Source organism: Eumetopias jubatus, unplaced genomic scaffold (assembly GCF_037043125.1).
Source record: "Eumetopias jubatus isolate StellerSeaLion01/CBP00866 unplaced genomic scaffold, mEumJub1_p1.0 scaffold_10, whole genome shotgun sequence".
Taxonomy (NCBI): domain Eukaryota; kingdom Metazoa; phylum Chordata; class Mammalia; order Carnivora; family Otariidae; genus Eumetopias; species Eumetopias jubatus.
The window spans coordinates 81960988-82097627 of NW_028274816.1; the positions used below are offsets into that span (position 1 = coordinate 81960988).

The following is a 136640-nucleotide window of genomic DNA, read 5'->3' on the forward strand; positions in this document are numbered from 1 at the left end:
CCTAGAAATCAGCCTCCCGGCACTAGCCTGGTGCTTGGCTGCAGACCCGGCCACGGGACCATTCAGCCCGGGAAGAACTTTATCTTAGGGCCCTCGTTGCCCATCCCCATCTCCTGCTCGCACCCATCATGGAAATTGTCCCATCTTATCTCCCTCCCCCAACGGTTCCAAGCGCTGATACCAGTGTCCTGGATGGGGCAGGGGTTAAAGGAACTTGTGTGTGTTTTATCTCTCCTCATTTAAAGAAAAAAACTAAGATTGCAGCATAAATTCATGAGGGGTTTGAGCTGATAAACAGGCCTTTCCAGGTAGGGGCCTTTAACAGAAAGCTGATGTATCCCATAGAGATGTGTGGGCCAGAGAATGGAAGCAAAACACAGTGCCCGGTTAGACACCCATGGTTCAGGCTGTCTTTCTGGACAGCTGTGTGCCCTCCAGAAACAGTTTATGGTGACATATATCTATTAGGCTGTATCTCAGAGAGCATCTCATTTAACGTATCCTCATACAGATTCAAAAACGTCCCAGAAAGAGAAAGATTTTCCCCAGGGACAGCAGCACAGCACAGCAGCACAGCTTGGCAGGCTCTGGGGCTCTGAAGGGGTGGCTTATCTCAGAGACGTAGAGGTTTTCCGTATTTTTCTCCAAAATTCAGATTTATAAGGGGTTTCCTGTATGGACCTGGGTACACGTACATGCGTACATCCGAAGGATCCTACCAAGTTAGCCCTACTGTGGAATGCAAGAGTCACAGCGAAATCCTGTGCCCAGGGGCAGCCGCTGGCCTAGCTCCTCGCAACAAGGCGGACTCCTCCTCCACGTAGCACATGGCGGCCGAGGATGCCCGTGCAGCCCCAGCACCAGGCTCGCCGAGACTCGCACAGGTGTGGGTCTTGTCTGCTCATTCATTTGTCTCTCAGGCGCCGGTTGACCACCTGTGATGTGTCTGGCACTGGGGTCCGGTAGGAACATCTGCCACACTCACTCTAACGTGGAAGACAGGTTACCACGAGCATTATCCGATGTATCAGCGTGAACAAGTCCCAGCTGCCGTGCAGTCCTATGAGATAGGCATCCTGGTCTAGCCCGAGGGGTGGCCCTGAGGAAATGGTCCTGGGGCAGAGCTCTGACGTTTCAGGAAGAGGGAGCTGAGGGAACGAGGAGAGGTGCACAGTACACCAACAGACAGAGCAGTGGGTGCAAAGGTCCTGGGGTGGAAGGGCTGGGAGCATGGAGAACGAGGTGGAGGGATAAAAGGTGAGCTCAAAGAGGTAGGTAGTGACCAGACTACACAGGACTTTGGGGGCCGTGAAGGCAGATCCTTTAGAGGTCAGAGAACTGAAAGTGGGGAGACCCAGGATGGCAGCCGGTGCAGTTTCTTCTTGGCTTCCAAGACGAGCAGCTTCAGGAGTGAGTCTTGCCCGTCCGGCGGTTTGTGTTGGCGCATCCCATCTTCATCCCGACCCCATCCCCAGGCCCTTGCCTGCCCCTGAGCCCCTTCTCTCGTCTCCCTGACCCTCAGTGGTGGTGCCCTCCCGCCGCCCTCCTGAGTGGCCCTGACAATCTCATTAGTGTCGTGTCAGGGGACGGTCCTAACCGGCTTACCCAGGCGCAGGATAAATGCCCAGCCGGCACCCTGCTGGGGAGCCTGGCCACTCAAACCCGCGGCCCCCTGAGACCTGCCCAGTGCTTGGTGAGTACTGACCTTCCCCCAGTCGCCTTTCTTGACAGCCGTTTGCCCAAGAGAGTTGAGTGTCTGCACAGAGGGTGGGGAGTTGGGCTTTTCACCGCCACACCGACGGCTGGGTCTGCAGGCGTCTGTCCACTGCCCCAGTCAGAGCATTTCCCCAGCCGGTCCCTGTCAGCTCCCCCAAATTAAAGGGTGGTTGCAGGCAGTCCCCAAGGCCAGCGATGGTCTGGGGACCTTGGGCCATACGCTCTCAGCTAACTTGAGTGGTCATCAGCCAGAGACTGGACTGGGGCTGGGCCGGCTGGGAGAGTCTGGACCATGGTTTCCACGAGGCCAGCATCTGACGGGGGGAGTTCCGTCCGGGTCAGGGCTGTGTGCACCGGGCCCCATGGCCTGGGACTGGGGAAGGGGTCTGGCTGGGCCTACACCATCTAGGCTGTGAGGGGTGGGCATGATGGGGTCTGAGCTGCCGGGACCACCAGTGCCGGTCACCCTGGGCCCCATGTACATCCTCCCTGGCTGGTGCGGGTTCTGGCATGGAGGATGAATGTTAGGGAGGAAAGGTCCATGGGGGGGGTGCACCTGGTACTGGGTGCCCACCCCCACCACCCAGCCTGCCTTGCCCGCCAGCCGGTCTCAGCCCTGATGCTCTAGCCAGCAGCTGGTGGTAGCCCAAGGCTGGAGTCAGGCACTGTAGCCCACAAGACCAGAGCAGCAAAGGGAACCCATGAGGTGGGGCCTGGGGCATCTAGTGCCAGGGGCTCCTGTCTGTGTCCTGTGCTTAGCCCCAGAACCTTCTAGGCTCATGGCAGCCCTGAGGGATTAGAGTCGCCCCTCTGGTGCTAATAGGCTTAGGGGAAGCGGAGTTGCCCTTGAGCAGGGTCAATGGGGCTTAGGGTATCCAGGGAGAGGCAGAGGGGAGGTCACCCTGTGCAGTGGGTTCAGGGACACCAGCAGGTGACACTATGCGCCCAGGGCAGTCTCCAAGCACAGTGAGTGGCCAGGGGATTTACCATTAGAGGGAAGAAACTGCAGGGGGCTGGTTGCACAGCTCAGCTCGGGACTTCTCCTGAGAAGGCACCCTGCCCCCCACTTCTCTGTCACCCTTCGTTGGCACTGCCAGATGCCTGGCATGCCACCAGGAATGAGGCTGAGTGTCCCTACCCCGGGGATTGGGGTGGGGCACGCAGAAGGGGAGACAGCCGAGGGGGGTGCACCAGGGGAGCCACCAATACTCTCATTCCCCCTGCCTGACCCCAGGTGCAGGCCCACGTGGAGATGGCGGGGGGCTGCCATTGCGGTCACGCTCAGGGCCTCCTGGGTTTCCTGTTTCAGGACTTCCTCTCTTCTGCTGGGTTGAGACCTGCAAGGGGGGCGGAAGCAAGGGGGCTGACCAGGAGCCCCCCAGCCTGGTGTGCCCCCAGCCCACGGCGCGAGGGAGTCTAGAAGCCAGAGGTTGCTGTGGGGGTCTCTGCCATCCTGGCCATGAACCTGGAGCCGCCCAAGGCCGAGATCCGGTCAGCCACTAGGGTGACGGGGGGGCCCGTCACTCCCAGAAAAGGGCCCCCCAAATTTAAGCAGCGGCAAACCAGGCAGTTCAAGAGCAAGCCCCCCAAGAAAGGCGTCCAAGGGTAAGCAGAGCTGGTGGAGGGCCAGCTGCAGGCGACACGGGAAGTGTGTGGGGGGGGGAGTACACTGTAGAGCAGGGGGCTGGGCCACCCTTCCCTGGCTGGGGTCGTTCCCAAGGGCCCCCCTTTCCTCAGCATGGGGGGCAGGAGGGCTCGGGGGCTCCTGTCACCCTCTACCTGTTACTGCCAAATGGATCTGGAGGCCACGCTCACTGCCGCTCAGGGACTCAGCCGCAGCCCACCCGCCGGCGTATGTCCCTGCACACTCACGGCCAGGGCGCGCTGGCAGACCCAGGGGCCGGCGCTCAAGGGCACGTATGCCCCCGTGCACCCCCAGTGCCCTCTTCCCGGCCACTGGCCCTGACCACTGTGTCCTGCAGGTTTGGGGACGACATCCCCGGAATGGAAGGCCTGGGAACAGGTATGATGGCTGCCCGGGTCTTCCCAGGTGCCCCCCACTCTCCCGCCTGTCCACGCGCCTGCGTCCCGTCCTTACTCCGCTTCCCCAGCCGAAGCGTATCTAGAGCACTGCCTCGAGCCCGTCCTTCCTCCTCTGCCCCAACGTCAAGGCTTAGGCCTCACGGAGGTGGGGCTGCACCCATTCAGTGGGTTCACCGGGTACCTGGGGGGGGGCTGGAAAGCAACAAGGAGGCCTTGCTGCCCCCCCGCTCCTCCCGGCTGCACCTGTCCTCTCCCACTCAACACCCTCAAGCTGGCGTGCCCTGGGGGAAGGACTCCCCACCCAGGACTTCTGCTCTCACCACTCGGGGTGTGGACAACAGGGCGTGGAGGGGGGGGTGGTGACCCCTGGGGCCATGAGCCTCCTGGTGCCACTGTTCCTTCTCCCGCAGACATCACGGTGATCTGCCCATGGGAGGCCTTCAACCACCTGGAGCTGCACGAACTGGCCCAGTATGGCATCATCTAGTGCCAGAGCCTGACCCAGAGCCTCAGGGCCGTACCCCCTGCTGCCCACTGCCACCCCTGCTCAGGATTCCTGCGAGGAGGCCGGCCCCCCTGAGGGTGTCCAGGTTGCCCAGTTTGTGTCTGGAGACCCTTGCAGGGTGGCGACCTCAGGCCCCCAGATGCCAGTTACCAGAAGCCCACCAGCTCCCTGTAGGACACCCCGGGGCCAGTCAGGCCCTGGTTAGCTTCCGAAACACTGGCCCCCAGACCTTTTCTCAGGGCTGGAAAGCCAGGGCAGGGTGTCCCAGGAATGTCCTCACAGCCCGCTCCCGTCCTGCTGTGTGGTCGTGAGACCAAGCTCCCCTCGCTAGCCCTTCCCAGCTGCTGCCCTTGGGTTGGAGCGGGGCGGTGGGGGAGTCCTGGTGGCATCCGACCAACACCCCTCCAAACCCATCACCGGCAGGAAACATCCTTTCCAACATGGCCCAGCTTGCTGTCCCTGTTTCAAAATAAACTTCGCACGCCCCGGAGCGCTCAGCTGGAGTGGGTTGTGTTGTGGGTGGGGGCAGGGCCCGACCGTGTGGGTCTCCAGCAGGAGCGTAGGGATGAAGGGGCAGGCTGGTGGGCGCAGCAGGGGCCTGGCCAGGCTGAGAGGGAAAGAAACCCACTAAACGCTGCATCTGGGCCTGTGGTGGCCGGGGGTCCATGCAGTAAGGCCGGCTACGCTGGGAGGCAGTCGCGTGCATGCCCAGCCCCTGGAGCAGGCCTCCCGAAGGAGGCGGACGAGGCCCTGCAACAGCTCATGCGAGGAGGAGGGAGCCCTCAACCCTGCCTCACAGGTGAGGAAACAGGCGCAGAGAGATCGGGGAATTCGCTTAGTGGCCCAGCCAGTCTGTCCTTAGCTGTCCAGTACCTCTGGCCAGGCGCCCACCCGGTGACCTAGGGTTCCACGCCTGATGCCGCACCTGGGGGGATCGGGCGCACCTGTGCACACAGGGCCTGGTGAAACTGTCCCTAGCAGCAGTCGCCATCCGGGAGCCCACCCAATGTGTGTCCACCTGGACCAGGTGCGTCTGTGGGGCCTCTTCACACAGCAGGGACCAGATGGTGACTCTTGGGAAGGGCCCTCTGGGGTCCCATTCATGTGAAAGCCAGAAAAAGCCATGTAACCGAAGGTGAGGAAGGCCGGTCGGGGTGCCCACAGGGAGGAGGCGAAGCAGCCTGCCGCGGCTGGCTCCTGACCTGGCCGTGGGTCTGCAGGGGTTTACAGAGGGACGAGTTCCTCACGCTGCCCACTTGAGACGGGTGCCATTTACCATATGAATGATACAGCTCAGTAAAATTTATTCCCGCCTGGGCCTCACCCTCGGCCACCACAATGGACGGGAAGGGGCCAGGCGGTGGTAACGGAGTGGGGCCACTGGGGTAGGCCTCAGAGGCGGGGTCAGAATGGGGGTTGGGGGCAAGCATCAGAGGTGGTTGGAGGTGACAGGCAGGGGTGGGAGTTGGAGTTGGGGGCTTGCCAACAGGATTTCATCCAGTCCTCAGAGCCCCGTACTCTCCGCACCGGCCAGGTAGCTTTGCCTGGCATCCCCCGTAGGAGGTGTGGCTTACACAGGCCACGCGGTGTTTGCAAGGGCTCCATGGTGGAGAACAAATGTCTCCAAAAGAGAGTGAAATCAGGCGGTGGTACAGGGGCTCATCCTTGCAGGGCCTGACAGAACCGGGAAGGAGGTGGGCATGCCCTGCCCTCAGGGAAAGGGGCCCCTGTGGAGTGGGAGGTACAGCAGGTGGAGGAGGCCCGGGTGCCTGAGACCCAGCGTGGTTACTCCGACACCTTCCCTGGGTGTCCTACGGGGCTGTCGGCCCTGGGCCAGTTTGGCAGGGGACCTTTCCGTCCCCGCGGTTCTGGGGCTCTCCACCCCCCACCTGGCGGACAGCCACGGCCCTCACCAGCTGGGCGGCCAACAGGAGCTCCACCCCCTGGACGACCACAGCCACGATTGTGCAGGCACCCACAGCCCGGACATTCCTGTGCAGCCACCCTCGGAGTGGAGGGCCACAGCCCTGCAGATGCACCCGTCTCTGAGCGGCACCCTCATCCAGGCCCAGAGCTCCGAAGCCACACGGGTGGTTGACAGCCGCGCCATCTTCCCCGGGGTTGATGCAGCAGGAGGCAGGAAGGCTGCAGGCCTGGACCCCAGGGGAGCTGCAGTTAAAGTACCTGTAAGGGTACATCTGGGCATCGGTCTGGAGGGCAGGGCCTGCTGTTCGGGGCCCGGCACTGAGTCAGGTGTCTCTTACCGGCCCTTCAAACGTCCACGCCCCACAGACACACATGTACATAGGCACACGCACTTGTGCACACACAATAACCAGCTTCCTGTGATTCATCCCGGCACCCGGAGGCCTCTGCACATGCAGGCAGATGTCAAAGCCTCTTGGCAGGAAGGGACATATTTGGTGAGACGGTTGAAGAGGAGACAAGCACGTGATGAGGGGTGGGAATCAGACAGCCTTGCCCGATAGGGGCTGCTGAGTTGGTCTGAGCAGGCAGAACTGGAGGGGAGAAGATGAGCTGAAGCCTGGGAGAGGTCGCCGTGCCCGTCAGCGGGTCGGTGCGGGAGGCTAAGGGGCAGCGCTCGGCAGCCACGGGGCTCTCCTCACAGCCCCCAGCTCCAGGCAGCCTCCAAGCATCCCTGGCCTTTGACTGGGGTCCACGGTCCTGCACCTGCCCTCCCTCACAGGCATGCCCTCATCCCCCAGAAGAGTGGGCCTCACTAAGGCAAGGACTCAAAAGCCAGCAGGATGGGTGACCATGTGACACCACAGGGGGCTGCCACCAATCCGAATTCACAGCCCACGAATGGGAAAACCCGTGTGGATGCTTCTAGAACGCTTGTCACGTTTCAGTGACTGCTGGACACAAGTGGCTGGTTTTCAAGTCTCTGTATGACTCCATCTCTCATGGTCAGTTGTCCTCCAGCAGAATGTAAAAGATACAGTGCCCAGTGTTCCTAAATAGACAATGCTTACACACACCACTCATACATACAGACACACGCACACACACAGACAAGCATGCACACGCACATGCATGCACACAGACACACAGACATGCACACACGCAGACGCAGAGACAGACACACACACCACCATGCACATGCACATGCATGCACACACAGACACACAGACATGCACACACGCAGACACAGACACACACCACCATGCACACGCACATGCACGCACACATGCAGACATACATACACGGACAAACATGCACGCACACAGACACACAGACATGAACACACGCAGACACATACACGGACAAACATGCACACGCACATGCATGCACACACACATAGACATGCACACACGCAGACACACATACACGGACAAGCATGCACACGTGCATCCGTGCACACACAGACACGCACACATTCACATGCTGTGGAGGGAGAACTGTGGAGTCCGGAATGATGTCCCCACTTAACTGAAGTGCATTTGACATTGAGACGTCTTGTATGATGACCTTACCAAAAACGCTCGCCAAACTGACTTTCTACGTCTGCTGGCTCAGCTTCTCCACTAAGATCCCTGTCCACCTGGTCCTGGTTGGGGGGAGCAGAAACACTCGGGGGCCCACGTGTGTGCACAGGCATGTGTGTACACACTCGTGTGTGCGTACAAGTGAGCATGTGTGCGAGTGAGTGCATCCATGTGAGTGCACATGCAGTCCGGTCTGCTGACCACTGGGGACTCCCCCCTTCCCCGTGGGCTACAGGACTCACAGGTTCCACGTCCAGTCCCGATAGGAGGACACCCCACAGCACTGCAGCCCCAGCTGGACCTGGTCAATGAAGAAGCGCAGGTCCGGGTCATCCTGATAGTGGGTGATGGCCGCACGCAGGGTGGGCTCCAGGCCATCCTGCAGCGGGCCCCAGAAGGCCACAAGCAGGGCACCCACCACAGCCTCCAGCGCCAGGAAGGCGATGAGACCCCCAGAGAAGCAGTGCAGCAGGCAAGCATTCTCGCAGAGGGCACCCAGGCAGCCTGCCAGGCTCACTGCACTGACCACCAGCCCCCCCAGTGTCAGTCCCAGCAAGGGGTCTTCAGGCAGGGCTGCCCCCCCGCTACTTCCCAGAGACCCTTTGACAGCCAAGCCCCAGAGCCCAATGGCCAGGGCCAGCAGACCAAGCAGAGAGAAGAGGAAGTTGAACAGGAAGGTCAGGTACTTCAGGCAGCTGCTTCCCAAGGGGAGAGAGGGGGCCGGGTCTCCCCCAGGGCCTGCCCTCCAGACCTGGTCCTCTCGGGGTGCCGGCCTAGGGTGTCTTGAAGTGAGTGGGCTGCTCCTGGGGAGGGGCTCCTCCTGGCACCCGGCGCCCTGTGGAGGAAGAGGAACACACAGGGAGACCTCACCAGCAGGACGTGATAATCAACGGGGAGGTCACCTCCTCGTGGCCAGGGGAAGAGACTGGATAGTGGATAGAGGAGGCTCGGGGACCAGAGATGGCTGGGGAGGACCATGGCGGCCTCCAGGCTTGTCGCCCGGCCAGGCAGCAGGGGGACAGGAAGGGCCTGTCTCCTGCGAAACGGAGGGACAGCTGCACCCTGCCAGTTCACAGTGGAGAGTAAGCGGGGCAATACTGGGAGACCGGCGTGGCACGAACACACGCCTGTCGCTGATCCCCTCTGTGAGATGGAGGATGTGGTCCCGCAGCAGAGGCACGTGGCAGGTGGCCGGAACAGCATCTGTGTGGGTTGGGCTGGACACACAGTCCAGAGAGGGGCTTCCCCACCCAGCCCAGGAGGTGCAGGCACTCCAGGCAGAAGGGCTGGCCCAGGGGGCTGCCCTTTCTGCTTCCCCGCCTCAGCCCAGCCCCACTGTCCCAGGACCTGCGCAGTCCGCCCCACTCTGAGCGCAGACACGGTGCTGGGCCAGCCAGCCTCCCAGAGCAGGGAGGAGACCAGGGCTCTGTGGGAGGCCGGGGCCCTGCCTTGCCCTCCAGCAGGATGCTCAGCCATGCTCTGGGGCACTGGTCGTAGCAAGTGTGGAAAGTAAAGAAGTGCTGACCCATCTCCCGCCCCCGGTTCTCCCACAGAGGCGTGGCTCATTGATCGTGAGGTTTGGAGAAGCTGCTGACTCCGTCCCACTTCGTCCCTTAACCGACAATCTCCATTTCAGATCTGCTTGCCCCCCACCCCCAACGCTCTCCACCGGCAGGCAGGTGTGGGAGAAACTTCCGTTCTCTCCCTGCAGGGAGGAGAGGGGCGGCCTGCCTTGAAATCTGGGAGGAGAATTCGGAAGCTGTGGCCCCACACCTAGGCAGGGCCTCCCTTCCAAACCAGTTAGTTTCCCAGGAAGAAGCTGTCCTCCACTCCCCACATCTGACCCTGCATTGAAACCTCATCCACTGTGAACTTGCAGGAGAGGAAAGAGGTATTTATCAGCCCCCCCAGACCCCAACAGTCAGTAGAAGCAAAAGGCCAGGCTGCTGGGTGCCAGGCTGGGGCGCCTGGGGCTGCCCGAGGCCGTGCGCGGGGGCCGGGAAGTTATCCTGCAGCTTCGCAGCCCGCCTGGAGGGGTGTCGGGAGCCAGAGCTCCCGGTCTTGCTTCCGGAGCCACAGGCAGCCGTGGGGAAGGGGCAAATGGGGCGGTAAGAAGGCCGAGAGGTCGCAGGTGGAGGCGGATGGGCAGGGCGCGAGGGAGGCGCTGAAGGCCCCCGGGAGCGCGTCCCCTGGGTGTGTGCTTTTCTCGGAGCGCGGGTGCACCGCACACCACGTCAAGCACAAGGGCAAGGATAGGAAACATTCCCGAGTTGGGCAAAGCGCTGGGTGAGGATAAAGCACCTGATTAGTGAAACCCCCACCGCAATCTTAGCTCCTGGTGGGTGTCCATCTACTGGCTAGCCCCAGCACACAGAAAGGCTCAGGGTGGGGCCTGGGCCAGGGTGGGTGAGAACGGGCCGGAGGTCCCCCCCCTCACCCCGGCCCAGGGCGTTCGGGGGTGGAGAAGACAGTCCCAAACGGGGCGGGGGGTGGGGGTGGGGGCGGAGGGCACCGGGCACTGGCTTACCTGGGACAGCAGGGGGCTCCTTTCCCCCTCCTCCATTCTGCCCCAGGACAGGTGTGCTGGTCCGCTGCCTGGCATCTCTAGCTGGGCCCCTGGAGCTGTAGCTGCCTGCCCTCAGCCGTCCTGTGAGCTCTGCAGCCCAGGGCCCGGTGAGCCGTGAGCACAACCAGGACACCACAGTCATGGCCAGATCATGTGAGGCATCACGCTGCCGGGCTTAAGACAGTCTCTGCTTCTGAGATGCAGACCATCCTTCTCGAGCGCAGATTTTCAGCCTTGCTCTCTGGATTCCCTGGAGCTCTGGGCAGGCATGATGCGGGCGGGGCTGTCACCCCATGCCCACCACTACCGGGCCCCCCGTCCATGCGGGCCTCGGCCTGGCGGGCCAGTGGCTGCTCCTTCAGGTCACCCAGGACATCAGACCCCTGAGAACTCGCTCGCAGAAACAATCCTGGGAGACCCACCAGCAGTTAAATGCCAGGTCATCCCCCAAGTTATTCACTGTAAGAATGACACAGTATCCACCGGCCAGATCACGTCCTTCCTGGTTTTGAGGGACGTGGGCTCCTTCCTCCTCCCGAGCTTCTCTTCGCAGGGGCAGACTCTGTCACAGTCCGCCTTGTGCCCTGGTGCTTAGAAGGACCCGGGCCACGCAGCTGCCCCGCGCACAGGGGCGCTCAAGGCTCCCTGACCCTGCCCTGCCCTGTCCTCTCTCCTCTGCTTGCGTGATGGTGGGAAGGCAGGCTCAGAGCGGATCCCCCCCCCCCCGACTACCAGCGCTGGGAGAACACAGCCACATAGCTCTCCACACCTCCCCCATGCCTTTCTGAAGTTATGACATGAATGTTGGTCTCTGGCTTGCAGGGACCTCTGGAGGCTGTGGGGGACCCCTGGGCGAGGCCACGTGCCCAGCCTGTCTTCACATTCCTCTCCGCTGCTGTTCCTTGGCTTCTTTTGTTTGACATTCGAGCCCCAGCCTCTCTTCCTCACTTTACCCAATCCAGCCACTTGGGCTGCTTGAGGCCCCAGGCAGCCCAGCTCTCACGTGCCCTTGGCCTTTGCCGTCCCCTGAAATCCCCACATCCTGCCCCACAAGTGGAGGCCTCCCCTCTTCTTTTGGGACACTCTTCTCTTTGTTTTGTAGTTATTTGTGTTCTTGTTTCATGCCCCCCACCCCCAGCTTCCAGCATGACAACCCCCCAACTGAGCCCAGTCTCGATTCCTGACCTGCAGGATCGGGAGGCTGGTAAATGGCTGTTGTGTGAAATCACTAAGTTTTGAAAGAGTTCATTTCACAACATCATTGTGACAACAGATTTACAATAGATATACAATTATACAATAGATAAATGGGACAATGGATCACTGATAGAAGTCCAGTAGTGTCCTGAGTCCTGGCGATACAGTGGAGGAAAAAAACCTGTCAACCCCTAGTCAGCAGGACCTTACCTCTGGTGAAGAGGAAGTCATAAAGCGAGGGAGGGGAATAGGTGAATATATGTGATTTTACACGGTGGTCGTCAGAGGTCTGAAGCCAGGACAGGAGGGTGAAGAGTCAGGGGGCTGTCATCTTATGTAAGGTGATCGGGGAGGGCCTCACTGTAAGGTGTCTGGCTCCTAGGTATGTACCCCAAAGAACTGAAAACAGGGACTCAAACAAATACATATCCACACATATCCACGGTAGCATTACCTACAATTGCCAAAAGGTGGAAACAACCCAGATATCAATCAAAGAATGGATGATCAAAATGTGCTCTGTGCACCCAATGGAATATTACTCAGCCATAAAAATGAGCTCTGACCCCTGCTACAAAGCGGATGGACCTGGAAAACGTTAACTCTCAGCGAAAGAAGCCAGACACTAAACTGCATATGCATATCATTCCATTGACATGAAATACTCAGAACAGGTAAGTCTGGTGGTTGCTGGGGGCTGGGGGAGGGGAATGGGGAGCTGCTGCTGAATGGGTGTGGGGTGTCCTTCTGGGGGTGATGGAAATGTTTGGGAAGTAGATACAGGAGATGGTTAATCACATTGTGAAAGCACGAAATGCCACCGAATTGTTCACTGAATAATGGTTGCATGTTGTGTGAATTTCATCTTAATTAAAAACAAAAAGAGGCGGTGCCTGTGTGGCTCAGCGGGTAAGCATCTGTCTTTGGGCTCAGGTCATGATCCCAGGTTCCTGGGATCGAGCCTGGCATCGGGCTGCCTGCTCCGCGGGAAGCCTGCTTCTCCCTCTCCCACTCCCCCTGCTTGTGTTCCCTCTCTCGCTGTGTCTCTCCCTGTCAAATAAATACATAAATAAATAAATAAATAAATAAATAAATAAATAAATAAAACAAAAACAAAAACAGGAAGGGGAGAAACGTGGGGAAGGGAGGGGAACGAGCCAGGTGGGTTTTCTCAGGTGGGGTCCCCTCCGAGGGAGAGGGCGTGGGGTGAAGGAGCATCATGACCCGACTCCCGCTGTGAAGGGAGGGCTCAGGCTGTGGGGTGGCGTGGCGGGCTGCAGTTCAGGGCAAAGACAAAAGCTGCAGATTTGATCCCATGCAGCCAAGCCTTCACTCATCTCTTCCTCGAAGTGACAAACCCAGACCCCCTCGGTTACTGCATCCAGCTCCAAGGCCGGGCTCTCGGGGTGACAACAATCACCTCTCCAGCAGTGTCTCACTCCTGTCCTGATACTGGGCGACGCTGAATGAATTTACAGTTACCAGCACGGGGAGGGACTTAGTTGCGTTTCCCCCAAATCCGTATGTTGAGGTTCCCAACCCCCAGAACCTCAGAAGATGATCTGGAGAGGTGGCCCTTAAAGAGGCAGTCAACTTAAAGTGAGGCCAGTGTCCTCATACGAGGAGGACACTGGGACACACAGAGATGCCAGGGATGCCTGAGCACAGAGGAAAGATACAGCGGTCGGCCAGCCAAGGAGAGCGGCCTCCAAAGAACCCGACGGGCTGTCTCCTTGATCTCTGGCTTCCAGCCCCCGGAACCAGGAGAAAATAAGTTGAAGTTACCCCCTCCGTGGAATTTTAAGGCAGTCCTAGCAAAGCAATACAACTACTCATATAACTTAAAAAAAAGTCAGCATAATACCCTCCCAGTGCCGTGGAGGAGGTTAAAAAGCTAAGTAGCAAACAGCAGATAACACACCTGTTGTCACGCAGTGCTTGCCCGTGAGCGCCCCAGGGGACCTCGTGGAGAAGCGGGAGTCTTGCCCTTCTGTAGAATGAATACGTTTGGATAGAAGAGAAGCGAAAAGATCAGAGGCCACTCTGTAAAAGAAGACGAGGAAAGATTAAGAGCGGAAGGATATGTGTCGGCGAAATGCAGCCCCGCACCCTGGTCTTTTAGGCAATCCTGCCTGCTCTCCCTCCTTTCTCGGATCTCGTGCCGCGCAGCCTTACGTCCTCTGGGCTATGGCCGCTCCCCTCGTCTCCCTGCTCCTCTTTCTGCCTCTCCATGCTGTCTTCTGTGCATTCGGCTTCCAGAGAATCCTTCTGAAACACAACGGAAAGCATGCCTTCTTTGCTCTCATCCCTCCAAAGGCTTTCTAACATAACACACTCAGAATAGAACCTAAAGGCCTTTCCACGTCTCACATGGTTCTTCCTGACGCAGCTCTCCTCTGCCCTCACTCATGATGCTCCAGCCACACCAGCTGCTTTGTTGTTCCTGGAGCACCCAGTACTTCCCAGGCCCCAGGACCTTTGCACATGCCTTCCCCGCGTCCTATTTCACTCTTCCCTCAGATACTTTATCTGGGACCCGCTCACACCTCATCTCCTCAGAGAGGTCTTTCTTGACCGTTTTATGTAAAATAGCCTCTCTCACTCTCCACCCCCTCCTCTGCTACAGTTGTTGGCTACAGCACATTGTACATTTAACATATTTGTTGTGTTTATAAGCTGCCTCCTGCTGGTAGATTCCATCAGAGTGGGGATCTCTCCTGCCTCTGCAGTCTTCCCAGCGTTAGCCATGCCACACGCAGAGTAATAGATCCTTGAGGTTGGGATGAATAGGCAAGCTGAACCAGAGGCTGAAACCAAGATGATAGAACAGATTGTGTTGTCAACACTGATACTGTTAACAGTGATACAAACCCAGGGAACTTAAGGAGTGGCGATGGGGAGGAAACGAGGTCGACTTTTTCAGCACAGGAGATACATAAATACAACCTGGAGTTGAGCCTTGGGGTTAAAAAAAAAACAAAACAAAAACATAGATTCTGGCCTCCTGGACGTCTTTGTAACTTTTCCCCAAAGGCCTGGGAAAGGTCCGCTCCAGAATTTGCAGGGCCTGGTGCGACATGAAAACGGGGGGGGGGGGGGGGGCTCCCTGTTGAAAACCATGACGAATTACAAGAGGCTGACAGCTAAGCCCCGGACCCCAGCGCGAGGCCCTTCCTGCCCGGTCGGTGGCCTGGGAAGCCGGCCCCGGGGGTAGGTCTCAGGATATCCCATCTCTGTGGCAAGGGACGCTGCCCTGAAATGCAGTTTATTTATTCATTTTTTTTAAACCAAAGATTTTATTTATTTATTTGACAGAGAGAGAGACACAGCGCGAGAGGGGACAGAAGCAGGGGGAGTGGGAGAGGGAGAAGCAGGCTTCCCGCGAAGCAGGAGCCCGATGGGGGGGCTCGATCCCAGGACCCTGGGAATATCATGACCTGAGCCGAAGGCAGACGCTTAACGACTGAGCCACCCAGGCGCCCCTGAAATGCAGTTTAAATTCAGTCGTTTCTCTTGTGTTAGATTCGTGGAAATGCCTTCTTCACGTTTCCAGATCAGGACGGTGTGATGTCACCGTCCCGATACGATGCCTCTCTCTGCATGGGACCCGCAGGACCTAGGGCATATGCCACGTCGCCCAACTATAACCCAGCAATGATGATTTCTGGGCGAGACTCGGACGCTTGCTTTTGTTTCTTCTCAGACCTTCCTGCGTTGCCCGGACTTTCGGAAAGGAGCGCGGGTCGCGAACGAAGTCTTCTTCCCTGGGGCCTCCTTTCTGCCCGCGGCGCGGAGCCCAGGACTCCGCGCGCTCGCCCCCCCGCCCCGCTCCCGCGGATTCGGGGCCGCCCCGCCTGCGCATGCGCGGGCCGTTGGAGGGCCGGAACTCGGTTTCGGGGCTGCGCGGCCGGCGGAGCGCGTTGGGCGAGGCGCCGGACGTCGCGCGGCGGTGGCGGCCGGCGGCGAAGCTGGAGCGGCGGTGGCGGCGGCGGCGGGAGGCCGGGGCTGAGGCTGGGGCCGGGGCTTCGAGGCCCGCGGGGCGGCAGGCGACGGTGGCGGCGGCGGCCCGGGGCTCCAGCCCGGAGACGGGAGCGGCCGCCATGGCCGAGAGCATCGTGAGTGGGGCGGGAGCGGGAGCGCGGCGCCGGGATGAGGCAGCAGATTTACCGGCGCGGCCTGTGGGGCGGCGGCCCGCCTCCCGCCTCCCGGCCCGGGGCTCGCGGCCTTCCCTCCGGCCGCTCCGCGACCGCCGGCGCCGCGGGTCCGCCAGGCCGGGTGCGGGGTGCGGGGGGCCGGGTCGGGTTCAGGGCGGCCGGGCCGGGTGCGGGGGGCCGGGCCGGGCCGGGTGCGGGGGGCCGATGGCCGGGTGCGGGGGGCCGGGTCGGGTTCAGGGCGGCCGGGCCGGGTGCAGGGCGGCCGGGCCGGGGGCCGGGTGCGGGGGGCCGGGCCGGGTGCGGGGGGCCGGGTCGGGGGCCGGGGCGGGCCGGGTGCGGGGGGCCGGGTCGGGTTCAGGGCGGCCGGGCCGGGTGCGGGGGGCCGGGCCGGGCCGGGTGCGGGGGGCCGGGGGCCGGGCCGGGGGCCGGGTGCGGGGGGCCGGGTCGGGTTCAGGGCGGCCGGGCCGGGTGCGGGGGGCCGGGTCGGGTTCAGGGCGGCCGGGCCGGGTGCGGGGGGCCGGGCCGGGCCGGGTGTGGGGGGCCGGGGGCCGGGTGCGGGGGGCCGGGTCGGGTTCAGGGCGGCCGGGCCGGGTGCAGGGCGGCCGGGCCGGGGGCCGGGTGCGGGGGGCCGGGCCGGGTGCGGGGGGCCGGGTCGGGGGCCGGGCCGGGCCGGGTGCGGGGGGCCGGGTCGGGTTCAGGGCGGCCGGGCCGGGTGCGGGGGGCCGGGTCGGGTTCAGGGCGGCCGGGCCGGGTGCGGGGGGCCGGGCCGGGCCGGGTGCGGGGGGCCGGGGGCCGGGCCGGGGGCCGGGTGCGGGGGGCCGGGTCGGGTTCAGGGCGGCCGGGCCGGGTGCAGGGGGCCGGGGGCCGGGTGCGGGGGGCCGGGTCGGGTGCGGGGGGCCGGGGGCCGGGTGCGGGGGGCCGGGCCGTCGGAGCCGGGGCGCGCCCCAGCCTGGGCTCCAGTTCCCTCGGGGAGAGCGCTGTGTCCGGAGGGGGCCTTGTGGACGCCGTGGGCTGTAAGGAGGGGAAATCCGGCCGCTGACGTCTTCTGTCTCGGTGGCAAGGACGGTGTGGCAGCTACCTGTTTGAGAAGGGAGGTTCCGAGGATTGACCTCACGTTTTACCTGAAGTTAGGGATTGGCATGTCCCCTCCACCCTGTCCCCCCTAAAGTCAAGGAAGTCAGTGAAAATGAGAAAAATAAACCCCAAAACCAAAACAGTCCAGCGTTTACTTGTGGCAAGTTTCCTCTCAGAAGTAAATGTGGCTGGGAAAAAAATCAACAGATCAGTTGGACGGCAGAATTTCGGTGAACATTAAGGAGTATTTGGGATTTCTGGGGGGAAAGCAAAGCAGTATTGGGTAGCAAGCCGCATTCGTGCTTTCCCCCGCGGATGGCGTCTGCGGTTTTGCCAGGTGTGCGGAATGGCCTCCGCGGTCCGTGCTGGGCGGCTTGGGTCTGGGGAAGGAGCTCCGGTTTAAGATTTTCCTTCTCAGCTTTCCAGGGGCGCTGGTGTCTCTTCCGTTTTCCCCAGCCCGGGGACGGGCAGAGGGAATGTTGGCCCGAGAGAAACTTAAGATAGCGACTCCTTTTAAAACAAGGTTTCCCAATCGCTGTTGACTTCTAGAAAAGGATAGGCATCTGAGTTCAAATAAATCTACTTTCAAATTTTCTCTTTACTGTAATAGTTTTAATTCAAGTAGCCACGGGCAAACGAGCTGTTTTAGAAAAGGCTGTTTTTTTTACTAGTATGTATACAAGGCTAGGTGCTTGCTGATAACACTGGCTCTCCTCAGATTCCGTCTGCTGTGGCTGATTTTTGTCTTGCCAGTTCTTCGACTCTCCCAAGAAGTATTCTGGGCTCATTTTCTTAAAAATGGTGAAACCTAAGTTACCAGGAGGCTGTGTGTGTGTGTGTGTGTGTGTTGCCAGGTCTGTCTCTTTTGGAGTATTTTATTTTGTAGCCTGTGTCAGACACCGAGCGAGAGCTTCCCTCAGTACAAACTATGTTTTTCTGTTGGAGTTAAATACTGGGCTCAGTCAACAAACCTGGACTGCCATGTCCTGTTGTAGATGATCAAAGAGGATGACTTCCTAAGCTTTAGAACCCTCCAGAAACATGGAAGCCGGACCTTTAGCTCCTCAAGGAGTGTCATGCTCTTGTTCCCAAGTGAACAAAGGAACGGTCACAAAAGCTCCTGCAGAGAAACCAAGCTCTTAATGTGCCCCAGTGTGGGAGACAGATTTCAGAAACGAATGGAATTGGCTGGTGCCCATGCTGCGTATTATGAAGACGTTTTTCTAGGTTTTGAATCCAGAGTGAAGGGTAAAAGAAGAATTTGTATTTGTACTCTTCACTAATGCGCAGGAAAGTTAAACAGATGTAGTTAAGAAGCAAAAAGAAGATATTTTCTGCCTTAACAATTGGGATTTCATAAGGATTATTCAAAACAATCTTAAAAATTGAAAACAGTATCAGGGCAAAGCCTTTTCAGTCAAGTGAAAGTAGATAATGAGAAAGTCAGACTATTTTAGGAAAATCTAGATTAATCTTGTTTGGTAAAAGTGGACAGTAGATCAAAAGCCATTGTGGCATTTTATCGTGTATCAGTGAAATCTTTTTTTTTTCAATTAAAACTTTTTTTTTAAGATTTTATTTTTATGTAATCTCTACATTAAACATGGGGCTTGAACCCACAACCCAAAATCAAGAGTTGTAGGCCTCACCGACTGAGCCACCCAGGCGCCCCAGTGAAAATCGTTTTTAAAAAACAATGGATTGTGGGCGCCTGGGTCGCTCGGTTGGTTGGGCGACTGCCTTCGGCTCAGGTCATGATCCCGGAGTCCTGGGATCGAGTCCAGCATTGGGCTCCCTGCTCGGTGGGGAGTCTGCTTCTCCCTCTGACCCTCTTCCCTCTCGTGCTCTCTATCTCTCATTCTCTCTCTCTCAAATGAATGGATGGGATCTTTAAAAAAAAAAAACGGTGTGTGGGCGCCTGGGTGGCTCAGTTGTTTTTTTTTTTTTTAAAGATTTTATTTATCCATTCATGGAAGAGAGAGAGAGAGAGAGAGAGAGAGAGGCAGAGGGAGAAGCAAGCTCTCAAGGAGCAGGGAGCCCCACGCGGGACTCGATCCCAGGACGCTGGGATCGTGACTCGAGCCGAAGGCAGTCGCTTAACCAACTGAGCCACCCAGGGTGCCCAGGGAGGGGAGGGCGGGGAGTCTGCTTCTCCCTCTGACCCAACCCCCTCTCATGCTCTCTTTCTCTCTTTCAAATAAATAAATAAAATCTTAAAAAAAAAACAACCAAAAAAACAATGGTGTGTGCTCGCTTCGGCCGCACATACACTGAAGTTGGAACGATACAGAGACGATTAGCATGGCCCCTGTGCAAGGATGACATGCAAATTCGTGAAGTGTTCCAAAACAAACAAACAAAACACAAAAAATAGTGGCTTGTGACAATTTGTGTGTGTAAAAAGTTTTTTTTTTTTAAAGATTTTATTTATTTGACAGAGAGAGAGTGAGAGCAGGAGGAGTGGGAGAGGGAGAAGCAGGCTTCCTGCGGAGCATGGAGCCCGATGTGGGGCTTGATCTCAGGACCCTGGGATCATGACCTGAGCCGAAGGCAGACGCTTAATGACTGAGCCATCCAGGTGCCCTGGTTTTGTTGTTTTTTTTTTTAAAGTGTTGTTTTCAGTAAGTGCACAGTGCAGTAATTGCTAAGAAGAGAAACCATCATGAGTACTTGGTGGTGTATTCCTGCCTTTCTTCCTACTCAAGTCGTTGGAGCATCGTCTGCCTTGTTTGGGGCAGGGCATGCCTTTTCATGCTCCCTGACGAAAGCAGGAACTTGTTCAGTTGGCCGGGCATAGTAACTCACCTTCAGAAGGACTTTGATCTGTATAAAAATCAAGTCCTAGAAGATGATGCTCTTTGTGCAGTGTTCCAGGCCTGCCAACCATTTCAGGCTTGCCATAAAAGTATTTTTTTAAAACCCTGCTATGTTTACCATGATGTTAAACACCTTTATTTCTTTTCTTTTAGTTTTTTTCTTAAAGGGAAATAACAGATTAGAAGATATCCTATGATTCTTTTAGATAATTCTAATTTTTGCCTATAGATTCTAGAACAAAGAGATCTTTTTTATTTTTTATTTTATTATTTTTTAATCACTTGCGTTTTTTATTTATTTTTTAAGTAATCTTTACACCCAATGTGGGACTTGAGCTCAAAACCAGAGTCGGATGTTTCACCAGCTGAGCCAGCCAGGTGCCCTCAAAGTGAGATTTTTAAAGAACCCAGTCATTCATGATTCATGGAGGGTTTTTTTTTTTTCCTGTTGTGTTGTTGTTTTTGTAAATCTGAAAAGTGTTTCTTTTTTTTTTTTAAAGATTTATTTGACAGAGAGGGAGTGAGCACACAAACATGGGGAGCAGCAGAGGGAGAGGGGGAAACAGGCTCCCTGATGAGCAGGGAGCCTGACACAGGGCTCCATCCCAGGACCCTGGGATCATGACCCGACCCGAAGGCAGACGTTTAACCGACTGAGCCACCCAGGCGCCCCGAGATAACTAAGTGTTTCACATATATTCCCTGTAAATAATGGTTAAAAATTTTTCTGAGTGAAAGGACCAGAGTTGAGAGGGACTCTCAAGATGTCTTCGCATAGGTTGGTGAATCTCATACCTCTTCTTCATCTTTTAGAAATACTTGGGTGTTGCCCGGGGAAGGGTGAGGTTTGGCTCTAAGTTTCGGTGACCCAGATGCTGAAAGACTGCAGATGTTAGTCTCAGTTAGAGATCAGGAACATACTAGTCTGTGCAGTAACCACCTTGTTTCGTTTGTGACAGATAATTCGTGTCCAGTCCCCAGATGGGGTGAAGCGGATCACAGCCACAAAGAGAGAGACAGCCGCAGCGTTTTTGAAAAAGGTAGCGGTGGCTTTGGGGTTTTTGCATCTTCGTCCCTTCCTGTTACTCCCTTCCCCTCTGTACCTTCCTTCTCCCTCGATCCTTGATTCTGCCCACTCCCTAGCTCACAGTCTCTTGCCTTTCTCTTCTCTGTCATGACTGGGTTGATCCAGGGTCAGATTGCGTCACAGTTGACCATGGCTTACAGCTGTGGTGGCCAAAAAGAGTCCAAAGTTGTGTGTAAGAGTAGTTCATGAGACTAGTACTGAGGAGAATGAAAAATTGGGAAAATTAGAGAGTGAAAGACTTGAATTATCCATCAAAAGAGAATTGTTAAAAATATGCATAGAGTAATCCCGCTTTATTCTTAGAAAATTAGAGCCACAGGGGGCTCCTGGGTGGCTCAGTTGGTTAAGTGTCTGACTCTTGGTCTCAGCTCAGGTCATTATCTCAGGGTCCTGGGATCGAGCTCCACGCTCAGCATGGAGTTTACTTCTCTCCTTTTTCCTCTCTTGGCCTGCGCATGCGTGTTCTCCCTCTCTCTCTCTTTCATCTAAATAGAAATAAAGAAAATGAGAGCCACATACACAGATCTGTTGTGAATTTATAGAATGCAATGTAAAAGAGCACAGCCAGACTTTAAAAAGGGTGACCCTGGGAGGAGAGCCCTGCAGTAAGGAGTGGCTTTTGCTTTATACTTCATAGCAGAGATCCGTAAACTATGGCTCATGGGATGACCTATTCTTCTTCCCCCTGGCACACAGATTGCATTTCCCTGACCTTTTTTCTTTTTTAATTTTATTTATTTACTTAGTCATGGGGGGAGGGGAGGGGCGGAGGGAGAAGGAGAGAGAATCTCCAGCAGACTCTGAGCTAAGTGTAGATTCCAATGTGGGGCTCAATCTCATGACCCTGAGATCATGACCTGAGCCGAAACCAAGACTTGGTCACTTAACCGACTCAGCCACCCAGGTGCCCCTATTTTTATAAATAAAGTTTTATTGGAACGTAGCCACACTCACTGGTCTAGTTATTGTCTGGCTGCTTTTGCGCTCCAACAACAGAGCTAAGTAGTTGTGACAGAGACGGTATGGCTTGCAAAGCCAAAAATATTTACTGTGTGGCCCTTTCCAGAAAAAGTTTGCCAACCGTTACTTTTTATAGTCTGTGTTATTGGAATCTGTTGCAAACAGGTGTTACATTTGTAATAATAAGTGTTGTTTCTCATTTTCTTTTTTTGTTTTTGGTTCTCATTTTCATAAGCACATACAAGCTTTGGGGTTATAGACTGTCAGAGCCAGAGGGAATCCTAGGTGTCATGGAGTCCAGTCTTCTTATTTTCACAAAGGTGGAAACTGAGGGCCTAGGAAGTAAAGATATTTGCCAAGGATCACTGGGTTGCGATCTATTAGTGAAGCCACAACACTTATGTGGGAAATTTGGTTCCTAAAAGGTAGTTGCTGTCATGATTGCCATAGCACTGCTTGTGGGGCATATTTATAAAAATAAGAGAAAAAAGAATTAGGGGCAATAGACACCAGAGTGGAGGGTCTCTGAGTCTTTGAGAAATTTGTAATTTCCTCCTCTTTGCTCTTTGAGTAGCCGCTGACTGTGGCCCACTTGCTCCTAGAGATGGTGCTAGGGTATGGTGCATGCTGGAATTCACGAGAGATCATCTGAGACCGAGACGAAGCATCAAAGCATTGTCTGTTGCTTAGACAATTGTGTGGATAAACACCAGGCATCAGAAGACTGCATGCAGTTCTTTTTTTCTCTGAGGCTTTGTGGCAGGGAATTTTCTTTTCTTTCTTTTTTTTTTTTTTTTTTGATAGGGAAATTTATTATTATTATTTTAAATATTTTATTTATTTGAGGGGTGCCTGGGTGGCTCAGTCGTTAAGCATCTGTCTTCGGCTCAGGTCATGATCCCAGGATCGAGCCCCACAGCCCTACTACATTGGGCTCCTTGCTCTGTGGGGAGTCTGCTTCTCCCTTTGCCTGCCACTCCCCCGCTTGTGCACATGCACACTCACTCTGACAAATAAACTATTTATTTATTTATTTTTAAAGGTTTTTTTTTTTTAATTTTTTAAAATATTCTACTTACCTGACAGACAGCGAGAGAGGGAACACAGCAGGGGAGTGGGAGAGGGAGAAGCAGGCTTCCCGCCGAGCAGAGGGCCCGACGCGGGGCTCGATCCAGGACCCCGGATCACGACCCGAGCCGAAGGCAGGCGCCTAACTGATTGAGCCACCCAGGCAACTTTTTTTTTTTTTTTTTACAAGAGAACAAATCTACACCTTTATTTACTTTTCATTAAATTTAAATCCTTGAGGGGCACAGCATCACATGGATTCTGTGGCCAATGGCTTTAGCGGGAAGGTTGCTTCGGAATTTGGCACGAACCGTGCCACTGTTTCCATGAGCACGAGTTACTTTTCCCCAGATTACTCTGGTTTTGTTTGGTTTGCCACCAGGAGTCACACTGTGTTGTTCTTTGCTTTGTACACATAAGCACATCTCTTGCCTAGATAGAATTCCGTTTCATCTCGAGCATAAACACCTTCGATTTTAAGAAGAGCTGTGTGCTCCCTCTGGTTCCGGAGACCCCGCTTATAGCCAGCAAAAATGGCCTTGGACCACAGCCTTCCGGGCGTTACTTGGCGTTACAGGAGTCCTGTGCCCAGCAGGCCTCCGCAGACTCCAAGATGGCGGAAAAAGAACCCCAGGCAACTTTTTTTTTAAAGGTTTTATTTATTTATTTGACAGAGAGAGAGAGACAGTGAGAGAGGGAACACAAGCAGAGGGAGTAGGAGAGGGAGAAGCAGGCCTCTAGCCGAGCAGGGAGCCCGATGCGGGGCTCGATCCCAGGACCCCGGGACCATGACCTGAGCCGAAGGCAGACGCTTAACGCCTGAGCCACCCAGGCGCCCCCTAAACTAATTTTTATTTTTATTTTTTATTTTTTTTTAAAGATTTTATTTATTTGAGAGAGAATGAGAGACAGCACGAAAAGGAAGAGGGTCAGAGGGAGAAGCGGGCTCCTTGTCCCCACTGAGCAGGGAGCCCGATGCGGGACTCGATCCTGGGACTCCAGGATCATGACCTGAGCCGAAGGCAGTCGCTTAACCAACTGAGCCACCCAGGCGCCCCCTAAACCAATTTTTAAAGTAAAGTAATCTCTGTACCCACCATGGGGCTTGAACTCACAACCCTGAGATCAAGAGTTGTGTGCTTCTCCAACTGAGCCAGCCAGGCGCCCCCGGTCTAAACCATTTTAAGACTACAGTTCAGTCGTGTTAAGTACATTCACGTTATACAGTCATTACTACCATCCATTTCCAGAACTTTTTCATCTTGCAAATCTGAAACCGTATGCATCAAACAACAGCTCCCCTTTTTTTCCCTGCCCCCAGTCCTTGGTAACTACCATTCTATTTTGTGTCTTTATGACTCCTTCAGGTCTCTTATTAAGTTGATCATACTCATCTTCGATAATTAGTAATTTGGCTATGCATACGCATAAGTGGGCTTGAAACAGACTTGTGGGTTGACCACTGTGAACGTGCTGGCTCCAGCTTGCTGTCCCCAAAATTTTAAGCCTTGATCCTGCTTTACTGTGTGGCATTATGCCCTCTTAGGAATTGCTGTTTGCAAGTATGAAGAGATGGGTGACATTGAGGAGATCTCACAGAATTCTAGAGTTGTTGGTTCTTTTAAGACCAATGGTGCTGTTCATTCTGTGGCTCCTCAGACCCTCAGCCCTTCCTGGGTTCTTCCGGCTGTGTCTTGCTCAGCAGCAGCCCCCCTTCCTCAGCTCACTGTGTGGGGCTGCTGTCACTCCCCTGCTCGGCCTAGAGGATGGCTTTGTCTTGTCCTCATTGACCTCAGCAGTCTGTGACCCACTCCTTTCTCCTTATATTTAATTTTTTTCTTTAACCATGAAGTAAAGTACATACTAAGAAATGCTTGAAAAACATGGACAAATGACTGATGGTGAAGCAAACACAGAGGTCAAGGAGGGGCATGGCCGGTGCTGCAGAGCCGGTCAGCCTTCCCCACTCCCTCGCTCCCTCCTGCGTTGGCGAGGATGGCTTCCCCCCACCTGTGTTGTGCCGCCTCGGCGTGCATTCCTAAACCCTAAATTGTCGTTTTGCCTGTTTTTGAATTTAACATGATTGGAATCCTGCTATGTGTTCTTTTTTGTTACCTTTAATTATAAGTGTATTAATTTCATTCCATGCTGTGTTTCTGGTTTTATTTCATCAGTTATACACAAAGTTTACCTCAGGTGTGAAAATAAGGTTTTTAAGATTTTTAAGATCTATTTATTTATTTAAGAGAGAGAAAGTGTGAGAGTGCGTGGGGCGGGGGCAGAGGGAGAAGGAGAGAATCTTAAGCAGACTCCGCAGAGCTCAGTCTCCCGACCCTGAGATCATGACCTGAGCTGAAATCAGGAGTTGGACGCTCAAGCGACTGTGCCACCCAGGTGCCCCCGTTTTTAAGATTTTAATGATGCTGTTGTGAGACTCTGCTAAGATTTTTTCTTTTAAATGGTTGCTGCCCTGTCTTAGATTCCTGTGTCTTCAGATAAAGAACTCAAAAGTTCATAGAAGCAGTTATGGTCATGGGAGTAGCATAAAAAAGTAATAATCTATTTCTGTATCTCAGAAGTGGGATTCCACACGTGAAGTCCTAATGCTGCCTGTCATATTTGAAAATGCAGCTGGGGGCGCCTGGGTGGCGCAGTCCGTTAAGCGGCTGACTCTTGGTTTTGGCTCAGGTCATGATCGCCTGGTCGTGAGATTGAGCCCCACGTTGGGCTCCGTGCTCAGCGTGGGGTCTGCTGGAGATTCTCTCTCCCTCAGCTCCTTCCCCTGTGTGCTCTCTTGCTCTCTCTCGTGCGCATGTGCGTTCTCTCTCTCTCTCTCTGAGGTAAATAAATCTTTAAAAAAAAAAAAAGCAGCTGTATCTTAGTCCTCAGGGGGAGCATAATCGTCATGTGGTCCCAGGGGACTTACCTTTATACAAAGGGCTGGCCCTACAACAGCCCCTGCCCCATTCTGGAAACTCCTTTTCATCCTGGGAGTAATGTGGTAGCTTTCATGAAGCTCACACTTCTGGCGAAAGCTTTCTCGTTTTTGGAAATAGCTTGCAGGGTGTTGGGTACAGAAAAACACGATGCATTTGCAAAATAGCTAAAATGCCACAATTGGTTAATTTCAGTTTACATCTAAGCTATTTCAGAGAAAAGCCAAAGACATTATTTTTATTCTTTAGTCTTAACTTTTTTTGCAGTCGGGAATACAAATTTCATGGTCTTAATTGGCTGATGCTTTATTTCGTTAATGCCACTTTTAGCTTGGGACAAAAATACATGGTATCAAATACTTATTTTATTATTTTATTTATTAATTTTGTAAAAGATTTTATTTATTTATTTGGCAGAGAGAGACACAGCGAGAGAGGGAACACAAGCAGGGGGAGTGGGAGAGGGAGAAGCAGACTTCCCGCGGAGTAGGGAGCCTGATGCGGGGCTCGATCCCAGGACCCTGGGATCATGACCTGAGCCGAAGGCAGACGCTCAACGACTGAGCCACCCAGGCGTCCCTCATTTTAAGTTCATTTGATGTAAGATCTTACTTGTTTTATTTTAGTTTTTTTAAATAAAATTTTTTAAAAGCTTTTCAAAAAAAATTTTTTTAAGATTTTATTTATCTGACAGAGAGACAGCAAGAGAGGGAACACAAGCAGAGGGAGTGGGAAAGGGGGAAGCAGGCTTCCTTCTGAGCAGGGAACCCAATTTGGGGCTTGGTCCCAGGACCCTGGGCTGAAAGCAGTTGCTTAACCGACTGAGCCACTCAGGTGCCTCAGATTTTTTAAAATTTTTAAGTAATCCCTACACTCTACGTGGGGCGTGAACCCGTAACCCCAAGAACAAGAGTTGCACTCCACCGACTGAGCCAGCCAGGCGCCCCAAATCTTGTTTGTTTTAAGGACCATTTCTTATTATCACTTTGAGAATTTCAGAATGACAAGGTGGAGTTACTTGTAATCCATTCATTTAAAATCAGTAGGAATTGAGGTTAATATGTAAAGCTAATCATTAAATCAACTTTTTTTCTCATAGTAAATAAATAGTAGGTTTTATCAGTAGTTCCACATTAAAGGAGAAATGAGCTGAAAAGCAACAGGTAGAACTAGGCATAAATGTGGTATTTGGTTGACTCAGGGAAACACGGAGAGGAGCCCTCTGGTCTCATCCCTGACCTGCGTTGTCTCTGTCAGAATTCTCATGACACCCCTCCCCCCTTTATTTCTCTATTATTTATTCAAGTATAGTTGATTGCAATTCTCTTTTGAAAGCCAATCACAGAATATTTAATGTGATGGTTTCAGATTGTGTAGTTCAGAGCTCTTGTCCTTGTCTCTGCCTTATGTGTTCTTCGGTGTTTTCTCTGGCTCTGACTAGGTCTGGTGTCTTGTTCCTCAGCCTGAGGAATGTCTCCTGCCATTTACCGAAGCAGAGGCTTGCTGTTGACACGCTCCCTCAGGTTTTGTTGGCCTGAAAACGTTTTCAGTTTGCCTTTGTATTCAAAGGGTATTTTTGCCAGCTACAGAATTCTGAGTTGACAGATTTTTATTCCCTCTCAGCACTCTGAAGATGTCACTCCATTGTCTTCTGGTCCCCACTGATCTCTGGCTGTCAGCGGTTTGACCCTGACGCGTGCGCTGAGGGGTCTTTTTTTATGTACCCCACTTGGGGGGTGCTGAGCTTCCTGGATTCGCTACTCTGTGTTTGTCATCACGTTTGAGGTTTTCAGCCATTTGTTCTTCAAATACTTTTCAGTCCTTCCCTCATTTTATTGTCCTTAGGATCATTAGATACTGTCCTAGGAGTTCTTAAGGTTCTCTCCATTTTTCTTTCAAATCTTCGTCTTCAGATTGTGCAGATTCTCGTAATTTGTCTTCAGACTGATCGACTCCTCCTTCTGCATCTCCCGTCTGCTGAGAAGCCCATCCAGTGTTTCCCTTTCCGTTTCTATTTCCTGTTGTAGAATTTTTATTTGATTCCATTTTATCGTTTGTTTCTCTGCTGAGACTCCTGGTCTCTTCGTGTGTTTGCCTCTACTCTGATGACCCCTGAACTTTGAGTTACAACTTGGACTCCTCTCCTGGCCCCAGACTCAAACGCTGACTGCCTGCTGATGTCTTCCCCGGGGCGCTGGGCACCACCTCAGTCTCGGTGTTGAAGGGGGCGCCTGGCCTTCCCTTAGGTCTTCTTCCTCCGTCACCTCTTCTGTGCTTCCTTACCAGTGTGGCCTTCCTCCAGGTTCTCAAACCAGAAGTCTGAACACTGCGCTGATGCCCTTCCTTTCCCTCACTCCATTCTGCCCCTCATCCCACGTTGGCGAGGGCTGTTGATTAGAAGAGCCGGAAGGTGTGCCCCTCCCTCCATCTCCGCTGGCCTGGCCTCCTCTGAGCCTGTCTCTGGGCTGCACAGCCAGCTCTCCTGTTTCTCTTCCCGCCTTCAGCAGAGTATCCATGAGAAGTTAGCCTCCTAGCTTGGCCACGCCCTGCCGTCAGCCCCTGTGGCTCCTACGGCTCCTGGGCTGGAATGCAGGCTCCTCCTATAGCCCACACGGTCCTGTCTGCCTCGCCATTCTTGTCTTCCAACCGTTTCCTTCTTCCGGGCTGGGCTGTGGCCTGACTGGCCTTATCTTCCCAGCCCCTTCCTGCCTCTCAGCCTTTGTGCTTGCTCCTCTTGCCTGCACTATTCTTTCTCTGTTCTGTGAGTAGCAGCCTCAGTCTTCTCCTCTGGGGCTCTGCTCGGACGTGCTCCTCAGAGACCTTCTCTGTCCTCCTGTCCAGAGTGGCCTCTCCCATGCTTCTCTCTCTTCCTTTCCTGCCTGGTGCTTACCTTCACCTGTAGTTCTCGTCTGTTAGCTCTCTCTCCCCCATTTGATGCTGAGGTCCTCCATGGCTGGAACCTTGTCTGTTTTTATTCGTTGTTCTGAGCATAATGGAGGTGGCACATGGGACTGCTTACTGTTTGTGGAGTTAGCGAGTGAGTGTTCACAGCACCTGGTGCAGTGCCTGGTGTGGGTACTCGTTGTCAGGACTGACTTGGTGGCACCATTCTTCACTTCTGTTTTTCTTCTCTTAGGTTTCAAAATTGGAAATTTTTTAAAAAATTTTATTTATTTATTTGAAAGAGAGAGCACAAGCAGTGGGGAAGGGTAGAGGGAGAGGCAGGCTTCCTGCTGAGCAAGGAGCCTGATGCAGGACTCGATCCCAGGACCCTGGGATCATGACCCGAACTGAAGGGAGATGCTTCACCAACTGAACCACCCAGGCGCCCCTGGAATTGGGTTTTTACAATTGATTTCAAAAGTAGAAATTAAACTTTCCAGATACAGCCATGACTTTTGTTTGCCTCAGACTCTTAAATGTGTCATGTAGTCTTCTCATTTACACAGAGCTTTGCTTCTCTTTGGCCACTTTTCTCATTTTACTTGACATCTGTGTGGGCAGTACAAATTTCCTCACGAGAGAGAAAATCGCAAGAGAAATTTGGTTCCCGAGGAGCAGCTTCTAAATTTAGTGAGCGTTGTTCTAATATCATCTGATGTGTATATGGCCAGAGTAGTGATACTCAAATATTTGTTTCAATATCTGTTTTTTTGGGGCTTGTTTTAGGTTGCAAAGGAGTTTGGCTTCCAAAATAACGGCTTCTCAGTTTACATCAATAGAAACAAGACTGGAGAGATAACAGCATCGTCGACTAAATCCCTCAGTCTGCTCAAAATCCAGTAAGTGCTGCCAGGGAGTGGGAGTGGGTGACCGCAGGGCCCATCGAGGCTGCTCGGCTCGGCCCGGCTTCCCCTCGACACCACCGTATTTCTTGTGGGGCAGTCAGCAGTCACACTGAACGTGCCGCTCCTTTTGTGCTGAGCTGATTGACTCGCAGACTGTGACATGTGTCACTGAGGAGGGAGAGTTACGGGTTCAGGGGTGTGTGTGCAGCTGCACACTCAGCACCTTCTCTGCAGGGAGGGACCTTGAACGGAGCGGTGTGCAGTTCTGCCTCGGGACTGCTGGCTGGGTCGGGGGGCTGTTGCCCACACGGTATTTCTTGGGGGGCGTGACCCCCCTTGAGCTCCTCCGAGGCGGTCAGTCACGTCAGCGAGGTGTTCGGGATGTGCAGACCTCCTCCTGCAGCTGCTCCCCGCTCTTGTAGTTTAGTGCGGCCACATCACTCGTCTGTGCGCGTCCCTGCCGCCGCGGTAGAGCTGAGCGACTGTGGCACAGACGGGGCGCGGACTGCGGGGCCGGAGAGGTTTACTCTCTGGCTCTTCGCAGAGGGTTTGCAGACTCCTGTCTGACCTGCATGCGCCCTTGGGCGTGCGCCCCTGACTGCGGTCCTCAGCGGCGGGCTCGGCACTCCACTGTCCGGGCGGGGGCAGCATGGCTGCTGCGGCCGCCGCTGGCTGCTCGCGTTGCACTTTACTGGCAGCCAGCCGGGCGCCTGCTTACCAGTCAGAATGATAGGCTGTCTTGACAATTAGTGTGGTCATTTTTAGGTTCACAAATTAGTACATCTGGGAAGAAATACGCACTTATAGCAGTCATTCATTTGTTCCTCAACAAATATTTGCTGGCACCTGCCACTTGCTGATCTCTGTAATTAGCAAAAGCTTTTCATCATTGTTGATGTCGTCTGAGGTATAGCCTTCGTTTCAGCTTGTAAAGAGCTTTTGCATCTTGAGCATCATTTCTCGCGAATGTTACGTGGCTTGTGTTCATACTCCACCACTTGGCGTCGTGTGCCTGGGGAAGTTACTTTACTGGGCCTCGCCAGCCACATCTGCAGGCGGGTGGCGGTGCCGCCTGCACGTGGTTGCACAGCGCCTTCACGGGGCGAGCTTGCAGAAGATGAGAGCTGTGTGTTTGAAAACTGTTTTGATAGAAGATACGAGCAAAGGAGGTTACAGACACCTCTGAGAGAAAGCCTTCAAACTGCAGCACTACTATGACAGTGGGTAGGACGAGGGGTAGGACGGCTCAGACATCCCGAGGGGGCATTTGGTGGGGGTCTTCCTGAGTCACCCCTGGGTGTATCTTTCCAGTGATAGTCATACTACTTCTCACTAGCTTGGGTCTACACTTGGGGGTCACGTCTGTCTTACCTTAAGCGTGTCTGGAGGAGGCAGTGATGTTCCTCTCCTTGAGCTTGGCGTTGGTCTCTCTCCACTTCTGGCTTCTCTGGCAGCAGTTCAGTGTGCTGTATTCTGTTGTTCGCTTATAGGTGGTCTTCCCCCCGCCCCCCGGCTGCTTTTAAGATTTTCTGTTTCTGTTGGGGTCCTACAGTTTCTGTCTGACTTGTCCAGGTATGGATTCCTGTTTGTTTGTTTAAATCCTACCTGATGGATATTGTATTTTTTTTTTTAAAGATTTTATTTATTTGAGAGAGAGAATGAGAGACAGAGAGCATGAGAGGGAAGAGGGTCAGAGGGTTAGAGGGAGAAGCAGACCCCCCGCTGAGCAGGGAGCCCGATGCGGGACTCAATCCCGGGACTCCAGGATCATGACCTGAGCCGAAGGCAGTCGCTTAACCAACTGAGCCACCCAGGCGCCCTGTATTTTCTTTTTTAAAGATTTTATTTATTTGACAGAGACAGCGAGAGAGGGAGCACAAGCAGGGGGAGTGGGAGAGGGAGAAGCAGGCTTCCCGCTGAGCAGGGAGCCCGACGTGGGGCTCGATCCCAGGACCCTGGGATCATGACCCGAGGAAAAGGCAGACGCCTAACAACTGAGCCACCCAGGGGCCCCGGATAGTGTATTTTCTGTACCTGCAGATCCGGTCTGGAAAATTTGTGGCCATTATCTCTTTAAATATCATTTCTCTCCAATTCTCTTTGTTGTTTCAGGGATTATATTTTTCACTTTTAAAATACTTGATTTGAGGGCACCTGGGTGGCTCAGATGGTTAAGCGTCTGCCTTTGGCTCAGGTCATGATCCCAGGGTCCTGGGATCGAGTCCCGCATCGGGCTCCCTGCTCCTTTGGAGCCTGCTTCTCCCTCTGCTTCTTTCTCTCTCTCTCTCCCTCTGTCTCTCATGAATAAATAAATAAAATCTTTAAAAAAAAAAAAAATACTTGATTTGATTTCTTTTCAAACCTGGCTGTTAGCTCCGTGTGCTCACAGGGGCTATATTGCTCTCACACTGGCCTTCTGGGCTTCCATTGAGGACTGCTGGGCTCCTTGGGGCTCTGCCTTGGCCCGTCACACGTGCGATGCTTCCCTCTTGGGTTTCAGGGTGTCTGAGGTGCTCTTGTCTCCCCCAGGTGGAATCAGAGTGGCACTGTTGTCAGAGCTGTCCATGGGTTGTCTGGCCTGACTGTATGGGCGGGGGGTGATTTGGGAAGATTTACCCAAATCTGTGGCCCCTGCCACCCTGCTTCCCAGAAGCCCCTGTCATTTTGGGCAGCCTCTCGTTGCTTGTGCTCTCTGCATCCCATTTCCATTGAACATTCTGTAGACATTTATATTCCACGTCTTGCAGTTCCAAATCTGAAGTCCTTGGATGTCTAATCCTGCTGTTGTTGTGTCTGCCCACTCTTGTGCATGGTGGCTTGGTTCTCTTGTACATTTGGTGACCCCTTTTTGAGAGCTTGTAATGACCAAACCTGGTTGTAGGGAGTCAGGCCGCAGCTTTTCTGTGGGGAAGCTTGCACTTGCTTCTTTTGGCACAAGGGGGCGCTGTGGACCCGGCACTCCCTCCAGTTACTTTCTGTCTGGGCTTCTGGAGCCAAGTAGCATCCCTAGTTCCACCCTGGGTGCGTGGCAGAGCAGACTCTCAGAGGTGACTGTTTTCCCTGCTGAACAGTGGGTTCAGGAAGGCGGGATTCCTCCTTGGTTCCTATTTTCAGCTGGTCAGCAGCCTGCTTCGGGTAGGCAGGCCCACAGACTCACCTCCTGGTGTCCATAAAATGACCATGTAAGCCAAGCTCAGGGCTTCTGTAGGGCAGTGTTCTCTCGCCTTACTTTCCTTACTTTCGTTAGAGCTCCGCGGTGCGTGGAGAACATAGCTGTTCAAACTGACAGCAGCTGAGCCGTGTGTTCTGTAGCTGGGGGGTGTTGAGGAATGTCTGGTCCGTTGCTAGAAATGAAGGTCTCTACCTACAGTTTGGCAGTTTTATCACCCTTAAATTATGGAAGAAAGAAGAGGAGAGAACAGACCTATTGAAGAGCTACAGCCAAGCTTCTTAGTGTCCCGTGTCTTTGGTGTTTGCTCTCAAGGCCTGCCCCCCCCCCCCCCCCCGCTTCAGTTTGTTGGGTCGGGGCTGCAGCAGGCTGTTCCTTCCGTGTGTGTTATTGACAGCAGTTAAGTATTTACCAAATGGTAGTGCTGCAGCTTTTCCTCCAAGACCGAGGTTGATTTTAGTGTTATAGATCCTCTCTGTGGGCGTGGGAGCCCACGCTGCTTCTGTCCACCCCTTGGAAGTGGGAGCGTCTCACGCCTGGGTCTCATTGGTCTGGCCGTGGTAACCAGGTCCCGCAGTGAGCCAGCAGTGTGAGTGAGCAAGGAAAGAGCATGACTTACATGGAAATGACAGAAAATCAAACACTGCTGTTTGAACTGTGAATTGTGCAGCCGGTTTGGAAAGCAGCACATCAGCGACATCAAAAACAAAACCCTCCTTCCAGCAGGGCCACTCCTGGAAATGTGCCCTGTAGAAGTAAAAACACACAGCCGCCTGTCTTTGGGCCTTTCCTCAAGTGCACTTGGTGGTGGTAGAAACCTGTTGGTAGCACACGTGCCGTCGGTGTGGGAGCGCTGGTGTCCCGTGACGGGTTGGGCTTGCTGCAGAGTGCTGTACCACCACCGGAAGCGGTGATTAGATGCAGACCCCGTGTTTGGAGGGATCTGGGGTGACATATTGTTGAATGAGAAAAGCAAATGCAAAACCTTATGTCTTTGATAATCTCATCTTTGTCAGCAGCGTCATACAATGTGTACACGTGTGTGGGGGGCTGTGAGCGAAGAGAAAGAAGCGGAAGGCTGTGTACTAGGTAGATGAAGTGTTGGGCTGCTCAATAGTAGACGGTAAGGAATGAACAAGGGGAAGGAGTGTCAATCCCAGAAGGAGAAGCAGGAGGAACACGGCCTACAGGCCAAGTGTGTATGTTGTGGCCATATTTCATCTGTGTGGAATCCGATGGGCATATGGGTGTTTTACAGCAGAAAACCCTTTAGAACACTAGGGAGTGTAGGAGAGATGTGAAGGGAGAATTCTGGTCTCTTACAATTAGAGGCCTCATTATTCAGGCTTTTAGGGAGGTTGGCGTTTGCCTCTTGGATGTCAGAGACCCTCACATGATGGTGAGCAGCTCCTCTGTGCAGCCTAGGTTGTGGGAGGATAGAAGGCAGGCCCTGCCCTGTGTTTGTCGTCTGATAGGCATGGAGATCTGCTGTTCCTGTTTCCCTCGGGCCTCGCTGGACCCTCCTCGGAAATGGAGACGTCAGCCCCGCTGGGGCTGAAGGCCTGCGGTGCTCCCAGCGTGGTGGAGGATGAGATCGACCAGTACCTCAGCAAGCAGGATGGGAAGATTTATAGAAGCCGCGACCCACAACTGTAAGTCTCTGTCGGGGTCCGGTCCCAGTTGTGCTGACTTTAATGGCTCAGGAGGTGAGATGTTTGAAATGTGCCCTGTTTGAGTATCTACTGAAGAAACACAAGTTTTGAGTTTGGCGCATTGGGCTTTAGCAGGTGTATGGTGGGGCAAGAGTAGGGAAACGGGGAAGAGGTGATGCTAGGCACCTACCAGTGCAAGGTGCTTTTTCAGGTCACCTTGTTGGATTATAGTCAGGAAGTGCTGGCATCATACGCGCAGCGCGTTCTTCCCATTCTTTTCAATGGCTGCTTCATGTGCTGAACATGCTGCTCCTTCTTCGAATATTTACCCTTCACCTAGGGTTATGTGAAAAGGTTATGCTGGGGTACGTTTCTGTATTTGTGACTTTTTGCAGTTCTTTTTATTTTTAAAAAAAATTCTTTAAGTTTTTTGAAGCTTACTTTTATTTATTTATTTATTTATTTATTTATTTATTTATTTATTTGACAGAGACACAGCGAAAGAGGGAACACAAGCAGGGGGAGGGGCAGAGGGAGAAGCAGGCCTCCCGCCGAGCAGGGAGCCCGATGCGGGGCTCGATCCCAGGACCCCGGGACCATGACCCGAGCCGAAGGCAGACGCCTAACGACTGAGCCACCCAGGCGCCCCAAAGATTTCTTTATCTTAGCGGGAGAGAGAGCGTGCACATGGCGCATGTGTGTGGGGGAGGGGCAGAGGGAGAGAGAATCTCAAGCAGACTCCCACTGAGCGTGGAGCTGGATGTGGGGCTTGATCCATGACCCTGAGATCGTGACCTGAGCTGAAATCAAGAGTTGGATGCTTCAGCAACTGAGCTGCCCAGATGCCCCTGTAGTTCTTTTTGAAGAAACCGGTTAGAAACACCTGAGTTTACACTCAGTGATGTGAAATGTCTGAGTGAAGGTTGTTTGTCTCTGCAGTAGAGCCTTTTGTAACCGCATCACTCTGTAAACATGATGGGGTGCTGACATTGAGATACTGGGGTTCTAAGTGCTGCATTAGCAACTTGTGTGTCTTAGATTCAAGAGCCCCAGATGGCGCTCTGCTGCGCCCGGTTCGGAGCCACTTCGTGGCCATCGCCGTCAGCCCACATACCCCTTCCGTTTGCATTTCCTCCCAGGGAACTCATGCTGGCTCCCCCCACGATCTGTGTCTTGGAGGCTTCAGTAGGAATGTTTTAAGAGGGTGCTTGTGTGCATGTGTGCGTGCGCTCTGGCCTGCCGTCTGTAAGAGCCTGGCTGTTAGGAGACACAGGCCATCTCTGCTCAGAAGTGTAGAATGCACATGCGTCCAGGAGATGTGACCCCATTTAGAAAAGGGTCCTGTCGAGCCCAGAGGGACAGCCACTCAGCTTTCCCACCAGCCATCAGCACCCTCCTCATCTGAGCACATCATGCTGCCACATCGTACGTGTGGAGCTTCTACAGCTTCTCTGACTGAAGTCACTAAAACCCAGAGAACCAGGCATCTTCATGCTTTTCCCAAAACCTGCACAAAATGGGTGTTTCTCAAACTGGAGTTCCTTCTGTCCCACTGACAAGGCTTTTTGCCACATCCACATCCCGACTTCCTCAGTGTTTACTTAACATCTATTTAAATCAGTTTTAGTCCATTCACTTTTATTTAGTGTCATCTTAAGCCGTTAATATCCGTAGGGTTGACGTGCTGGACGGTTTTTTCTAATACAAATCAAAATAAATACCAAATTATATTAAAAAATGCTCACGTGGGCTCCTGGGTGGCTCAGTCTGCCTTCGGCTTGGGTCATGATCCTGGGGTCCTGGGGTCCTGGGATTGAGCCCTGCATCGGGCTCCCTGCTCTGCGGGAAGCCTGCTTCTCCCTCTCCCACTCCCCCTGCGTGTGTTCCCTCTCGCAATGTCTCTCTCTGTCAAAAAAAATAATAAAATATTTTTAAAAAATGCTCACGTACCATCTAAAACAATTCTACACGGGGGTGCCTGGCAGGCTATCGTAGAGCATGAGACTTCTGATTCGGGCTCATGAGTTCGAGCCCCACTGTGGGCGTTGAGTTTACTCAAAAATAAATAAATAAATAAATAAATAATAAATAAATAAATAAATAAATGAAATAAAAAAAATAGTTCCACACAGGTAGGAAAATGCTGTGAAGGGCGGCATACGTTATAAACATGAAAACCGTCGGGGGGCAGCAGCAGGAGAGCGGGCGTGCTAATTGCTGTGTGTTTCTCTTGCCCTGTGCTCTTAGGTGCCGACACGGCCCCTTGGGGAAATGTGTGCACTGTGTTCCACTCGAGGTGAGAGCTGGTGCAGCGTGCGTTCCGGGCTCGCGGGAGGGGCTGCTCCTCAGAGCACATCAGAACTTTCCCTGCGCCCCTGCGCTGGGTCTGTTTGTTGCCCTGGGCCTCGCGTCCCCACTCGTGCAAGTGGCTTCAGGAGGACGAGCCTTTATTTGTGGGACTGACTTTCTGGGTGGATTGCAGATGGCTGGAGCGTCTGGGTTGCTGTGAGCAAGGGGCAGCACTTGCAGTGGGCTCCCTGGGCAATCCTTTTAAAACCTGACACAAAGCTGGGGCTGGCGGTTTCTGTGCTTGTCATTGTTTTGATTTACTTTTCCCCCGAGTCCTCCTACTCATTCGTCCTGGTGAGATTGAAAGTTACCATAATAATGCTGACTGGTAACTGGTGAATGCTGAATTTACAGCAGCAAGGCCAACCTGATTTTCTTCATGAGCCTCCTCTTCATTTTATGGGCTACTTTTTTTTCCCCCCCAAATTTTCCTAATATTTACTTGATCTAGAGCATTTTGTATTTAATAGAGATTCATTTTAATCTTAGAGAAATAACTGGTACACAAAGAAACCTTTGGTTCTGACCTGGAATGATAAGTGAGAACCAAGGGCCCATCCTCTCCCACTGCTCTCCACGGGAGCTGGCTGGGTCTCTCCCTGCGTGCAGCAGCGGCTTGGCTGCCCGCCTCTCCTTGCCTCGAGACGCCAGCAGGTGCGTGACCGTACTGACTGTGTGTGTTTTGGCAGCCATTTGACGAGGACTACCTGAACCATCTTGAACCTCCTGTGAAGCACATGTCCTTCCACGCCTACATCCGAAAGCTGACCGGGGGGGCCGACAAGTAAGCAACTTGAGCGCAGTTAGGCTGTGCCGATGTGGCTTTGGCGTGTAGAAGTCCCTTTTATGTATCTGGCAGGTGTTGCTTAAAGCCTGTGAGCATACGAATGAGAACAGCAAAGATCAGGGTCTGGGCACAGAGCACTTGAGTTCGTGACTTTTGGCACAGATTCTAGAAAAGGAACGGGGTGGAGACTCTGACGCCCTGTTGTCATCCACATGCCCAGCGTGTTGGGCAGATGCCAGGCTGGCAGTGGCCACTGGAGGCCCCTGGGGAACATCCCAGACTTCCCGCAGGCATGTGGTGCTCTGGCAACTTAGGTGTATGTGAAGGCAGATGAGATATGGTATGATGGTGGTCAGAGCTCATCCTCTGCTTTTCGGAAAAACTGAACCACCCCGTGGTTGTCATCTCGGCTCACCTATTCCACAGCCCCCATCAGCCCTTTGCCCTGGAGCTGGCCCCTTTATCAGCTTGATTTCACAGCCATCACAGGGGCTGGAGCAACCGTGCCGTCCCCGGCAGGGCCTCGTGGTGCCTCAACGGGAACTGTCTACAGACTCGGCCAGGTGGGCAGTGGGGCGGCCTTCTCTCGGCTCCCCGAGTGCAGGCTGTGACAGTGGCTGGAGAGGGGTGAACTGAGAGCATTTTGATTTCTTTTAAACCATGTCAGGGACTTCCCTGTGCGACCCCTTTCTGTTGACTATACGACTATGTGTTCACCTTCCCAGAAAGTAATGGACTTCATACCATTTTATAATTCCCATCAGTGCAGCAGGAGGAGATGGTGGCTGAACCCAAGTCAGCAACATTTTGTGAAGAATGTCATGTTGGCCTGATTATAGTTTTTCTCTGACAACCTGCTGACATCCTAAAATGGCTTTTTAAAAAAGTTAGACTATGAGAAAAAAATCCTACCGGAAACCCATTCTTGTCTGTCAGTGGGGTAAGCCATGGAACTTTCTGGACTATTGAACGAGTAGAGATTCGTCGTGCTGAAATCCGTCAGCCTTCCACCAGTCTGGGTCCAGGCCACGGTATCCCACGGGGGCACATTGGCAGCTCTCGGTGCCGTGCAGGCTGGTGGCGGTCATTGCTTCCCAGGGGCCCGCAGGCCAGCATGCTGTTGGCCTGTGAAGACAGGATCGAGTTCCTGGACCATTTTGTGAGTGGGAAACTGGCGGAGGGTGAAAGCATCTGTGCACATCCACCCCACATCGGGGTGGGGCCCTGGCTTCCTCACTGGATAGTCTTTATTTCAGCCAGAAGCCGGGGAAGATGTCCTTGTGAGGTTCATCAGGGTTTCTCCTTGTGATTCAGAGTTTTTTTTTTTTTACAGACATGTAAGTACTGGACTCATGATGTAGATGTTGCTGATAAGTTAATGAAACTTAAAAACAAGCTTTGTTTCCTGTCAGCGGTTCAGGTTAGATCAGTAGGTGTTTAATAGTATCCTTGAAAATCTTCATGGGTGTTAGCGACAGACCTTGAAAATGGAGACTTTTTATAGGGAAACAGTTATGTATTTCTGCATAGTCTCCGTGTGCAGGACAGAAGCTGGGAGTCCACAATAGCAATTCTTAGCACATTCCCCCACTGCTGCCCGCCACATGCTTAGCTTCTTAGAACTTTGTTCCGGAGGTGTAAGGGATTTGACATAGGATTTCCAGTCTCCTGCTAAAGTTTTCACTATTGGGATGTTGAATTAATCAAGCTGCCTCTTCTTATTCAGGGGGAAATTTGTTGCTCTGGAGAACATCAGTTGCAAGATTAAATCAGGGTGCGAGGGACACCTTCCATGGCCTAACGGCATCTGTACTAAGTGCCAGCCAAGTGCCATCACACTGAACAGACAGGTGAGATGTTCACTGTGTCCATATAGACTGTAGATTTGTGTTCATGGCTCAGAAATGAAACTTTGCAGAAAAGCCCCTCCATGGAGGGGCCCGCCCCTAGCAGAGCACACTGTCGGTGGTGGGTCCAAGTGCACTTCAGGTCATATGCTGGAGATGGTATTGGTGAGATCGCTAGCCGTTGCACGCGTGGAGGGGGGAGTCCTTTGTTTTCTCTTTTGTCTGCTTGCATGGAGGCAGAACTTTCTTGGTGACTGTTTAAAATAACTTCGTGGTTGCACTTTGCCTTCTAAGAAATCATGGCTCTGGAAGCTGGTAACCAAACTGTCCTGGAGCCCCCTCAGAGCACCTCTCCAGGCCAGATAAAGAAGGAAGCTGGGCTCTGGGAGGAGGAAGAAACCAGGGAAAGCTGCACACAGTGTTCTGGCCTCTTCCCCTCTGGTCTCTGTGTCCTTGAGGATCGCTCACCTTGCCTTCTCTGTGCTGCTGGCCCACATTTGCTCTGTAGAGAGCTCTACGCCGCTTTTGGGACTGCTTGGAAACTTCTTTCTCTTCTTTCTCCCTGCTTTCTCTTTTTGAAAACTAATTTTTGTGCTAGAGATTGTGAAAACCTGCATTTTAGATGAAATCCCAGTAAGATTAATCTGAATTAATTTATTGAGGAACCCCACCCGTACCCCAACCACCCTGTAGAATCTGAAATGGTCTTTAGGGCAGAGCACATTTTAAAACGTGTGTGCGCGCGCGTGTGCAAAGAGCTAGGTGGAGATTTGTGAATGGCTTATACTAAAAAATAAGTTATTTATTTCCAACAGAGTGTGTTCATTAGCCCGTTGTTTGCTCTACAGAAATACAGACATGTGGACAATATCATGTTTGAGAACCACACAGTTGCCGATCGCTTCCTTGACTTTTGGAGGAAGACAGGGAACCAGCATTTCGGGTATTTGTATGGACGGTATACAGAGCACAAAGACATTCCTCTCGGCATCAGGGCCGAAGTAGCTGCCATTTACGAGCCTCCTCAGGTAGGCGAGCACAGGCTTCCCAGTTCACGGGCCTCTATCACCTGGGCTCTGAAGGCTGTGCGGGACTCTCGTTTCAGACTTCATTCCACTTCTTTGCTCTGTCATTTGTGCGTGCACACACACACGCACGCACACGCACTATTTTCTGAATTCTTGGAGGGTAAGCTCATGGTCCCTCAATACTTCAGTGTGCATTTCCAGAGCGTAAGGACGTTGTCTTAACTGATAATAAGGACTCTTGTCAATGTCGGTAGATTGAACACTGATGGAATGTTTTAATCTGTTGGCTGTGTTCCACTTCTGTCAGTCGCCCCAAAGTGCCACACGGACTGCCCCCTCCCTTGTAATTCTGTATGTCCTGCGCCCGCGTCTGCGGTCTGCTGCCCCAGAAATGATGGCGTGAGAGGCCCACAGGGCTACTTGTGTCCTTCACCCCGCCCCACACAGCTGTCTTAGAATGAGAGTACCAGAATTACTGCCAGTACAGGACTGAGCACAGTTGAAGGTGGGGTTTGTTCTTGTTTGTTTTGGGTGTTTTTTTTGGCGGAAGGAGGAGGATCCTCAGGGTGTGTCTCATGAGGGACCAGCAGTCATACTGTGTTTTAAGGTCACTTGGAAGGTGCCCTCTGTATGACTGTGCCACCACCTAGGTAACACATTTATGCTCATTTGTTTTATTTTCGGTATTTAGGGATTGATTTTTTTTTTTTAAGATTTTATTTATTTATTTGAGAGACAGAGTACAAACAGAGGGGAAGCAGGCTCCCTGCTGAGCCAAGAGCTCACTGCGAGACTCGATCCCAGGACCCCAGGATCATGACCTGAGCCTAAGGCAGACGCTTTAAGGACAGTTGCAAGATTCCGTAGGTCTGGGGTGGGGCCAAGGATTTGCGTTGCTAATAGTGTTCACATTCCTATTGCAGGTCTGGGGAATCACACTTTTAAGAACCACAGCCCTACACAATTAACTACCCCCGTTCATAAATACATTGTATCATCTACTGAGCCACCCAGGCTTCCCGGATTGATTTTTTATGTATATATTTGTTGTATAGTTCTTTGAAATGTTTACATGGTACGTTTCATCACATATATGTATGTGGTGTATGTATACATACTCATTACAAAAGTGGAAACCATAAACATGGAATTCTAGTCCATGATGTGCATGGTGAAGTACTTGGGAGGGGTGCTTGTGTGTGCAGTTTACTCTGAAGTACAATGGAGAACTAAGAGGGCTTGGGGTGATTAGAGGGGTGGATAGAGTATGGCCAAATATAGATAGTAGGTATGTGGGTCTTCACTGAGAAATTCTTTAAACTTTGCTATGTGTTTGAAATTTGTAGTTAAAATGTTGGAAAAGAAAAAAATTTTGCACTCTTCCAAAGTCAGAGCTACAAACAAGGTACCCCCTTCTTCCTATCCCTCTCTTTCCAGAATGTTTGGTGTAGACGTCTAAAGTTTAAGTTTTTAAAATATAAGCAAATATATAGATATCCATACCACTCTCCTTTTTTCTTCGGGTATATGCTATACCATACTCACCTTGGTCACCTTACACTGTGTTCTGTGAATCACCCCATGACGAGCTGACTTCTTCAGTAAACCAGGGTCTGAAAGGGCAGGCCCCGTGGCTGCTGGCTGGGGTGCCGGTCCGTGGCTCCCGCACACATGCCATTGTCTCCCTAGCTGCATTTATGCAGAGCTTGGGTGTAGTCTACACCCCTTTGCCAGTTTCCATATTTACTGAGAGCTGTAGAGGAGGTGTTTGAGGGGGGCCTTATGTGGTGGTTCATTTAAAAGGGGACACTAGGTGGCGATGGAGACCCTGCCAGAGTGTCGGGGTTACCTAACTGCCAGGGCACTAAGTGTGCTCTCTGTAATCATGGAGCTGCTTTTGGAAGCACAATATATTCAGATTCAGTTTTGTAGAGGGTGTCTTTCATGAGGAGTTTCAGCAGTCATGTTCGAGTATGATTGAATAAAACACAGAGACAGAAACCTCTGGCGTCCAGACCACGAACGGCATCCCCAGAGCTCCCAACGTGGGAATCCTGAAGGTTGGAACCATTGACCTCTAATAACCTGCAGCTCATTAGAAGTTGAAGCTCATGCTGCCACAGGTCCTGAAACCAGATCCTTAGATTTGTTCTGAGTTTGTGATGTGACCTGTGCTCTGGAGGTATTAACGATCTCCATATTGCTAATACCCAACAACAGAAAGTTCTTTTGTTCTTTTGCCAGAATCTGACTCATTTGCAAGGATATACCCAATTAGTATAACTTGGTTTGGGATTATCTTCATTTTCCTATTCCTCTGGCCGGGGTTTCTGCTAGGTATGATACTTAACTATTAATGATCCTCGAACTGCATTTCAGGGCAGATGAAGGATTCCGGTAAGCTTTGTCCACTGCAGGAAGTTGGGGTCCTGTGGCCGGTTTAGGTTGCATGTGAGCCAGTCAGAGTCCAAGCCCACCTGCTGCCCTGAGCCCAGTGCTCTGCCCATCAACCAGCGGGTTGCTGATTTCAGGTGCCTTTTCCATTCCTCTGTCATCTCCCACTCAGTACCTTGCCTGTGAAGCTCAGCACTATCCCTGCAGGAGCTGCACACAAGTTTTCCCAGCCTGTTTTCTGGAAACAAATGTTACCATACATTTGGTGGAATCTTGCCTAATGTACCCAAACCTGTTTGGAACAAAACTGCTTATCCAAAGGAGTTTTGAAACTGACTTTCCCCAGTGAAGGAACCCACCAAAAAAAATGTGTAGACAGTCTTCCTCAGTCCTGAGAGCAACAGCATGCTTGAAGAGAGACTGTGTGATGTGAACCAGCCTGAATGTCACTATCTTCTTGTCCTCTGAGTCTTGATTGGAAAGCACAGTGTAGCCTGAGGAGGGGCAAAGCCTGGAGGGCTCAGACTGTGTTTTATCTGGATGTCAACCTTACTCTGCTGCCATAATTCTCCTTTTTGGCAAGGGATAGAGCGGTGCCCTTTGGGATTCCTGAGCCAGAATTCGAGTGGGATGGCTGTGGGCTCCTCTGAGTCTGTCTTCTCCCTTTATTGCCCTGACAGATTGGCACACAGAACAGCCTGGAGCTTCTGGAAGACCCGAAAGCTGAGGTGGTAGATGAAATTGCTGCCAAGCTTGGCTTGAGGAAGGTACTGAGGCATTCTGCTGGCCTTTGAATGGGGGAACCAGGGCTCTCTGTTGGGGACAGACAGGTGGGCGGCATGGCCAGGCCTTGTCTGGGACTGAACTCCCAGCTGCTCCAGGTCAGGTGTGGGCCCAGCGTGTTGTAATGCCTGCTTGTGTTTTCCGGGCGCTGTAGCTTTTATGTTCCTATTTCAGATCCAAGGATTCAAAATAGAATGAGACTATTTCTCTGATTTAGAGTAAAATGAAAACAAGTGATCCCTGTGCTGGGACTGTTCTGTTGAAATCGGCCTGCCCTACTTCCTGAGGACAGCTTTAGAGGGTAGAAGAAAGAGGCAGCAGGACCCACACCCCTTCTTGCTGCCCAGGAAGGAGCTTCGCTGCTGCGCTGTGTGTCCTGCCCACACACCGAGGCCTGGCCTCTTAGGGGAGCCCTCTCTTCATGTGTCCTTGCTGCCCGTTCATTTTCTGCCCCGGGTGCTTGGAGCCTCTGGCACTCCCTCTTCCGTCATCCTTGGATTTCCTGTTGTTAATTTAGGTATCTGAGCCTGTGGGGTTTCCTAGTTTTACTGGGCAGTTAGAAGACAGGGAAGAACTTTTGTTGATCTGGTTTGTGTTACATCCTTGGTGGAGCTCCCAGGAACTTTGCAGAAGGGTTTTTACAGGTAAATATTGAACGTGAATTTGAATACCTCTTAGAATTTCAGTGTTAGCTGTGTAAGTTTTATCCTTTTTTTTTTTTTCTTAAAGATTTTCTTTACTTATTGGACAGAGAGAGAGAGCACAAGTAAGGCAGAGCAGCAGACAGAGGGAGAGGGAGAAGCAGGCTTCCCTCTGAGCAGGGAGCCCGATGCGGGACTCAGTGCTCGGACTCTTGGGATCATGACCTGAGCCAAAGGAAGATGCTTAACCAACTGAGCCACTCAGGCGCCCCATAAGTTTTATCCTTTATTTGTTAATCAACTTAGTGAAAAATGAACTCCTATAGATAAAAGGGGGAAAATAGGGAATATGTTTGTAAGCCTAGGAGCTTATAGAGCCAAGTCATTTTAAGAAAACAATGTTCTCTTGTTTCTAGTAAGGAATCAGCATTTTTTTTTTTTTAAGTAGGCTGCACACCCAGTGTACAGCCCAACGTGGGGGTTGAACTCACAACCCTGAGATCATGACCTGAGCTGAGATCAAGGGTCATAGACTTCACCGACTGAGCCACGCGGGCACCCCAGGAGTCAGCATCTTGATTTAGGGTTCACGATCACTGTAGTTCTAATAGATGTCGAGGTGACTGAAATGTCTTTCTCTGAAACCCTGGCCCTGCTGCCCTAGCTGCCCGCGGCTTTGGCTCTGCTCTGCTCACTGCTTCGACCCATTTACACTGCAAGTCTCCTGTTCTTTGCTGCATCCTCCATGGGCTTTTTGTTTGCTTGGGTATTTTTAAAGAAAATGAAGTTCTCCACGTTTGCCTGGTCTTGTGTGCACGAGATGGATTTGAAGAGTTCTGTATCGGGTTCTGCTGGACAGGGTCATGGGCCACCACGTCCTTCTCCAAAGGACGTGTACTTGGGGTCCAACCCCGCTCGTAAACCTCCCAGCCCGGTTCTGGTTTAGGAGGGGCAACCAGCTGTGAGGTTCATGGGCACAGGAGGGCTAGGGACCACAGAGCACACAGACAGGTGTCCGGGACTGGCGTGAGGGTGCCCTAGTGTTGGGGGTTTCAGCTCCTTGTGCCCTCACCTGCTCTCTTCAGTCTTGTAGCGGAGCACGAAGGAGCCGCTGGGTAAGGACTCTGTGGTGGTGGTCCTTATTTTAAGTGCCTTCTCTAGGGAGTCCATTTTCTTATCTTACAGAGAAAGCCTTAGCATCTGAAATAGCATCGTCTCTCTTTGCTTGCTCATTGTCTGTCTTCCTTTTTGGGGCGTAGGCATTCTGTTAATCTTGTTCACTGCTGGGGTTTCCCCTGAACCTGACACAGTGCTGCGTACAGAGTTGGTGCCATGGGGCTTCTTACAAAGAGATGAGCTCTGCTCATGCACCATCACCTCCAGTCCAGCAGCACCAGAGGAGGGTGGCCGTTTTCAACTGGGTGGAGTTTGAAAACCCCGGCAGCTTAGCTGAGGATCTGAGTCACCTGGAAAGACCTGGCTCCCAGGAGTCTCTTACCGAAATGCTCTTCACGTCTCTGCACAGAGGCCAGAAAACATTCATCACCTGTTTCAGGGAGAGGCTGAGAGGATACTTACCTTTTTCATGCAGGTTGGCTGGATATTTACAGACCTCGTCTCAGAAGACACCCGGAAGGGCACCGTCCGGTACAGCCGGAATAAGGTGAGGTGAGACGGGGGTGTGCCCACTTAGCTCAGCCTGCAGCTTGGTCACAAGCCAGCTCGGGCTCATGGTGGCAGGGCGGCTCTGCGCGGCTCATCCGGGCTTTTTTTTTTTTTTAAGATTTTATTTATTTATTTATTTGTCAGACAGAGAGAGAGCACAAGCAGGGGGAGCGGCAGGCAGAGGCAGAGGAAGAAGGCTTCCCGCCGAGCAGGGAGCCCGATGTGAGGCTTGACCCCAGGACCCTGGGATCATGACCTGAGCTGAAGGCAGATGCTTAACCCACTGAGCCCCCCAGGCATCCCTCATCCTGGCTTTTAGACCAAATTATTTTCAACTCCATGTTCTTGATAAACTAAGGGTGGGTCTGTTGATTGTGTCTTGTAGAGCAACACCCCCTGGCCTTTACCCACCAGTGTTTTTTGGAGGTCAGCCTGTGGGGGTGGATGCCTGATGGTTCTGGCCTTCCTGATTATTTGTGGTGGGAGTGGAAGGGCCCGTAACAGCTAGGAACTATAGGTGTTTGTTTCATGCGGTGTTTGACAGGCCACCGTTTAGTTCTTGGTGTTTTCTAAAGAAGAAACAGGAGTATGTTTCCACATGATGCTGTAAAACTTGATAATGCCAGCTCTCTTTTCCTAGGACACCTATTTTCTGAGTTCGGAAGAATGTATCACTGCAGGAGACTTCCAAAATAAGCATCCTAACATATGTCGACTCTCTCCAGACGGACATTTTGGCTCCAAGTTCGTCACTGCGGTGGCTACAGGTACGTATTCTGTTCCTCTTCTTGTAGTGTTTCATTTGTAACTCAGCTACAAGAGATTTTCCTAATGTGCCTGTGGGACATGGATTCCTCTTTTTGTTTTATGGTAAAAATCCCGAACTTACTGCATTACCCACAAAACCACTAGAATCGGGACTCAGTGTAGCTGTTCTCTTACCCTCTCGTGTTCTAAAGTGACGTCAGCTTGATTCTGGGTCTCAGCTCAGGACTGCCTTTACCCCTTCCAGTAGCCACAGATGACCGTCTGGCTGTGTAGGAGAAAAGGGTTTACTGTTTGTTCTTTATTTTTGACATCATGAGTGGGAGTCATTTTAAGACCATTTCTGAGTGTGTGTGAGTGTGTGTGTGAGTGTGTCTGTGTGTGTCTGTGTGTGAGAGTGTGTGTCTGTGAGTGTGTGTCTGTGAGTGTGTGTCTGTGTGTGTGAGTGTGTGAGTGAGTGTGTGTGTCTGTGTGTGTGAGTGTGTGTCTGTGAGTGTGTGTCTGTGTGTGTGAGTGTGTCTGTGTGTGTCTGTGTGTGAGTGTGTGTGTGTCTGTGAGTGTGTGTCTGTGAGTGAGTGTGTGTGTCTGTGTGAGTGTGTGTCTGTGTGTGTGTGTGTCTGTGTGTGTGTGTGTCTGTGTGAGAGTGTGTCTGTGTGTGTGAGTGTGTGTGAGTGTGTGTCTGTGAGTGTGTGTCTGTGAGTGTGTGTCTGTGTGTGTGAGTGTGTGAGTGAGTGTGTGTGTCTGTGTGAGTGTGTGTCTGTGTGTGTGAGTGTGTCTGTGTGTGTCTGTGTGTGAGTGTGTGTGTGTCTGTGAGTGTGTGTCTGTGAGTGAGTGTGTGTGTCTGTGTGAGTGTGTGTCTGTGTGTGTGTGTGTGTCTGTGTGAGAGTGTGTCTGTGTGTGTGTGAGTGAGAGATAATATGTGTATTGTATTCCGTGCTATGTACATCATAAATACACAATAAAAAATTGTGGCCTATAAGAAGGTGCCACCAAATCTTTTATAACATGCTTAACATATGTTGTCTTAGAAAAAAACAGGTCATAGGACTATACAATTTAAAAAGAGCGGGAGTTTTAAACTTGGAGAACCAGCTCGTGAAAGCATCGTCTCTTCGGTAATGTTTTTGAAGTAAACACTAACTTGGATCCTGTGAAGACCTGGTTTCTACTCTCACTGAACTGGCAACCCAGTTTGTTCATGGTAGCCATCCCTCGCCTAGCTCCATAGAAGGAGGCACCCCCAGCTTCACAAAGACCAGTTTACAAGTAGCCCAAACATGTTTGTAAGTAACTGGATCCCCTGTTAACCCCAGTTGAGGGGACTGTCATGAGAACCATGAAGAGAAACACTGCCCTCATTTTTAAGATCCATTTGGATTGACAGTCACTTTCTTTTTGAGGTGAGTGTCCTTTTGAAGAGTGAGAGGCAGTGGCAGCATCTTTCACATGCTAGTGTGAATTAGTTGAGTTGATTTATTTTCCTAGGACTGTTGTTGGGCCAGGTACTTAAGCGAGTGGATGGGAGTGTTGACCAGGGTTACAGGAAGGTAGTTCCTTGGCACAGGGTCCTTCCATGAGGACAGCCGGGGAGAGCGGCTCAGACTGGACGCCGGGGAGAGGAGCAGGGAGGAGGCAGCTTTCACATCATTTGGAATTTCACCACGCCTGCTCTGTATTTGACCAAGGGGAGAAATGTGTTACCTTTTCACTCCCTGCAACACATTAGGCAGATGTTCTGGGTACAGTTGCTTAGACTGGTGGTTCTCAAACATATCAGACACCCCCTTTTGAAAACCCCTTGTTCAGGATCCTTTGTGATACCCTTTACTGTCCAGAGAGTAAAACTCACAGATGATATACCTCTCTGCACATGTGAACGTACCAGAGGAAGCAGAGTGGCCACCCGACCATAACACAGAGTAGTATACTTGCGCACGCCAGTGCTTGGGGATTGATGCCTGGTGGGACGACACAGTGACTGAGCTAGAGTTGACAGCTGTGCGCAGACCTCACTGGTGCCAGTGCCACTCTTCCCTGAGATGCTTACTGGCCCCCCGTGAAGCGCTGAGCTGAACGTGTCCCCTTCCCTCCACTGACTTGCTACCACACTTCTAGAGAATTTACCTTGGATCAGCACTGCATATTTGTTTTTGTGCTTCTGTATAACAAATGGTTGATTCTTCTTCTTTTTTAAGATTTTATTTATTAAGAGAGAGCACACACAAGCAGGGGAAGAGGGAGAGGGAGAAGCAGGCTCCCCACTGAGCAGGGAGCCTGACACGGGGCTTGATCCCAGGACCCACGAAGGCAGACACTTAGCCAACTGAGCCCTCCCAGGTGCCCCTAAGATACAATTGATTTTAATCGGAGATCATACATGGGGGTTTTTGCCTGTAAGAGTGTGCAGGGCACATTCAAGGTTGTGTGGGGTGTGGAATGGGCCTTTGTTGTATGGGACTCCCCCAAACACAGCAGGGTGTCCGACCTCTTCCACTTCGGCTGGCAGCCCCCCCAAGACCCGCACCCCCCCCCCCGCCGAGCCCTGTGCCCTATTGTTGAGGGCAACCAAAAACTACTTTCACGGATTCCAGAACTGCTGTCTCAGGTTTCCAGGGGCTCCCATGGTAACCTAGACCTTCTAATTACTTGGTCTATGGGGAGTTACTCAGGGGGCCAAAGGAACTGGCACATTTTTAGGATTATAAATAGTTTCTACTTGGGGGCTGCCTGTACCTTCAGTTACTGATTCATAGCTCTTGTTGGGAGGTTGGAGAGTATAGGTGATCCGTGGAGTTTTTCCTTCAGAACCGCCAGTTTACTGAGAGGCTTTGGAACTACAGACAGTAAATCATTTACAACAAGATCTGCAGTTAGAGTCCCTGCACTTCTCTCCTGACTTGTCCCCCTGATCGAACCCTGCGATGAGCTCAGGCTCACAGTTTTCTCCGGCTCCCAGGGGCGGCCTGGAGGGGCAGCCATCCACACTAGTCGCACATCTTGGACCTCCAAACAAAGTGTGCTTTCCCCCCGCGTCAGTGGCTCTTGACCAGGAACGTGCCGCTGCCCCGTGCAGCTGTTTGAGCTGCGCTTGCCGCACCCCATCCCTGAGCCCCCGATGGGCCGGGAAGGAGCAGATGTGTGTGTGTGTGTCTGTGTGTCCGTCCCCCCGTGTGTGGCCATCTCCCAGGAGACTGTTGCATCTGGGATTTATGGTGCTTCTGCAGGCACTGTGCTCGCAGCTCCCTGAGAGCTGCTGCTGAAGCTGCACGCTTGGCCTTGCCTCTCCCTGCCAAGAACAACTCTAGCTTGAGACTGGTGGAGGAAGAGAGTCATGATTAACTGTGGGGTTTATGTGTGAACTTGAAGGATCTAGTGGAAGGAGAATGCATCACTGAGCCTAAGTTTAAACTCCCTGTCTTGGTGGGCTGGCCACCCATGTCTCTGGGCCGTGAGAGTCCCTTCCTGAGACTGTGTCCCAGGCACAGAGTTCTTCTGCTACAGGCCCTTTCCTCCCACGTGCAGGTTTCCTTGGCAGATTGACTTGAGAAGGGAAGATGCCTAACCATCTGAGCAACCCAGGTGCCCCAGATTAATGTTGCTTTAAAAAAAAAAAATTAGGGGCGCCTGGGTGGCTCATTTGTTAAGCGTCTGCCTTCAACTTGGGTCATGATCCCAGAGTCCTGGAATCGAGCCCCACATCGGGCTCCCTGCCCCGCAGGGAAGCCTGCTTCTCCCTCTCCCACTCCCCCTGCTTGTGTTCCTACTCTTCGCTATCTCTCTGTGAAATAAATAAATAAAATCTTTAAAAAAATAAATTACTTGAGAGAGAGAGAGAGAGTGCATGTGTGGAGGGGCAGAGAGAGAGAATCTCCAGCAGATTCCTTGCTGAGCTCGGAGCCCGACTCAGGGCTTGATCTCACGACCCTGAGATTATGACCTGAGCCGAAACCAAGAGTTGGACACTTAACTGACTGCCCTACCCAGGGACCCCTGATGTTGCTTTCCACCACCCCCACCCCCCACCAACCCCAAGCACAGCAGGGGGTGATGCGCCCTGCATCTGCGGCCTTAGGGACATCAGGGAGTGGTCATGGCCAGCTCCCCTGAGTATGTGAGTGAGGGACGGAGAGATGCTAGGCTTGGTTGTCCACTGGGCCTCTGGAGTCCATTTGCGCTTTTGGAAGCCGGCTACTGTCAGCCTCTGGTGCGTGAAGCTGAGAGGATGGCAGGCCCCTGGCTTGTCCCCTCCTAGGCTGTTCTGCCCCCGCCCTTCACATTCTCTGGTGGTTTGGCCACCAGGTCTGGTTTCTGGTAAATGCTTGAAAGCCAGATGGAAAAAATTTCTATTCCCTGATCAGTAAATTATTTTGTTTTTGTCAAAGAAACTAAAATAGAGATGTTGAGGGTTTTTCTTTAATTCTCCAAAGCTGGAAATGGTAACAGACATTCGCATCGTCAGAGCCTAACCCGATGGTGCAAGTGCACGTGTGTGTGGTGGTGGAAGTCAGCTGTCCCCACCGTCTGGTCTTCCCTCTTCCGCTCCGGGCCTGCCTTCGACAGGGTGCTGGTCCTTCTCTTGAGGATCTCAGCCAGGTGCCTGCTCCATTGAACTTACTGGATGGTTCCCTCTCAGCGGCTTTTGCACTATCCATGTCCCTAATTTGAAGTCGCGGTGAAGGGTTTATGGCGTGGCGGTGGAGAGGTTAGGGGTGAAAGGCACGCGGGGCAGAGCACGGCACAGTGAATGCAGCGGCCCCGGCTCGGGGGCAGTGTCCGCACCTCCCGAGTGTGGTGCTGGAAGACAGTGTGGCGGCTGTGCGGGCATCTGCAGGGCAGAGACCACGGTACAAACACTGGCCTGTTTTTCACCATTTGTCTCGTCCACCTCCATCCCCCCGCTCCGTCCACTCAGGAGCAAAAGTTTGCTGGGATGCGGGGTGCTGTCTGCCATTCACGTCCCTGGTACTTGAGGACACGGCACGCAGTTGGGGCGGGGAGTAGAGACCTGTTGGAGGAGCTGTGGTGGTGCCTCCCTGCCCCACGTCCCAGGCCGTGTGCTCAGGCCACTTGTCAGGTTGCCGTCAGATGCTTTTGAATTCCTACCCAAGATAGAGTCTTGAGGGTTTATTTGTTCTGTGGGTCCGAAGTGACGAGGAACACATACAGACTTGGCTTGAATCTCCTCTGGTGGATTCTCCGTGAAGGTCTCTCTCTTGCAGGTGGTCCCGACAACCAGGTCCACTTTGAAGGGTACCAGGTGTCCAATCAGTGCATGGCGCTGGTCCGTGACGAGTGCCTCCTTCCCTGCAAGGACGCCCCCGAGCTCGGCTACGCCAAGGAGTCCAGCAGCGAGCAGTACGTGCCCGACGTGTTCTATAAGGTAAGACCACTGAGGCGCAGGGGGAGTGGCGGACGGAGAACGCTGTGAACGCTGACCTGCGTCAGACTCCGTGGTCCTGCCAGCCGCTGGTCCCCTGTGGCAGTTCAGAGCCTGCCTTGTGCATAAAGACATTCCAGAGCACGTCCGGGGTTTCTCACCAAAAGGAGAGTGAGCGCACACGGGGTTGGGGATATAGGACACCGCATCAAACCCTTGCAACACAGACACAGTTTCCGTTTCTGAACATAAGGAGTCTGGGTACGTCAGAGCCTCAGCAGGAGTCAAGAACGGAGCTGTGGGGGTCGGTACGTGGGCTCTCCTCAGGCCATCAAAGTGTGAGTTAACGATTTAGACACATCATTGTCCATTTCTAAATCTTTGTTTCTTGTGAGAGCTATAAAAGCTATTTTTATTGAAGAATGTCCTGTTTGAACATGTAGGAGTTAGGTGCTTCCCTCTAGGACCGGACAGTGTTTTCCTCCTCAGCTTGGCAGTTGTTCCTGCTTATGGGCCAGGCACCTTCTTGCTTCCCGATTGGGCAGGCTTGGTTTCTCTCTGGCACCGGCCTGCTGCCTGGACGATTCCTTCAGTTGTCTCTCCCGGCACAAGGCCGCTTTTGTCTGTCTGAAGGGTACCTTGTCTTCATTTTGAAGACTCTTTTCACCGTATAAAGAATTCTAGGTTGACAGGTTGGCTCCCCTGTTACTAGACTCTGGGCGTTTCCAGTGGGAAAGCCGGCTGTCACCGTCGGGGCTTCCTTCCTCCATAATGGGACTTCTCCTACTGGCGGCTTTTTATGTTCTCTTTCTTTTTTTTTTTTTTTCTTTTTTATTTATTTGTCAGAGAGAGAGAGAGAGAGAGAGCACAAGCAGGGGGAGCAGTAGAGGGAGAGGGAGAAGCAGGCTCCTCACTGAGCAGGGAGCCCGATGTGGGACTCGATCCCCAGGGTCCTGGGATCATGACCTGAGCCGAAGGCAGATGCTTAACGACTGAGCCACCCAGGCGTCCCATTATGTTCTCTTTCTATTTATTTATTTCTTTTTTTGTTTGTTTGTTTATTATTTGACAGCACAAGCAGTGGGAGTGGGAGAGGGAGAAGCAGGCTCCCCACGGAGCAGGGAGCCCGATGCGGGGCTCGATCCTGGGACCCTGGGATCATGACCTGAGCCGAAGGCAGAAGCCTAACGACTGAGCCACCCAGGCGCCCCTTATGTTCTCTTCTTATTACTGCGTTCTAGCAACTTGGTCTTGATGTGCTTGGGTAGTTTTCCTCATGTGTCCTGCATTTGGGGTTCGTTGAGCTTCTTGGATCTGTGAGTTGTGTCATTTTTTTGGCCACTGTATTCATTTTGCGTCGCTGCCGTTAACAAGTAGCTGTACACCGGTTGGCCTCAAGACCATCCTCGTGTGCTCGTTCACAGCCCCCCCGGTCGGGCTCTGGGCTTCACTCAGCCACCGTGGTGTTGGTCGGGCTCTGATTTGATGACTTGCAGTGTGCAGTGTTGGCGGCCCCGGGTGCCTGGGCATCCAGCCCCGTGGCTGCTCACAGCACGGTGGTCTGCTGATTCTCCCCACAGGCCCGCAGGGGTGTGCTTCTCTGACCGCCGCTGCCCGGGCGTGCTCGACAGTCTCTTGCTGATCCATCTGGCCCGCACAGCTGCCCGATGTCCTCTCCCGGCGTCAGAGTCAGTGGGTTAGTGACCTTAATCACACCTGCAAAATCCCCTTTGCCACGTAAGGGAACGTGTCCGTGGGCACGAGTTCTTGTCTTAGTTACAGTCCTGGGGAGGAGGCTGGGAGACTTTTCAGGACCATCTTTAGAATTCTGTGGATGCCAGTTGTTTAATATCTTTTGGTTTTTTGGTTTTGGTGGTTTGTTGTTGGTTTTGATTCCTCCATCTCCTTTGGGGACTCCATGTATTTGGCTGCTTGAAGTCATCCCACAGCTCACTGGTGCTCTCTTCACTTTGTCTTTTTTTTTTTTAAGATTTTATTTATTTGAGAGGAGAGAGAGCGAGTGAGAGCACAAGCAGCGGGAGCAGCAGAGGGAGAGGGAGAAGCAGGCTCCCCACTGAGCAGGGAGCCCGATGCGGGGCTCGATCCCAGGACCCCGGGATCATGACCTGAGCCGAAGGCAGTCACCCAACAACTGAGCCACCCAGGTGTCCCATCATTTTTTTTTCTTTCTGTGCTTCATTTTGGGTAGTCTGCGTTGCTGAGTTCTGCAGCCTGTTCGTGCTGACTTGTGTGCGTCTGGGCTGTGGCCGCTCCTGGCTAGCAAACTGTGTGGCCCAGTCACTGTGACTGTCACTGCTGCAGCTTTTGCCCGGTGCTCATAGGTCTCTACTCGACTGTATGCACATTTGCAATGCAGTTATAATGAGCATTTTAAGGTCCTTATGTACTAAATCTGTCATTTCTGGATCAGTTTTGATTTTTTTTCCCCTTCTAATTATGGGTTGTGATCACGTATTTTCAGACCCTTGAGTCCAGCACGTGTATCATCTGTGGGTTTGCAGCTGTTGTCTGTTTTTTCTTCTCGGGTGTTTGGGAAGTTTTTGTTGTGTGCTGGTCATGGCATATTAAAGAGCCACAGACCCTGGAGGACCTTTCCACCAGAAAGGGCCGCCCCTTCCTTCAGCAGGGAACTGGGGTGACGGGCTGTCCACTACATTGATGCAGTACTTCGCCGGGTCAGGTCTGACCCGCATCTGTGTAAGACTCTGTCTGCTGCTGATTCTTGCCTTTCTGTAGAGTATAGTCCTCCAGACTTTGCACTTTTGTCTCCTTGGCCCTGAAAGACTGGGAGATTCGGTTTTTGTCCTTAAGAAGTCTCCAGCTTGGCTGCTGCCTTGTGCAGTTTAAACACGTGCACATTCCACCCCATACGCTGCAGAAATTTTGCATCATATGCCCACAACTCTCTAACAGCTTTTAAAATGCAGCTGGAGGGGCGCCTGGGTGGCTCTCTTGGCAAAGCATCTGCCTTTGGCTCAGGTCATGATCCCAAGGTCCTGGGATCGAGCCCTGAGTCTGAGTCTGGCTTCCCTGCTCAGTGGGGAGTCTGCTTCTCCCTCTCTCTCTGCCTCTCCCCCCTGCTTGTGCGCATGCGCGTGCATTTTTTTCCCCCTCACTCTCTGTCAAATAAATAAAATCTTAAAAAACAAAAATTTATCAGTGCTATAGAAGCCTTAGGGAGGGGCGCCTGGGTGGCTCAGTTGGTTAAGCGACTGCCTTCGGCTCAGGTCATGATCCTGGTGTCCGGGATCGAGTCCCGTATCGGGCTCCCTGCTTGGCAGGGAGTCTGCTTCTCCCTCTGACCCTCTTCCCTCTTGTGCTCTCTGTCTCTCATTCTCTCTCTCTCTCAAATAAATAAGTGAAATCTAAAAAAAAAAAAAAGCCCTAGGGAGCTCCCTCTGACGGGTTCATCATTCCTTGTTTTTTCTTGTACCGCTTGTATACCCCTTTTTGAGTGTGTTTAAGTGGGACCACCATGATGTAATTTCTTGTGTGACCGTCCCTCACATTCCTCACGTTCCTGCACTGTGCCCGTGGCCTTGTGGAACTCGAGTGCGTTTGTTTCCACTGGTAAGGTGCAGCCCAGCCCATCTTGTTCTCCTTGCCGGGGCCACACTGGTGGTCCGTAGGGTTTTGCTTCTACGAGTACCTCAGCTGCCGAACTCTGGTCTCTGAATCCTGGTGCGTGTGTGCGAGCACCTCTGGGTCTTGGAGGCTGGGCAGGTGCCGAGGTGTGGAAATGGGAGGAGGTGGGATCTGGGGGTTTCCTCTGACCAGGTGCCAGCAGTCAGGGAGTGTTCCCGTTTCCACGCCCTCACCCTCACTGGGTGTGGTCAAGTAGTGCCTTCTTCCTGTACTTCTCCAATCAATAATGAGGCTAAATATTTTTTTTAAGATTTATTTATTTCTTTATTTGGGAGAGGGAGAGAGAAAGCATGGGGAGGAAATAGGGGCAGAGGGAAAGAGAGAGAAAGAGAGAAGCCCAAGCAGGCTCTGCCCCGAGTACAGAACCCGATAGTGGTGCTTGATCCTATGACCCCAAGACATGAGCTGAGCTGAAACCAAGAGTTGGGTGTTCAACCGACTGTGACACCCAGGTGCCCTGAAGCTAAACATTTTCTTTTTTAAAGATTTTATTTATTTATTTGACAGAGAGAGACAGAGCAGGAACACAAGCAGGGGGAGTAGGAGAGGGAGAAGCAGGCTTCCTGCCGAGCAGGGAGCCCGATGCGGGGCTCGATCCCAGGACCCTGGGACCATGACCTGAGCCGAAGGCAGACGCTTAACGACTGAGCCACCCAGGTGCCCCTCCAGCAATTTTTAAAAAGATTTTATTTATTTATTCATTTGCGGGAGGGACAGAGGGAGAGATAGAATCTCAAGCAGACTCCCCGCTGAGTTGGGAGCCGAACGTGGGGCTCCCATCCCTGGACCCCAAGACCATGGCCTGCACCAAAGTCAAATACCCAACTGACTGAGCCACCCAGGTGCCCTTCAAGTTAAATATTTCAGTGGCTTTTCGGAGATATACCTCGCATACAGTACAGTTCATCCACCGATAGTACAGAATTTGGTGGGCTTTAGCATGTTCACACATATTCGTGTACCACCATCTGATTTTGGAACGCTCTTGTCCCTGAAACAGAAACCCCGCACGCCTTAGCTGCCCGTCCCCGAGCCTCCCATTCTGGAACCCAGTCGTTCATCTGCTTTGTGTCTGTGTGTTTGCCTGACAGAATCACATCCCGTGGGGCCTGTTGTGATGCACTTTCTTCACTTTCCTAACATCTTCAGGTCCAGCCGTATCTGTAGCATGTAGTCCTCAGTCTTTGTCTTCCTGAGGATCATTCAGTGCCGAGAGTGTACCAGACTGCCGGCGGGGTGGGGCGGGCACGTCTCGGGGCTGAGGAGCTTTGGGCCTCGCCCTGAAGAGGGACTTTTGAAGCCCTTGTAACAAAGAATTCACTTCCTCACCCATCAGAAAAAAATAGAGGCTGAGTCGCTGTGTGGAATCGCATTGTCTATGTTAATGTCTGACGGGCAGGGGACGCCTGGGCAATGGGAAGGGACGGGGCAGCGGGCGTGGGCCGCTCAGCAGCACCTGGCTCCTGGCTCCTCCTCGGCGCTCTTCCTCTGTCTCGGAGTCAGCACAGCTGCTGCAGCCGAAGGGGCTGTGGGGTCCGCGGGAGCACCGGCGTGGCACTCTGGAACCCTGGCTGGAATCACTGGGCCGGCAAGCAGAGGCCAGTGTCCCAAGGCACAAGGTGTGCTCTCGTCAGCCACTATCTGGAAATGGCTGTGGAGCACGGGACGGTGGCTCTGCTGCACCTGCTCCTTCCAGACTACTGCAGCTGAGGCTCCGCTCAGGGTGCCTCTCAGGTCTGGGGCAGTAAGGGAGCCAGTGGGGCGGGGTGCCCTTATCCGTCTTGGAGAAAGCGCTTCCTGGCCCCTTGTGTAGGGGTTCTTCTCCTCCTCCCCCCTCCCCCCTCCCCCCTCCCCCATGGTGTTTAATGATTGGGCTTGAAAGCCTCGTAGACCTCACCCTTAGTTCCTGTTTGTGGAGCAGGCTCTTCAGTTTTAAACCGTTAGTAAATGTTCACAAACCAAACCACCCCATGCTGGGAACCAGTACGAGAAATTGGAGCTTGTTGTTGCCCGCCCCCCGCAAAGTTCGTGTCTTACAAGGATGCATTTGTGACGTGATGTTTTGTAATGCAGAATCAATGTTTTCACTCATTTTTAGGACCTGAGGATGCCATTCTGAGCATTTGGACAGTAATTTCATTTAACCCTTTTCAGGAAAGCTTGTGGGTCTGTGGGTGACGGCAGAACCTGGTGTCCTCATTGAAGAGCTCAGTGTATCTTACACCTGAGGTTCCTCACCCAGGCTCTCTGACCCCAGCACAAGCTCAGGAAGCCCTTTCATGCATAAGATGAATGACTGTGTCCCTGTAGATGAATCAGACTGCTATCTGTTTCTCTTTTGAAGTTTTTAAAATTAAATATCAAATAGAGATTATTTATAAAACGTGTTTAAGAAGTACAGCATCACATAATACCCAGTCTCTCACCTGGTGTTTAAGGACCAAACATTCCTAGGACCCTCCTAGGCCTCCACCGCTTCCTTGTTCTCATGAGGTGACCACTGTACACAGTTGAGCTACAACTTCCCTGCTTCTCTCCCTAGTTGTACCTCCTGAGTTGGTTTTCCTAAGCCAGGCGACTTGTGTGTTGTGGTTGACAGAGACTTGCTGGGCCCCCTCCCCAGGATGGCCCCCGGCCATGTGCAGGTGTCAGCCGCCGCTCAGACTCCACACGCTCTTATCATTGTGTCGTAACTTGTACCGATCTGAGGCTGAGTGAGGGCAGACTCCTTTTTTATTTGTGTGTTGTTGGCTCTTCTTGTGTCCTGGGATGTGTGTGTTCAAGTTGGCTTCCTGTTTTTTCCCCTGGGTGGTTGTGTCTTTTGCCTGTTGATTTGCAGGTGTTCTCGCGATGTTCCGTCTCCTCCCTTTGTCAGTCACATGTGTGACAGCTCTTAGCACGGCTCCTCCTGTCTGTGGTATCTTGATGCCAAAGCTTTATGTTTCACGATGGTCAGCTTTGTGACTCTTGTTATGGTTCAGCAAGTTGAGTCAGGGGATAGTCTGTCACCTTGTAGGAGGTTTATGCTTTCGTCTTACACATTTGGGTTCTTAGCCCACCCGGAATTGTTTTCAGTGTTTGGGGTGAGGCAGAGGCCCAACTTCTTTATTTCTCTTTTTAATCTTATATGGATAATCAACTGAACACCATTTATTGAAAAGAACCCTCTTCTTTGGACCCTGTTGATCTGTGGTGTTTCTGTCCTCTGCTCTCCCCTCACCCAGGATGTGTCTCTCTGCTCCTCTCTGCTCCATTGGCCAGTTTTCCTCAACCGGCACCAACACCGTGCGCTTGCCATCACTCTGACTCTACAGTTACCCTCTGTACCTGATTGGTCACAGCCCTGACTTCTCCTGACCCTTTATTCTTGCATAGAAGATTGAACACTAGCCTGCAAGTTGCACCAAAACAAACAAGTTTTGTTAGGATTTCGTCGCGCCCTTTTCTTTGCTGAGTTCCCCTGCAAATGTGGGGGGTGCTGCACCTGTTCCGTGTTCCCAAGTGTCTCTCAGGGAGTTAGGGTAGTGTCTTTTTAAAATTGCGTTTTCAAACTCTTGTTTGAAACTGGTAAATGTTTGGCAACTTTCCTGTCTGTTACTGGCTCCCCAAATTTCCATGTATATTCTTCTGGGTTTTCTGCACAGATGAGCGTATTGTCCAGGAACGGCAGTTGTCTCTCCCTTCCCATTCATCTCCGCTCCTGCTGGTAGGGCTTCCAGAACAGTGTCCAGTGACCAGCCCTGTTATCTTATTTTTAACTGTAAAGGAGGTGCTTTCAGGATTTCATCATTAACTATGAGTTTGCTGTGGGTTTGTTTGTTTGGTAGTACCCTTCATTGAGTTGGAAATTTGCTTTTTACTTCCATGTCTTGTAAATTTCTTGCACTTAAGAAGTGAGCTCCCTTTTTTCTTTCTTTTTTTTAGGTTTTCTTTATTTGAGAAGGAGAGAGCATGAGTGGGGAGAGGGCAGATTGAGAGAGGGACAGAGAGAATCTCAAGCAAACTCCCCGCTGAGCAGGGAGTCCGAGGTGGGACTCAATCCCAGGACCCTGAGATCATGACCTGAGCTGAAGTCAGACACTTAGCCAACTGAGGCACCCAGGCGTCCCAAGAATTGAGCTCCCTTTTGTCAGGAGCTTGTGTGATCCCTGTGCTTTAGGCATGTTGTGGTTTTCTTGGACTGCTTAGTCGCCTGTTGGTGAGAGCACGGTAGCAGTGCTTCCCACCATTTTTTATAGCCTTGTAGGATTTGAGACACTCATTTCTCATATGTTTTAGGAAAATCAGTTTGAGCAAAGAGGCCTCTGAGGGCAAACATGGAAGTAATCCTCTTGGTCCTCCTGTGGGCTGTGGGCTGTGGCTGGGCTGAGAGTCAGCCTTGCAAATGGGACATGCACCGAGGTTCATCCGAGGCTACTCATCATGTTGTTGTGTGTGATAGCAAAAATGGGAAGCAATCTTAAAGTCCAATAATGGGGCATTAAATTAGAATATATCTCTGGGGTAGAATATTATGTGGCCATGGAAGTCATGTGCTTGAAGATTATTTAAAGACCTAGGATACAAAGATACAAATGCAGTGATCTGAAGGGGCACCTGCACCCCAGGGTCTATAGCAGCAGTGTCCACAGTGGCCAAACCATGGAAAGAGCCCAGCTGTCTGTCAGCAGATGAGTGGATAAAGAAGATGTGATGCACACACACACACACACACACACACACACACACGGAATACTACTCATCCATCAAGATAAATGAAATCTCGCCACTTGCAACAACGTGGATGGAACCAGAGGGTATTATGCTAAGTGAAATAAGTCAGTCAGAGAAAGACAATTATCATATGATCTCACTTCTATGTGGAATTTAAGAAACAAGGCAGAGGATCATAGGGGAAGAGAGGGAAAAATAAAGCAAGATGAAATCAGGGAGACAAACCATAAGAAACTCTTAATCATAGGAGACAAACTGAGGGTTACAGAAGGGAGGGGGTGGGGGCATGGGGCAACTGGGTGATGGGCATTAAGGAGGGCACGTGATGTGATGAGCACTGGGTGTCATGTACAGCTGATGAATCACTGATCTCTACCTCTGAAACTAATAATGCAGTATATGTTAATTAATTCAGTTTAACTTAAAAAAGATCTGGGATAGAACTCATAATGTAAAATTATACATATACCTGTATATGCAGCATGGAGATGCGTGTATGGGTGTTTGTGCACATGTTCCTATGTGTGTGTTTGTACAGAGGACAGGCCTGGAGAGCTCGGGGGTCCTTTGGGAGGGTGGTTGGTGCTTGTCCACAGCTCTGATGTGTGTTTCCTGGCGGGTACTATGCAGCCAGCAAAGAATGGCTGGGGGGAGGGGGGAGGTGTAACCTAGAGCCACTGTGACACTGTAGGAAGGAGGGGACGGGGGTACTGCAGTGACATCCAAGGCCTGTTGTTTGTAAAAGCAGGTGCTTTCCTGAGCCGCTGCTCGGCATGGGTTATCTTGGGGGTTTGCAGGGTGGAGGGGAGGAGTGTGGAGTGTGGTCTGTTCCTTTCTGTCTCTCTCTGCTGCTTTGCTCTACACGTGGGTTCCTTTCATAATTTAAAGCTAGAGTTTTCCGTGTTTGTGGTTGATCCTGCAGAAAAAACATGAGGAAGGCCTGGTGAGCAGTAACCACTGTTTGCATCTGGCATACTTCTTTCTTATTTCTTTCCTGTTGTTTTAGGTCTGTTTGTATGGTGATTATAGAGATTAAGGAGTACATTATTGAATATTTGGCTAAATCATATGTATGATAGCTACTTCAGTTGTTCCTGGATGTTGTTAGCGCTCCCGGTGTGCCTCGGTGCACCCTCTGGTCAGGGGTGGGCGAGCGTGCAGCCTGGGAGAGTGAGGTGTACCTGGAGGTGGGTCTGCAGGCGTGGTGTGTGGATGGTGTTTGGGGCTGTTGCCTGGATGCGATCACTGGGGCGTAGAGGTGGAGACGAGCATCCAGGGCCAAAAAAACCTTCAACACGGACAGGTGAGCCGCAGCAGAGACTGAGTGTGCACCCACAGGGTGCCGGGGGGCACCTGGAAGCCAAGCAGAGAAAGAGTTTCCTTGTCACATGGTGCTGACAAGTCCAGAATGGGGGTGCTGTCGGCACCACGTGACCGTCAGAGCCCTGAGCAGCTAGTGTAGAGAATGTGGGGCTGGTTAGCATGCGTTTAAAAAAGAGACCGGGGAAGAACGGAGTCTGCTGGGAAGGCAGGTGGGGCAGGGGGCGGTGCTGGTGTGGGAAGTAGGATCAAGACACTTTTCTTGTTTGGGTTTTTTTTAACGTAAGAGAAGTAAACCGCATGCGTGTGCTACTGGCGTCGGTCCTGTGGCAAGGGGTGACTGGTGGTGGGAGAGGACCTGGTGTGGGAAAGGGGCTCTGGGGCATCCGGAGACAGGGAGGGGCCGGTGGGAGCGGACGTGGGCCCCTAGCTCCCGAGCTGGCGGGCAGCTGGCGGAGGGCTGGGACTGGGAGTCTTGGAGGACCAGTGTGCTGGGCTGGGGCAAGCCAGTCGTCAGCTGAGAGCGAGGCAACAAACAGGTGGAGCTGCTGGAATCCTGGCAGTGAGCGTCTAGACGGCAGGTGAGGGGACGGCCGGGGACGGGCAGCAGGGCCTCGAGGGGCTGTGTCACAGTTCAGAGTTTCATGTGAACCAGGAGTGCAGGTCTGTCTCCAGGTTAATATATGGGACACTTTACTAATACGAAATCCAATGTTTATCGTGGAAAATCAGAAATTTTTGGTTGTAGGAAAATAGGCACCCAACACCATTCGTCACCTGCCCTTGCAATACCCACCGTGCACACGTGGATGCCGGTGAGCTTATAATGGTATCAGCAGTGGGTCTGCAGCCTCTTCACTCAGTCCAGACCTAGAGACGATGCCAGGTGTCGCACCTGGGTCCTGGGACAACAGTGGTGGACAAGTCACACTGCTGTCTTCCTCGCAGGCTGTCTGTGGGGCGACTGGGGGGTTGTCCCAGTGTGGTGTGGCAGGGCGCTACAGAACCTGGAGAATGAAAGCCAGCTTGGGGGAGCCCATCCAGGGCCCACACGTCAGGAGGGCACGGTGCGTCTGGGAGCCGAGGCTCTGTGGTAGCACCAGTGTACGAAGATAGTGAGGTGGGTGATGGGAAAACATGGACAGAGACATGGACGGTGGTGCTGGGACATTCCTGCTGGATGGGACGTGGAGGCAGGAGGATTTCGCAGCACAAGCCTCATGTGCCAGTGGCCGGGCTGGGAGAGGGCAGGAGGGGGGAGATGTGAGGTGGGCCTGAAATCAGTATGAGGCGCGGTAGGAGGGGGCTGGAAACAAGGTTGCGGGCAGGAGGTCACTGTTGTAGAAGGTCATTCTGGGGCACAGAATGGGGGAACCCAGTGAGATGGCTGGTGCTGTTATGCAGGGGCATGTGTCCACTCCCTGTGGCCTTTGGGCTGCCCCGGGATGGCAGGGAGGAACCCAGGCTGGAGCCAGGTGTCTGGCTGGGGTGAGTGGGCAGGCGCTGGAGTCAGAAGCTGCAGTGAGTAGCACGCTGAGAGCCAGGGGCCGTGTTTGGTGTTTGAGGTCTGGCCTGGTGGGACGGGAATGAAGCCAAGCAAGCCATTTTTGGCATTACCTGCATTGGAAGCTCTGGAGGAGGTGAGAGGACAGGGAGGCAGTGGGGCAGGTGGGTGCGGTCCCGGGGGTTGTGGGGAGGAGGGCGCGTAGGCGTGGGGGGGGTCCCTCTTCCAGGAGCTGGCTGTTGAGGGACCTGGGTTTGGCCCAGTGCCTGGCACTTTTTCTGCTGTGCTTCGTGGGCCATCCCATGCCTCACTCTTGGCATGTGCTCTGTGTTACTTGTCGAAGGAGGGCTGTAATTCAGGGGTAATGCATTCTCCCAAATCTCCAAGAAGGTGGCACAGTTCGTACATCCAGGCTGGGCTGCAGACCACCCTGCCCTTGCCACGCTCTCAGGACCCTGCTCCGCACCCGCTTCATCCCAGAGTCACCTGTGTCCCTTGTGAATTGCCTTGGCGGGGGCGGCACGTAGGTCTTTGTGAGGCGGGTCATTGTTTCTACATCGTTTGTTGGGTCTCTGTATGTTATCCCTTTGTCATGTTGCAAACACATGCAAGGCTGTCATTTTCTTTAGAGTTGTTCCTACAAAGAAGCTGAGATAGTTTCTGATTTCAGAGATCCTTTTTTGGGGTGTCTGGGTGGCTCAGTTGGTGAAGCATCTGCCTTTGGCTCAGGTCATGGTCCCAGGGTCCTGGAATCAAGCTCTGTGTCAGGCTCCCTGCTCAGTGGGGAGTCTGCTTCTCCCTCTCCCTCTACTCCTGCCCTTGCTTGTGCTCTCTCTCTCAAATAAAATCTTAAAAAAAAAGATCCTTTTTCATTATAATTTCTGCCTTTGTCATCATATTTAGGAAATAATTCTTTACTCCAAAACTATGTATACACCTACATTTTCTTCTAGTGCTTTTTTTTTTTTTTTCCTCTACGGATTTTATTTATGTATTTGAGAAAGAGAATATAAGCAGGGGGAGCTGCAGAGGGAGAGGGAGAAACAGGCTCCTCGCTAAGCAGGGAGCCCGATGTGGGGCTCGATCCCAGTACGCAGGGTCCTGACCTGAGCCAAAAGCAGACGCTCAACCGACTGAGCCACCCAGGCGCCCCCTTCTAGTGCTTGTCTGTTTATTGTAGTTCCATAATACGTTTTTGTATTTATCAGGTAAGACCCTGCATTCATTCAGCTTTTTTAAACAAATGTTTTAATTACAGGAGATTATGTTTGCTACATAATGGGCATTATTCAGGAACATTTATCAATCAAGAAATTCCTGGGACGCGTGGATGGCTCAGTCAGTTAAGTGTCTGCCTTCGGCTCAGGTTATGATCCAGGGTCTTGGGATTGAGTCCCGCATCGGGCTCCTTGCTCAGCGGGGAGCCTGCTTCTGCCTCTGCCACTGCCTGCCACTCCCCCTGCTTGTGCTCTCACGATCTCTCCCTCTTTCTCCCTCTGGCAAATAAATAAATAAAATCTTAAAAGAAGAAAGAAATTGCCAATAAGAGAAGAGATTCTGAACAACATATTGGCATAATATCCCAGTCTAGGAAAAAGGATTTTGTGGTACCTGTGGTACCTGTTCTTTCCCTTGACTTGGAGGTAGCAAGTCTTGCTCAGCACGAGTGCTGTCAGGACCCGGGTCTGTGGCCACAGTGTCCCCACAAGGGGAGGAGTGTGGTTGGAATGTGTGACCTCACGGCACCAGCACCATGTGGGGGAGAGCGTGCCCAGTTCCGATGCTGAGCTCCTGAGTTGAGATGTGGCTGGTCTGGGTCTCTAACCGCCGCCTCTGCCGCTACCAGGCTCTCAGTCTCGGGCACATGAATCACTTGTTAGTTCTTGGTGTCCTCATGCGTTGGGGACCCAGTGGTTGTAGACACATGGTTTCTAGCCTGGACTGTGCACCACCGGCACCTAATACATGTCAGTTGCCAGTTCTGTATGCATCGACAGACACTGTGTAGGTGCTTATCGACAGGACTGTTTCCTAGGGATCCTTTGAGAAACTTTGCTCAGAGAACTTGGATTTTTTTTTGTCCTGTGAAGTCAGATGAAGCTGCTGGTGTCACTTGTGATCCTTCTTGCTGGTTCTTTCAAGAGAAGAACAATACAGTAGGGATTCCATCTGCCTTTTCCAAGCAAGATGGCGCCCCCAGTCAGTGGAGCTTGCCCTTGTCCTGGCACAAGCACGGACCGGTCCCAGGACTTCTCCGCGATAGCATGGCAGACGTGGCCGCGGCAGGTGCCGGGGCACTGGGGGCCTCAGCCCCGGTCTCTCCCAGAGGCATGCTCCCTGTGGAAATGAAACCGCTGACGCTTTGTTGGCTGCCGACCTGGGAATTAAGAGGCCCTCCTCCCCCCAGCCGACATCTGCTGACGCCCATAAAAAGTAATTGCTTTTGAGATGCTGTATAGGACCGGGGCCTGACTGGCAAGAACGTCGACGTGGAGGCACAGGGGAGAGATGGAAGTTACCTGTTTCCCCCCCGGGGAACAGAGGGGGATGTAACACCTTTATTTTCATGGGGAGCAGAGAGATACAGTTGGGTAGTTAAATATGAAAGAGAATAGCACGACACAGAAAAGAGAGAGAGGGGCATTTAACAAGAAAAGTCCCTAGAGGGGAAGATGAAAGCGAACAGGTGCTGGAAGAATGTTTCTGCATATTAGAGCTTAATTAGATTTGAAGATGAATTCCAGATGGGCTAATTATGTATGAGTTGTTGCAGGTTATTTCTTGTAGGGGCAAACGTGTATTTTTGGAAGTGGTGGTTTAGTTTGATTGGGTTTGATTCCTGCCTCCTACCGTATCTCCTCCGAGAAACTGCTGCTTCTGGGGCCCCAGGACCCACCCAGCCAGCTCGTGTCTCGGGCTGCCCCTGCCAAAGCTGGTGGAGCCACAGAAAGCTGGGCCACCCCGACCGCTGCAGGAAGCAGCGCATGGAGGACAAGTGACTTATCCAGATGGACTGGAGTGTAATTCCAACTTCAAAGGAAGGCAGACCGACGAAGCGGTGTGTTGTTTCCAGGAATGTGTCCTTTGATGGGGTGCTAATGCTTCCTGCGTAGCTAGCTGGTTAGGCAGATTTGGACCATTTTCTGGGAGAGCAAAGGGGCAAGTTCTGGTTGGCAGCTCTCTTAAGTTGTGAATTGAGGAAAGGTCGGGAAGGCATGGGTAAACTGAGATGTATTACAGACCAGGAATTTTAGTTTCTAAACAAAAGGATCTGGGCCAAATAGGACCTCTGGACTTGCTGTTAGGATGATCGATTTGCTTCAACGTAGGAACAGCCCGTGAAGGTTGTCTCGAAAGATGGTGTGCGCCTCTGACGTCCGTGGAAAGGTGGGATGTGCCAGGGTGGCCTGGCGTCATCCTGCAGGCCACAGGGGGATCTGCTTGGCATCCATTCGGGTCTGAGGGCTTTAATAAATGTAAACTTTTATGGAAGGCCCCATAATTGGAAGTTATGGATGTATAATTTATATATGACTCAGTGAATGATTTATATGATGTTAAGTGATGATTTAGATAGAAAATATGACCCCCTCTCACAGAATCTTTAATGAAAAGTGTTGGTTCTTATGAATTTATTTCTAGAGCTCTGTTTGAACTCAGCATGTTTGACATAAATCAGATATAATTGTCATTTTATGATTAATGAACATATGCTGGCCGTTTTTCCCCATAATTAAACTTTATGTTCTGTGCATCTGACAGAGCAAAACAAGTTTAGACTTTGACAGATTGTTGGTGGGGGTTTTCCATGTTTGCGTATTTGTGTGTGTGTGTACTCATTTGCGTGTGTATTTGTTTTATGAACGAACACATATTAAATCGGGTTTCAGAAATGTGAGTAGGATTGTTAGGAGCTAGCGTTCAGATCCAAGGTTGAGGAGTGCCTGTGAAGGATGGAGAGGCACGGGTGTAGTTGGGGGGGCGGGGGGGCAGGCGGGAGGGAGCCCTGGGCCCGTGTGTTGCTCACACAGGGCAGTGTTAGTACCAGGCCTCATGTGTGTGCTGGGCAGGGGGCTGTGATGCACGCTTCCAGCGGAGACTCCCCATTAGCCAGAAGCACGGCTGCTTTCCATGTTACGGCCGTCATACCGAGCTCTGGGCAATGACGGAAGGTGGATGCGTAGCAGAAACATTCATAGTTTCCTCTCTGCCTTTCATAGACTTCAACAAGACTCATAATCATTGACAAGGTAAGACAAATATGTGAAAGACTAACCACATCACTGGTCAGCACACCTTCACTCACGCCGCTCACTTCTGTTTCCTGTTTCAGGACATAGACAAGTTTGGCAATGAGATCACCCAGCTGGCCCGGCCCCTGCCCGTGGAGTATCTGATCATAGATGTAAGTGTGCGGCGTCCACCACACCCTGGGTGGCCGGGTGGGGGCCAGGTGAGGGTGGCAGCAGTGGCTTGGACAGTTGCCCTTCTGCTTGGCCCAGGACAGGCACCCAGGAAGTAGATGAATCATTGAGCTCCTGTCATCCCTGAAAAGCGGGCGATTTTAAGGGCTTTCTCTTCTAGTTTCAGTTTTTTTATTTCCTTAAGTACAACTTAGGGTTTCCCTTCTCCCAAACTAAAGTGTAGCAAAGGACCACCGACCTGGCCAGGCAGCCTCTGGAGGTCAGTGAGCCCAGCATGGCGCCGTGTGCGGCATGTGTAGGTGCGACCCTGGTCACAGCTCGGCTGTCGGAGCCGGGCTCGTGGTGGGCCCCTCCACCTGAGACAGTCCCAGGGGCAGCCAGCGTGACTGTCCTCGAGTGAGGTGGTATGTGCTTTCCTGGGGGGATCTACAGGAGCCCAGAAGGCAGCTGGCTGCGACCACACGGTCCTGGTCTCGGCTGCTTTCTGGAGGTGTGCTGGGCTCATGGAGGTGTGGCCCTAGGCCACAGGGCAGCAGAGGGCTCCAGCATGAATGCCCAACACATTTGCAGCAATCAGCTCTGTCCCAGGGGGACAGGCGGCTGCTCATTTCCTAACTGCTGCCTGCCAGGTTCTCTTCGGGCTACATTTGGACTCAGGAAGGGCATGTGATTCAGGCCGTAAAATATCATTGCATTTGGAGCAGCGGGTCCCCAAGAGCCAAGCCCATCGGTGCTCCATTCCAATTGACAGCTCCCGAGAACGTATTTATTACCTAGGCCGTAAAGGCATCTGTTTTTTAGACTACCTAGGGTGTAATTAAGATGAAAACAGATTGATGGAACATACACTTAGGAGGAGTCGGCATGATTTAAAGCCAGCTTTCTGAGGTCTTCTCTCCCCGTGGCCTCCCCACCCCTTTCTTTTTACAAAAGAGCCGAGTTCTTGCTTAGTGTGCTGTGTCAGTAGAGTTTGGCTGTGAAAGAACATTCTGCCTCGTGATAGCCAAGCTCTCTGTTGTTGTGGAACGAGGTTGGAGCAGTCCCTTGAGAGCAGGTGTCCAGACTGGTGTGCTCAGCCCCTCATCAAGCCTCATGAGCAGTCTGCTGTTTCAGGCAAGAGAAGGCATGGGCCACATTCCCTGGGCTGCTGTGGAGGTGTCCGGGCATCGGCTAGATGACCTGAGACAGGCTGGCTGGGGGGTGGCTTAAACACAGGACAAGGTGCTGGACGCCCTACACCCCTCTGTGGGTGTCTGGGATATTCACAGACTGCCTAGTGAACTTTGGTTCTGTCATGCTCTAAGGGGAGGTTACAAGTCTAACAAAGACGTCTCTTCATCCCACATCTATTGCCTGGTAGGTGTTCTGTGTTGCTGGTCCACCATGTCTGTCTTCCCAAAGCCAAAGTGCCGTGCCGTCCACGGGCCTTTGTCTCTTCCGCCGTCTCTCTGACGGCAGCCGGAGACTGATAAGGGCTTGTGTGTCTGAGCCTTGGTGGACATAGGCACTCGGGGTCATCTTTGACTCTAGAGGAACACACTGAGGCTTAGGATCCGTAGCTGACAGAGGTCACGCAGCCAGTACGTGGCACTGTGGCCAGAGCCCACAAGGCTGCGTGGTCTCGTCAATAAAAGACCAGCGGGAGGGGCACCTGGCTTCTAGCTCAGTCGCTGGAGCGTGTGACTCTTGATCTCAGGGTTGTGAGTTCAAGCCCCACGTTGGGTGTAGAGATGACTTAAAAATAGCATCTTTTTTTTTCTTTTTAAAGATTTTATTTATTTATTTGACAGAGACAGGGACAGCGAGAGAGGGAACACAAGCAGGGGGAGTGGGAGACGGAGAAGCAGGCTTCCCGCTGAGTAGAGCGCCCGATGTGGGGCTCGATCCCAGGACCCTGAGATCATGACCTGAGCTGAAGGCAGACACTTAATGACTGAGCCACCCAGGTTCTCCAAAAATAGCATCTTTAAAAGAGCAGTGGGGCTCAGGTCTCAGATGCTGCTGCTGCCGGCTCAGCCGCCCTCCAGTGTGCCGGCACAATCACAGTGAGTCCTGGGCCAGCCTGAAACGGCCCGCTGCCTTCGCTGATGCAGAAAACAGACCAGAACAACATTTTCATTCTTTAGAAATAGTCCCAAAGGAACCAGAATAGCTACCCTAAATCTGGACGAGGTGTAATCTGCTGCCGCTAGTGTCATATTGTAGAGGAAAGGCTGTGTCAACTGAAAGGTGGTTGATAGCTCACACTTGGGTGCTTTTGTGGGGAGGAGCACCTGCCAGGGGGAATGAAAAATGGTGTTTGTATTGATTCGTGCACATTTACCACTGTCCCTGTAGTTTGTATTGATTATGTGTTAGATTTAAAATGCCCTCTGTTGTTACTAAAGCTTGTCTGAGCCAAAGGAAGGGCTTAGGCTCCCCTTTGGACACAAGTTCTTGACTCCAGCCCGTCTGATGAGGAGAGCACAACTCCCGTGTCCTGCACCTCAGAAGCATGGGTTCTCTTGCTGCCTGGATGTGCCCCAGCTCCACGCCGTGGGGCCGTGTGTCCCAAGGGGCCTCAGCAAGCTCTCTGGAGGTCACTGTGTCTCTCAGAGCATCATAGCTGACCCTGAGAATTCTCCTGGCCTCATCCACTGTGTCCCCAGAGCTCACTCTCCAGCTCCTCCACGGGCAAGGGCCTCTGTGTGGGCAGCTCAGCAGACGGAAGCCCAGAGGCCGGCACACACAAACTGCCTGCAAATGGCACGATCCTAAAACTTGTGAACAGTGATCCTTCATTTTGCTTCCCAGATCAGAGTGTCAGGGTTTTCATTTCGGGGTGTCTTTAACGGGGGACCATGGCGTCCAGTGGGAAACAGGACTCTTTGGCTGGAGCTTGGGGGAGGGTGCTGTGCTCAGGGCTGCTTGGGGCACCTGGGGCCGCCCTCACCCCTGTTTGCAGCACAATTTATCAAGGGTTTTGTTTTTGTTCATTAGATCACAACCACTTTCCCCAAGGATCCAGTTTATACTTTTTCTATTTCGCAAAATCCATTTCCTATTGAAAACCGGGATGTATTGGGTGAGACACAGGTAAGCTCTTTGTCTTTAGAAACATAATTTAAAGTAACTACTGCTTGTTTATCTAGTGTCAGTGTTGTCTCTCCAGAAAGTACCAAGCTTTCAAATTCCCCTGATTGATTCTTGTGACGAAGCCCAGCTAGGACTTCTGAGACACTCTTGATCAACGAGACATCCTCTGTGGGGCCGGGCCTGACATAACCACAAAGGCAAATCCCCGTAAGGCCACAGGCTTGTGGATCTGCCAGAAGAGCCATTCTCAGTTGACTTCTTTTCTTCCCCAAACATATTTGTCACCTGTGTCCTCTCCCAACAACTTTTTTTATTATTTGTTTGTTAACAAGCATCATCTCCTGTGGAGATGTCACTTCACTGTTTGCTCTGGCTTCCAGCCCTGCCATCCTGTTGCGTTTCTCACGCACGGTCCAGGCCGTGTGGGCCTCGTGTGGCCTGGCCGCCTGGGCTTTCCAACACGTGGTACGGGTCCTACATAGCACGTCCTGTGCGGTGGGCCCTGCTCTCCGCTGCACACTTGCCTCGTGCTGCCACACGGACGGTCTGGGACACACATTTGTTCTTAGGTCCTAATTGCTAACAGGCGTTGCAGAAAAGAATACAAGGAGATTTTCTTGGGAAGTGTGGTGCTTTATTTGCAAAACCTCTCTGATGCTTTGCTCTCCTCATGGCCCATCTGTGCGGGGACTCGGGGTGCTTGGAGAGGTGCAGAGCCACATCCTGGTGGCACTCTTGAACCTCCTGTGTTTAGTTTTTTGTTTTTTTTTTTTAAATTCATTTATTTGAGAGAGAGAGCATGAGAGAGAGAAAGCACAAGAAAGGGAGGGTCAGAGAGAGAAGCAGACTCTCCACTGAGCGGGGAGCCCGATGTGAGTCTTGATCCTGGGACTCCAGGATCATGACCTGAGCTGAAGGCAGGATGCTTAACCGACTGAGCCACCCAGGCACCCCCTCTTGTGTTTAGTTTTGCTGACGGTGGGAGTGTTGCATCATCCTCCCAACACACACACACACACACACACACACACACTCTCACACTCACACACTCCTCGCTGTCCAGCTGTCCGAGGTCAACAGTCCAGCTAGACAGCAAGTGCAGACAGGTCTTCTAGCCCCAAAGTGAGCCCTTCCCACAACCCACTCTCCACCTGGAGGGGTGGGGGGCATTTTCTGTCTTTTTGAATGTGTCTTCCAGCTGGATCGGCTTTATACACATGCTCTCTTACACACGTCAATGCGCCACATGTACTGAGAGCATCCTCCTGGGAGGATAGAGCCATAGCTTACTTATGTGGTAGCCGCGTGTCCCTCTGGCCTGGGTCCCCATCAGTGATTATAGATCAAGACGGGGAGAGGTGTGTGTCCGCACTCCGCATTCAGCCGTGCCTCAGGAGGGGACAGATGGCTCTCTGGGCTGGGCACTGGGGCTGTCCTGGGACGCTCCTGCTCACTTGCTTCCTCCTGCCTCGCCACTGTAGGACTTCCACAGTTTGGCCACCTATCTATCCCAGAATACCTCATCCGTGTTCCTGGATACCATCTCGGATTTCCACCTCCTGCTGTTTCTGGTCACCAATGAGGTCATGCCTCTGCAGGTACAGGCCTGAGTGTGCGTGCCCGCTGAGCACCTGGCTTTGGGGGTCCCCAGGTGGGGTTTGGCTATAAAGTCAGAGCATGGCTGGGAAGGTGGGTCGAAGTACCTCTTACGTTCTGTAGGCAGTGGCTTTTCACAGGAGGCTTACTGGTAGAAAGATGGAGTTTTCACATTAGTATTTGCACTGAAACAGCTTCCTTACGTGTCTGCCCCCCACAACGGAGGACGGTTTCAGTTGTTATAATTCTGTATTGAGCTCTCTGTCCTCTAGCATGGAGCATTAGAAAGCCAGCAATTTACAGAATTCCTGTCCTAACAGTGTCAAAATCACGGCCTCTGCTGCTTACTGCTCTCTCCCCTCTTCCTGAATCAACTGTGGTTTTATGGCCTTGGCCCAGAAGGTTGGCTTGCGTCCAGGCCCTGAGTGCACAGCTGCGTGGTTGGCATTTTTAAGACGCACTGTTGGGAAGAAGAGGGCAGGTGTCTCGGGCGGCGGCTGCTCTCTGAGCAATGTGGAGCTGTGGGGCCAGCCAGGGGGCCCTTACTTTGTGCCCTTTTTTCCTGCCTGAGACCCAAGGAGAGACCAGAGAGAGGGGAACGAATTCTCTCTGAGCCTCTGACTTGACACGTTCCCTGAAGGTGACAGAATAGAGAGGCCCTTCTGTCCCCACTGCTCTCCTGCGTCAGGCGGCCTGTGGCTGTTCTTGTATCCTGCTGGGTTTAGCTGGTATCTATGTTTCGTCCCCAAACTACCCACTTCTGACATTGGACATCAGGCACCCTGAGACTTCCCTTTGGCTTTGCCTGCCTTGGTAAGCCTAGAGGGTAGGCCCTTCGGCTCCAGGTGCAGCTGCTGCCTGTCCAGTTGGACAGGCAGCAAAAGCCTGGGCTCTTCACACCAGGGCCTCCTCACCAGTAGACGTGTACTGTTTGGCAGTCACCTGTTAGAAAACCTGTTCTGGGGAGCCCCTGAAAGTCCCCGAAGCCTTATTAGTTCCCCATTATATAAACTCTTTTAATTCTCTGCACTTTGACCCTGGAGGCCTAGGACCCAGAGACATGGTTGAGAAGATAGAGAGCCTGCAGGGAGAGCGTGAGGGTGGAGGGTGGACCCCATGACCATGGGCACCTGTCCGTGCGTCCAGGCCTCAGGGTAAGGGGTGCGAGCGTTAGTATCTTGGTGGTTGAGCACACTGGTCTGCTCATGACAGAGAGCAGTGTAGTAGGACTATGTGGGAAGAACTTAAATTTAGCTCTGAAATTTAGCACTTGATTTTATAGACTTAAGTGTGTGGCATTTTGTGTTTCATAGTGACAGCCTATGAGATGTTTTTTAATTGCCCCTGAGGTGTGTCTTGATGTTGGGGAAGAAGGAACTTATTAACAACAGTGTGTCCACCATCACGAAGCAAGTGGCAGCCTTCATTTTTGGGTTCTTGCAGGACAGCATCAGTTTGTTGCTGGAAGCCGTGAGGACCAGAAATGAGGAGCTCGCCCAGACGTGGAAGAAGTCTGAGCAGTGGGCCACCATCGAGCAGCTGTGCAGTAAGTGTCCTCCCCTTCCTCAGTCCCAAGCATCACGCCCTCCCACTCTCATTGCCAGAGCCCAGGGAACTGGACACATACTCTGCAAAGCTTCTTAGGTCCTAGCAGCCTGACCCCAGATGCATTCTGATGGGTGTTGTGGGCAGTCGGACAAGCACAGGACTTTTTCACCGCTGCATCGTGCCCGCTCTCGAGGCCACGCAGACCTTTGGTGCACAGCTCTGTGCGGGCATGGACAGAGAGGGTACGCTAATCATCCAGCCTCTTAGGAGCAACTTGAAAGTCATTGTTTTGGATAAACAGAAACCTTACATTCACCACAGTGCTGAAAGGTCAGAAATCTTTGGTCTCCTCAGGCTTTTCTTTTTCCCTTCTTTCTACTGGTCTCAGAGCTTTCTCAAAGGATGAAGAGGAAAAACCTTACAGGATAGATTGTCCAGGAGCCTGAGTGACTTCGCTGCCCCAGGGGGAGCCTTTGTCTTCAGTCCGGGAAGCTCCGGGCGCAGGTGCCCCATCAGCCGGGGGCTCCGGGGGGTGGCAGGCTGCTGGAGCGGTCCCTTTCCCTGTGGCTTTGAGAAATACTGGAATGCCCTCTTCAGACAACTTTGAAAATACATATCAAAAATGTTTATCCCGTTTTCTCTACGTAGTAGGTTAGATACTAGAGCCAAAAGTAGCCAAGAAAAACCTCAGTAGAACCTAAGCTGCGAGGGAGCCTAGTGGACACCTGTTCTCTCTTGACCCCAGTACCTGGGGGTCCGTGGTCCGAGGTGCCTCAGTGTTGGTTGTGCTTTGGGTCACGCTTTCCTTTCTACGGTTCTGACCGACACACCGGTCGTGGGGCTGGCGAGATGCGCCATGTGCTCTTGCCCTCGTGTTCTCGAGCGCCATTCAGTCATTCTAAGGCAGAGGACAAGTTGTTGTCACCAGATTCCCTAAAGTGAAGGCCCACAGCCTCATGACCTCGGGTGGACAGTGGTGTGGCGCCTGGGCGGTGGGGGGGGGGGGGCACTGTGCTCTACCCCCGAAACGAAGAGAGCATCCTGTGTGGAGTATACCTGGATTGAAAAGAACCTGGGTGACTTAGAGGTCTGCCGAGAGAAGGGCACTGGGGAGCAGGGACGTGGACTCTGCACCCAGTGAGAGCCTGTCACACCTCTGTCCCAGGGCCTCCAGCAGCGCTGGAAGCTTCGCACACACTGCTGACATGTGTAGGCCGCCGGGCAGGCAGCCTTGGGGAGACGTTCACTCACACTCGGACCCAGGCGGCCCGCTCCTGGGGTTTTCCCCGAGACACGAAACACGGGTCCACACAGAGCTGTGTGCAAGAGTATGCGCTGCAGCTCTGCTGATTATAGCCCAGGACAGTCAGCAACCCACACGGGTAGCCAGAGGTGGTGCTCTGGCTGAGAAGCCTCACTCGGCCCAGCAAGCCAGGAGGGTGGTGGTGGGGTTGAGTTGGCCACGGTTGACGGCCTGCCGTTCTGCGGACAGCAGCCCTGTGCAGCTGGGTTCTGTGAGGTCCTAGAGCCCCGTCTGTCCGTGCCTGAGGCTGTTTGTTCCAGAGTCGCCTTGTACTCGCCCGGCCTGGCCGTGCAGCAAGATAGAACTCTCGGGGAGGGGGTTGGGGCAGAGACCTCAAACGGCTACAGACAGCTTCTCTTCCCGCCCTGCAGGCACCGTCGGAGTGCAGCTTCCAGGCCTCCACGAGTACGGAGCTGTCGGGGGCTCCACGCACACTGCCACGGCCGCCATGTGGGCCTGTCAGCACTGCACCTTCATGAACCAGCCGGGCACCGGCCACTGCGAGATGTGTAGCCTCCCTAGGACCTAGGGCTCCCGGCCCCTGCTGGCAGGACTGGGCCCACCCCAGCCCTCTCTGAAGCCGGGATCATTGTAACCATTGCCCCATGGCGGGCAGCCCTGAAGGGCGGGGCAGGGTGGCTGCCCTCGGGTCTCTGACCCACAAAGCTTCTCAGCACCAGGCATCCCTGGAGGGAGAGCTGGGCTGGTGCTCTGCGGGCTGACACTAGCCTTCTAGTGGAGTGGCACGATGGCCCCCCTGGACAGCCCCATACCAGTCTCCAAGGTGGTGGAAGGACCTGGGCACCTCGGAACCATCACCTGGGGCTGGGAGGGGTGGGGAGGGCTTACTGCTGCCATCCAGCCTTCTCTTCCCTTCCTTTTGGATGCTTTTTGTTCTTGCCCCTCCCGTGGTTCCCGTTGGGAGTGTTTGGTGACCTCTGTGCACTGTTGCTCTGGGCTGACCCTGCCTGTGAGGGCCCTTTCTTCCCCTGCCAGCGGCCGTTGTCTGGTGGAAACATGAGTAGGCCCAGGGTTGCTGGTCTCCCTTCTGCCTGACCTGCAGGTTAATTTGCTGCCCGCCTTCCTCCTCGCGCTCACCTGACATCCAGGTGGGGTTTTTAAAGTCTGCGTTGGTTGTAATAACAGTTATCAGTAATTTCTGCCCAGAAGACTTTTATTTATTTCTTTTTAAGATAAAAACTACATAAAAGGGGAGCGAGAGACTAGTTCCCACTTCTTCCCTCCCGTAGTGAGTCCCTGGGCGTGGGGGCAGGGTGGACACAGGGTGGGTGAGGGTGGACAGGGACCCACAGTCAGTTCTTCTTGGAAGTAAACCTCAGTGCCTGAGACTTCCCTGCCACAGCTGCAGACTTGGTGGTCCACGCATCGGCCCCTCCAGATGGGCCAGGCCTGCCTGGGGTGAGCTGGGTTGCCCACGACCCAAAGCTCTGGCCCCTTTTACCCTGTGTACCATTCTTCCCGTTGCCCCGGCCAGCCCCAGGCCTCCTGCATGGTGGACAGAGCCATTGCAACAGGCCCTAGTGAGAGAGTAGGGGTTTGGTCTATTGTGAGGGTGACTGGACTGCTGTGGGGGTCCCAGGACAGAGGTCATGGTCAGGCCTTGCACATGTGCTCTGGGGTCCCCAGGGAGTTTTGGGCAGCACCCTGATGCCTCTTTGCCTTAATGAGGGCCATGTCTCTGAGCTGCATGGCACCCACGGGAGAGGCTGACCCAGACATGGACTGTGCTGGGGACTTCATGTCCCTGCCCTGGGGGTGGGGGGAGGCCTGTGTGACCCTACCTTACCCATGGCACTGTGGACAGAGAACTCTGTTCTCTGCGTGTTGGCTTCTCATGGCAGGGCTGTGCCTGGCACCTGCAGGTCCACCTGGTGTCTTGTCTGCTCTGGGGGCCAGGGGCCGATGAGGTTGGGTCTGGCTTCAGCAGAGCCATCGGTTGTTGGGGGAGGGGGGTGGGCAGGAGAGGCGTGGAGCGCAGACTCCCACCAGGGTGTGGCGGCTGTCCCAGCTCCAGCTCGGCTCCCAGCTGCCTGCTGAGGGGCTCTCCACGACTGGCCCTGTGTCGTGTGGTCCCTGCGATCCAGTGTGAGGCTGCAGAGGGGCCCAGTGGCGCTGGGCCCTGAGCTCCCCCTCTGTGTCCTCCAGGCCCCCCCAACTCCCCATTCTCCTTGTGTCGCCTTCACCCACCAAGCTGGCTCCCGTCTCTCTTCAGCCAACATTCTCCTCACTCTGAAGTTCTGGCAGACGCAGAATTCATTTCCTTTCATCTTTTAGCTGAAGGAAAAGCGTTTTTGATTTCTCTGCTTCTGGTTTTGAGTCACTCTGTTCAGTAAACGCACTTTATTTTATTGTCCAAATAAATAGACTCCGAGCTCAGCGTGAGGGTGTGGGGGCACCCTGCCAGAGGCCTTGGCCATGGGCAGCTCAACCACCTCCTCCTGCCCAAGGGAGGGAGGGGTCCCCCAGCCCCACCTGCATCCTGCTCGCCCTCGTGCGGACACACCCTCTGGCCACTGGGCGGGGGTGACTGCTCAGCTGTCCAGGTGTACACAGCTGGCTGCCTCGGTCTCCCGACAGTCGGCTCCTGGTGCTGCCGCTCCAGCTCCGCTGGGGGCTGCAGGGGTGCGTCAGCTGGGTTTGCATTAGCGTTACCTGGACTCCGATCCCGCCATGAAGCCAATAAAACTCCTGAAGCGACTACTGAGCTCCCAACTGTCATTCCTGGGCCCCGAGGTCTTCCCTGTGCCGAGTGTGTGTGTGCAGGCCACCTCCCAAGTTGGCTTTGTGTTGTATGACTTCACTTTTCTCCACATGTCACTGTCCTCGCTGAGGGACCCCAGCATGTCATCAGGGTGGGAGGAGAGCGTGGCCTCCCTCGGGTGCTTTCCTGCCTGTCAGCCATGTGGCTGCTTCTGGGCCTGGTGGGGGTTGGGAGGAGGCAGGTGCTTGCAGCCGGCAGCAGGTGAGGGATGCAGTCTGGAAGCCCCCAGACTGTACAGGTGTCGGGGTGTGAGGCCTGGAGGGGACATGGTGCCTGTCCTGAATTACTCTTGGTGTTCAGGTACCACCCTGTCCTTTGGCCTCGGGATGCATTCCTCCCTGGACAAGTACATAGACAGCAGCACCTGCCGATGTAAGGGGCCCTGGGTGCCTGTAGTTCTACCCCCGGGCCTGGCTGTTCTCAGCAGCGGTGTGGTGCATGCTACCAACCATAGTCCCCAAGTTGGGGTGACTGTCATATCCGGCCCTTGGTGCATCTCAAGACAGCTGGACTTGCTGGACTTCCCACCTTGGGAAACCACGTGAAGGGGGTGTGCTGCCTTTGAGGAGTGCCCAGCATAGCCTGCAGCTGCTCTGCACACACCGTGGCTTCTCCCCAGGCTGGTGGTGTCATTTGACTCTAGGAAGATTACACTGCCCGAAGATTTGGCATAAAGAGCACTGACTGGAGTGCGCACCTTGCACACCCACGCGGGTGGCTGCTTACTCCACATCCCCCCACTGCTGTCCGAGCTGACCTTCAGGTCTTTGTGGGTGTCTTTCAACCAGGGGTCAGCATTCAGGGCCCCTGTCTTTGTTTAGATAGACTGTTGATCATAAATCCTTACATCACAGCAAAGGGAGTAGGGAGCCAACCTAACAGTGTCTTCAGGGGCATCCTGGCCAGCCAAGGGCGAAACCCAGGTGGAGGGGGGATGGGGGGTAGGGGAGAGTCCTGCCTGGCTCAACCCACCTCCTTCCAGATCCACTTCCCCACGTGCTCATTTTCTGCAGGACAGTCCTCCAGGGAGGGCAGTTCACAAGGAATGGGAGTCAAGACTGGCCCAGGAGACTTGTGCCCTCTCCTAGGAGAGGAGCCTGCCCTCACTTCCCAATTAGGAAGGCCTAGTGGGAGTCAGTCTTCCTCATCCCGGACGATGTTTCCAGCCCAGACTTCTCCTGGGAGCAAAAGGGACACACGATGGACTGCAGATGCCAAGTTCACATGGAGTTCAACTCAGAAACAGGGACTGCCCACTGTCCTGGGGGCTGAGTGCCCACCTCAGCCTCTACAAGAGGGTTCAGAACTTGTCCTGGCTCTGAGTCCTGGCACACAGATGTGCCAGCCTCCGTGGGGGTGGTCAGCTTCACCTCCAAGCCCAGGGGACGTTTGGCAGCATGCTGTGCTTGGTCACACCCCACAGATGCCTCTTTTGCTCATGAGTGTCTGGCTTTTTGGAGATTGTCCCATGGCCTTAAAGGAGTGAGATGTACTTGACCTCTCCATCCACAGACACCCTTCAGGGACGCTCGCGGTCTCCTGACATCCAGAAGAGAGCTCTTGGCCCCTCTCTGGTCAGCACCTCTCTCCGAAGGCCTGTGGAATCTGAGGGGGAGCCGCCAGGGTGGTGGGGAGGAGAGGTGTCTCGCTTCACCCTCACCCCAGACTGATTGCTGGTGACCCATCGTCCAAACCAACACACCCACGAACAGCTTGCGGCCAGGTGTGGAGGGCGGGGCACCTCAAACCCTGGGGGTGGGGCGGGCATCGCGCGGCTCAGCTGCTCCGGGGGCGGGGACCCATCCCCCGTGAAATCCAACCGCTCCCCGAAACCCCACAAAATCGCTTTAGGAGTGGGCCGCCTGCCCCGAGGAGGTGGCGTTCGGCTGGCCCCCGGCTCCCCGGCTCCGGCCCGAGGGAGCCCGCGTCCTGGCAGGGTCCCAGAGTCGGCCCGGCTCCGGCTCCAGGGCGCACGAGGGAGGCGCGACGCGACTTCGGAGCCAACCACCGGGACCCCGAGGCCCCGCACGTGCGTGCGAGGGGCTGCAGGCCGCGGTGTTCCCCACCCCGGACGGCGCTTGGGGCCGCGCGAAGGGCGGACGGGGTCCGCGGGCGCAGGCTCTGGGGTGTCCCGCGTTTGGCCTCAAACCCGCCGGCTCTCTGGCAAACCGCCGCGTCCACCTTCCTGCAGTGGCGCGGGCCCCCCGCCCGCCCGCCGGGGCTCCGGCCGGGGCCCCGCCCCCCGACGCCGCGGAGCCCGCGAGCCGACCCGGCCCCGCCCCCGCCCGGGCAGCTTTACGGCGGAGGTCGCGCCGCGACGTGGGCGGCCGTAAAGCGCCCCCGCCCGCGCCCCCCGCCCCCCGCCCCCAGCCCCCAGACGGAGCTGCCTCCCCGCGCTCCCGGCCCACACCATGGCCGGCCTCGAGCCGCGGGTGGAATACCTGGAGAGCTTCCGCTGCCCGCTCGGGGGCCTGGCGGCGGGCAAGCCCCGCGTGCTGTGCCACGGGGCCGAGATCTTCGTGTCCACCGGGAGCGAGTTCGTCTACGTCTACGACCAGGAGGGGAGGCTGCTGACCGTGAGCCCTGGGCGGGGGCCCCGGGAAGGAGAATGCGGGCGGGGAGGGGTCGGGCCCCTGGAGCCCCCCCGGGGGGGGGCGGGAAGACGGGGGACAGAGCACCCCGGTCGAGGGGTCGGGGCGAGGAGACTTGAGGGGGGTTCTGGTTCTTTGGGAGGAGCTTGTTTAAAGACTGGGTGCTGTGCTCTGCCTGCTCTGCGCGCTTCACGCGGCTGGCCTGACGCTGCCTTGTCCCCCGATGTCCAGGCTGTGTACAGGTTCCCTGGCCAGGTGTGGCACCTGGAGCTCTGGGCCCCCCGCAGGCTGCTCTACGTCCTGTGCGCCCAGAAGGGCATCTACTGCTTGTCGTTGGACCAGGCGAGCAGGTGACGGGGACAGTGGGCAGCACGCGTTGGGGAGGCTGACTCGGCCCCAGGGGCACTCCTCATTGGCCCTGGCCACCCCACCCTGTCTCCTCAAACACTGCCCGTGGGACCTATACGCGTGGCGTGGCCTTGATCAGGTTCACAGTGAGCACGCACCAGCCCTCATCTGGAGGACCTGGAGGGCTGGTGGGCTCAGGGCCCAGCTCTGAAGTCTGGGGAGCCCCCAGCCCCCAGCATCTGCAGCAGGCTCCTGCCCAAGGGGCATCCTTAGTAAATGGGGCTCAGGCTGCAGAGTGCGCAGCCTGAGGCAGGATCCTGTCCGCTCCGGCGTGGCACACCTTTTAGGCGGGTCTCTGCAGTTAGCCGTCACAAAGCACCCTGAACCCTGAGGCAGTCGAGGGGGCCGATATTGAGGAGCTAGGCCCCTACCGTGCTCCAGTGCAGAGGCTAGACACGGGCCCGTGCTCCTTACTGGCTCAGCACTTAAGAAGGTAGGGGATGTGATTCACAGGCTAGACTCTGGGGGTCTTACGGTTCTGCGCCGATGAGGGTTTTCCTCCCGAACCCGTTTCTGGAAGCCTGGATACATCCTGTTGTGTGCGTGTCCCGGGGTGACTGGTGCTGATGACAGCAGTCTGCGGGCCGATGAGAGGTCATGTGACAGGCCATCTGCTCCCGGGTGGGCCTTCCCCACACTGCTGAGGGGCAGTAATGGGCACCGAGGCCACTCCCTGGGAAGACCCCAGGCCCAGTGTGCTCAGCGGCGCGTCGCTGGGAAGAGAGCGTGTGCACATTCTGACCCACTGTTCCCTGGTTCTTGAAGGTCTGTGAACCAAGGTGATGGGGACGACAGAGGCAGCGAGGACAGCGAGCCCCCTTGCGCTGCGGTCCCCGTGCACCCAGATGCCTGCCTCCTCCCGGATGACACTCTGTGCACTTTCACTGTGGTCGATGACATGCTTGTCACCCTGGCACAGGGCCCTGCCCGGTGGAAGGTACAGCTGTCTGACTGCCCCTGTCCAGGGGAGGACGCCAGACCCAGAGGCCAAATTGGCGAGGTGGAGTTGTCCACCTCCAGCCCCCTGGCTGGGGCCCCCGGGGAGCCCACCGCCCCCCACATCCTCCCAGTGCTGTGCTGCGTGTGTCCTCCGGGCAGTAGTGCTCTGCAGGGCCGTACACGGGGCTCCAGGGGCTGCTTGCTGGAACAGGCCCTCTTTGGGCTACTCTTTGGAGTTGATGCCTCCCTTCTAGAATCACCAGTGATCCTCTGTGGTCTCCCCGATGGCCAGCTCTGCTGTGTGGTCTTGAAGACCCTGGTCACCTCAAGGTTGTCCCCAGGAGACCCGAAGGCCCTTGTCAAGATCCTCCATCACCTGGAGGAACCCGTCGTTTTCATTGGGGCCTTGAAGACAGAGTCATTGGCCGAGGACGCGGAGGACACACACCCTGACTGCCTAGTGGCACTTGGTCACGACGGCCGGATCCTGGCCATCAAGGCCAGCTGGGACGAGGCAGGGACTCTGGTGCCAGAGCTGCGGGAGTACCAGCTGCCGGGGCCTGTGCTCTGTGCGGCCTGTGGCGGGAGTGGCCGTGTGTACCATAGCACCCCCTCGGAGCTGTGTGTCGTGGACCTGGCTCGGGGACGGGCCTCCGACAGGGGCCCGGGAGGCCTGCCGTCTCTGCTGTGTCCAGCCGGTTTAGGCATCTGCAGCGTCGTCACCCTCTCTGTGTCCTGCGAGGTGCCCGAAGGTACAAGCTGCCATTCAAACCTGAGATGCCACAGCGTGTCGTGGTAGGGGGTGGAACTTTCCGTGTGGCTGTCTTCTGCGCTGTGAACTGGCCCATCTTCGTCTCCCTGCTGTGTTCCCGTCTTTTGCAAACCTGACGGGCAGGCTCCTCCCCAGCTGCTGTAGGCTGGCGCTTGTTTCAGGGTCCCGGGGTGCCTGATGGTTTGTGTTCCATGTGGGTAGGGGCGGGGGCTGCCCCTGGGCCGCACAGGACAAGGGCATCTCTCCAAGACAGGTCTTCTGTGGTGGGGAGTCCTGGGAGATTCAGGTGGGTTCCAGCCAAGCCCTGGCGTGTTTCTGAAGGCTAGGAAACGCTTTCCCCGCTTCCCGTGCGGCCTGTACCCTGGGCCCCTCTGCGCCGGAGCTTCGCGCTGGATGTGGCTTCCCCAGACGGCACCGGGGAAGGTGGTAGCTGTGTTTGCCCGGCGCTATGGGGTGAGGACAGAGCCACCCTACCCCGGCGCCGTTCTCGAGGAGACGGCCCACGGGGCGGTACTCGTTGCGGAGGAAGCACTCCGAGGGGACAAGGCCAGTGTCTGTGCCGCAGGGAAGGACGGCCGCAAGTATGGCGGTGCCAGGCTGCAGCCCGGCCCGCGCATGCTCCGTGCCTCGCTCTTCCAGCTGCCTCACCTCGGCCCGGGGCTCAGGGCCTCAGTGGCAGTGGGCGTGGGAGACAAGCAGACAGTTGCAGGAGGTGGAGCCCAGGGGAGGGAAGGGGACGGAAGACACTAGAGAGCCCCAGGCTTCCGGAAAGCCCTGGTGAGCATGGAGCTCTTCCCTGCAGACCACAGGGGCCCGTTGGAGGTCCAGCTGCACCTGGCTGATTCAGGGGCCCACATGGGTCCTTGCTTGGCCTCGTTTAGGCCCCTTCCCCACATGGCTCTAAGCTGCTCTGTGTGCCAGCATTCTCCCCCAGGGAGGGCCCTTCAGAACGTGTGATGAGATGGACGCGGGCAGGGACTCTGCCCAGGCCCTGGTGCGTGTCCAGGGCTCCACAGCTCCGTCTCCGGGACCCGCTCTTTCTGACGTGGGTGCGGGCCTGCAGACGACCTCTGTCCTCTGCCTCCGGTGGCTTGCCCCTCCCCACCCATTGACCGGGCCCCACGGGTGTGCATCTTCAGGTGGTGCCAGACTCCTGGCCCTGTCCGCCAGGGGGCGCCTGATGACCTGCAGCCTGGACCTGAGCTCTGAGATGCCGTGCGCCACCAGAGCCGCTGTGGCCGATACTGGCCAAAAGATTAAGGAATTGCTTTCTGGAATCGGCACCGTCTCTGAGAGGTGAGCAGCCGGGCTGCCGGTGGCTCGGGCAGAGGCCAGTGCTGCGTCCGCGGGGGCAGCGTCTTGGGTGGTGGCATTGGCCCAGGCTTCTGACCCCAGGGACAGCGCCAGATGCCATGTTGCATGGCAGAAGGTGAAAGGGACGTCCCCTGTTTCCTAGACCCCACCCACACCTCTCCCTGCTAGCGGGCAGGGACCCTGCCCGTGCTGGCTCCTCGGCCCTCCCCCAGGGCACCCCTCTCCTCCGAGGCCTCTGCCTTCCTGTCTCAGCAAAGGCCCCAGCGGCCTTTTCCTCTGACCCGTTCAGAGAAACGGGGCTCCCTTCAGTCATCACTTGCTTTTCTGTGCGGCACGGAGTGACAGTCTGTAGGCCCTGGTGCCCTGTGGTTCAAGGCGCCGGGGCCTACAGTTTCCAAAGTGCCTGCTGTCCTCTGGGCCGTCACGTGCGGCCGCGGCGGAGCAAAGGGGCCCACTCGGAACATGGCTGGGAAGGCGCAGCTGCCCCTGGGCCCACGAGGCCCTGACGAGGTTGGCGGAGGCCAGGAGCCCGGCGAGCGAGGCCAGGCCTGCTTAGTGTGGGCTGTGTCAGCTCCATCCTCTGCCCGCCGTGGTCCTGCTGCCTGAGAGCAGGGGTTGGGTCAGACGGCTGGGGGCCCCTTCAGAAGGGCTGCGGCATGGGGCGGGACCGGAGCGCTGCTCCCTGAGGCAGCGGCTTGCCCCTCACGGGGTGTGTGTCAAGGAGCGAGGTTCTGGTGTCTTCCTGTCCTGGGAGGAGGGGACGAGGGGCCCACCACCACGCCTCCTTCTCCTCCCTCGGGTGCCACGTTTGCTCTTTCCAGAGTGTCTTCTCTGAAGAAGGCAGTTGACCAGCGGAACAAGGCCCTGACGTGTCTCAACGAAGCTATGAACGTGAGCTGCGTCCTGCTGGCCAGCCGGGAGGGCCCCAGGCCCATCTCATGCACCACTACCACCGCCTGGAGCCGCCTGCAGCCGCAGGACGTGCTGACGGCCACCTGCCGGCTGGAGAACAACAGTGGCCTCAGTCTGGACCGGGGCTGGGCTTTGTGTGTGCAGGTGTTCACCAGCACCCCTGCCTCAGACACAGACGTGGCTGGCTCGGCCACCACCTACACCATCCCCGTGGACCGACTGGGCCCTGGCGATCGGCGGGAGGTGACGTTGCCCCTGGGCCCTGGGGAGGATGGTGCCCTGGACCTGCCCCTGACCGTGTCCTGCGCACTCCACTACAGCCTCAGGGAGGTTGTGGGCGGGGCCCTTGCTCCCTCGGAGTCTTTCAAGGACCCCTTTTTGGATGGGTGCCCCCCCGATGTCTTGCCTGAGCAGGATGGCATCTGCCTGCCCCTGAGCAAGCACACTGTGGACATGCTGCAGTGTCTGCGCTTTCCTGGCCTGGCCACACCCCACACGCAGCCCTCTGGGCTGCTCGGCCCTGTGAGCGACTCTGTGGACACCTTCTTAGGATCTCTTGGGCCACGCAGCGAGCCAGCGGGACCCGCTTCCCTGCGGGCCAAGTTCCTGCCCCCATCGGTGGCCACAATCAAAGTGTCCGCAGAGCTTCTGAGGGCCGCCTTGGGGGACAGTCACACAGGTTGGTGGTGTTGGCTGGCTTCACTGTGGCCTCAGGGCCTGGGGACACGGGGCTCCTCCCTCTTCCAGGCCCCGCCCAAGCTCACTGTGGCACCCCTGTCCAGCAGGCACGTCCCTGGGCTGCGCCACCCTGCAGTGGCTCCTCGCTGAGAACACGGCCCTGGATGTCGTGCGGTCCCGACGGCTGTCCTCGGTCCAGGGAGTGGCCCCAGATGGCACTGACCTACACCTTACCATCCGAGAGGCAAGTGGGGGTCAGCCCTCCGGGGAGAGGCTTCTCCGAGTGGCATCCCGGAGCCAGCTGTGTCTCTGGGCTGCTTGAGAGGAATCGGGTCGTCGGTCCCCACCTTCCAGAGGTTTTCGATGTGCGCCGTCTGAGGACCGACTGTGCTGGAACAGCCTTTGCAGGGCTGTGGGGTCCCGATGGGGACCGGCCTGTGCTTCATGTGTGGGCCTCCACCCTGTGCGCAGCTGGCATTTGTGGTCTCAGTGTGGGCCGTAGGGGTCGTCCAGGCGCGGGCTGTCCACAGTGGGGTGGGCAGAGGGTCACTTGGCCATAGAGTAAGTGCCGTGGGTCTAGGTTCCCAGGGAACAGGACTCCTCCTGGACACACGTTCCCAACGAGCCACTGTTGATCGGCTGGTTGGTTTTTCTGATACAAGTTAACGTGGGGTGGGGAGACTCAGGCCTGGGAGTAGGGGGCCCCAGGGCCTCTTGAGGCAGGTGGAGCTGCCGTTGGGGTGGGGCAGGGCCGTGCATGGTTGGTGAGACTTGTCCTGTGTTGCAGGTGGCTGTGACCCACCTGTGCACAGCAGGGCCCATACAGACCGTGGAGATCCAGGTGGAGAGCTCCTCTCTGGCCAGCCTGTGCAGTGCACACCATGCGGTCATCGGGCGTCTGCAGGTATGTGGGCCTGCTCGGGAAGGGGGGGCAGTGGTGGGAACATGGGCCTGTGGGCGATGGGGGCCGCCTGCATGGGGGTCGCAGGACCTGCTCCCACGTGCTGTGCAGGGGAGCTGTGGGCGCCCGGGAGGCGAGTGGGGGGGCTTTGCTGATTACCCTTCAGTAGCAGACACTGCCCCCCGGTGTGCTGGCAGCCCCCGCTGGGCTCCCGTGAGGCCCCTGGCCGCTAGATTAAAGGAGGACAGTGTGCGTGTTCCTGCCGCGGTCAGCTGCACGTCCCCGCGCTTGCCTGGGCGAGGAACCCCATGTGCGGAGAGGCCATGCACTGGGGCCTGCACGCCTCCTGTGCGCTAGGCGTGGGTCCCGGGCCGAGGGGCCTGCACTCTGAGCCTCCACATCTTTGCCAGGAAAGCAAGAGTGGCAGCACCCTCTCAACGGTGCTGGGGGCCGCGTTGCTGCTACTCAGGCGTAGGAGGCAGCGGCTACACCGCCATCTGGGGGCCGTAACTCCTGGGTCTGAGAGGGTCCCCCTGTTCCAGATGAAGTCTGTCACCTGGTGTCCTTGGCCGGGCAGAGCCCAGGCCCCAGGGTTGGCTGGCCCATCTCCTCCCGCCTCTTCTGACTGTGGCCCTGGTGGCCACAGAGGACTCTCCAGTGGCAGCACTCAGCCTCACCTGTGAACTTACCAATGCACATTCCCAGGCCCCACCCAGACCCTGAGAATCGGAGAATCTGCAGGCCAGGTTTTTAGGCTTTGACAAGGACCTGAGTGCTGCTGGTTTAGACTCACCGGTGCACCCAGGCAGGTGGGTGCCACTCAGGAGCCCGTGGCCACCGCAGCCACCCCGTGTGGCGCCATGATGGGCCCAATGCAGCACACGTAGCTCAGGAATGTAGTTCCGAGTGCCTCAAGCTGTCAGAGGAGGCTCTGCCCAACAGGGACACCCAGGCTGTCTCCAGACCCTGCCGAGCGTGAGCATGGTGGTCAGGAGGTGCGTGGTCAGTGTGATGCTGGGGGAAGGAGCGTGTTGACTGGACCCCCGGCAGGAGGGGCAGGTTAGTGGCCTGGTGTTGCCATGACAGCCACAGACGGGGCACAAACAGCAGGAATTCAGTGCTGGAGGCCAAGGTCTCTCTCCACGTCACGCAAACGGCTTCTCCCCATGTTTGCACGTAACTGTCTTCTGTGTCCTGATCGCTTGTTATTAGACTCGGCCCCTCCCACCCCCCCACATGAGCTCGCCCTACCTCGTTCATTTGCAGAGGCCTCATGTCCAAGTATAGTCTCTGAGCCGCTGGGGGCAGCACTCCCAGGTGAATTTGGCTCCTAATAGGGAGGGCTGCAGATGCTTCCTTGAGGGGCATCCTCACACGGGCTGCACACCCCAGTCTGTCCTCCGTCAGCTGACGCCCTGCTCCCCGTGACGGGAGTGTACCTGAGAACCGTTTGTATTCTCCTGGCCACTCAGTGTTTGGGGGACCCTGCCAGATGTGCAGGGCCTGCCACAGAGGCCAGCGGGGGCCTTGCTGCCTAATGCTGTCTGGGAACTTGGATCTGAGCCCCCGGGAGCTGCCTGGGCTTCCCCCGGAATGCGGGACGAGAACCAGCCCCACAGCAGGCTGTGCCAAGGGGATGTGCCAATGGGGCAGGTTGGGTGGCCCCCTTGAGGGCAGTAGGCACCAGGCCTGGGGTGAAGAATGGGAGATGGGGTGGTGGAAGGTGGCTCTGTGGGGATGGGGGGGACAGGAACTTAGGAGAAAGTGACTTCCAAGTCCTCCACTGTCAGGCTGGGGCTGGAGCGGAAGACACAGAGGGGCCCTTGGAGGTGGTGGTGCAGTGCTGAAGGACAGGTGCCAGGAGCCCTGGGCGCCAGCTCCAGATGGGGGAGCATCCTCTCCAGCCACCCGCCCCTTGTCCGCCCCTGCCCCCAGAGGATGGTCGTGGAGCAGGCTGCCCAGAGCTCCAGCCCACCTGATCTCCGTGTGCAGTATCTCCGCCAGATCCATATCAACCATGAGGTGAGGCCCCTCCAGCTCCCGTCCACGGAGCCTCCCACCAGCCTGGTCAGGGAGGACCATCCCTGGCTGGGATCCTCTGGGAGCACAGGTGTCACCCGGCACAGTGAGGGGCCTGCCCAGTCCTCAGCGTAGCATCGGGGCAGGGGGCGGGGTGGGTGCGGTTGCTTCTGTCTCCTGCCTTGCACCTCTTGCCAGTCCACTTTCACTAGGCCCCTCCTGTCACCGGGGGAGGGGGGCCTGGCTGCATGTCTCCTGCATTCCTAAGTCACCTGCCACATCCCAAGCAGGATTTGTGCATCATGGGTGTCCCCCAGGGGCCATGCCCAGCAGGGAGGTGGGGGCTCTGAGCTCTTGCCGCCTGCCCCCACCTGCAGACTCTGCTGCGGGAGGTGCAGGCCCTTCGGGACCGGCTGTGCACAGAGGATGAAGCCAGCTCCTGTGGCACCGCCGAGAGGCTCCTGCAGGTGTACGCGCAGCTCCGGAGCCCCAGCCTCCTCCTGCTGTGACACCTCATGGGCTCCGCCCCCTGCCACAAGCCAGGCGCCCTCGTGGCTTTACGGAGAGACACCCAGGGCACGAGAGGCTACTTCCCGCCTCCTGACCCTGGCTGTGGCTGTGGGGTGGGGGAAGGCAGGTGAGCTGGGCCACTGAATGGGACACGGGGCCCGCGACTGCTCCAGGGCGTGTGTAAAGCGCGTTCACAGGCACGGGGGCGGGGGGGGGGGGTGCTACGTGCGCCTGGGGCACTGGGCTGTGCCCTTGCGGCCCCGTCCGCCCTGGCCCGAGCCACCCCACAGCGTTCCTCTCCCTTGGACAGCCGCCCATGGCTCCCCGCAGCACCCGGTGGAGCTGGGCAGTCTCTGGCCTGGAGCCCTGGGACTGGATCAGCGGCCTCCCCTCCCCGCAGAAGTCGGGCCGCAGAGAAGGTTTCTGGGGGTCGGGACTTGTGGGTTTGTGTCTGTGACCGTTGCTCTTCCCACCGCCCCGCTGCCTGCCCACCCATGCGCAGACCCCTTTGTCCCCCTCAGGGCCCCTCAGCCCTGCGTGTGCCGCTGCTGAAGCTACCAGCTGGGACGCCGCCCCCTGTGGCTCCCACCCTCACCCAGTAGGTGCTCCCGGCCGGGGCTGCGCCCAGCGCCCAGCACTGTGCATTGTTTCCAGGGCCCCTCACAGTGGGCTGCAGCCCCCCAGCTGCCTCCCTGTGGTGCTGGTGCAGCTAGCAGTGGGGGGGTGAACCCCCTTTGGACTTGACATGGTGCTGTCCTGCGCATGCGGGAGCTGCGAGGCTCCTCTGCTGCAGAACAAGTGTGCTCTCTGGGTCGAGCTGCCTCGGCTTCTGGGTGTGTCTGTCTGGGGCGGCCGCTCTGAGTTGCATTTCTGGGCCTCCCCAGGGGTGTGCTTGGATGAACCCTGCCTTGGTCTTTCCACGGTCGTGGGGGCCGGTAGGGGTCCCCCAGCACTGGGGCGAAGTGCCCACCTGGCCTGCGGGGCATGCGAGTCCCTCAACCCCAAGGAGGGAGAGGGGCCGGTGGGGAGTCCAGGTACGAGTCAGGAGAGTGGGTGGCCGCCACACAGACTGCACGCCGGAGGTTGGGCGGTGCTGGGCACGGATGCGGGGTGTGGGCCGAGCGGCGCTGGACGCACGTCCCCCAGCCCCGGGCTTCACTGGGCTGCTCCTGGGCCCCACTCCCCACACAGGCAGCCTCGCTCGCCCCTGGCTCCTGCCGACACGGCTGACCCTGGCGAGGCGGGAGCACTCGTCCTCCGCGGGGCGGAGACGGGCGGAGACGCAGCAGTGGGGAGGGGTGCTCCCCCTGCCTGCTGGCAGGAGGCACCTGCTGGGGCGGGGTGGGGCAGGGCCGTCACGGGGGGCCTGCCACCTGGGGCCCGCCACCTGGTCTCCAGAAGAGGAGACCCACAACCCGGACACCTAGCCGGCTGAGAGGAGATAAAGTGGAATCTTGTGAAACCTTCATGAGCGAGGGGAGACGGGGGGGGGGGGGGGGGGTGAGGACAAATGGGACACGGGACAGAGCTCGGCCGGAGCTTCCCTGGGAGCCTTGTGCCAGGGTGCCCGGTCGGCGCCCCATCAGGGACAAGACGGCACACTGAGCACCAGGGGTCCCTCAGCCGGTGCCCGCCGTGCGTGGCTCGCCTTCCCCCACACAGCCCCGGCCTCTCTCCTCCCAGGTGCAGGGGCGTCCCTACTGCCACCGCAGCTGGCCCCTCTGGGGACCCCAGGGCACTGCTCCCTGCCTCCCCTCCCCCGCTCAGCAAGGGTCTGAGGCCAAGTGCACCCTCAGGCAGAGGTCAGCAGAGGGCAGTCCTCACATTACTGGCGGCAAGCCCTGGGCGGGGGAGCCCCCAACCCTCCTGCCCTGGACGCCACCAGGGGGCAGCACAGGCTGTGGCTCAGGCAGCCACCTGTCTCCTCTGCGGCCTCTGGGCTCTGGTGTCTGGTCCTCGAAGGGTTAACTAAGCCCACCTTGACCCCTGGGTCCACTCGGGTCCAGCTCCGCGGTCCTTAAGGCGGGGGCGGGGGGTGGGCAGTGAGGTCAGGAGCAGGCGGGGCTGAGGAGGGCGCTGGGGAGAGGCTGCGGGGAGGGCGTCCCTTCCTCCCCGCTCTGGGCGCGTCCGTTCTGCGCTCCCTGCCTCGCAGGCCCTTGCCAAAGCACCCAGTCCCGACTGGGCCACGCCGGCTGGGCTCCCTTGGAGGGGGTTTTCAGGCCCCAGGCGTGGGGAGGGAACTTGGGCGTCTGGTCTCGTCCTCCCTTCGGGCCCTAGGCCACACGGCCGTGTCCCCCCCCCTCTCCCAGCCCCCAGGTTCCACGTCTCCCACGCGGCTCTCCTCTGATGGCCTGGGTCACCCAACCCAGCCAAGAGGCACTGGCCTGGGTGGGGGTCCATGGGGGCTGGCGAGTGCCTGGATGCCAGCTGGTGGACCACAAGCCTTGTCTTGGCATCCGTCCTGCTTGGGGCAAGGCGGGTGGAGGCTCCCTGGGGTCTGGGGGGGGGGGTGAGAGCCACACGGGTGGGAGTGGGAGCCCGGGAGCCCCCTGTCTGGGCTGAGAGGGGCCTTCTCCCCAGGGTTGGCCGCTCACAGCCTGCTTGGGAGGGGTGGGGTCGCTTTCGCCTCCGGTGCGCGGGGGAGTCCCTAAGACCCTGCCCCCGGGGAGGAGAGCCGTCGGGGGTACCTCATCCCCAGACCCTGTGAGCAGCCTACCCCCCAGCCCAGCTCCGCTCGGTCTCCGGGAGCCGCTGTGCGGTGCCCGCGCAGGGCGGGGCGGGGCCCAGGGGGTGCCGGGGCGCCCCTGCCCACAAGGGGACGGGGTGGGACGGGGTGGGGCGGGGGTGTCCCGCCCGTTGGACCCGCCTCCCGGCCACGCTCGCCTGCCCTGGGTGTCCTGTGCTGAGGGACGGGGAGGTGCAGGGCCACGGCCGGGACCCCCCCCCCCTCCCCGGGGCAGAGGCGCCGGCCCTCCCCGCGCGAGCGGCGCCACGGAGCCCGCCAGCCGCTGCGTCACAGACACGGTTTAATGGGAGGACGGGCGCGCCGCCCGCTCAGTACTCCCAGAGCGCGAGCCCGGCCGGCGTGTCCGCGTCCGCGCGCAGCAGCCCGGAGGCGCCTCCGCGCAGGTACTTGCCGCTCCCCGCGCGGATGGCCAGGCGGCCGCGCTCGCGGAACTCGAAGAGGAAGTCCTCGGCGCGCTCGCCGTCGCTGCACACGCTGCCGTGGCTGCCGGTGTACCAGAACCCGCCGCCGCGGCCTGGGGGCGGGCCGGGGTCGGCGGGGGGCCTCCCCCCCAGCCCCCACCCCCACCCGCGCCCTGCGCTCCGCTGCCCTGCGCCCCACGCACTCCGGTCCGTACCTCGGATTTGGTAGGCGCCGTCGCTGAAGCTCAGATGGAAGATCTCGTAGACGGAGCGGTTGGTGTCCAGCTGGTTGGAGCCACGCCGGTGGCAGATGAAGCCGTCCAGGCCCCGCAGCACGAGGATGGGCCGATTGATGAGCTTGAGGATGAACTGCTCGTCCTCACCTGGCGGGGAGTAGGGGCTGAGGGGCCACTGCCTGCCCACTGCCTTCCTGGGCTGGGTAGGATGGGTGGGGCCTGGGGGCAGAGGGGGTGCATATCTGCCCTTGCCATGACCTCATGTGACCTTGGCAAGAGGCCTGCCGCCACCAAGCCCCAGGTTCCCCAAATATACAGTGGAGACAAGTTCTGGGCTGTGACTGCTCCTTGATGTCCACAGTGATTATCTGGACCAGCAAGTGTGACTCCTGCCAAGGGCCACCTGGGCAGTTGTACAGGGAGGAGGGGCCAATTCTTAGGTGACAGGGGTCTGTGGGCAGAGGGCCCAGCCCCAGTTCCCTGGGACTGAGGAGTGCTCACCCACAAAGTCGCTGGTGGCCGCCAGCTGTCCATTCTTCTTCATGCACACATAGCGCCCATTACTGGCCTTGAGGGCCACCCGCCGGCCACGCCACTCCACCTCAAACATGGTGTTGGCAGAACTGGGAAGGTCAGGGTAAAGTCCCCTCAGAGCAGCAGGACGTGGGGGAGCTCAGGGTCAGACTTTCTCATCCTCCTCCGGCCCAGCACCAAGCCCCGGGGCGGGGGGGGAAGTGGGCACACCCACCACCATTAAGAGCCTCCCCTCGCCCCAGTGGGCATTCTTTCTTGGCCAGGCTGCCACAGTGGTCCTCATGGTGGAGGTGCTGGTGCAGACGGAGGTGATGGTGGAGATGGAGGAGGCGTAGTGGTGGTGATCATGGTGGTGGGGGGGGAGGCGTGGTGATGGTGATCGTGGTGGTGCTGGTGAGTGGAAGTGCTGGAGGAGGCGTGGTGGTGGTGATGGTGGAAGTGGTGGTGATGGAGGTGGTGATGGTGAGCGTGGTGGTGGTGGTGGTGGAGATGGGGATGGTGCACTCACACCTGTGTGGCTGTGGCATGGATGCCCCCATGGGTGACGAGGGTCCAGTAGCCCCCGGTGCTGGAATAGAAGGTGCACTTCTTTGTCTCCTGGTCAATTTGCATCAGGAAGGTCTCATGATGCAGTTCTTCGTCTTGGTTGGCTGAGACGTTGACCCCTGGAGGGAGAATATGGGAAGCCCCTCGCGCCTCTCCCTGGGTGGGGGGTGGGGAGCAGAAAGATGGGGAAAAGCATGCTCTTGGGAAAACCCTGAAGGCAGAGAGGGTCTCATCTAGAACCCTTTGGAGTTAAGATTTGGAAGGCAGTTCTTGGAGGGTAGGAGGCAGTGCCCATGGCCGTGTGGGCACACCGCAGACCCCTACATCCGGTTCCCTAAAGGTCCTTGGCCTAGCTCCTACCACAGCCCCAGGAGCCAGACCTTCTGTGCCAGCAAATTCCTTGCCTCTGCTAATCATCAGGTAATCTGCTTGCTGCTGCCCTCTCGACCCAGGACTTACACCAGCCTCTATAACTCCTAAGCCACTGGGTGGGCACAGTAGGGTCCCTCTTCTTCCCCAAGCCATGGCCCAGGGCACAGCTGGGGCCTGGGGTCCACTCCTGGGCACAGAGTAGAGGCCAATCCACTGTCCCCTCTCCAGCCCCCTTTTCACTTGTGTGGTCTCCTGGGGGTCCTGAGGGAGGGCAAGGCTGTCCAGGGCTCTGCCTGGAGTTCCTGGAAGGGAACTGGGGGCATCCATGCCCAGGGTGGGGAGCAGACGGCAGGCACTGGCATCTCTCTGGTATTTTCCCATAAACCACGCTCCTGATTCCGGTGATGTGGCAGATCACAGAGCTCGCCGAAGAGGCCGGGCTCCAGCATGTCCAGCTGGTGGAGCGGGAGGAAATGGGGGCCTGAGGGTCGGGGCCAGATCCTGTCCAGCCCCATCCCCAGGAAGGTAGGGCGGGCACCAGGAGGGCCTATGCTGGAGAGGGTGAGACCTGCCGTCCTTCACCAGCTCCCAAGGCTGCTCCCTCCAAAGCCGCCCAGATAGGGATCTGTCTCCCTTCTTGCACGAATGCCCGCCATCCCGGCCGTCCCATCGGCAGCACCGAACTAGGTGAGCACCTGATGCTTCGGGCATGTGATCAGCAGTTAACTCAGACAACAAAGACGGTCTGCCCGATGCCCGTGGGTGCCGGGGCCTTGACTGGGATGGCTCGTGGAGAAGGTGACACTGAAACAGACCAAGGAGGTGGGAGACCCGTCCCCGCGGGTGCTGAGGGCAGAAGGAGGAGAGGGCTCCTGAGTCGGGCTGCACACCTGCACCGCGGCCCCGCGGAGGCCGACCGCACTGGCATCCCCAGCATCGCCCCTCACACCCCCTCCAGACAGACTGTGGCCAAGGGGTTTCCAACTCACACAGCTGTCTGCTGGAATAGCAGAGCTGTCTTGTGACCACGAGGCCACCAGCCCGAGGTCAGAGCTGTCCCCCGTGAGCAGCTCCACAAGGAGGAGTGAAGGGTTTGAGGATGCCCCTGAGCCGGCGATGGTGTCCTCCCTGGGACCCCACCACCCCGTGCCTCCAGACTTCCGTTTATATGAGGTGACGTCCTCATGGCTTGAGCCACTGGGGACCGTTCTGTGAGCTCCACTGTGCCATCGAGGGCCAGCCAGGGTGCTCCCAGACACCCCATGCGGAAGAAGACAGGTTTGGGGGCTGCCTGGCCAGCAAAATTATTGGGATCAAGGCACCGGCACTTGGCAGAACCCGCAGCTCCAGCTGCCTCCTCTCCCGGACTGACAGGCCACATCCCGCTTCCTCAACCATTCACTGGCCAGTCAACACTGAACATCTGGGGGGGCAGGCCCCATGCCCTAGGGCTATTGCAAAGGAAGCGAGCAGGCGAACATGGGGTCCCTCTGGCCTCTACAGGGGAAGGCAGATCCCGTCCTTAGTAGGGGATGCCCCCGTGACAGAGACAGTCAGATGCAGGGGGTCCAGGGAAGCAAGAAGAGTCCATACGGCGCCGTCCCTCACCATCCCACCAGTAGAAGAGAAGGGGGGGCAGCCCAGCATGGGCAGGACCTGCCCTCCTGCCCCTCACGGCCGCGGGCCTGGGCACCGCTGTCCTGCGTTCCGCGGCTGTCCAGCGCGCCGTGGGCCCAGTGGTCCTGAGAAGGAACCCCTCCTCCTGACTCTGAAGCCAGCAGCCCTCTGCCGGGACCGCCACGCGTGGCCCAAGGCCCACCCACCTGCACCGTGTGCTGCCACCCACTGGCCACCACCCACGAGGGCACGATGATGCCACTACCCCAGGCGGGCCCCCGCACCGCGGTCGGCGTGGCTGGCCTGCCGCGCCCACGTTACCTTGCCGCACGGACACGTAGCGGTGGTTGGCGGCCACCAGCACCACCTGCGGGTGACTCTCCTCCAGGTCGAAGAGCTCATCCTTGCCCGGCCGCGTGCTGCGGCCTGCCCTGAGCGTGCCGGCAGGCCCCCCGGGTGCCAGGTAGCGGCCGTCACGGTCCTTGAAGGCCAGCTTGCCCGCCTTGACCCCGAGCGTGTAGCGGGCGTGGGGCTCGGGCCCCCCCACGAGGCGGCCGTCGCTGCGCAGGTAGCGGCCGTCACAGGACTGGAGGCAGTACTGCCGGTTCTGGAAGATGAGGGTGACGAGCGCGCCCACGCCCCAGGGCGTGTCGCTGTCGGCCGCCATCTCGTCCTCCTGCGGGCACAGGTGCACGTAGCGCCGGCGGCTCACGCTCAGCAGGTGCGCCTGCGGGTGGATGGCCAGGTGGACGGTCCACAGCTCGGCCGGGGAGATGGCCGTGGCGAAGCAGGACAGCCGGTCCTCGGTGCCGCCGAAGAAGCGGCCGTGCGGCTCCGACTGCAGCGCCCAGCGCCCGTCGGGCTGTGGCAGCACCAGGAAGCGGCAGTCACGGCCCGGCCGCTCCGCCTCGCAGGCCACGCGCCCGTCCTCCTGGGCGGACAGGTAGCGGCCCAGGTGGTTGCTGCGGAGCAGCACAGCGGCGCCCTGCCCCGGGTCAGGCTCCAGCACCCACGTCTGCTTCCTCTTGAGGCTGGGTGCCGAGGCGTTGACCTTGAAGCCGAAGCTCTCGGCCGTCAGGTAGCGGTCAGCATCATTGACGAGGCCAAACTGGATCTTCAGCACCTGGTGCAGGCCGTTGGTGGGCATCCTCAGAGCCGGCCCAGCGCCCCACGAGGGGCCTGGGAGGCTCTCTCCGCGTGCTCACGGCCCCCGAGGTCCCCCAGAGGCCCAGCCGGCGTCATGGACCCGCCGCCCTCTGACCAGCGGCTGCAGGCCCGCCGGGCGGCAGAGGGCGGGCGGAGGGCGGATCAGAGCTGTGCCGGCTTAGGGACAGCGGCTGCCTTGTGTTACCCCAGCTTGGATTTCAGCCGCTCGTGGCCTGCCCCAGCAGCCAGAGCCCCGGGGCCTGCAGGGGTGGAGAGCTCCGCCCGCCGAGGGCTGACCACCTCCCCGTCCTCACTGGCGGCTGCCCAGGCCTACAGCCCGAGCCCCGGGCCCCGCCTCCTGGCGCCTGCGCCTCTTGGGCTGCCTCCTGGTTGTCCCCCGCGTCAGGGCCCCCAGACCCACTGCACAGACTCAGCAGCCCAGCCCCGCTCCTCCCCAATGCAGAGGAAGCTGCCCGGTGGAAAACTCAGCGAGGCCGCAACCCGATCACAGCACTCCACCCTCAGCAGCCGCCAGATCCTCGGCCAGATCCAGTTACCGCTTCTCTGATTCCTGGGGCCAGGAGCCCGGCAAGGCCCCCCAACTCAGGCAGCCTGGAGCTGGAGTCCCATACCGTCCCCCTCGGCCACTCCTCGGCTGCAGCCTGCAGCCCTGGGCCCAACACCTCCCCCAGGGTGGCCTGGGCTAGGAACGTGACAGCCAGGGGTCACGGTGCCAGGGAGCGTCCGGGTGTGCCCAGGCGCCCCCATCCTGGCACCCGTGGCACCCCGGCCCGAGCCAGGGTCGCACTCACATCAGGCCAGGAGGCCTGGCTCTGTGGGACCGGGAGAGGGCCCCTGGACCGCCCGAAGGCCCACGCAGCGGGAAGGTGACACAAGAGCGTGAGCAGGTATCATCCTGAAGGCGGCGGGCTGTCGGACCCGGGGTCAGAGGACCAGGCCTTGGGCTGACCCCTGTGCCGTAAGCACCTCAAGGAGCCCTCGAGGCTGCTTCCCTTTCCCTGGGTGAGCTAGAGTGAAGCCAACCTTGCTGCGTGGGCCTGGGACCCCTATTCTGTTGGGGTTCGTGTTGCTGGGGCGACTGGCCGGACTTGCAGCATCTTTACAGGGTCTGGTCCTGGGGGGTTTGTGGGGCAGAGCCCTCTCAGCAGAGAGATGTGGCTAGCAGGCTAGGAGAGGCCGGAAGCTGGCCACCCCTGACCCCAGCACCTCCCAGGCCCAGCCACTGGGACCACCTGGCTAGACTCCCTCCCCGCTGAGCCCAGGGGGGCCGTCTTCGGGGACCCGCAAGGGGCCTGCTCAGCCGCACCCTGCCCGTCTATCTCCTGCACCTGCCTCAGGGGCTGGGAGCCAAGTAGTGAAACCAGAGCTGCCCGGCCTGGGCCTGGGCCAGCCTCGGTGCCCTCTTCCTCACTGCAGCGTGTGACCCTCAGGCTTCCCTCGGGGAATGGGCTCGGGGCCATGGGCATTTCCAGCCACAGCCTCATGGGCCCTTGATGCCGCAGGCAGCTCCCCTCCACCCCTCAGGGGTCCTTCCTCCATTCTCTGAGCCCTGGGCAGCAGCCCTGCCAGGCACAGGGAGACCCTGAGGGCCGGAGTGGGATTCTGGGAGACACACCTGGGCACCGATCCCCCTAATAGCACCGTGCACGCTGCAGGGTGGTCATTGGGGCTGGTCTAGTGCTCCCTGACAGCTAGCACTGTCCATCTCTGCGGCCCCCAACGTTGATGGGGCACCACCTGTGTGCCCGGCTGGGCTGCGTGCCAGGCGCCCACTGGCAGGGAGATGCCATCTGGGGTAGCATCCCCTCCCCACGGAGAATGCCCTTATAAGATCCTCCAAGTCCCAGGGGCCCAGGCCTAGCCTCGATGCCAGGCACACGTCCCTGGTTTGGGGGTACGAGCCACGATGCTGATACCTGTTTCTCGCTGGATCTCACTCTGCCACCTCCCAGGGTTGCAGGAACACCCGCGGAGCAGGTGGCTCAGTGGCGCTGCTCTGTTCCTCTGTGCACGGAGGGCCTGGGGCAGCTGTGCCCACTGTGCCCCCAACTCCCACCCAGGCTCCGGAGGAGCCCGGGATGCCCAATTGGCATGAAGGTCTCAGTAGCACGGACTGGCACTGCCAGGGTGTTCATGGGCATCCCGTGCCCAGTGGGAGGAAGCCCAGCTGCCAGGCGCTAAGTGGGCCTGGCTCTAGGCAGCCTCCAGGCAGCCTCTCGCTGGCAGAGCCAGAAGTGGCTGTGGTCTCTCGGTTCGGGGCGGGCATGGTGTGGGGCTGCCTGGCACTGACTCACAGTGTGAGCTAAGGGGGGACCTCTCAGGCCCCAAGGGGACCCTGAGAGGTGGGCCTCCCAGCCCAGGCTTCCTTGGAGGGAGGGAGGGAGGTTGCATGGATTGCCCCCCACGCCTCCCAGGACCCAAGCCCTGAGCCCAGATGCCTGCTAGGGGTCACGTCTGGATCCCCTGTAAGGCTCTGGTGCACAGTAGGTACGGGGAACATCCGGTGTGATGCACTGAGCCTCTGCAGGGAGGTGAGGCAGTGTGCATGCTGGTGCGGGCCTGCATGTAAAGGTGCACACGAGCGGGGCAGGACAGAGGGAGCCATGGTCAGTGGCTGGACCAGCCCTGGTCCTGGAAAAGCTTCCCTGGATCCCAACCCTAACCTGCTCATGGCCACCCAGCATGACGACCAGGTTGTGTACAGCACAAGGGAATCCGTGTCAGGGGCTACTTGTGAGAGCCTGTGGTGGGCTGTGTCCTCAGCTGTGTCCTCAGGGACACACATGTCCCTGGCCAGAGGGGTCCACACAGCCACCCACGAGGGGCACACAAGGCCGATGGCCTGTCCAGGATGCCCTCGGGGGCATCCAAAGTCACTTGACCCACTCACCTCTGGACCTGCCCTCCTGGGGGACGGGGTGTGTACCCCGTGTGTGTGCATTGCCCTGGGCCATCGTCTGCCACCACTGGACAAGGCCTGAGGACCGGTGTCAGGCTGCCTGATGCGCCCACTTCAACATACATAACTTTCCCTCCTGGGCACAGAGAGGCCATCCAGGCAAGCAGCACCCCTGGACCCCCACTTCGGGGAGTGGTCAGCCACCCATGGACCCAGCTGGCTGGAGCTGGGCCTAGAAGGCAGAGGTCACTCCAGCTCTCGGAAGCTCCCAGCAGCCAAGGGTGGGGCAGATCCTTGGCCTCCTGCCTGTTTTAGGGAGGTCCAGCCGAGGCCAGGAGGAGAGAGGGCCCTGAAGCCCCCAGCCCCCCGGCATCTACCCAGGAGCTCTCAGGAAACTGTTCCTCCCCCTGGGATGCTGGGGGATGGGCAGGCCTGGCCACTTGCAGGCCCCCCGCCGCCCCCAGCCAGGCCCCTGGAGGGCAACCAGGGAAAGGACTCCCAGTTCCGCATATCTAGACTGCTGGCCTTGGATGCTGCGCCCCGCCTGGGCTCCTGCCCAGCATGCTGCGTGCTGCCATGGCGACTGGCGCGTGTACCAAGCTGGATGCCCGAGCAACACTGCTGCTGGTGGCGGGAGCTGGCACGGGCCCCACGTGCGTGCCGGCTGGGGGAAGGGGTGGCTCCCCACTCGGGCTGGCCTGGCAATGGCCCAGGATGGAGAGACTCCCCCCAGGGCCACACCTGTCCCAGACCCAGGTCCTGGCCCCCTGCTTGAGCAATGCCCGCTGTGCCCCTCCTTCCCCACAGGCCAGCGAGTCTCTGGGAATTACTCCACACAGAGGAAACCCCCAAGACCCCGCCCTGCTTTCCTGCCCCCTCGGCCCCAGGTACTGTGCCCTCCCATGGCCAGGCCACTCTGGCAGGCCCCCTTCTGGGCCTCTGCCCCTAGGGCGAGGCCAGGGCTTTCCTGCTGGCCCAGGCACTGCTGGCCCGGCCCCAAGGCCCTGATTCCCCTGCTCCCAGGCCCAGCGTCGGTTCCTGGGGCCCAGCTTGGCCAGCGCCGTGGGCCCAGCCTCCTGCATTGTTCCTGAAAACAGGCCCGGGGCTTGGCTGCCTCATGATTTTTTCATGGCGGAGCTCGGCCGCTCTGAAGTTCCACTTACATGGGCAGGCGGGGCCTGGGTTGGTTTACTGGAGGCTTGCAGGCGGTTTAGGGTGACAGGCTTCCTTCTGCAGGGCAGGAGCGAGAGGGCAGTGTTGGAATGAAGAGTGTGGGGAGGGGGCTCCGCATCTCACACAGCCCGCTCCACATGAAAATGCACCCACCCCCTCTCCCCTTCCCCACCATCTGGACCCCCCAAGACCCCTCCCTTCCCTCACGGTCCCCAGCCCCACTCCCATCCCCCACTCCCATCCCCCACCCCTCCTGAAGGCAGGGCAGCTCATGAAATACTGGTTTTGGTGGACTCCTCTCCTGCCTGGCCCACCCCCTCGCCCTTGAAGGGAAGCTGGGGGGGCTGGGGGGGCTGGGGGGGCAGCCCCCCCCGCCGTGCTGTCTGGGTAGAAAGCTGCTATAGTCTCCTGGCTCTTGTCTCTTGTAAAATCATAAAGTCCTGGGGAGGGGGTGGTTATTTCTGGAGGGGAGGGGAGGGGGGGACCAAGGCCTCTGAGCCCTGCCAGGAGTCCCAGGGCCCCAGCGAGGCTGAAAGTCCCTGAAGGGGCCCTGAAGGCAGGACGGGGCATCTCAGCCCAGATGCCCTGCAACCAATGTGGTCATCCAACACCCAAACCCCAGGACCTTTGCATATTGCTAGAACAAGAGGGGAGCATTCACAAGAATGTCTCAGAGTAAGTCCCTGGCAGCACGGGGCTCAGAAGCAGGACCAGATCAACTCCAAGAAACTAGATGGCTATTTTACTGTCCACCTGGGCTTCAAGACACACCCGGCGCGGGCAGTTGGGAGCCCCCATCTCTGCAGGTGACTGGGCCGCCTCTGCGCACCCCAGCCTTCCCGTGCAACCGTGCACACACGTGCACCGCAGCTGTGCACAGGGGCGCAGCCCGTCATGACGGAACCAGACCCCTCCCACCAACCATCACAGGCACATACTAAGTACCTACTGTGTGCCTGCAACCTCGCTAGAGACCCAGAAGGAACTTCTGGGACCAAACAGGAATGGAGCGGTTCCTTGTCCTACAGCGGGAAAGGCTGCGCAAGTGCTCACCTTCCTCTGTTGGACAGCCCCCGGGGGAGGGGGTTGGGGGGGGACAGCGCCAAGCACCAGCCCGAGGCCTCGGTGCTGGTCTGCTTCCCGGGAAAACCCGCACTCGCCTAGGTGCTGCTCCGAGTGGTGGGCGAGTGAGAGAGAAGCCTAGCGGATGTAGCAGGGGACGGTCCGTGACGCCTGGGTGACCCAGGTGGCCCCGGACTAAGCGGGGGCAACTGCTGTTGGAGATACAGAGGAGAAAGGCAGCGGCCTGTCCACGGCCGCACGTGGGCCGCCGCGCTGTCGTTCCGTAGGACGATGCCCTGTTCTCAGGAAACACGCGCTGCGATAGGAAGCCTAGAGGGCGGAATGTCTGAGACCAGCTCCCAAAAGGTTCAGACGTGAAAAGACAGATAAAAAGAACAATAAGGCAAGTGTGGTAAATGTTAGAAAGTTAGTAAGTTTGAAATTATCCCAAAACAAAAGGGTTAAAAACTATAATAACTGGGATAAAAAAATCCCATTGCAGGGTCAGAAGAAGTCAAAGAAATATCCCAGAAAGCTGGGGGAGAAACAGGTCAAAGAAACAGTAACAGTATTAAAGGCCTCGTGGAAGAGATAGGAACACCCCATTATCAGAAATCCCAAAGAAAAAACAAAACAAAACAAAACAGGAAAGAAACTGAAAGAAAGAATGCAAGAAATTTCCCAAGAGCTGAAGGCCACTGTGTGCCCAGGGGCTGGAAGTGGCCGGGACAAGAAGGGGACTTCACCAAAAGCACAGCCAGAAATGTCACGGCAGCAGAAATGGAAAGAAAGGCCTAAAACCTCACAGAGAAACACGAAACAACCCTGGGTACTGGGCCAGAACTCCAATGATACCCATTTCCCCAAAATAGTCTAAGAAGAGACAGGGGGTCAGGCCTTCAAAATCCAAGGGCACACTTCCAGCATGGAATTCCCTCCCTCCCCAAACTACCCTCCCCAGGTAGGGTAACTCAGGTGTGCAGGTGCGCAAACCCGAAACCATACTTACAGGGCCCTGCCTCCCCTCCCCAGCTGGGTGGTCCACCAAACTCAATCCAGCCCCGTGTCAAGTGGGGCCTGGCAGGAGGGCGCCGGGGAAGGCGCTCAGCCCGGCACAGTGGCAGCTTCACTCCGGATGCTTATGGGGAGGGGCCGCTCCTGGGGGGGGGGCAAGCAACGATTCACTCCCACAGTCCCACGTGGACGCACCTGCTGGGGCCAACCCACCTGTCAGCCAGGGAGGCGGACTGGCCTCCGGCTGCGCAAGAGCATCATCTGTCCCTCCCCCAGAAGGACCTGAGCCCAGTCTGGCTGCCTCCGCCCTCCACCACTCCACCTTCAGGTCCACCTCTGTTCCCCCAGGGGCATTCTGTGGCTCCTACCCCACCCCAGGGCATTCTGTGGCTCCCCACTGCCCTGGTGTGGCACTCCAGTGCTCACTCCCAACTTCCTGGGGTGGCCGTGCAGCTCACAGCCCTGGGACTGCGCCCTGGAGAAGTGGAATCGGCTCACTGCCCCCCCCCGCCCTCCCCCCCCCCCCCATAGCCAGGGGGTGAGTAAGGAGCTGGCTTTAGAGTCCGTGGCTGCAATCCTGGCTCCGCCTTTCCTGCTGTGTGACCTGGAACCTGCCTCAGCCTGGGAGCCCCCTCTCCTTCTCTCTGAATTGGTTATCAATGCCATCTGCCTGGGGGGGGGGCTAGCTGTGGAAATAACTGAGCCTGCCCAGGAAGCAGACCGCATGCGGCAGCTGGGACGCCCACATCTCCATCCCCTGGGCCCCAGCCCTGTGTATTCAACGGATGCACGTCAGGTCCAGGTCCCCCGGGCTTGAGGGTGGACCGAAGGTGCCTGGGCGTCAGGGTGGGCTGGCCCCGTCTGGCTGAGTCGAGGCCCTGGCCCTCCCCTCTTCCGTGGCCCGGGTGCCGACTGACCCCAATCGCACCCTCTGTCCCTGCGTCAGCACTGGCTGAGGTCAGCGGCCACTCCCATCACTCTCTGGCGGCAGTGACTCAGGGGCTGGCCGGCAGTGCCGGGCGCCGCCCCAACCCCGTCAGTGGCTGTGGGGGGGGGTCCCTCCGGCACACACAGGTGCAGCCCCGACTCCTCGCCCAGCCCCAGGCGCCCGGCCCCGCTAGCGGGTCCCACCTGGCGGCCCACCTGGGCATAGCACCGGGCCCGCCTCGGAGCCGGGCGCCATCTCCCGGCCCAGGCCGTCAAGCTCGCTGCCCCTGGGGCGTGGCCCGGTGCCCAGCCGGTGCCCCACCCGGGGAGGTGCGTGCCGAGTCCCTAGGGGCCAGGGTGCCGCGCCTGCCGCACCCCACCGAGGCGGAGGAGATGGGGGTGCGATGTGGGGGAACGGGCCCCGGTGCCGGGTCCGAAAGCAGCTAACAGAGGGAGCGCAGAAGGGCTGCGGGTGGCAGGGCCGCCATGTGGCCGGCCCTGCTCGCATCCCCGGAGACCGGGCAGATCCGGACAGGTCAGGGCGCCCCAGGTCTCCGGCCTCAGTTTGCGCCGCCTCTGGGGTAGCCTCTTCCGCGCTCGGCCGCCCACGGGTTTTCCGTCGGGGTCACTAGCGCTGACCTCAAAGGGCGCGGGCAAAGCTAGAGCCCGGACCCAGCTCCTGCTGGGCGGGGGAAGCGGGGGCGCGAGGACTTGTGGCCCGGGCACCGCCCCCTGACCGAACTGGGACACGTGGCCCCGGGCGCGGCCTGGGAGCGAGCGCCCGGAGGCCCACCCACCGGGGCTCCCCCGCGCCCCTCAGCGGCGGACCCTCGCTCCCGGGCCCGCGCCCAGCCAACGGCGGGGTGGGCGGGGCCGAGCGTAGCCACGCCCGTCCCTCGCCGGACCCGCCCCCGGAGCGCCGCGAGCCTTTCCTGGGAAGCCGGGCAGAGGTAGGAGGGCTCTGCGAAAGACCCGGTGACCCGACCGGGGCCCCGGCTCGACCCCAGCCCGGCCCTGCCTCCTCCCACTCTGCCAGGCCTCGGGACAGTGGCGGGGAGGACGGAGCGCCCAGAGCCCCGTCCTCCGCCCGTGTTCCCGCCCTGATCCGCCTCCTAGTCCTTGGAGTGGCGCCAGGCGTCCTGGGGGTGGGGACACCTGCCGCGCGGGGCCCTGACCTAGTCTAAGTGAGGAGAGCTCGGCCGGCCGGGCGCGCTCCCCAAAATCCGGGGCCCGAGCGGGAGGTACGGGGTCAGCCTGAACCTTCTCTGTGCCTTTCCCCACCACCTCAGCACTGTCCCCTGCAGCCCCGAGAGCCAACCAGCGCCGGGGGAGGGAGGTGCGGGTACAGGGTCCCAGGGGGGCAGTCAGACCTTGGGGCTCCCTTCCTTCTCAGCCCAAGACACATGTCCCCCTTTTTGCTCACTGGAGTCAGTGTACGGGGACCGCAGGGCCAGCCCCTCAAGGAAGGTCCCTCCAGGGCTGGGAGCCCCTCCCTCTTCATTCCTTCTGCCTCCCTCCCTTCATGCTCTCTGCTGCCCTGTAGGTGCCAGGCTCTATTCCAGTCACAGGGGACACCAGCTTCACCATTGTGCCCTGGGAACCTACACTCTGGGGCAGAGGGTGGGGACAGTGAAGAACCACTACTCAGGGAGGAGGTGGGGAGACTGGACCTGAGGCCAGTGCAGGGCCTGGAGGCCTGCAGGGAAGAGGCAGCCCAACTGGAAGAATTTTTCTGGCAGAGGAACAGCCAGGCACTAGCTTGGGGTTGGGAGGGCAGTGAGCAAGGGATGCAGTAGGTGAAGGGTGGGGTCAGGCAGAGCCCACCACCAGAGCTTCCGGCAGCAGGAGCAGGGGGACCTGATTGGCAACATTAATTGTGGGGAAGTAGGAGGCAGGCAGCTGGGCTGGACAGACAGCAGGGCAGGTATGCTGTTGCCAGGCCGGCTGGCACCCGTTTCTGGCTTTAGCCACCTGCAGAGGTGGGACCATGTGAAGAAGCCGGAGGCCTGGACTCCTGGGTTTAACCCCTGGTTTGCCATTGCAGATTGTGGCTGCAGCTCACTTAGGGTAAGAACTCTGTCCGGACGAGAGTGGTGACCTCTGGGGGAGGCAGCTGTGGGGGGGGCCCATGCTGCATCCGAGACATAATCATTCTTGGCAGTGTGTGCAGCAAAGGTGAGGAGCAGACAGACTGAGCACTACTGGATGGACCCCCGTGTCGGGGCCTGCACCCCCACCCCGTGGTATAGGGAGCGTGTCTGCTGAGGCCCAGGGAAGCGAGGCCTAGAAATGTGTCCTCAGAAGCAAAGCAAGGAGCCAACTGCTCCATCAAAGGCCACCACTCCCAGGAATCTTGGGCCTGACACACAGAGGGGCTGAGTGTCTCTTAACCAAAAATTGAAACACTGGGATGTCAAAGCCAGAGGCCGGGAAAACAGCAGTGAGGGCCTTGGGGGTGGGGGGTGGGGTGGGGAGATTCACAAGGCTGCCCCATGGCCTCCTGTCCCTAGACCTGTCGTCCAGTGCAGGAGGACCACCAGCCTCGGAGCCTCTGACAGGCCGCACTACCTTCATGTCACTAGACCACTTCTTTAGGGAAACTGAGGCATGGGGAGGGCACAGCTGGCATAGGGCTGAGCCTGGCCCAGAGCCCAGGTCCTGACTCTTAGCCCGCTGCTCTTCTAGGGGCCTCCGTGGCTCCTGCTACACCAGGGTGTGGAGAGAAACTCCCCTGGGGCCTGTCTTTGACAAGCCTGGAACCCTCCTCTGCCGGAACAGGGGTAGTGCAGGACTCCTGGCCTGGGTGTCTCTGCACACCTGACTCCCCACACCGCGAGCCTGTTTCCCCACCTGTAACATGGCATAGTTTCGTGGTACCTGCCCAGGTGGCAAGAAGAGGACAGTGCACGGAGGCCTGGCCCAGGGCTCCCTGGAGCAGGACAGAGGGGTGGTGATGAGCCCACGGCACCTGGCACAGCGTGCATGGGACCAAGTCACCAGCCAGCCGCCAGGAGGCTTCACTTCCAGCTGTGCTGCAGTGTGCACAGCGCTGGCGGGCGAACGAGCCCCGGCTGGGCACTAGTCCAGACACAGAAGTATGTGGCTCTGACCTTGCCCTTGGACTTGAAACTCAGAGGCAAGCAGGCCAAGCCAGCAGGAACCTGGCCTTGCATACCAGGGCAGCCCTCAGGACCACTGTTCGAAACAGACTGCACGGCTGAAGCCTGCTCCCCTCCCCTCCCCTCCCGAGGGAGCCTGCCCAGGGCCCTGCAGGTGGCTTTAGACGACAGAAGCATCTTCAAGGATTTGATCTGTCCACGGGCCAGGAGAATAAGACAGTGACCTAAGGATAGAGAAACTGGTCTTCCTTGGGTTTTCTGAAATGAAGTTTTTATTATGAGACAATTTTAAATTTACAGAAAAGTAGCAAAGACCGTCCAAGCTTTGCTGTAGGCTCCCCACTCAGTTTCCCTATTGTAACAACTTGGGCCTGCGTGGTTGATCTGTCATCGAGACTAACTTTGGCACTTGGTATTAAACTCCACACTTTCCTCGGACCTCACCGGTTCCTCTGTTCCAGGATCCAACTCAGGTTCCCACATTGCATTTGGATGGAGAAGGAAAGGCATTCCAGGCAGGTGGAATGGCAGCGGCACAGGCTAGGAGCAGTGGCCCATTACCTACCCTGTCTGCCTGACAAGTAATGACTAGTTGGGAGGTGGCTAGAGGTGGGAGGCAAGCAGGGGTGAGGGAGAGTGAGTTTGGGGCAGGGCGGGGGGTGGGGTGCTGGTGGGCTGCAGGCCATGCTCCCAGGTGCAGAGGTCCTAGGCGCAGGGAGATGACAGGCTGGTGTGGGTTGCCAGGCAGTGCCCAGGACTGGAGCGCTAACTCTCAGCTCCACCAGTTACCTGCAAGGTGATACCACTTCCCTGCCCCGCTATTTTCTCAGCCATTAAATGTATGGGAGATAAAATGAGACGCAGCAAAGTCACAGTAAATCCCCTAAAGCCAGCAATGAGCTAGGAAAAAAAAAAAAATCACATCATTTCTCTGAGCCCCAAGCTTGTCCTCAAGATGGAAAGGACGCACCCGCTTTTGGGCAGGAGGGCAAGTGCAGACTCTCTCCCTCCTGCCCAGAGCTTCCCTGCTCGCCGGAGCCAGGGGCTGCTGCGTCCTCGCGGTCCCCTCCCCAGGGACGCCAGGCCCTCTCCCGCTCCGGGCGGGGTGGGGACGGCCCTGAGCTTCCAAGAGCACAGCCCCGAGGTGACCTTGGCCGAGGCCTCGTACTGCCCCGTTGCAAAACAGAAAAAGCACAGTGCAGAAGGCGGTGCTCCCCCATCCCCCTGCGCCGGGCCAGCGGGCCCAGTTCTACCAGGCGCCGGGCCCCACCGCGTCCACGTATCCCTGGCTTCCGGTGGTGCTTCCCAGAAGGTTACTCCCCTCCTCCCCAGCCAGGCATCGAGCCCCTCATCCACCCCCCCCAGCCTCCTGCGGCCACCGGACCCGGGGCGGGGGGGAGGCACACGGAGCCCCACCCCCACTGTCGCGGCCAGGCCTGCCGCGGAGCTGCGGGCTCGCGGGGAGCCGGGGGCGGGGGTGGGGGACGGCGGCTGCCCCCTCCGCTCCCGCCCCGCCCCGGCCGCCCGCCACCGCCCCTTTGTTCCGCTGGCCAATCGGCGGCCTCCTTGACTAAATAAGGCGAGGAGCGCGCCCAGCGCCCCCAGTCCGTTACTTCCACCCCCGCCCGGCCGGTGACTCAGGGCCGGCGGCGGGCGGGGACGGGGCTGCCCGGGCCGCGGCTTCCCGGGCGGCGGGCGGGGCTCCCGCGGCGCCGAAATCGCCAAATATGGCCGCACCGCGCCGCGCGTGCCACCGCCCTCCGCCGCACACCTGCGGCCGCACCTTGTCGTTCCCACCTCCCCGCCCCCCCGCCGGTGACACACCGCGGAAGAGGAAGTAGCGCCCGCCCCTGCCCCGCAGCCCGGCGCCGCGGGTGGAGGGGGGGGTAGGGCCGGGCTCCCGGGCCCCGCCCCACTCACCTCCGCGACCCTGGGGCTGAGCGCCCGGCTTCCCGCGGACTGCAAGGTGCGGAGGGAGGCAGGGGGGCGGGGAGAGAGGTCTGTGGGTGTCTGCTCCCTCCCCATCTGTTCCCAGAAGTGGCTACCCCTTCAGGCACGCCAGACAAAGGAGTGCTGGGGGGAGCTGGAGTTGGAGGAGAGACAGGTGCCCCCCAGCCAGAGTCAGAGGCCTGAGTGGAATCGTGGAGTGGGCGGACACAGGACGTGGAGACCTTAGCACTTCCCACCTTCCCTGTGTCCTGTGTGTGACATTTTGGGAGCCCCAAGTGGAAGTCATCCTTACATCACGGACACCCCCACCTGGGGGTTGTCCTCAGGCCGTGATTGTGCCCACGGGCGCGAGTGGCCGCGAGTATGGATGGGTTTTACGGAGGCCCGGCCCGGGGTTCTCCCATAGGTGGGGCACACACCTGACGAACAGCAGCCCTACCCCTGAAAAGCCTGGGGAGTCGGGGACCCAGCTAGTCCTGGGGGCACGGGTGGCCACAGACAAGGCCATGGTGTCTGGGGCACTGCAGTCCCCAGGTGAGCTGGGCAGCTGCTTTACCTTCTGGGCCCATCGTCCTCATCCACAGACGGCCACCAGCTCACCTTGCAGGGCTCTAGGGGAGGCTGGCCCCGCCCCCCACGGTCAGACACCTGCCCGGGTCAAGCTGAGCGCCCCGGAGACCTTGTGTGAGTCCCTGGCCTCACTCGGCCCGGCCCCACCGCCACCACTCTCGGCCTGGTGCTCTTCCCCACGCCTCCTCTGACGTTTCATTCTGAGCACTTCCAAAAGCTTACAAATCAGCCCAAAGAAATCATAGTCTTTGGTTCCTCTCTGGGCATAACCAAAACACTGGCGCCAGCAGGTGCGGCTAGGACCCTGCTCGCGAGGCCTGGTCTTCCAGCTCAGGCTCCTGGGGAGAAGGGGACGCCCTGGACCCGGGAGGACACACAGCCCCAGGGCAGCCGGGCGGGGCCGGCCTGCTGGCGACCCGGCGTCGGGCAGCAGCGGGACGGCCTGGTCCCCCTCCCACCCTGGCTCTCTCTAGTATCGTAAGCAGAGGGTGCCCACCAACTCTAGGGGAGAGCCGACCGTCCGCACAGTCAAAACGTCCTTTTCCTGCCTCAGTTTCCTTATAATGTGCACAGAAGCTTAAAACAAAACAAAGCCCTCCCCAGTGGATGGGGGGATGGCCCCAAACCCCGAGTAGAGCCCGCTCCTGGGGACAATCGGGCCTGCGGTTTGAGAGGCAGGAAGCGTCGGCGGCGGCTGGAACGAAGCCTCTGTCTCCGCACCGCCAGGGACCCCAGGCAGGGCGCCCCCTCCTCCGGCGGAGGGACCTGCGCGGTGGTTGGCCACGATGGGGGACAGGCGGCTCCCAGGCCTCATCACGGAGACGAGGTCACCACTCCTCGGGGCCGCGGGGCCCAGGGCGCCGCAAGGGCGACCGGCGGGGAGCCCCCGCCCGCCCCTCCCCCAGCCCAGCGTCGGCCTGCGCAGCCCACGCTCTCTGAGGAGCCTCGGGGTGCAGCTCGCAGGGGGCGCGCGGGGGCAAAGCCCCCCACCCGTGGGGCCGGGCGGCGGGGACACACCCCGGCTTGGGGCGCGGCCGAGCCCTGGGCCAGGCAGTTTCGGGGTGCAGCCGGGCCCTCCCCCACAGCATAGCAGTCCCGGGGCGGGGCTGGCCAGTCGGACCCGCAGTCCGGCCCGCGACCCCCGGGGAACACCCGCCCGCCCTGCCCGCGCGCGGGGTCCGCGCGGGGTCTCGCGCGCGGGGTCCGGAGCGCGCGGGGGCGGCGCGGGCGGGGCCGTTGGGGGCGGTGCGGGCGGGGGGCGGTGCCGGGCACGGGGCCCCACGTGTCCCGGCCGGGCGAGCCAATGGGCGCCCGGCGTTCGGAAAGATCGCCATATATGGACATGTTCTGGGGCCGCGCGCGCCGCCGGCCCGCGCGCGCGTCCCGCTTCGCTTAAATAGCGGCGGGGGAGGCCGCGCTCGGTCTCACTCGCCGCACCCGGCCCGCGCTCCGCGTTCTCCCGCAGCTCGTCCTTCGCGTCCACTGCCGCCGCCGCCTCCACCGGTAAGAGCCCGGCCTGCGCGCCCCGGGCCCTGGTCCCCGCACCTGGCTCCGAGGTCCGCACCACGCCTCCTACCTGGGGGGCCCGACCACACGGTCCCGGATCGGCGGGGCCGGGCCTGGGTGGGGTGGACGGCCGGTGCACGGCGGGCGTTGTTGGGGGGGGGGGTGACTCGGGGCGGGGGGGGGGGGGGCCGGGGCGGGGCCGGGCCGCAGTGCGGAGAGTCCCGGTCGCGCCGCCGCCCGCGAGTGGGGGGCGCCCCGAGAAAGGCCCGGGCCCGGCTCGGGGGCGGCGGGGGGAGGCGGGCCCTCGGTGCCGGGGCTCGTCTGACCGGACGGGCCTTTACACAGACCGCAATGGAAGAGGAGATCGCCGCCCTCGTCATCGACAACGGCTCCGGCATGTGCAAGGCGGGCTTCGCTGGGGATGACGCTCCCCGGGCCGTGTTCCCGTCCATCGTCGGGCGACCCCGACACCAGGGCGTGATGGTGGGCATGGGCCAGAAGGACTCCTACGTGGGCGACGAGGCCCAGAGCAAGCGGGGCATCCTGACCCTCAAGTACCCCATCGAGCATGGCATCGTCACCAACTGGGACGACATGGAGAAGATCTGGCACCACACCTTTTACAACGAACTGCGAGTGGCCCCCGAGGAGCACCCCGTGCTGCTGACCGAGGCCCCCCTGAACCCCAAGGCCAACCGCGAGAAGATGACCCAGGTAAGCGCTGCCCCATGCGACCACTGCCCACCTGTTTTCGTTAAGCCATGTTCTGCTCAGCTTTATTTTCTGAAATTCAAGTATTTCTTTCGATATTTTCAGGGTTCTGTTCCTCTCCTGGCATTTCCTCCCTGAAGTCTCAAGGTTTCTTATTTGTGTTTCTGCCTGCAACCTTTTCTTTTCTCTACACATCACATTTGCGGCATGCCAGCATGCAGTGTGTGAGCATGGGGTGGCTCCGAGTCCCTGCCTTGGACTAAGGAGCCCGTTGCCTTTTCTCCAGATCATGTTCGAGACCTTCAACACACCGGCCATGTACGTGGCCATCCAGGCTGTGCTGTCCCTGTACGCCTCTGGCCGCACCACTGGTATTGTCATGGACTCTGGGGACGGGGTCACCCACACTGTGCCCATCTACGAGGGGTACGCCCTGCCCCACGCCATCCTGCGTCTGGACCTGGCTGGCCGGGACCTGACGGACTACCTCATGAAGATCCTCACGGAGCGTGGCTACAGCTTCACCACCACCGCCGAGCGGGAAATCGTGCGTGACATCAAGGAGAAGCTGTGCTACGTGGCCCTGGATTTCGAGCAGGAGATGGCCACGGCTGCGTCGTCGTCCTCCCTGGAGAAGAGCTATGAGCTGCCCGACGGGCAGGTGATCACCATCGGCAACGAGCGGTTCCGCTGCCCGGAGGCGCTCTTCCAGCCTTCCTTCCTGGGTAGGTGTGGGGCAGTGGGGTGCCAGGGGTCCCACTGGGGCGGGGGAGGGCGGTGCTTGCTGTTTGTGGCCTCCATAGGGGCGGGTGCCCTCTAACGGAGAGCTTTGCCTTTTAGGTATGGAGTCCTGTGGCATCCACGAGACCACCTTCAACTCCATCATGAAGTGTGACGTGGACATCCGGAAGGACCTCTACGCCAACACGGTGCTGTCTGGCGGGACCACCATGTACCCCGGCATCGCCGACAGGATGCAGAAGGAGATCACAGCCCTGGCGCCCAGCACGATGAAGATCAAGGTGAGTCCAGGGCAGCTGTGCGCTGGGGGCTCCGAGGCCTTACTGTGAAGACCACACCACGAGCTAACAGCCACGTTCTTGTTTTTACAGATCATCGCTCCTCCTGAGCGCAAGTACTCCGTGTGGATCGGGGGCTCCATCCTGGCTTCACTGTCCACCTTCCAGCAGATGTGGATCAGCAAGCAGGAGTATGACGAGTCAGGTCCCTCCATCGTCCACCGCAAATGCTTCTAAATGGACTGCGAGCAGATGCGTAGCATTTGCTGCATGAGTGAATTCCGGAGTATAAGTTTGCCCTGGCAAATGTATACACCTCATGCTAGCCTCATGAAACTGGAATAAGCCTTTGAAAAGAAATTTGTCCTTGAAGCTTGTATCTGATATCAGCACTGGATTGTAGAACTTGTTGCTGATCTTGACCTTGTATCCAAGTTAACTGTTCCCTTGGTATATGTTTAATACCCTGTACATATCTTTGATTTAAACCCTTAGCACATGCGGCTCGGTCAGTTCGTGGCTGAGGTTGAGAACACGTTGATGGAAGAGAAATCCATTGATTGGAGAATCTGCAAGACCATGAGGTTCTTGATCTGTGCAGGGTATTAATGTCTAAGAGCTGCCTATTCCAGGATTTCTCTAGAGGCTGGCAAGAGTCCTGAACGAGTTGTCATTTCTGTCTTGCCGGTCTAACAGGGTTGGGAAGGTCCGAGCCTTAGGACCCACTTTTCCTTTCTTACCCGATGTTTTCCTGCCAGAACACCGTGGGTTGTTAATTGCCTTGAGTTGGAAAACGGTTTGCATTTACAACTGTAAATTTATTCATCCTTTTAATTTATGTAAGGTTTTTGTACACAATTCTCAATTCTTTAAGAGATGACAACAAATTTTGGTTTTCTACTGTCATGTGAGAACATTAGGCCCCAGCAACGCGTCATTGTGTGAGGAAATAAAAGTGCTGCAGTAAAGTGCGGTGGCTTCTGTTTGCGGGAGTGGTGGGGTGGGGCTTGGTGATAGAAGTCCCTGGCTGAAATTGGGGGACAGTGTGGATTCTTCAGGATGAAAAGTGATTCTATTTTAAGAACCAGGTCTGGTGAACAGCCGGCACAGTTTGAGAACTGGGGGGCCCCTCCCATGGAGGAAGGTTTGTGGACAGGGACTGCTGTGCCCCTGCCCCGCCCTGAGCTGAGACTACAAGCCAGGGGAGTTCTCCAGATGACGGCTTGGGTGCTTGGAAGGCTCTGCTGCCAAGAAAAGCGCTTGAAGCCATACAGGGGTGGGTTCCCTCCGCACGCAGGTGGTTGTGGGACTTTGGGGTTCCTTTTCTTCCACAAGCTCAGTGGAGTGGCCATGAAAATGAAAGTTAATGAAATCACTGGTTCCTGAACCAAAGGACTGGTCGTCAGTGGTGTGAACTTGACCGACTTGCCCCTCAAAAACATCCCTGTTTGTGCCCCTGGCTCAGTCAAAGGTTCAGTGCTTCTAGTGGTGGACCTGAGTTAAGCAGCTTTTTGAAAATATTCAAGTTGCCTTGCAGGTTGGGTCAAGGAAATCTGTTTGGAGAGGGTGAACATCGTGAGTGGGGGGCAGAGGGCGAGAGAACCTTCAGCAGTGCAGTGGAACCAACTCGGGACTTGATCTCACAACCCTGAGACCTGAGCTGAAATCCGAAACACGCTTAACCGACGGAGCCACCCAGATGCTTCAAGGAAGTAAGATTTCTTAACTTGATGAAAACATGTAGGGGTTTGGAAGGACTTCCTTTTGAAGTGGTTAGGTTCTACTGGCTGGTGGACCATTTTTGCCTTTGCTGCTGGGAAGCATGTTTCATCAGTGGGGAGGGCGGTGGTGCTTCATAGGTCCCATCTTGGTTGGAGAGGGGGCTCTGTTAGGTTTGGAGCCAGGGGACCCCGGAGCACATGACTGAAGGCTGTGGAGAGTCTCCCAGCAGAAAGTGGGCCCTCCCAAGCCCCGGACTTCGTCCTGCATTTCCTTCCTGGGACCACCCATGGGAACATAGCGACCGATCAAACTACTCTCTTACCCTGGGCTGCTTTCCACTTTCAGTTGGGTCGAGGTCTGGTCCGCAGTGCGCTGGATCCCAGCAGCAGAGGAGAGACGGCTCCATGTGTTGGGTAGGAGAGCAGGGGAAGGGAACACTTTGATTCTAGAGCCAGAAGAAAGGGGGCCACACTGTCTGCCCTACCCTGGCCCCACCCTTCTGGTGTTGGGGCAGGTGGGCCAGTCCCTTTACTGTCCCCACACAGGAGCGTGGTGGTTTCTCCCCATGGGTGTGAGGACGGAGTGCGGGCCCCCGACACCTGAGCCAGCAAACCACCTGTCAGCATTTCTCTCAGGAGCTCCAAGTCCATCAAGATGCGAAGCTTTGAGAAAGGAGATGGGGCTTGGGATGACTTTTGAAACAATCTGCTCAAACCAAAGCGAGACAAGGTTAGTTTCTGCGAAGACCATCATGAACAAAGTCAACAGACTACTTGGGCTAAGTGGAGAACCAGGGATTTATCTCCAGACTATGCAAGGAGCTGCGAACCAAGAGACGGGAAAATCGGCAGACGAGTAGGAGAAAGCATACAAGTGAACAACTTCCAGAAGATGAAACCTCAGAGGCTAATGTCTTAAATACTGTCCAGCTTAATGAATGGAAGCTTCTAGAAGGGATGCCTCCTTGGAGAAGTGTCTTGTACACCCGGGGCCTCAGTGCCCCCCTGCAAGGCTCCCCTTCCCCAGGGCTACCCTGGTGTCCTGACCATGAGGCAGAGGTGGACGCGCTCTGAGTGGAGCAAGAGGCTCGAGGGTGCCCAAGCTTCCTGCAGTGTGAGGAGCGTCCACACGCCTAGCGGGGGGTCAGTAACTGCTCCAACCTGGAGTCGGTGTCCCCAGGCAAGAGATGGACATTGTGTTTATTGGATGCAATTCCAAGTCCAAAGTCCTCTTTCATCTCCAATGGCCAGTGTTTTAGTAGAGGACAGAGACCATTTCAAGGATTCACACTGGAAAGCCTGGTCTCTGGTGAGTGAGAGACTGGCCTCCAGGACGTTTTACGGTTAGAGACCCCAAACATCCAGCTCAGAGAGCTTCTGTCTGGAAGCACGTGAGCTGCTGCTGCTACACACGGAGCCCCCACGGCCTCCCACGGTTGTGCTGGCCTGCAGCCTCATCCCCCCGATTGGTGGCCAGCCACGTGTTCTTTCCTGCAGGGAAGCTTCCCCTCCCTTTCAGCTCCCTGTGGGGGCCCCTCCTAGGGGTGCCCTCCAAGGAGGCCTAATCATGGTGCATGATTCCCAAAGGTCCTCCTACATTTGCAGGAGGCTGCATCTCTCTGGAGAGTTACACCTCCCACCCCATTGATGGCGGGTTTGGCCAGGGGACATGTTTTAGACAATGAAATAGCTTGAGGAACCTTAGGAGCCAGTATAGAGTGGCCCTGCTCTCTTTCCCCTCTGCTCTGGGACCACGGTATTCCAGAGAGAGGCTTCTCCATCAGTCTGGAGGCTGGAGAGATGCCATCAGAGCCAACCTGGATGGACATACAGGGTGAGCAAGAAAGAAATCCTTATTGCTAGAAGTCAATGAGATTGTGGGGTTACTTGTTATGCAGCATAACCAAACCTCTCCTGCCTGATATAGCATCATAGTATATGTGAGTGGTACCCTCTGTACAGGAAATGAAGAGCCCAGAAATAAACCCTCATGTGTATGGTCAAGTGATGTTCAACAAGGGGGTCAGGACCACTGAGGAGGAAAGGACAGTCTTTTTAACAAAAGGTGCTGGGAAACTAGATGTCTACATACAAAAGAATGAAGCTGGACCCTTACCTCACGCCATATACAAGCATCAACTCAATACTGACCAAAGACCAAAATGTAAGACCTAGAAGACCATGGAAGGAGAGCCTTGTGGCATTGGATTCGGCAGGGGTTCCCTAGGTATGACAGCAAAGTCACAGGTGACAAAAAAAAAAATAGACAAAGAGGACCTCATGAAAATTCTACAATTTGGCACATGCAGAGATGCCATGTGCCTGCGGATTTGATGACTCTGGAACCTCATGGAGGTGGAGCCACACAGCCTTTGTCTTTCTGTGTCTGCTTTTGCCACTGCTCACGGTGTCCTCTGGGTTCATCATGTTGTAGCGGGTGTCATCGTGCCCTTCCCCGTCTCCGTGTAGACTGCAGTCTGTCCACCTGTTCATCCGCGCACAGACACTGTGTGGCTCCCACCTCTTGGCTCCTGGGAATCGTGCTGCTGGGAGCATAGGCGGAGAAACATCTCCTCGGATCCCGCTTCTCATTCGTTTGGGCACTTACCAGGAGGTGGAATTCCGGATCACACGGCAATCCTAACTTTTGGGGATCCCATCCCGTCTGCACAGCAGCGGCCCATGTCACGTTCCCACCAACCGTGCCCCCAGTTCCTCCACACCCTCACAGCCCTCGCTGTTTACCGCTCTGTCGCTAGTGCCACAGGCTCTTTGAGGGCAAGCCCCTTGGGCGCACCAGGGTCTCCCCCCACCCCACGCAGGGCCCGCCTGGCACACAGTAGGTGCTCAGGACCTGTCCGGCTTATCTGAGCCAGCAGGCTCGGTCCTGCCTCCAGGGCAGTAAAACAAAGCACTCAGAAGACACTGAAGCCGAGGCCTCAGGGAGCAGAGCTAAAACATGGCCTGGACGACACGGGGTGCTGGGGGAGCCTGGGGGCTTCAAGGGCATGGAGGGGATTCAGGACCAATGGACACCCGAGCTTAGTTCACTTACCGGACTTCACCGTAGAAGGCTGTGATCCGCAGAACTTACAGGCCAGTTGCCACGGAGGCCAGGCGGGGGACTGGACTGAGGGGGCTCTGTCTCCCCTGACCCCAAAGCTGGGCTCCACGCTCCCAGAGGCCTTTGGTGGCTGGGTGGTCCCTCTGTCCCGAGCCAGCCAAAGCCTTGGCACTCAGAGCCACAGGAGACACCCCAAAGGAGAGTCATGGCTGTGCCATCTGCCCCCGGGGTGGGGTCTTGTCGGAGGGACGGAACAGAAGGGCCCTCCCTGCCCTCTTGCTGTGGGCTCCTCACAGCCTGCTGACTGCCCCCGACGTGCTGTCATCTGGGGTGTGTCCCAGCTCAGCTCCTGGCGGGATCAGAGCCTGCCTGGGATGCCCGCCGTGGCTGTGCCCCCCTGGCACCCCCTGCCCGAAGTCTGCACCCTGCCCCATGGCCCTCCCAGCAGCCAGCTCCCTCCCCCTCACCTGGGCTTACACTTCCCAAAGCAGAGGCTGATGGGAAGCTGTGATTTGGGGGGTGTGTGTGAGGGGTACTAGAGAAAGCCCTGCACTTTTGAGACCCTCACTCAGGGGCCCTGCTCCCAGGGAAGGGGGTGACTCAGCTGTCTCACGAGGAGCAGGGGGGCTCCTGAGGGCTGTGGGAGCCGTCCGATGGGCTGGACAGACCCAAGGTGGAGCCTCAGCAGCGGTGAATGCCGCAGGACTGGTCTAGCTCCTGCCCAGTGCGTCTGCCCCTCCTTCAGCCGCCCACCGGCCCCAATATCACACCCCCCCTTACCCCCCTCCCCGTCCTTTGTGGAAATATAGCTGCTGGCCAGTGAGAACAAGGGGCCTGGCCCTTGCACCCCAGCCGGCTCCTGCAGAGGAGGGTAGAGCCCAGAGCAGCAGAATTCGGATGTCCCCCGGCCCCAGCTTCCCCACCCTGGGCCCAGGAGGGGTGGCTCCAGGGGCTGAGTCTCTCCAGCAGGACACAACGGGCCAGCTGGGCCCTGGAGGTGGGCCAGCCTTCGACTGCCCGTCCCGCCTCACCTGCTCTGGCCCCATGGTGGTACCGAGAGCCCCATAATTCCTGGTGGCTCACTGGGACCGCAACACTGCTCACCTTGGACTGGCCTCACCAGAGCCCCGTCCTCAGCCTCATAAGGAAAAGACCCCACAGTGTTAGAGGCCTGCACTGCCTGAGTCATGAGGAAACGCTGCCTCTGGGAAACAGGCATATATTTCTTTTATTTTTTTTTTTAAAGATTTATTTATTTGAGAGAGCGAGAATGAGAGAGAGAGAGAGAGAGAGAGCCCACGAGAGGGGGGAGGGTCAGAAGGAGAAGCAGGCTCCCCGCCGAGCAGGCAGCCCGATTCGGGACTCGATCCCGGGACTCCAGGATCATGACCTGAGCCGAAGGCAGTCGCTCAACGACTGAGCCCCCCAGGCGCCCCAGGCATATATTCCTGTATTAAAAAAAGAACACGGGGCGCCTGGGTGGCTCAGTCGTTGGGTGTCTGCCTTCGGCTCAGGTCATGGTCCCGGGGTCCAGGGATGGAGCCCCGCATCGGGCTCCCTGCTCGGCGGGAAGCCTGCTTCTCCCTCTCCCGCTCCCCCTGCTTGTGTTCCCTCTCGGTCAAATAAATAAATAAAATCTTAAAAAAAATTTTTAGAACAGTTTCAGATTTACAGAAAGGTTGCGAAGATGGTACGGAGTCCCATCCACCCCACCCTGTGTTTCCTGCTGGTGCAGGGCCCGCGTCACAGATCAGGAACCAGTCTGGCTCGCTGTTGTTAACCAAAGTCCACACTCTGTTCAGGTTTCCTCGGTTTTCCTGTCACACCCTCTCTCTGCCCTGGTCGTCACGTCTCCCCATGCGCCTCCGGGCTGAGCCCTCTCTCACGTCCCTGGTTTCGGGGGGCCTGGCAGTTCTGGGGGGAGGTTCTGGGGCAGTCCCTCCGTCGGGATGTGTGTGATGTTGGGTGATGGGTTTGGGGAGGAAGACCACAGAGCTGAAGGGCCTTCCCATCACGTCACGTCAGGGGTCCCTGCTCTCAATGTGGCTCGTCACTGAGGACGGGACCTTGACCCCTGTATGGGGTGTGGTCATTCTCCCCAGTGTGTGTACTGTTCTCTTTGGGAGGACGTCACTGTGTGGAGCCCACACTCCGGGGGTCGGGGGTCATGCTCCACTTATGCTTCACCTTCTTGAGGGGGGAGCCGCGACATAAATCGTTCCCCACTCTGCGTGCGAGATTTATGTCTTCTCCATTCACTCATTCAGTCATGTATTTACATCTGCGGGTATCTCGGTATCCACGCACACAGTGGATTATAATCCGCTACTACTCATTTGGTTGTTTAAACTGCTCCGTGTTTGGCCACTGGGAGCTCGTTCAGAGGGAGCTCTCCTGGGTCTCTCTGAAGTGGGCCCAACAATGTGAATCATTTTTCTGGCACTAAAAGATGCTCCAGGCTCATCTGGTACATTCCCTGCCTCAGGCCTAGGGCAGCTGTTTTTCCGTGTCTTCCTTTTCTTGGAGAATGATGCTAGAGACCAAAATTTGGGGGCTGGGTGTGCTCATTGCTATGGGGATGTCCTCGCTGGTGACAGAGCAAGGAGATAAATACCTGTATATTAATCTGTGTGCACGAGGGCGCACACACATTTCTATATGCGACCATCTGTGCTTACATTAAGCTAAACATGAGCTCCCACTGACGTTTCCACCTCTAACCCACACCACACGGGTTGATCTACCGTGGCCCTTGCTTCTCTGTCAACTCCCACCTGACTCCCAGCACCCAGCACCCAGCACCCACCTACTCAATCACTCAATCCCAGCGCGTGGGCCGTGGTTTCAGAATTGCTGATGGGTACCCCGTGGGAAACGACTTTACCAACTGCAGTGCAGGTCCTGTGACGTTCCCTACAGGGAACCCCTTACAGTTCCTTACAGTAAGACCCCACTCATTTCCAAAGGGACCTGGCTCAGCACCGTGTCCCCACCCCCTCCGTCTGGTGGCTTCAGGCATGGCTCACGTTGTCTGCTGTAAAATTCTGTGGGTTTGGACAAATGCATAGTGTCATGTACCCATCATCACAGGACGATGAAGAGAGTTTCTTCATGCTGCAAAATGCTCTGTGCTCCATCTTCTCAATCCCCACCCCCATTAAACCCCTGGCAATCATCCATCTATTTGTCTATTGTTTTGCCTTTTCTAGAAGGCCATGGTCATGGAGGCAACAGCATGGAGCCTTTTCAGACTGGCCTGTTCTGCTTAACACCATGCCCTTCAGGTTTGTCCACGTCTGTCTTGGCTCAGTAGCTCTTTCCCTCTCATCACTGAATAGTGTTCAGTGTATGGACATCCCACAGTTTGTTTATCCATTTGCCCACTGAAGGACATTTTGTTTGCTTCCAGTTTTTGGCAATTACTAAAAAAGCGAATACGAACATTTCTATTGGAGGTTTTTGTGTGGACAGAAGCTTTCAAATCAGGTGAGTAAAATATCTGCAGCATAATCACTGGATTGAATGGTAAAATTATCTTTATCTTTGTAAGAAACTGCCAAATTACCTTCCAAAGTGGCTGTACCATTTTGCATTCCTACCAGCAATGAATGAGAGTTTCTGTTGCTGTACCCCTTACCAGCAATGTGATATTCTCACTTTTTAAAAAATGTGATAAAATATACATAACAGAATTTACCATCATGACCACTTTTAAACGTTCAGTGGTGTTAAGTACATGGTGGTGCAACCAATCTTCAGAATTCTTTTCATTTTGTAAAACTTAAACTCTGTCCTCATTAAACAATAACTCCCATTTCCCTCCCCCAGCCCCTGGCACCCACCATCCTACTTTCTGTTTCTATGAATGACAACTCTAGCGACCTCATATAAGAGGTTCCTCATACACCATCCTTTTGTGATGGCTGATTTCACTTAGTAAAATGTCTTCAAGTTTCATCTATATTGTAGCATGTGTTAGAATGTCCTTCCTTTTTAAGGATAAATAATATTCCATTGTATGGACGGACCCTATGTTGTTTATCCACTCATTTGTCGATGGACACTTGGGCTTCTGCGCTGCTGGCCTTTGTGAATATTACTGCACTGAATACAGATGTGCAAATACCTCTTTAAGGCCCTGCTTTCAGTTCTTTTGGGTAAATACCCAGAAGTGGAATTTCAGGGTTATGTATATGATAATTCTATTTTTAATATTTTTGAGGAACTGACATGTCAGGTTTTTAATTTAATTTTTAATTTAAAAAGATTTAACTTATTTATTTACTTGAGAGAGAGAGCGCACAAGCTGCGGGGGGTGGGGACAGAGGGGGAGGAAGAGAGAATCTCAAGCAGACTCTGTGCTGAGTGCAGAGCTCGACACAGGGCTCGATCTCACAACCCTGAGATCATGACCTGAGCCAAAACCAAGAGTAGGGTGCCCAACCAGCTGAGCCACCCGGGTGCCCTGGGTTGTTATATTCTTATTCTTAGTTTTAAGAGTTCTTTATATTTTTTGGAGCAAAGCAAGACCTTTATCAGGTGTGTGATTTACAAATATTTTCTCCAAGTCTGTGACTTATCTTTTCATTTTCTCAACAGTGTCCTTCACAGAGTAAAAGTTTTACATTTTAATGAAGTCCAACTCAATTTTTTCTTCTGTGGATCATGATTTTGGTGTTATATCCAGAACTTCACATCCAAGGTTGTGTAGATTTCCTTCTATGTCTCTTCTAGAAGTCTGATAGTTTCGCAGTTTACGTTTAAGCCTGGGGGTTAGGACTTCAACACATGAATTTTGTGGAGACACAGTTCAGCCCATAAAACCAGTGTGCCTGGAGCTTTATCAAAGTTACTGAGGTTTTCAAAGAGCTAGTTTTTGCTTTTATTGATTTTTCTCTATTACTTATTCATTCTCTATATCATTGATTTTTGCTGTTTTCTTTGTCCCTTCTATTTTGGGTTTAATTTGCTCTTCTTTTTTCTAAGTCTTAAGAAAGAAGCATATATATTTGATTTTGGACCCTTATTATTTTTTCATATCCACATTTAAAACTATACCCTCTAAGCACTGTTCTGTTTGCATCTCCAAATTTTTGATCTATTGCTTTCCATATCATTTGGTTAAAAATATGTCCTAATTTCCATTGTGATTTATTTTATAATCCATGGATTTCTTAGGAATATGTTGTTTACTTTCAAATATTTTAATTTTCCCAGAACCTTTTTGTTGTTGATTTCCATTTTAATTCTGTAGAGGTCACAGAACATAATCTATATGATTTCAATCCTTTTGAATTTATTAAAGCTTGTGTTATAGCCTAGAATTTGGTCAATCTTAATTTTTTTAGGGGAGGGGAGGCGCAGGGGGAGAGGGAGAGACAGAATCTCAAGCAGACTCCACGCCCAGCTGGGAACCAGGTGAGGGGCTGGATGTCACAACCCTGAGATCATGACCTGAACCTAACTGACTGAGTCACCCAAGTGCCCCAATTTTAGTTAATTTTCTATGCACACTTGAAAAGGATGTGCAGGACACCTGGCTGGCTCAGTCAGTAGAGCATGTGACGCTTGGGCTTGCAAGTTCAAGTCCCACATGGGTGTGGGGCATACTATTAAAAAGTAATTAATTATTTTTTTTTAAAGGAAAATGATGTGCATTCTGCCATGTTGGGTGTTGTGATCTGTAAATGTCAATTAGATCAAGTTTTGAGTGTTGATATAGTTGTTCAGGTGTTCCATTTCTTTTTTTTTTTAAGATTTTATTTATTTATTTGACAGAGAGAGACACAGCGAGAGAGGGAACACAGGCAGGGGGAGTGGGAGAGGGAGAAGCAGGCTTCCCGCGGAGCAGGGAGCCCGATGCGGGGCTCGATCCCAGGACCCTGGGATCATGACCTGAGCTGAAGGTAGACGCTTAATGACTGAGCCCCCCAGGTGCCCCAACTTTTCCTTTTTTTAAAAAAGATTTTATTTTTTAAACTAATCTCTATACCCACGGTGGCGCTCGAACCCACACCCCTGAGATCCAGAGTTGCACGCTCCCCCCACTGGGCCAGCCAGGTGCCCCATGTAGCTTTTTTCTTTAATATTTCTTGTAGTGCAGGTCTGCTGGCAATAAATGATCTTAGTCTTCTTTGTCTGAAAAAGTTTTGTTTTGCCTTCCTTTTTGAGGAGCTTTATCTCTGGATACAAAATTCTAAGTTGATAGGGTTTTTTTTTTTTCCTTAGCAATTTAGATATGTCATTACATTGTCTTCTGGTTTGCACTGTTTCTTAACAATAAGTCAGTAGGCATTCTTATCTTTGTTTCCCTAAATGAAACATATCTTTTTTCCCCTCTGGATGCCTTTAAGCTTTTTCTTTTTTTATTACTGGTTTTCGAAATTTTGATTCAGATGTGTCCTGGTGTGGTTTTTTTTATCTTTTTTTTTAAGATTTTATTTATTTATTTGAGAGAGAGAGAGAGAGCATGAACAGGGTGGTGGGCAGGGGCAGAGGGAGAAGCAGACTCCCTGCTGAGCAGGGAGCCCGATGCGGGGCTCCATCCCAGGACCCTGGAATCATGACCTGAGCCAAAGGCAGACAGTTAGCCAACTGAGCCACCCAGGCGCCCCTATTTTTCAGTTTTAAAAGTTCCATTGGCTTCTTTTATATCATCTCTTTCTCTCCCCCCCTTTTTTTTTTAATTTTAAGTAGGCCCCATGCCCAATGTGGGGCTTGAACTCACAACCCTGAGATCAAGAATCGTATATTGCACTGACTGAGCCAGCCATGAGCCCCTTTTTGAGGCGATTTTAAAGCCTTGTTAGGGTGAGTCTGGGTTAACCTTTTATTCTGGGATAGGTCAGCCCTACTACTAAGATGTGACTCTTATGACTCTCCATGGAATGCCCTGGGTGCTTAATGAGGTCTGTTGGGAGCCCAGACGTCTCTCTGTCCTCCGTGAGTTCTGGGAATTGTCCAATGCCACAGTTCTTTAGGAGCTGTTCTTTGCTGAGTCTCATGGGGTTTCCTTGAACACAGGCACAGTTTAAAATTTACCAAAAACCTTAAGGGAACCTCTGTGTAGATTTCCGGAGCTTGTTCTCTGCATGGCTACTTCCGCTGAGGCATTCTGCCCACTACTTCCAACCATTTCAGCCTCTCCCAGCTCCAGTCTCTGGGGCTCAACTCAGGACTTCTGCGTTCTGTGTCTCAGTCCAGAGAGTACCTTCCGGCAGAAAGGCAAGATAATTGTAGGGCTCACATCTTTGTTTTCTCTCTTAGGGATCCCACAGTCCTGGGCTGTCTATCATCCAACATCTTAAAAAAGTTGCTACATATTTTCTTTTCTTTCCAGTTTTCCAGTTGTTGATGATGCCAGTTATCCCTTGATGACCAGAGACAGAAGTCCCTTCTATACTTTGTGGGTTTTTTTTAAAGATTTTAATTATTTATCTGAGAGATAGAGAGAGCACAAGAAGGGGAAGGGTCAGAGGGAGAAGCAGACTCCCCGCCGAGCAGGGAGCCTGATGCGGGGCTCGATCCCAGGACTCCAGGACCATGACCTGAGCCGAAGGCAGTCGCCCAACTGACTGAGCCACCCAGGCGCCCCCTTCTATACTCTGTAAGGTGCATATTAACCTATTTTTACACATAAAGGATATATTCTTCCATGATCTGATTTTTCTTCTATCAACATGCTAGTGACATCTTTCCATGTCAACGCACTTACCTACACCTTCTTCATGGCTCTGTAGTATTCTGCTGTGGAAATTTACTGTCAGCTAGCTACTTCTCGCTGATGGCTCTGAGGCGGCTCCAGGTTTCTTACTCTTATACATAACATAGTGATGAGAATTCTTATTTATGCATCTTTATGAACTTGTCAGGGGGCGTCCACTTGTTCAAACCTCTCAGCCAGCCAACCTTGAGCTTTCTCCAAGGGCATTTACATTTTAAGACTTCTCCTAATTTTCATGGGAGAAATTTCTATTTAAATGTGGAAATTCTCGGGGCGCCTGGGTGGCTCAGTCAGTTAAGTGGCTGCCTTCGGCTCAGGTCATGATCCCAGATCCCTGATGGAGCCCTGCATCGGGCTGCCTGATCAATGGGGAGTCTGCTTCTCCCTCTCCCACTCCCCCTGCTTGTGTTCCCTCTCTCGCTGTGTCTCTCTCTGTCAAATAAATAAAATCTTTAAAAAAAAATTTAAAAAAAAAGAAAGAAATAAAAAATAAATGTGGAGAATGTTCCAAGCCTTTCTGCCAACCAACTAAGCTAAAAGCAGACAGGCCTGGGTAATTGGTTTCTTGCTTTCAATAAAGAACACTTCATCAGACTTTGCCAAGACAACCACAGGTACATCCCGTTCTTTTCACTTGCCATTATGATGTAGGCATTTCCCCAGATGATTATCTATTCTTTGTAAGATGTGGCTGGGCCAGGATTCACGTACTTGCCCCACTGGACAAGTCAGCGGCTTCCACACGCTACGGTCAAAATCAGCCCTGCTATGATGACGTGAGCGCTGGGGGTTCCCCACCATGCACACTACCATCCCGGGCAGAGCTTACCTGAGGGGAAGCTCCTGAGCACTGCGTGCGGCTGTCTGTAGGCTATGCACACATATTGCCGAACTGCTTTCCGCAGTGTTGTACCGGTTGACGTCCCATAGCTTCCTCCTTCTCACCGAAGGCCAATGGCCCAGGCTCCCCCAACCTGGTGCATCCACCTCCTTGAATCACACCCTGAGCAGAGGCAGCACAGAACCTGCTCTGGCTATGGGCAGTGGCCGGGCTGACGGCAGGCGTGGCCGTGCGCCCAGCGGATGCCTGGCGGGAGGCACTGGTCGTATCTTGCTGGACTGAGGTGGCCAGAGCCAGCAGCGACTGTAGGATGTTGGGCTTCCTAGCCAGCTGCAGAGTTCGTGGTCCTGATTCCCCGACCCCTGCTAATCTGTGAGCCTCCCAATATCTTATGAAAAAACTCCTCTTCTGGTGGCTCAGGTGGTTGAGCGGCTGACTCTTGGTTTCGGCTCAGGTCATGGTCTCAGGGTCCTGGGATCGAGCCCCGCGCTGGGTTCTGTGCTCAGCGGGGAGCCTGCCGGAGATTCTCTCTCCTGTCGCTCACACGCGCACGTGCTCTGTCTCTCAAATACATACATACATCTTTTTAAAAATTCCTCTTCCAGGGCACCTGGCTGGGTCAGCTGGTGGAGGCTGAAGACTCTGGATCTCGGGGCTGTAAGTTCAAGCTCCACGTTGGGTGTAGACATGACTTAAAAATAAAATCTTAATTAAAAAAAAAAAGATTCATCTTCTGCTTGAATGTGCGAGTCTTCCCACCTGTGGCAGCGAGCCTGCTGCCTGCCCGGTATTCACTCCCACTGCTTTCTGGCCTACGGAACCATTCTTTTGTCGGGGATGTGGTACGCTTGGTTGATATCAACCACGACAACCTGGTTCCTAGCTATCTCAGAATCCCTCACATGGTGGGAGGTCATGTGGCCTGTTCTGGCCAGCAAGGCCTATGGCAGAATCTGCTGCAGAGGCTTCTGGAAGAGGTTTCTCTCTTCCTATAAAAGGGGACAGATGCACGGTGCCTGGGTGGCTTAGTGGGTGAAGCATCTGCCTTCGGCTCAGGACATGATCCGAGGGTACTGGGATCGAGTTCCACATGGGGCTCCCTGCTCAGCGGGGAGTCTGCTTCTCCCTCTGCCCCCCTCCACTGCAGGTGCATGCTCGCTCTCTCTCAAATAAATAAAATCTTAAAAAATAAATAAATAAAAAGGGGACAGATGTGACTGGCCCTGCCTCTTCCTCCTTTTTTGTCTTCTCCCCCACCACCCCCCACGCCTTGACTGTGGAGTGGACTATGAACCACGGTTGAAGTTCCAGCAACCACCTTGCAAACTGTGAAGACAAAAGCTGGGGCCAGCTGCTAGCAACGTTGGAGCAGAGAGACGGAAAGAGCGTGGTCCTGGACAAGGACAGCCCACCTCCAGATTTCTGGTTATGTGAGAAAAATCAGCTCCTCTGAGTTTAATCTCCTGTTCACCAGGTATTGTGCTACCTGCAGCTGAATTTATTCCTAGCATGCCATTCTTACCTGGACACACCTTGGACCTGCCTCTGTAAATAAATGCGTGTATTCACACAATGCTTGATGGCTTACAAAGGCTCTCACTTTTAGGCGCCCCAACAGTCATTTCGGGCTACGTCCTCAGTCGGGATTCTCCGTTGTAAGGGGCAGACACCCAGCCTTGGGTAACAAAATGAGACAAGGCAGTTTGGTGGATGAGATCGGGCAGCCCACGGAAGTCACAGGAAGACGGTGGGCCTTTTCCTGGCGGTGGACAGGAACCCAAGGAAGCAGGCGCCCAGTCCAGGTGCACCCAGCGTGGTCCGGTTGTGGGGTCTCCTGGCATTGAACCCTCTGCTGTGGGCCCCGAACTCTCGGTGCTCTGCTAGTGATCGAAAAAATCGGGAGTCTTTTCTATCACTACCAGATACATCTATACCCCTTCCAGAACCGTCGGCCGTGCTTGCGGAGGCTGGGCTGCAGGGGTGGGGGTGGGAGGGCACAGCCGGCCCCCGGCGGGCATCAGGCTTCAGGAAACCGTAGGCTGCAGGCAGTGCGAGCAGCGCTGCGCCGGGTTTCTCTTCCGATTCCCGGCTCTGCGCACCCCAGACGTCCGCGCCGTGTCCGCGCTCGCCTCTCGACCGGTGGCAAAGCCGCCGCGGCACCTGGTCCAGACCTGCAGCTCGGCCCCACACGGCTGGAGAGGATCGAGCCCCAAAGTCAGAGAGCACCGTGTTCTGACGGCTGGGGCCAGGGTTGTCTGGCCAGTCCCTGGGGGGCAGGCAGCCTGGGCCGCTGGGCCGGTGCTGAGCCAGGCGGCTGAGGCGGGGTGCGGGGCCTGGGTGGTAGCAGGGAAGGCGCGGGAAGCCCCGAGCGCTGGTGCGGAGCAGAGCTTCAGGGCCAGACTGTGGGGTTCGAATCCAGGCTTCGCCACTTAGCATCTCTGCCCTCTGGGTCCAGCTGCTCAGCCTCCGGGGGCGACCGTTTGCTCGTCCCCGTGGTGGGGCTCAGGGTGCGGGAGCACCCACCTCCCCGGCGGTGGCGGGCATGACGGAGCAGGTGGCATTGTCCCCTCGGCGCCCCTCTACTTTCCGATAAAACACAGACTGAAAGCTGCTGTTTCATGCGCCCTCGCGACACCCCCTGCGCGCGGGCTGTGGCGCTGGGTCTGCGGCCGGCGGGCGGTGAGCTCGGCCGCCGGGCAGCCCCTCCGCCTGGGAAGCGGGCCCTGCCCTGCACCGTGCGCAGGCGCAGGCGTCCTCCAGGGCACCGGAGGGCCGAGGACTCACGACCTCGTCTCAGAAGTGCCGTGCATCGCTTCTGCGGTATTCCGTGGGTCACACAGACCTAGGCTGGGACAGTGTGGGCGGGTCCACAGGGACATGAATACCAGGAGTGGGGCCACTGGGGACATCTCGGCGGTGGCCCACCATCGGCTGCTACGGTGGGTCTGCTTTAGAAGCTAATTAGCAGCTTTGTTATTTGTTTATTTATTTTTTTAAAAGATTTTTTTTGGGGGCGCCTGGGTGGCTCAATCGTTAAGCATCTGCCTTCGGCTCAGGTCATGATCCCAGGGTCCTGGGATCGAGCCCCGCATCGGGCTCCCTGCTCCGCGGGGAGCCTGCTTCTCCCTCTCCCACTCCCCCTGCTTGTGTTCCCTCTCTCGCTGTCTCTCTCTCTGTCAAATAAATTAAGAAAAAAAAAAAGATTTTATTTTAAGTAATCTTTACCCCCAAAATGGGGCTCAAACTCACAACCCTGAGATCAAGAGTCATGAGCTCCACCGACTGAGCCAGCTGGGATCCCCAGCCACTTGTGTTGTCAAAATGCCTCAAATCCATCCTCAAGTCCACTGAAGGAGGCTGAGGGCCATGCCTACAGCGCAGAGCGTGGCTCTTCTGCTGGGATTCTTCTGGAAACCATTCTGGGACGTCTCCTTCCAACTCAGATGGCCTCAGCCTGTTCAGTGTAGACAAGTAATTCCCTTGGATACTTTCCAGATTTCTTTTTACTGAAAATATTATTTTGCTGAAAACAAATCCCTTTCTGTGACTCCCGCAGATCTTGCCTGTCTTGGTGATTTAGGCAAAAGAACGATCCAAACTGTTCCTGCAGCCTTGTCAGGCCCAAGGGAAGGTCAGCGCCTCCCCCCGCCCCCCAGTCCCGGGACCGCCTGTGCCCCTGGGAGGCATGGACAAGAGAGGCCAGGGGCCAGGCCCTGCTGCCTGACCGGGGCCTCCTGGACTGATGGGTGTCCACCATTATGGACAAATGAGCCGGCTGCCAAGGACAGCACCAGCTCTGATGACACCACATGGGGAATGGCCCAGAGCCAGACTCTGGAGCATCCGGGAGACAGGAATGGGGCCTTCAGCGCTGGGGCCCCATTACATCAGCCATCCAGGGTCAGGAGATAATTTGTCAGCTCTCTGCCCCACGTGGCCCCTGTGGAAATCAAACAAGCAGTCTTGCCCATTTTTAGAGATAAATTAAATGCATCAATATAAAAAAGTCAGGCAGCGATGCAGAGGGGAGAGGGTAGAGAGGTGGATGGAGCTGTGATTTATCGGCTCTTTAATCAGTATTTCTGGGGCTGCCTCCCGTCCACTGCACGGTGCCTGTGAGCCTCTCCACTGAGGTCATGAGCGGAGCTGCCACTCTGACTTGCCACCCGCTGCCCAGAGGCGGATCCCCTCCCAGCTGCTGTCTCGGGAGCATCACATACAAACTGCGTTGGGAGCCAGATGGGGAAGAAGTGAGGGGCAGGCAGGGAGGGGCTGTGCCGCTGGGACGGTCTCACCAGCTACCCTGGGGCCAGTTCCTGTGCAACCAGAGTGCGGCTGAGGGCCCGCAGAGCCACACCCGGGTTTCAGCAGCCCAGGAGCCTAGAGGGCGCCCACGGGCTGGACGCCCTCAGTGGGGCCACTGCCCTCCCTGCCACCATGGGCGCCTTTCCCCTGCACCCAGCCTGTAATGTGTGGCAGTCTGCTAGGTGAGAAAGGACATCTTGCAGCTGTTTGAGGGTTCCTGTCCGAGTTTGGGGGGCTGGAGTGCTGTTTCGTTCTGCTGGGGTCACAGTGGAAGGTCTGCTCACAGCCATGGCCTATGTTTTATTGAAGTGCTGCTGGTTTTCCTCACTGACTAATAAAGACCCTCTGATGTATTGAGAATGTTAACATTTTGTCGTGTATATTGTACATAGCAGCCCAGTTTGTTGCTGCATACTGGTTTTGGGGTGGGGCTGGGAAGAGGGTTGGCCTTGATCTGAAAGGTTGCCTACAGATTAATGTCGATTTATATTCACTACTTTACTGTCAAGCAGTAGTTAGGGAGGGCCTCCTGGGAACTTCAGGATACAGCTGGAAACACATGGGCAGAAAGAACTCACAACCTAGTGGAGGGAAACAGACTTAAAAACAAGGAAACTGCAGCATGTGTGGAGGGGGGATGTGAACTATGGAGAAAAAGCTGGGAGGGGGCCGAAAGTTTAAACAGAGGCAGGAGGGGGTCCCTTTGAGAGGCAACATTTGAGCAAAGATTTGAAGGAGGAGATGGGGCACCATCTCCTAGATGGACGAGAAAAGAGAGGTCCCCAGAGGCATGGACAGTGCAAAGGCCCTGGGGTGAGCGCAGGCCCAGGTATATTCCAGGAACTGCAGAAAGGCCAGTGTACCTGAATCTTGAGCTTTTGGGGCCATGAGATGGTGGGGGACAGAGCAGGGAAGTGGTCAGATGAAATGGGGCTGTGGGTTCCTGGGAGGACTTTGGCTTCTCCTCTCGGGTGGGTGGGCAGTCATCAATTCTCTAGCAATGCAGTGTGGACAGCTGAGCAGGATTCCGTTTGGGTAGACAGTAATGAGGCTGGGAGCAGGGTGACTTACAAAGGTTTATCTCCCCAGCCCTGGGGCCACCAGTCCCTCTGAGGACCTCCCTGTCTGCCTGCCCCGCCCTCCCGCCCTGCCAGGGCCTGGGGCTCCTAAGGCACGTCCAGGGGAGCAGAGGCCCCGGCCCAGTTGGACATGCCCCCCCCCCCCCCAAGGATTGTGCAACAGAGAGGGGAAAAGGGGACGGGGTGGTGCTTCTCCCTGAAGCGTGGCCCCCATTGTGCACAGGGACGAGGTGTTATCGGCCCTGTCGCCCAGGCTCCTCCCTAAAGGGCTCTGCGCACCGAGCTGGGCTCCCCGGAAGAGAGCGGGGGCAGCACCTGCTTGGCCCTGTCCCTCAGCCCAGTGTCCTCCCTGGAGGCCCTGGGCTGCCCCGGGGCCTCGCGCTCACTCTCAGTCAGCTGGGGCGGGATCACAGGCAGGGCGCTTTCTGTGCGAGGAGGCTGCGGGTCCCGGCGGCCTTGGTGCAGAGCCCCGCCCCGGCCACCTGGGCAGCCCCGAGGCGGGGGCGGGGACCGTGCGGGCGCCGGACCCCGCGAGAGGCCCGGCTCCCGAGACAAGGGGCAAGGTCCCGTCCTGGAGGGGTCCCGGGTCCCGGCCGGCCTTTGGAACCCGGCGTAAGTTATCTCCGCGGAAGGGGCGGGGGTCTTAGGCGCCCTTGATTTTATTACTTACTCCCTGAAGCGGAGCTGACCTAATGGAAATTCTCCCAAAGCCTGTTCTCGAAACCTCTCCGCTCGGCTTCGGGGCTGGGGTAGGGGGAGGCAAGGGGAGGCCGGCCCGCCCCGACGGGGACCCCCGCCGCTGCGGCCTCGCGGGCCCGGGGACGCCTTTGTCTCACAGAATGCGCGGCCAGATGTCGCCCCGCGCGCTCCGAGGGGGCCGTCTCGTAAATTCTGCGTCTCCCTTTTGTACCTCGGCGCTGATTCTCCTACAATAATGACGTTTCCGCGGCAACACAGCGCTTCCTCCTCCTGGTCCAGGTTAGAGGGTCCGGGCGCCCGGGGCCGAGGAGGGGCGGGCGAGCACCGACCCCGGGCCAGCCCCGCGAGGCCGGCGGGCGGGGGGAGGGCGCCCAGGCTTCCAGCACAGGCCAGGGTCGCACCCCACGCGAGGACCCCGGGCGCCCCGGGGGACCGGGGGTCAGACGGGGGCGGTGCCGCAGTAGGGCCCAGTGCGCACGCGCCTGCCGCCCCGCCCACCGCGCTCCCATTGGGTGCTGGGCCACCGCCCCACGTGATTGGCCTGGGCTGCCGCCCTGTCGGCCAATGGACGCGCGGCTCCTGGCGGGCCGGCCGGCGGGAGGGAGGCAGGCTGCGGAGGCTGGGCGGACGCGCGTGCGGGTCCGCGGGGTCGAGGCCCTGGGCGGCGGGGCGCCTGCTGGAACGCTCCGGCTGCGGTCCTTGAGTGGGCGAAGTGAGCCCGCGAGTGAGCCTGCGATCCCCACGTAATGGACCTATGCACAGAACCACAGTCTGCCCAACCAGAAAGCCCCCAACGTTGGCCAGGGCAGCCCAGGGCAACCCACGCAGGGCGTCGGAGTCGCCCCCGCCACCTCTGCTTACCCCTAGCCATCATCCTGCCGATCCAAAAACCAAGGCTACACTTGTAAAAACCAGCAGCGTCACCAAAAATCAGCGGGGGTGGGGTTGGCGATAAAGACAAAATGTTTTCCTCTCTGTCGTTTATAAATTATCTTCAATGAACATATAATTAGTAATGAAAATGTTACTTTTTAGGGGTGCCTGGGTGGCTCAGTGGGTTAAACGTCTGCCTTCAACTCGGGTCATGATCCCAGGGTCCTGGGATCGAGTCCCAACTTTGTGCTCCCTGCTCTGCCGGGAGTCTCCCTCTCCCTCTGCCTCTCCCCTTGCTTGTGTGCGCAGGCTCTCTCCCTCTCAAATAAATAAATAAAATCTTTAAAAAAAGGAAAATATTACTTTTTAAAAAAGTTCATGCTACAGTGTGATGATAATAACGCGAAGAAAACGAACAGGTGGTGATGGGGACGTAGAGAAATTGGAGGCTCCTGCAGGGCTGGTGCAGCCCTTATGGAAAACAGTCTGTCCCCCATCAGAGCGCTGAAGATAGAATTAGCGCCCCCCACCCTCAGCTATATGCCCCGTGCACGTGAAAGCAGGAGCTCTCACAGATCCCGGTGTGCCAGTGCTCATCGTACCACTACTCACAATAGGGAAAAGATGGAAACAACCCAAGTGTCCATCAACAGACGAAGGGATAAGCGAAATGTGGTCTGGCCACACAGTGGAATATTATTCAGCCTTAAAAAGGAAGGCCATTCTGACATGGTGCCACATGATGAATCTTGAGGACATTATGCTAAATGACACATCAGACAGGAAAAGACATATTAAATGATTCCACGTACACGACACATTTAGCAGAGGCAAATCCTTGGAGACGGAAAGTAGAATAGAGGTTACTGGGGGCTGGTGGGAGAGTGAACTATGGAGTTATTGCTTAATGAGTACAAAGTTTCTGTTTGGGATGATGAAAAAGTTCTGGAAACGGAAAGCGGAGATGGTTGCAGAACACTGCCGGTATACTTGAATGCCACCGAACCGTACACTTAAAAGTGATTTTAAAATGGCAAGTTTACTGTCATATATATTTTACCACGATTTAAAAAAAAATTAATGATGTAATATACCAAAACCATGGAGTCGTACACTTCAAAGGGGTGAATGGTATCTGAACAAAGCTGTTGAAATATTCAAAGCAGTAATATTGGAGACAGTGTGTGCCATCCCTGCTCCGAGCGTGTTCCTGACCCAGGTGAGGCCGGGTTCGGGAAGGAGGTGTTGATTACTTCCGGGGGGGCCGGGCCACGCTGCTTCAGCAGGTGTGTGTGCCGCCTTCCGCAGCCAGCAGTGCCTCACCGGGAGGCACACACCAGAGGCCGGGTCCACTACAGAGACAAGGCCACGGGCCACACAACCGCACCTGATGGGGATAAAACTAGACCCAGCTCCTGAGCCGGTGCTCCCTCCACTCCTCCCCTGCCCCGCCCCCTCGGGCATCTCGGCGGGAACCCAGAAGAGTCGCCCCAAAAGGCGTCTTGCTTTTTACTCTCACGGGGCAGCCTCCTTTTTGGTTCCTAAATTACCTCCCATCCAATCAGGAATACGGGCGCCGGGAGGGCGGGGGCGCTGTCCACTGCGTGCGGAGGGGTCCGGAGGGCCAGATGCTGGAGGATCGCCCGCCTCCCCTCCCCGTCGGGGTCCGGCCGGTCGGCCGCCTTCCAGGCCGCGGCCGCTGGAGGGCGCCCCCGTACCGCTCCTGCCCACAGGCTGGCTCCCGCCGGGAGGGCCCTCGGCGGCGCCCGAGGTTGATCTCCTGCTTCAGGCCGGGATGGTAGGCGGAGAGTAGGAGCGGGGGGCCGCGAGACGTCTTGAGACCTGGTCCCCAGACCCGCCAGGCGGCCACTTCCGGCCCCAAGGCTGCGCCGCAGCTCGCCGGGTAGCGGCGAAAATGCGAGCGAAGTAACTGCCGTTCGTCCCTTCCAGGGCCATGTGCCTCCTTGTTAACCGGTCGGAGCTCAGCTCCTCTGCAAGCAAACCTGGACTAGTCCGCCCTTACGAGGGATGGCTGCGACACGGCCTCAGCACCCACGTCCTCAAGACATGGTACTAGACGGCTGAGACCCGTCTGGCCCGCCCGCAACACCTCTGCGCCTCACAGCTCTGCCCTAGGGGGAGGTGGGGTCCTCAGCAGGTGACCTGCGACCAAGAACCAAGAGGGTGCCCCTCCCCCCGCCTCTCCCTGGCTCTCGCCCACCTGGCAGGACCGCCGTCTGCAGAACTGCGCCTGGAACCCAGGCTGCCTCCTCACAGTGGCCTGGCTGGGAAGGGGGCGGCTTCTACACTGATGCCCCCCTGCCATGGGCCTCCTCATCGTCCTCCACAGCCTGGGCTAATTCCTGGACGTGGGATCCTCAGCCAACCCCTAACCCCAGCACCCTTTCTCAGCCTCTGCCCTGTGGCTCCTGAGTGAGGGTGGATGGAAGTCTCTGGCTCAGCACTCTGTCCTCCATGACGGCTTACTGATAAGACCCTGTCTGCCTTGGCGGGGAGGGGGTCCGGTCACAGTCACGTGACATCAAGGGACAGCCATGGTCTGGCTGCTCAGGGTGGACAGTGAGAGCAGCGCTGCGATGGTACTCGATGAGCAAGAGCCCTCTGGCAAGTACCTGTGTGGGGACTGGCAGCAGGGGGGCGGGGGGGAGCCTCGCCTGACTCCCTTGGGCCCTGTCCCACCCCCAGCAGCGCCAGGAGAAGGAGGGTGTCGAGGAGGTGGCCCTGCTGTCCTTGCTGGAGTCAGGGGACTGGGCGCACTCCAGCAGCTGTAGGGGCTGCCAGGCATTGGCCAGCTCTGGGTGAGCTGGGTCACAGAGCAGCCAGCCCCTAAATCATTCTGGGCCTGCCCCCGAGGTGGGCTTCCGCTCCAGGTGGGTGACTGGGGGCCCCAGCTATCACCTCCACAGTCTGTTTCCTCTTTCCTCTGCTGGCTCCCTGGGCCTCCTGGGGCTGTCTTCTCTCTAGGTGGAGCCTCCCAGCTTCCGGAGACCTCTGTGCCTGTGTGTGTGTGTGTGTGTGTGTGTGTGTGTGTGTGTGTGTGTGTCCGAGAGCAACAAAATACCTCAAGGAGCCCTGTGGTGTTGGGAAGCTCTGGTGCCCCAAAAGTTTGTAGGGCAGGTGGCTGAGAAGCCCAGAGTGCCTGAATCTTAGGTGGAGAAATGGGTGTCACTCAACGGGACAGAGCAGGGAGCGGGCACCACTTACCACTTGCTGAGTATCCCCCCACAGCAGCCCTGGGCTGGCTTTCTCTTCCTTTACTGTGGTCAGCACAGAGGGTCCTTGCCCCCTAAACAGCAGGGAAAGGGATGGATCCCGCTCCCGCCTTCCCCCTGGACTCTCACCCAGGAGACGCCCCAAGAGACAGGTGTGCTGTCCCCTGCCTCTGCTTCCCTTCTTCCTGTGTGCCAATGCCCAGCCACCCGGATGGGGCCTGTTTAATTGATTCAATTTGTCCAACAGTAAAAACACTCTGCAGATGTCAGCCTCCCAGCACCCCACCCCCAGGAGGCAGCAGACACCTGCCAAGGCCCCGGGGCTGGGATCCCTTCCAGGGGCCACTAGAGCCAGGCTGCGGGGCAGGCCCCTGGCTCCCATGCTGCCTGTCAGGAGCTGAAGCCACCGGGACGTCCATGGCTGAAGGACTGCTTCAACAGTGGCACAGAGGCATTCTGAACGCTGATCAGACCAGAGTCTGTCTCAAGGAATTATGGTTTGTGCGGACTCCCAGTTCCAGGCAGATGACTCCTGTTTTGGTCCAGATGCTGTTCCTGGGCCAGTGTTAGGGTTCCAGTCAACTAGGGCTTGGGGGCTTTTCCAGGTCAATGGAGGATGGGAGGGAGGCTGAGGATTCCCTGGGGCCTGGCTGCCCCCTTCCTAGGGCCCCCCCCTGCCCCC

General features: G+C 56.3%; 6 protein-coding genes and 1 non-coding gene across 12 annotated transcripts; 5 read left to right on the forward strand and 2 right to left on the reverse strand.

Moving 5' to 3' along the window:
- The first annotated feature begins 3028 nt into the window (after window positions 1–3028).
- Window positions 3029–4754, forward strand: PDE6G (phosphodiesterase 6G). The gene is made up of 3 exons (XM_028112289.2): window positions 3029–3321; window positions 3699–3739; window positions 4170–4754. The coding sequence occupies exons 1-3, from the start codon at window positions 3176–3178 to the stop codon at window positions 4244–4246; spliced, it is 264 nt and encodes an 87-aa protein (XP_027968090.1). The 5' UTR covers window positions 3029–3175; the 3' UTR covers window positions 4247–4754.
- Window positions 4755–5551: 797 nt separating this feature from the next.
- On the reverse strand, window positions 5552–10768 carry TSPAN10 (tetraspanin 10). Its single transcript, XM_028112709.2, has 3 exons — window positions 10301–10768; window positions 8016–8608; window positions 5552–6448 (listed from the first exon to the last, which is right to left on the reverse strand). Exons 1-3 carry the CDS (start codon window positions 10373–10375, stop codon window positions 6076–6078), a joined length of 1041 nt encoding a protein of 346 aa, XP_027968510.2. The 5' UTR covers window positions 10376–10768; the 3' UTR covers window positions 5552–6075.
- Window positions 10769–15507: 4739 nt separating this feature from the next.
- NPLOC4 (NPL4 homolog, ubiquitin recognition factor) lies at window positions 15508–77743 on the forward strand. The gene is made up of 17 exons (XM_028112371.2): window positions 15508–15651; window positions 20540–20620; window positions 29301–29413; window positions 34064–34240; window positions 36488–36536; window positions 37279–37373; window positions 39103–39226; window positions 40072–40251; window positions 43326–43412; window positions 45661–45732; window positions 46375–46501; window positions 51719–51879; window positions 67413–67484; window positions 70483–70578; window positions 72060–72176; window positions 73618–73720; window positions 75397–77743. Exons 1-17 carry the CDS (start codon window positions 15637–15639, stop codon window positions 75552–75554), a joined length of 1827 nt encoding a protein of 608 aa, XP_027968172.1. The 5' UTR covers window positions 15508–15636; the 3' UTR covers window positions 75555–77743.
- Window positions 19011–19117, forward strand: LOC114216337 (U6 spliceosomal RNA). Its single transcript, XR_003610759.2, has one exon. It is a non-coding gene; the product is annotated as a U6 spliceosomal RNA (small nuclear RNA).
- Window positions 77744–80171: 2428 nt separating the features above from the next.
- On the forward strand, window positions 80172–92561 carry FAAP100 (FA core complex associated protein 100). 5 transcript variants are annotated; one of them, XR_003610734.2, is made up of 10 exons: window positions 80172–80383; window positions 80630–80748; window positions 81572–82497; window positions 83657–83813; window positions 84653–85422; window positions 85526–85665; window positions 86209–86325; window positions 88258–88344; window positions 88719–88978; window positions 92228–92561. XR_003610734.2 is itself a non-coding variant. In XM_028112666.1 (10 exons), the coding sequence occupies exons 1-10, from the start codon at window positions 80219–80221 to the stop codon at window positions 88848–88850; spliced, it is 2442 nt and encodes an 813-aa protein (XP_027968467.1). In that variant the 5' UTR covers window positions 80172–80218; the 3' UTR covers window positions 88851–89667. The 5 variants fall into 5 exon arrangements, 3 of the variants coding, with proteins under 3 accessions (XP_027968467.1, XP_027968468.1, XP_027968466.1); XR_015769284.1 differs by lacking the exon at window positions 92228–92561 and adding an exon at window positions 89162–89667; XM_028112666.1 differs by lacking the exon at window positions 92228–92561 and having other exon boundaries at window positions 84653–84986; window positions 85158–85422; window positions 88719–89667.
- FSCN2 (fascin actin-bundling protein 2, retinal) lies at window positions 91890–96450 on the reverse strand. 2 transcript variants are annotated; one of them, XM_028112670.2, is made up of 5 exons: window positions 95625–96450; window positions 93277–93433; window positions 92736–92857; window positions 92214–92381; window positions 91890–92111 (listed from the first exon to the last, which is right to left on the reverse strand). In XM_028112670.2, the coding sequence occupies exons 1-5, from the start codon at window positions 96448–96450 to the stop codon at window positions 91906–91908; spliced, it is 1479 nt and encodes a 492-aa protein (XP_027968471.1). In that variant the 3' UTR covers window positions 91890–91905. The 2 variants fall into 2 exon arrangements, with proteins under 2 accessions (XP_027968471.1, XP_027968470.1); XM_028112669.2 differs by having other exon boundaries at window positions 92214–92453.
- A 14127-nt stretch (window positions 96451–110577) lies between these two features.
- Window positions 110578–113388, forward strand: ACTG1 (actin gamma 1). Its single transcript, XM_028112315.2, has 5 exons — window positions 110578–110687; window positions 111036–111404; window positions 111688–112126; window positions 112242–112423; window positions 112514–113388. The coding sequence occupies exons 2-5, from the start codon at window positions 111042–111044 to the stop codon at window positions 112655–112657; spliced, it is 1128 nt and encodes a 375-aa protein (XP_027968116.1). The 5' UTR covers window positions 110578–110687; window positions 111036–111041; the 3' UTR covers window positions 112658–113388.
- The last annotated feature ends 23252 nt before the right edge of the window (window positions 113389–136640 follow it).

Bases quoted from the DNA above. Each gene is read 5' to 3' on its own strand.
- PDE6G (XM_028112289.2), top strand. From the start codon at position 3,176: ATGAACCTGGAGCCGCCCAAGGCCGAGATCCGGTCAGCCACTAGGGTG. The intron at 3,322-3,698 runs GTAAGCAGAGCT...TGTGTCCTGCAG, and splicing joins CCCAAGAAAGGCGTCCAAGG to GTTTGGGGACGACATCCCCG. The intron at 3,740-4,169 runs GTATGATGGCTG...CTTCTCCCGCAG, and splicing joins AATGGAAGGCCTGGGAACAG to ACATCACGGTGATCTGCCCA.
- TSPAN10 (XM_028112709.2), bottom strand. From the start codon at position 10,375: ATGCCAGGCAGCGGACCAGCACACCTGTCCTGGGGCAGAATGGAGGAG. The intron at 8,609-10,300 runs GTAAGCCAGTGC...CTTCCTCCACAG, and splicing joins GGAGCCCCCTGCTGTCCCAG to GGCGCCGGGTGCCAGGAGGA. The intron at 6,449-8,015 runs GTGAGTCCTGTA...GTACCCTTACAG, and splicing joins CGGGACTGGACGTGGAACCT to GTACTTTAACTGCAGCTCCC.
- NPLOC4 (XM_028112371.2), top strand. The intron at 45,733-46,374 runs GTGAGGTGAGAC...CTCTTTTCCTAG, and splicing joins TCCGGTACAGCCGGAATAAG to GACACCTATTTTCTGAGTTC. The intron at 72,177-73,617 runs GTACAGGCCTGA...GGGTTCTTGCAG, and splicing joins ATGAGGTCATGCCTCTGCAG to GACAGCATCAGTTTGTTGCT.
- FAAP100 (XM_028112665.1), top strand. From the start codon at position 80,219: ATGGCCGGCCTCGAGCCGCGGGTGGAATACCTGGAGAGCTTCCGCTGC. The intron at 86,326-88,257 runs GTATGTGGGCCT...CCCTGCCCCCAG, and splicing joins CGGTCATCGGGCGTCTGCAG to AGGATGGTCGTGGAGCAGGC. The intron at 88,345-88,718 runs GTGAGGCCCCTC...CCCCACCTGCAG, and splicing joins AGATCCATATCAACCATGAG to ACTCTGCTGCGGGAGGTGCA.
- FSCN2 (XM_028112669.2), bottom strand. From the start codon at position 96,450: ATGCCCACCAACGGCCTGCACCAGGTGCTGAAGATCCAGTTTGGCCTC. The intron at 92,858-93,276 runs GTGAGTGCACCA...TGACCTTCCCAG, and splicing joins CATGCCACAGCCACACAGGT to TTCTGCCAACACCATGTTTG. The intron at 92,454-92,735 runs GTGAGCACTCCT...CTCTGCCCCCAG, and splicing joins GGCCACCAGCGACTTTGTGG to GCCCCACCCATCCTACCCAG.
- ACTG1 (XM_028112315.2), top strand. From the start codon at position 111,042: ATGGAAGAGGAGATCGCCGCCCTCGTCATCGACAACGGCTCCGGCATG. The intron at 111,405-111,687 runs GTAAGCGCTGCC...CCTTTTCTCCAG, and splicing joins ACCGCGAGAAGATGACCCAG to ATCATGTTCGAGACCTTCAA. The intron at 112,127-112,241 runs GTAGGTGTGGGG...TTTGCCTTTTAG, and splicing joins CTTCCAGCCTTCCTTCCTGG to GTATGGAGTCCTGTGGCATC.